Raw genomic sequence first — 105,909 nt, forward strand, 5'->3', positions numbered from 1 at the left:
AATTCTGATGGTTTGACTGGTACAGGATTGGTCTTGTTATCGCTGAATTTATTTGCTTTCCTTATTTTGATGTGGTGATTTATTTTTTATTTCATATATGCTTGTTTCAATTGATTTTATTTATTTATTTATTTTGTGTGTGTGAAAGTGATTTCTTTTTAGCTGATTATTAAGTTAAACCTCCCTTTCAGTTTGGTTATTTCTTTATAATCCTATCTTCACTTTCTCTATAGGAAGATATTATTCTGAGTTGGGTTTGTAAGTCCATTTGTTTCTTGCTGGTTAATCCTTTTAGGTCAAGGTGTTTTTCACAACTTGCTCAGTTTAATGCACTGCATTTGCATGCTATTGCAAAGGTTACTTTGTTGAATTATGATATTTATGATTAGTTGATGAATGAGATTATGAGATAGATGCATGATATACATTATTCAATCATTAAGATGAAACAACTTTGTTTTTCTCAAGCCTTTTTTGCTTTGCTTTATTCTGTGATTCAATTGACTTAAGTGAGTTTGAAATGTGGGGACCGTTCATTCCCCACTAAATGCATTTATTTTTCTAAGTTGTGATCCCAATTCACAGAATGAAAAGAACACTTTCAAGATACAACAAATGCACCGATTCTTCAGAGGTGGCTATAGTTGAATGTAAAGCAGAGGTACTCTGTTATAATACCCTTTTAGTAGAATAAAATTTAATCTTCAGTTTGTAGTCTATAAGATTATTCTTCTTAGTTGCAGAACCATCAACCAAAGCAATGGTTCATTGGTAGTAGTAATAAAAAATGACATGTCTGTAGTATAGCTGCTGTTCTAATGTTCCTTCCATTTGGTACTTGTCTTAGTTTAATTTTTGGATTTTTGTTTCTAATAAAAAATCTTTTTCTTCAGAAGGAAGATTCTAAGATGGTGGAGGCTCTTAAAGATGAAATTGCAAAGCTAGAAAGAAAGCAACTGTATGTGTTTTTAAACCTTTACATTTCTATTTATTTCCTCATCGTCTTCTGCTACATGCGTTATCTCTCAATGAATATTTTCCGCCTGTGACTATAGACGGCTACTGGGTAAGGACCTGACAGGATTGTGTATAAAAGAACTGCAACATTTAGAGCAGCAACTTAACCAAGGGTTGTTGGCGGTTAAGGAGAGGAAGGTGTGTCACATTTCATGTTATCTTTGTTCCTTCGCCTTTCCTCAGCAAAGTTCATAAGCAGAATGTGATAAAATCATTTTACCTTGTAATATACTATCACTGTTCAAAGTCTTAATTTTGTTTACTCTTTCAGGAGGAATTACTTATGGATCAACTGGAGCAGTCTAGGGTTCAGGTATTTTGAAACTTGAAAAAACTCTCTAAAGCCTACTTGCTTCGTTGAGTGGTGATGCGTGCGACAACCATAAAATTATGTTTTACTCGACTAGTCATTTACATATGATTCACAAGCCATACTTTTTCTATTCAGTTCACTGTTTTATTTATAGGAAGTCAGTATTTCCTAAAATCTACATATGGTTAAGTCAATAATAAACATATTATGTTATACCTTTCCATTCCATATTTGTTGCGATTATTCTTGTCCTTAATGTAGAAAGCAAAGAACTTGCTTGTAGTGACTAGAAATTTGTAGATAAAGTTGAAATCTTTGTCCATTACTTTGTTCTGATATTTGTTTGGTTTATTCTTTACAGGAACAGAGAGCTATGTTGGAGAATGAAACTTTGAGAAGACAGGCAAGTGTTTATTCGTGTTATTGACATGCTTCCGGAATCCATGCCTTTGTACTTTGAATACTAATACTGTCATCTCTTACAGATTGAGGAGCTTCGTTGTCTTTTCCCAGTAACAGAACGTGTAGTCCCGTCTTATCTTCACTACCCCCATGTGGAAAGAAAGAATGTTTATGTAGATAATGGTGTTGTTAAGTGTACCAGCTTGGCAAGTAACTGTGAAAACGAGAGAGGAGATTCGGACACTGCATTGCATTTAGGGTACGACCTATCTTCGACCTCCGAATTCACAACTAAGCTGCATAAGAATCATGCTATTCTATGATTTTTGCTGCATACAAAGTCCATTATTCTTTATGTTCATGTACCTACATGTTATGTAGATTCTAATCTAATATTTGATTCTTGTTTTTCAGGTTGCCAACTGATGTTAGTCACAAGAGGAAGGCAGCTGAGAGAGAAACATTTTCGAATGAGTCAGAAAGCCAAGTTGCTCTACTCTGATCCCAGTTCTGACTTATCTTTCTTGCAACAAGGAAAAGTAGAAGAACTTGAATGTTGAAACTAATTTAGTGCAGTTATAGTTTGTGCAGTTTCAGTGTAGATCAGAGAAGTGGAAAAAAAGTAGGATCCTAGGTGAATCTCCCCAAGATCAAATCATATAATGTAGAATTTGGCTCTTTTTTTTAGATTTTGGCAAGCTTCAGATTCAGATTTCATCAGTTCTACCTCATTTTGGGGTAAACAGGCTTGGGGATTGGGGAAAGTTTTAAGTTATAATGAACCATGCTTTAGTTATCTACAAAAATCAAAAGGATTCTTAGTCTATTTTTCTGTTGTTGCATATTCATCTTGATGTTTTGGTGTCCTTTTACTTTAATCTAGAATATGCCTCAGTCATTCAACCTTTGATTTCAATTTTGTCTATGTCAAGAAGAAATTATTTATCTCTCACTTAAATATTACTTGTTAAACAAGGGGAAAAATTTATTGATCTTTTGAGATTTTAGGACCTTGAAAGTATATAGTTTTTAACTTCATTTAAAAATATTTGAAAATATTTTAAAGATATTATAAATTTATTCTCATGTCAGTAGAATTGATATTTCTAAGAACCAATTTTTTGTTGAGGTTATTTTTAAGAGATATGAGAAGACAAAAAAATAAAAATTGTTACCCATTTTCTTTATTTCCATTTTACCTGGGATTTCTTCAAATCCTGTTTATTAGCTCAAATGATGAACAAAAGCTTTGTAAGAATGAGTTGTTTCTGATTTCTTCTCAATTTGTAAAGTGAAAGATCCATTTTTGAAACTCTCACATCAGAGACATGTATAAATATAAAGTTATTCACAAGAACAGTACAGTGTTCCATAATGCAATGAAATCTTTAGTATTTACATTACTTGTTAAATTAAGATCATACACTTTGAAAACATTCAAAACTTAAAAGACCCTATGAAACTATAAGTCTATACACAGGAAATCAAATCAAACAATCAAACAGAATTTTTGGGTCCTTTCTTCAATCTAAGACAATCTATTAATTCAGTTCTCTGTGTCATTACCTTGTTGAACATATCATCCACCATAGTTCTTACAACATCACATAGATTCTCCAACACTTGCAGCTTTGTTTGCATTTCCTTGGCAGCAACATCTGAATCATCAACAAGAACTTGAGCAACAGCATCATTGATCTCCTTCACCTCCTTCAACACAGGAATTTTCTCCATTATTTGTTCATTGATCTTGGAATCAAGTGTCACAACCAAAGAACCATCAAAGCCACCTAAAATTTCTCTTAACTCCATATATGGCTTATTATTACTACACAAACCAGACAACAAAATCCCACATACCCAAAAGCCAAGACTCTTCATTTCCTTCAAAGCTTCACTCACAACCCATTCTTTGCCACTAAAAATCCTTCCTTGATCACTTTCTTTGCTCAATTCGTTGGCAAAATTGACATTGAAATTGGAACAACATGGCTCAATTGGTTTCAGATGCTTTGTTGCCATAGAAGATGGAAGTGAAGAATCCTCTAAAACTGATAAACCATGAGCAAGAGAAAGCCTTGATTGTGCAAGATGAGAAAGTGATGAAGAAATTGAATTGAAAATCTCCAACAAACACAAACTGTAGCTGAGATACCCTTCAATGGAACCAACCTCCCATGTACTTAAAGGGTAATCTATATCCACAACAAGATTTGCAAAAGCCTTGTTTGTGAAGGGTAAGATCCCAAAACACTTCTCAATCCATGTCAAGGACAAGAAAAAGATCTCTGATGATGACGGTCCTCCTCCTGGTTTCAACACATCAAGTGATAACTGTCCTATGAATCTGGAAACCTCGCATCTAAAAGCATGCAAGGAAGCTAAGAACTTCTCAGGTTGGTTATAATGATCATGGTTGGTCTGATTTTGATGGTGATGGTGGTTGTGGTTGTGATGATTCTCCAGCTTGTTGTAGAGTTTTGCAAAGGTATGTTCCAAGAGTACCATTGACAACTTAGAACACAATACAAATAACTTTGTTGGGGTGAGTTGAGAATTAGAACTATTAAAAAAAAGTAAGAGACTTTGAAAGTTTGGTTGTAGATGACTTATTGGTTGGAAAGTTGAGCCGATAAAGTTTGGTTTTTGATCTCAAAAAAAGAGCAAAAGAGAGTAGATTAGTATTGGAATGCAACTAGGTTGCGGATATGATCAAAACACACAATTGGTGTTTTCTTTTCCCATAGAGATTAAGAAAAAAAAAAAAACTATGGGCACCCATTTTTGCGGTGGTCAAATAGGTTCATCTGATCTGACCTACATTTTTGGTTAATAGAGGTTGGTTTATGATATAAGTTATGGAAAAAAGGGCCCTATGCAATTACTTTGATCAATATACCAAATTCAGAATACCTAAGGAGGGTATATTTGTCTATTTATATAGGTAATGGTACTTTGTCACTGTGGTTGGTTATTGCTTTTAGAGTTGCCAATTGGAAATAGGGAGTTCCCTTGAAGGAGAAGCTTCAGTGACAGTATATGAGGGGAGGGTCACTACAATAACGTTTTGGTTCTCACATGTTATATTATGTGAATCTCACTCTCTTTTTTTCTCCTTTTTTTTTTTGGCTGGTTTACATCACAAGCAACGTTGTATTTTTTATCATTGTATTTGTTTTGGTAACATCATTCTTAGTTTCTTTTTAGGCTGATTCAAGACTAATTCTCCTGTTTTATGATACAAATATAATATTTTATGAGACCCAAAATAAAATTGAATTAAAACCGAATATTAAAGATGTTATAATATATCACTTACAAGAACGAATATTATATCGATTGTAAGATTTGAACTTGTGTCTTTATGAGATACGAAATATTTTTTATAGAATGTTTCACTTCATTCTTATTTATTTTATAACGTAGTTTTATAAATATATATAGGGACGGAGGAGTAAGTGAGCCTTGATTCTCCCAGATTTAAAAAAAATTAATAATAATAAATTGTTAAGTATATAAAATTATTATATATTATATAATTTATTTTTTATTTAAAAAATATATTTAGTATTTAATTTAATATAAATAAAAATACAGTCCAAATATTAATGATATTTAATATTTTAAAAGTAAGTAAAACAGTTTTATTCAAACGAATTTAGTAATTAAGAGAAATTTTATATTAGAATGCAAGTTTAATACTATAAATTTAATGTTTTTAATCATGTTGAATTAAATAATTTGTGCATAATTTTTAAGTTATGTCAAGTATTAACAAAGATACAAAAGTCTTTAACGTATCATTTGATTAATCGTTTAATTTTTTTGGTATTAATTCTGTTTCAGTTACTACAACTGAGATATTTTTTTCAGCTATGAATATTATGAAGATCAAATAGATTCAAAAATAAAATAAAAGATAAATTTTTTATTAATTATCTTTTAATTTATATTAAAAAAATTATTAAAAAATTTAAAATAAATTTTATTATTGATAAATTTTATGATATACAAAATTGACCTATGTTATTTCATTAATAAAAAATACACATATTTTTTATACTTAAATATATATTTTTTATCAATTTATTTTTATAACATATCTTATATTATATAATTTATTTACATATAAATTTATTTTAATTTAATATTATATATATTATTAGTCCATAATAATATTTTTGAATCTGTATATATGTATATATTAGTTATTAAATTTAAAATTTCTTACAATTCTAGATGTCAACTAACTGATTAATCTCTTCTAATCTAATCTAAAATATACTATGACAAAATGTGTTGTACCGTAATTTTAAGACATTAAGATAAGATTAAGATGTATGTTGAAATTCCAATATAAAATCACTTGTTAAATATTGTAAGCGCTTACGTCATTGATTGAAGAATTGCTTTTAGGAAGGGAACAAAAAACATGATGAATGACACCGTTTGCTATAGTGTATGCAATAATGAGTATTCCGCAGGGTGGATAAGCAGTCCCATATTATATATAATTATATATACTCTTTCTAATTTTAGTTTATTATCTACTTTTAAGTTTTAAATATTTATTTGGATTAAAAACTTATTAAAATGTATTCAAGTTATTATAAAAATTGAAAAATTACAACATGATCAAGTTCACACTAACTATTACTCTTATATATAGCTAATTTTACTAATTTATTCTCTCTTACTTATTAATTTAGAATATGACTAAAATAAAGTATTATCGTATTTAATTTAATTTATTTGTATATTAATATAATTAATTAAAAATAAATAATAAATAAAATTAAAAATAATTAGAAAAAGAAAATATTTATAATTATTTTAAAATATATAATAAATAAATTTTAGGATATTATTTTATTTGAATTATTAATAATTATAAGAATAAAAAATCAGTAATTATTAAATTTTATTAATTTTATAAAATTTTTATAACAAAAATTATCATGCATATTTTTATTTAATTTGAAAAAATATTTTATACATTTTTGTACATTATTCTGTACAAGACACGAATACATATACTAATTATTTATAAAAATGGGTTTATCTAATATGTTAAGTTTATAAATTAAAAATTTTTTAATTAAAATGTAAAAAGATTAAATTTTCAATGTATTTATTGTTACTTGACATTTATTTTATTAGTTAAAATTTGTTAATTTTAGTTATTATTTCTCTTTGTCTAGAAAGTTGTTAGTAGTAGGTTTGATTGTACATATTGAGCTGTATAGTTTGTTAGAGCAGCTATAGCATTCTGTTAGAAGTAGTATTTGTATAAATAGCAAATTATAACTTTGTATTCTTTGAGTCTCATCATTATAAAAGTTCAATTCTCAATTCTTTTTTGGCTTCTCTGTTCTTGTTCTTCTCCATGCTCACATGTAAATTTAACATGGTGCGGTGAGCGTGGATGGAGAAACGTTGAGATCCTGATTGAAGGATGAGAAACTTGCTCTCTAATTCCCAATTCGTTGACGTGATTAGAGAAGGATGATGAGTCCAGCTTCACAGTTGAAGCGCTCGTTCGCTGTTTTTGGCTCGTGAATTTTATTTTTCCCCTTTTCCTTCGTTTGATTTGAACTCACGTAATTTCTTCTCCCTTTTCTTCATACCTATTTGAAATCTCAGCATCTGCTCTTCTTCTTCATCTATTTTTTTTCTTCTTCTTTCTTTAACTCACACCATAGAGTTTAATAAGAGCTTTGTTGTCTAACTGTTTTCCCGTTAAGGAGAGATAACGAGTTTCCGATCAACGAGATCAAGAGAGAAAGATTACAACCGCTTCTGGTATCTTTGCAGCAATGGAAGAAAAATCAAATTCAAGTAATGGCTCCACAAGAGGTGGTCCTACGATGGACATACAGCAATTCGCAGCGTTCTTTAGTCAAGTGGCACAGATCCAGAGCCATATCAACAAGACAAGTCCGAATCAAGATCTCTCAAGCCCCTATTACATACTTCCTTCTGAAAATCCAGGTATACCTATTACCAATGTAATCCTTACTGGTTCAAATTACAGTGCGTGGAGCAAAGCTATGACTAATGCTCTTACATCCAAAAATAAAATTGAATTTTTTATGGCACTATCCTGAAACCTGAGAAAACTGATCCTAATTTCAAGGCATGGCAACGATACAATATCTATGTAGTTGCTTGGATTAACCTTTTTCTTAGTCCATAAATCTATCAGAGTGTTCTTTGAAACAACATAGGTTACGAATTATGGAATGACCTTAAGCATCGCTACTATTAGGGTGATAGGTTTCGAGTAGTTGAATTGAATGAGGAGATTTATGCATTAAAACAAAGAGAAATAATAGCTAAAATTAACAAATTCTAACTAATAGAATAAATATCAAGTAACAAGTGGCTAGTGTTGACTATCGAGATACCTTCAGTCCTGTAGTAAAGCTAGGGACTTTGAGAGTGGTACTTGCTGTTGCAGCAGTAAAAAGGTGGCATCTTAAACAAATTGATGTCAACACAGCATTTTTACATGGTGAACTTGATGAGGAGGTCTATATGAAGGTGCCTCCAGGTTTGGAAGCCTCGCCTGGTCAAGTTTGCAAGCTTGAAAAGTCCTTGTATGGATTGAAACAAGCGAGTAGGAAGTGGAATTGCAAGCTCAAATCTGTTTTACTCGAGCTAAAATTCACTCAATGTAAATCAGATTACAGCCTCTTCACCAAGACTACTTCACTTGGATTCACAGCAATTCTCGTGTATGTCGATGATTTAGTATTGGCAGGTGATGATCTAAATGAAATTAACTCAGTTAAAGATGTTCTTTATGAGAGATTTCGGATCAAAGACATGGGAGACTTGAAGTACTTCCTTGGTCTAGAAGTGGCAAGATCCAAGACAGGAATTGCTTTGTACCAGAGAAAATATGTTCTTGATTTACTCCAGGAAACAGGATTTGAAGGGTGCAAACCTGCCACCACTCCCATCAATTATGGGGCAAAGCTCAATAAAACTGCTGGAAAATTGCTCACTGATTCTAGTCAGTATAGAAGAATTGTGGGCAAGCTCTTATATCTAGCAAATACTAGGCCTGATATAAGCTATGCCATTGTAAAGCTAAGCCAGTTTTAGGACTGCGCCACTACTGAGCATTTGAAGGCAGCACATAGAGTGTTGCGTTATGTAAAAGGTTCCCTTGCTGCAAGCCTCTTCTTCTCTGCAGAATCTGATTTGCAACTTACTGATTTCTCTGACTCTGACTGGGCTGGTTGTGTTGACTCTCAAAGATCCATCTTGACATATTGTTTTTATTTGGGACCATCATTGGTTACTTGGAAGAGTAAGAAACAACTTACAGTTGCAGCCTCCTCCTTAGAAGCAGAGTATAGAGCTTTAGCTCTGTCCACCAGAGAAGCCCAATGGCTGAGCTATGTTCTTTAAGATCTTGGTGTTCTAATCACAAAGCCTATTAATTTATACTGTGATAGCAATTCAGCTATTTACATTGGAACTAATCCTGTGTTTCATGAACGTACCAAGCATATCGAAGCTGATTGCCATATCGTCCGTGACAAATTGCAAGAAAAGTTGATTCATCTTCTTCCCATTTCCACCAATAATCAAGCTGCCGATATTCTCACTAAACCTCTTGCTCCTGGGCTTTTCAATGCAGGTTATTCTAAGTTTGGATTGTTGGATCTCTTTTCTCCTAATGCTCCAAGCTTACGGGAGGGTGTTACTTGATATTTATTTTATTAGTTAGAATTCATTAATTTTAGCTATTATTTCTCTTTGTCTAGAAAGTTGTTATTAGTAGGTTTGATTGCACATATTGAGCTGTATAGTTAGTTAGAGCAGCTATAGCATTCTGTTAGAAGTAGTGTAACAGCCCAGACCACCCGCTAGCATGATATTGTCCGCTTTGGCACACAAGGCCTCACGGTTTTGCCTTTGACGATAGGGATGATAGCCAAAGCCCCCCACACTCATTAGTCAAAACGCGTCATGCTAGGGAGAGGTATCCACACCCTTATAAGGCGTGCTTCGTTCCCCTCCCCAACCGATGTGGGCCTTACAATCCACCCCCCTAAGGGAGCCCAGCACCCTCGCTGGCACATCGATTCGGATTCTGACTCTGATACCATCTGTAACAGCCCAGACCACCCGCTAGCACGATATTGTCTGCTTTGACACACAAGGCCTCACGGTTTTGCCTTTGACGATATGGATGATAGCCAAATCCATCCACACTCACTCGTCAAAACGCGTCATGCTAGAGAGAGGTATCCACACCCTTATAAGACATGCTTCGTTCCCTTCCCCAACCGATGTGGGACCTTACAATCCACCCCCCCTAAGGGAGTCCAGCGCCCTCGTTGGCACATCAATCCGGGCTTCGGCTCTGATACCATCTGTAACAGCCCAAACCACTCGCTAGCACGATATTGTCCGCTTTGACACACAAGGTCTCACGGTTTTGCCTTTGACGATAGGGATGATAGCCGAAGTCCTCCACACTCACTCGTCAAAACGCGTCATGCTAGGGAGATGTATCCACACCCTTATAAGGCATGCTTCGTTCCCCTCTCCAATCGATGTGGGACCTTACAATAAACCCCCTAAGGGTGTGGATACCTCTCCCTAGCATGACGCCTTTTGACGAGTGAGTGTGGGGGGCTTCGGCTATCATCCCTATCGTCAAAGGCAAAACCGTGAGGCCTTGTGTGCCAAAGCGGACAATATCGTGCTAGTGGGTGGTCTGTGCTGTTATAGATTGTATCAGAGGCAGAATCCGGATCGATGTACCAGCGAGGGCGCTGGACTCCCTTAGGGGGTGGATTGTAAGGTCCCACATCGATTAGAGAGGGGAACGAAGCATGCCTTATAAGGGTGTGGATACCTCTCCCTAGCATGACGCGTTTTAATGAGTGAGTGTGGAAGGCTTCGGCTATCATCCCTATCGTCAAAGGCAAAACCGTGAGGCCTTGTGTGCCAAAGCGGACAATATCGTGCTAGCGGGTGGTCTGGGCTGTTAAAGATGGTATTAGAGCCGGAACCCGAATCGATGTGCCAGCGAAGGCGCTGGGCTCCCTTAGGGGGGTGGATTGTAAGGCCCACATCGGTTGGGGAGGGGAACGAAGCATGCCTTATAAGAGTGTGGATACCTCTCCCTAGCATAACGCGTTTTGACGAGTGAGTGTGGGGGGTTTCGGCTATCATCCCTATCGGCAAAGACAAAACCGTGAGATCTTGTGTACCAAAGCGGACAATATCGTGCTAGCGGGTGGTTCTTCTCCATGCTCACATGTAAATTTAACATTTATTTTATATTTATTAAATAAAAATATTTAAAATTTTTTATTAATAATTAATTTATCATATGTCCTAAAGACACATGTTAAATAAATTCTATAAAAATACATCAACAAAAAGAATTATTATCATCATTTGAAAAGACAGATTTCAACTAATGTAATTAATAGTACATTTATTATTTTTTTTAGATAAATTTTGAAAATAAAAAATCTAAATATTATGATGAAAATTCTTATGAAATTGTTTTCACATCAAATTAATATTTAAAAATTGTTAAATAATTTAATAAATTTAATTAAATTATTTTATAATTCTCAATTATGAATTTTACATAAAAATAATTTTAAGAGAGTCTTTACCAAATATTATATACAATTTTTTTATGGGAATATACAAATTTTTTAACCTTAATAGATACAAATAGATCAGATATTGTAAAATAGAGAGAGTATACAAATAATAGGGATGAATAAGTTTTAGGAATAATGAATATAATGAGAATTAAATGGTATAGTTCAGTTCAATATAACAATTATATCCCTATTCATTACGTGCAGTGCAACTGTGAAATCGATAGCTCCTATATTCAGACATACGCGGTTACTTGTTGATGAAGTCAACTACTAACAACATGAACTCAAACACGGCATTTTAAAAAGAAAATAAAAATCGACTTATGTGTGATAAAAAAAATTAGAATTGAATTCAACTTTGAATTTATAGCTCATAGAATAATAAATAAACTTTGTGTGAATCAACACTATATATATATATAAAACACAACTCAAAGTTATAAATCTAAAAAACAGTAAAAAAGTCAACACCACAAATCTATTCATCGTTTACTTAGTTTCTTTTTAAAACTACAAACTAACGTAATTCTCTTCCATACAAAAATAACGTAACGTATGTAATTGTGTATGATTTTTTACATTTTGCTTAACTACTATGTTAACATCTTTTCTAATTCGATCATTGCAAAAACAAAATGATAATATTAAGTATTTAACTGAGATTGCGAGGATAATCTGAAACATTTGGGGCTACCTCGAATTTATAGTTTTCTATAAGATCGCATGCAAAATATGAAAAAATAAAAAATAAAAAAGCACTTTCTTTCACCTTTTTTTTTTTGTTTGAGAGCCTAATATATTTGGCAACCCAGAGAGCAGATTTAACAATGGATCAGGGAAAGAAGCCTAATGTTTTTGGTGTTGAGCCCAATACTCTTATTTTTTGTCTTATGTTGAGCCCAATACTTGAACGGCCCTTAGTTTCCCTTCATTTAGTTTTGCTGAGTGTTAGCCCAAAAATATAAGCCCTAGAGGAACATAAACAAAGTTCCACCATTGAAAGCAAAAAACGACTTCCCATATATTGTATTTTTGAGTTGATTAACAAAAAAAATATACGTGGATATCAAAAATTTATTGTATTATATATTTTTATATAAATATATATTATTTAATTTACTTTAAATGTATATTTTATATTTTAATATATTTTTTATACGAATAATTAATTTTTTGATGTACACGTGTAATATAGTTGATATTCAAATTGATTAGATCACCCTTATATTAATTTATTTTTTGAAAGACTTTGCTCTTTAAATTTAGAGAAAATTTTACTTCTTTCTTTTTCTGATAGATACTAAAATGATACTCTTCTCCTCTATTTGTAAAATATGCATTTTCCTCTCTTATAATTTTTAAAAAATTTGTTTTTTAATCCATTTTAATTTTTTTTGTGTTAACTAATGTTAACTTTATCCATTTTTCAAGAAAAAATAAATTATTTTTTATAAAAATATCTTTTAGCAAAAATTTTATTTTTTTTGTTATTAAATTTTGCTTACCAAAATATTTTTTAATAAATTATTTTTTTAATTAAATTGTATTTTTACAAAAATATTTTTAAAAAAATTAATAATTAAATTATTTTTTCTAAGATACCTTTCAATAGTTTTTTAATTATTAAATTGTAATTTTACCAAAATTTTTGTTAATAATTATTTTTATATTTATTATTAATTTTTTTATATCAATATATATTTTTTTAATGTTAAATAAAAGAATCATACCATTGTTAATATGTATAACTATGTTGATATCGAAAAATAATTTTATTAAGATTTTTTATTTAATGTTAAAATAATATATATTGATATGAAAAAATTAATAGTAAAATATAACTATAATTGTTAACAAAAATTTTGGTAAAATCATAATTTAATAATTAGAAAAATTATTGAAGGGTATCTTAGAAAAAAAATAATCTAGTTATAAAATTTTTTTAAAAATATTTTGGTAAAAATACAATTTAATCAATAAAAAATAATTTATCAAAAAATATTTTAGTAAGTCAAATTTAATAACAAAAATATAAATTTTTGTTAAAGGATATTTTTTAAAAATAATTTATTTTTTTTTGAAAAATGGATCAAGTTAACATTAATTAACACAAAAAAATTTAAAATAAATTAAAAAAAATTTAAATTATAAAAAAGAAGAATATACATCTAAAAAAATTATTTTAATATTTTTTAAGAAAGGAGAATAGAATTTTCGCTTAAATTTATTTCCTAAAGAAACTACCATGATTTAAGTCAGATATTTGTTAACATTTTACTAACGTCATTTTTAAGGACTGTGTGGTATGTTATGAATATGAAATGCGAAAAGTTTTTTCAACTCATTGCAGTCAAACTTTTGTGGTGCTAAAATTTTTCCAATTAGGGACCCATTAAATTGCTTTGCCATATTTTACTTAATACATAGAGTGTTAATCAAACCATGACTCTACTTTGTGAGACCCGTGACTCACGGAATATAATCCCTACCTAATATATATCATTCAGCGCCGTAACTTAGTAGAAAGATATTCTAATTTGTGGATATAAAAATGATATAAAATTTTTCTTTTTGTTTTTCATACTATCTCTTAGTCATAAACAGTAATATTATAAGGATAAAAAAAATTTAAAATTTATCTTATTTAATATTTATTAATTATTATTTTAATTATTTTTTATTATTAAATATTTTTATCTTAAATAATAAGAATTAATTCATCATATATATAAATTTTATTTAAAAATTAATTATTTTATATACAAAGTAAAATTTAAATTCTGATATGCATAGAGTTCTTAATAATGCACTGTCTCATAAAAAAAAAAAAGATAAGGGAAACAACCCGTGAAATTGCGATAGCATATAAGCCGTTAAATTATAAATTTAACTACTCCATCCACTCAAAAATACTTTTTTTTTTATTTATAAATTTTGGTATATTTAAAATTCAATATATTTTAGTGTACCAAAATTTTAAAACAAAAAAATTACAATATTTTTCATTTCTACATGTTTATTCAAATGTATGAACCTTTTACCAATGAATTATAACTCAAATGACATAATTCTTTCATATTCATTTAAAAAGTCGAAAATTCGAATTTTCTTAATTTTAGTAAAAAAAAAAAGAAAGAAATGCCTAAGCCTTTCGTATGAGAATTCAGAACTTTAAATGAATGTAATCGTGTTTCTGGGATTTTAGTAAACTTAGAAAAAAGCAAAAAAGAAGTGGAACCCACATGCAAATAATAGAACAAGGAAATTTATATTTTATGCCCTTAATTAAATTATTTGGTATCTACAGCTAGCAACTGTTGTGATTAATTTCTGTTCACAAGACTTCAACATCATTATATTATTAAAACTATACTATAGTATTTTTTGTGATATGCAAACATGTACAAAATTACCAATCATACTTTGTTGGTATTCTTCTTTCTCATAAATAAATATTCGTTAATTATGCTCGGTAGGTAAAGCTATGAAGGGAACCTTCCAAAAGTGTTTCAATTCATGCTGTGATTGCACCTTTTAATATGATTCTTGTCATTTGCTTTCTGCTAATTCCCCCCACCATTTTAGTCAAAGAAACCTATATCACATGCTTCTAATTAATGGATAAATTATTTATAAATGATTAATGATACATGAGTGATTAAATTTATTATTTTTAATTAATATTAACTAATCTAAACACTAAAAATTAAATTCTTCATCTTATACTCTAAATTATTAATTCAAGTAATATAAAAAGTAAAGTGTTGGTAAAAAAAATTGATTAATATTGATAAAAAAAATTAGTCTATAATATATATTTTTTATAAATTAGCTTTGATAATTGACTATTTTTTAGAAAGAAATCACAGTCTCATGCAACAAAAAAAAAAGGACAATGGTTCTCTTGAAAAATTTTTATTGTCTATAGAAGGAAGTTGAATTTACAATGGTTTTTAATTTTTTTTTAAATTTTATCACCAAAATTAGATTTTGTTGTGTATGCAAAAGTGATTCTGCCAAAGTAATTATGCAGGAGATAATTTATTTTTATCTCATAATGAACAAACCAGAAATAGAGCAGAAAAGAGAAAAATATGAAATCATATATTCTAGTTCAACCACTTTGTGTAATGTGACTTATATCCAATCTCCACCATAATTATGGAAGAATTTTCGCTATCTTTACAAATATTTACATACACCAATTTCTTAGGATTCTTCCTAATCCTTTCTAGGACAAACCAAATTTTTAATGAAGTTTGATGTGGCTAGATTCACTCCTTAGACTCTCAATACTAAGTATTCACACAACTTAGCAACAAAAATGCTTAGGTTCAAGAAACAAAACAGAAAATAATTACAAAAGAGATTGACATAATTTTTAGTTTTTCTCCAATCTAATTTGTATTTTCTGTCAATGACTTTTTCTAAATCCTCCTATTTATACCTTTTCCATTGAATGAAATGAAGAAAGATGAAACTTGAGAATGCTACGTCGGATTTATCCGCCGATAAAGCTCAATTAATGGAAAGCTACGTTTTGGTCATACGCAATGCATTACCGTCGGATTTATCCGCCGGTAAACCTGATCTAAATTAAAAAATGTGCGGCCTTTTCCTCTCATTTTCGAGAACACTCTTTTCTCTCTCCATTCTCCTCTCTCTTCTCTCTCCGCTACAACTACCTCTGGCAGCCCCTCCGCCCACCCTTCACCAGCGGTGCCCACCTCCATTCTTCTCCAAAATCTGCGTCAAGTCGCCTGTATCGTGTTTCGTTGCCTCAAACAGAGTTTCTCCTTCTGTCTCCGCCACCGTTGGAAGAGCTGCCGCTGCCGCTCCCTCTATCGTCAGAGTTGTGTCTCTCCTCCATCATCGAGGTAGGTTGCCCTCATCCCTCTCCATATTCCATCTTATTTTTATTTTTTTTAATAAAAAACCCTAACTCCTATTTGCCCTAACCCCTTTTCCCCCTCTCCAACAGTGTGTCCCCTTCTTCTCCCAGAGCTTGAAGCTGCGAGTTCTTTTGTCTGTCATTCTGCGAGCTCTACTGTCGGCATATCATCATTTTCTGCCTCTCATCTGTCATCGCTTTCAGCCTCTGTTAGTTGTTCTTCTTGTTGCTGATTCTTCTTATTAATTGTTATGTTGTTGTTGCATAAATGTTCCGTTCTTGTAGTTATTGAATTTATTTATTGAATTTATTTGTTATTATTATTTTTTATTACTTTAATTTTTTGCTAATAATTGTTTAGTTCTCATAGTTATTGTTGTTATGATTTTTGTTGTTTTGTTAGTAATTATTGTTGTTGTCATTATTTTTGTTGATTTGTTAATTTTTTTGCTAATAATTCTTTTGTTAATTTTTTGTTAGGTGTTATTAAATTTTTTGCTATGTAGTTATTGAATTTATTTGCCTTAGCTGTTATTATTCTTGTTGCCTACTTATTGTTCTAACTGTTATTTATTTGCATACTAATTAGTGTCTACTTATTAATCTTATTTGAATATTTCTTTTGTTATTTGACTTGTGCGGACTTAGATGAGATTATGTAATACTTTGTTTGATGTAGAATTTTTATTTTGGATGAGATTAGAATATAATAATGTTTTGTGTGTTTATTTATATTTTATATATTATTTTATTATAATTTGGTTATTGTGATTGAACTACAGTTGAACTTTTGATCCAGTCAATCAGTAGTTAGGTTGAATAATCATTCGTTCTTCTAATAGGATGCTAATAAATTGTGTCAGTTAAAGTAATAAGATGTCAGAATTTTTGGAATTTTTTTATGATAAGCTGATGAGGTCTGATACAAAACCTTACTAAAGTAATTGCTGTTTTAACTTTTAATGTTCAAATGAATAATACTTGCTTATTATGAAATGTGAAGATATCTCTAATATAAGCTACTAATTTAAGTCATATGCACTTATAATTGCAATTTTAATTTTGCTAAAATAGAATAAAAATAAATTAGCAATAATTTACACATTCTATCATGAAGTAACAATCATGTATGAAACAATTTTGAATATTTGGTGCAATAAACATTGATGTTTTTTATTGTATAATGTAATGTGTTGTTGATGTTTTTGACAATTTGTTAGAAGTATTTTAAGTTTTTTTTTTTATTATGTGTAATCTTGGATTGCTAGTTATGATCATTATTCTAATAGAATGCTCGGTGATAGAAACATAACATGACCTAAAAATTGATGTGATATAATTATTTTTAGTATATAAGAGTTATACTTTTTTTGTTATAGACTTATAGTTTATATGGTATAATTGATTTTGACAATATGTTCTTAGATTAAATATTTAAATTTATATTTTTAAATGTGAAATAAATTATTTATCTTTGGTTTATTGTAAATGTTAAGTAAATAATTGCTCTTTCGATTTCTGATTTAATTTAATTGGACTTTTTTGTAAACTTTTAACAAAAAAAGTATAGATAAATTATTATAAGAAATTATAAAATTTTAAATCTTTTTAGTTTAAAAATTATTAAATTTAAATATTTAAAATTATATATTAAATTTTTAAAAAAATTTAAAATTTAATTTTACTGTCGTATTTACCGTCAATTAAATTCACCAGTAACTATTAATTTAATTATTAATAATAAATAATATATTACCGTTGAATTTACGGGAGAAAAAATTCAACAGTAACAGTCTCCATAATTTTGCAATTAAAATTTTATATTTGTCGCCAAAATTCGCCAGTAATTAGTGGTGGATGAAAAAATTTGTCAATAAATAATTATTAGTAAAGTTTATACTGTCAAATTTATTTTACTATTAAATCTAATGATAAATAAGTTAAGACAAATTCTTTTAATAAATCCATCGATAAATTTGATGATATCTGATATTTTTTTGTAATAATTATTGCTATTGCCCTTTAATGTAACCTACAAAAAAATATTAATATATAAACATATGATTTGCACAAACTATAACTTGGTGGAAATAACAAATGCCATCTTTCTCCATCTAAAAAACACGCACACACGTATATATATATATATATATATATATATATATATATATATATGAAATTTGATATAGTTACAAGACAGCTACAAACACTTTTACATTGGAGGTCTTAAATTGCAGACTGATGGTTTGGCGCTATGAAAAGTATTCACCTATATACCTGATTGAAATTTTTTTAAATATTTATGAGATATCGGTGTTTCAATAATTTTAATTGTTGATTTTAATTAATATATATTTATATTTTTTTATAATTGAAATTATTGGCTTAAACTATTGGAACATTTAAAATTCTTCTTATATGATATACCATATATTAAAAAAGGTAAAAAAATGTTAGGAAGAGCTGAGAAAAAGTTCATCTAATTATTTATCAATTTTAGAAACAGTGCGTTGACTTTGTTTATTATTTTGATTTAGAAATCCATATGAAGGGCATCATTATTTCACATGTTATTGAAGAATGATTAAGCAATGTGTGAATCTTCCTACTTCCTTCTTTTTCTTCCAATCCTCAATAATCCTCTCTATCTCTCTCTCTTTCACTTTAGTGTATTTTACACCAAAAATCATTTCAGCCTATTAGTATTAAAGAAGAGAGGTTTATTGAAATAATGATGACTTATTGTCATGACAGATGTAAAAGTCAAAAGAAAATTATTGACACCAGTATTTTTACAATTTAACATGTATTTTTTTATTTTATTAATTAAAATATAATTTAAATATATAATTAATTAATAACAATTATATTTTTCATACAAATGTCAAGAATATTTAGTATATAAATAGTATTTTTCTATAATTATTATATTATCCTATTCTCAACTTCAATAAATAAAGTGATGCTGAAATTTATAAAAAAAAAAAAACTGGTTTTCCTTAATTTCTTATGGATTTTTCTTTTGTCACTCCTCCTTCCCACATCCTATATTTAGCTGTTGGGATCATACGAAAAAAAAAAGAGAACTTTCAATATTAAAACACAATACATTTAAAATACTCGTACGTTCTTATTATTATATTATTTTTAGATTTGTGCTATTTGGACAATTTTGATTTTGAGTAGTAAAATTTAATTTGGTGTTCTGTATACCTTTTTCTTCTCCATTTTCTCTTTTAATTTTTTAGAAGTTATAAATCCTAATAGAAATTATAATTTGTTTAGAATTATCCAAAAGAAAAAAAGACAAACATTTAGTAGTTGTATAGACTAAATACCATTTTCGTTTTTTTTTTTTTTCTTATTCATATACTTTGCATGTGTTGTCAATTGAAATTTGTACCCCCTTAAAAATCCCATTCACATGGCTGAACATGATTGATGGCCAATAACAAACTCTTTTAACATTCATTTTGGACTACCTAATAATTCTGACCCATTTTCATGGTTCTTACAACTTCAAATAGTTAAAAAAATAATAAACCAACTTCGATTGGTCAAGTGGTCAATTCACTCATTGGTTCTTAAGTAAATGTCGGAATTCGAATTCCGTCTTGTGCATGCAGCAATTCATTGACCAGTGACAAACTCTTAAATAAAACTTAGATTCAAGACAGATTAGTCGGATTAAAAGATATTATGGACAACAAAAAAAAATTTTAAAATAATATTAATAAAAAATAAAAAATCTTTAACAATTATTCTCCACTCTTCAACTATATATATACATACAAAACCCCCATACCTTCATTTGTTCTCTCAAAAAAACATACAAAAACAATGAACATAATAATGGGCAGAACAAGTTGTTCTGTTTTTCTATCCCTTCTCGTTCTATCATCTTTTGTGGCAGAAATTCATGGTAGCAACAACAAGCAAGTTCAAGCACTTAACAATCTTCATAAGTCCAAGTTTAGAGCAAGATCATCATCATCATCGTCATCATCAGATGTTACACATAAGAGTGAATTTGAGGTTGAAGAGCTTCATAACTATGATGATGTCATTGATTCTCAAGAAGGACTTAAAGAGAAAGACAGGATTTTGAGGCTTCCAGGGCAACCCCAAGTGAAGTTTTCTCAGTATGGAGGCTATGTTACAGTTGACAAATCCAATGGCCGTGCCTTTTATTACTACTTTGTTGAAGCTCAAAATTCTAAGGATACATTGCCTCTTCTTCTTTGGCTCAATGGAGGTAATGTTTATGTCACTATCACTATCGTACTAATAACGTATCTTTGCAGTTAAATTAAAAATTAAAATTAAAAAATTTAACCAAAATTAAATTGAATATGTTAAAATATATTTTTTAAAAATATTTTTTTTAGAATTAGTTTTTTCATTAAAAACTATACTGAATAACTAATTTTGACTATTTATTGACAATCTAATTTTAAGTATAAATTGGATCGATTTTGGATTAATTCAGTTGAATTAGTTGTTTCACCTTAAAAAATATTCATAATTACAACTAAAACTATATATTTATGTTGTCAATAGCAGCTGGCCAAACCAAACCACAGAAAAAAGACATTTTAATGATGTTAGAAATGTTGTCAAATAATTTGTGGTTGTTATTATTTAAATTATGAAGTCTATTCTTGATGTCAAAATACTATTAATATTACAATAAGAAAAATGAAGCTTCTTGTTGATATGAAATCATTTCACACTCTGTATATGAGTATGGCCACAAAAAATGCACATGGAAATGTCCCCATTGGATTCTTCTTTGCTCTTATATTAAGCTAGACATCACTTTAGAGGCAAAGGAAATTATGTCATAGAAAAATCCTAAATTAGAAGAAGCTGCCATATATACTACTATAGACTATAGAGACCTTTCCCTTCATTAATTATTATTTCCTAACCAATTATTTATTTTGTTTTTATATAATTAACATTTTTTTCCTGTAGTCAATTTATCTTGCAAGTATATATACATCATGTTAGATAAATGATAATAATCACATCAATCATCATAGTGTCAAAATAATGCAAGTTGCATGATGTTCTATGTTTTCAAAAATCAATTAGATTTGTTCAACTAACATATTATTATACTCCATCATTAGTGCTACTTTTCTTCTCTTTCATCATCTTGAGATATTATTTACTCATATAATTGCTAATATGCTGGAATGAACTGTTTATTTAATAATATAAAGTTTTTAAATAAATGTGTGTGCTGTAGAATTGATTGACTGTTATAGTTATTTTATGAAGTTCATAATTTTAATATATTTTGGTCCATGTTGCTAGTTACAAACAATTAATAATTAAACATGTAATCTTGTGGTATAACAGGTTGTACAAATCCCAAAATTCAAGCACCTAGAGGATTTCTTTGTTTGCATATGAAAATAAAGAATATGCATATAATTGTAACATGCACATGAATATAAAAATGTAAAAGCTAAGAATAAAACAAATTAACTAACTAAATTAAACTTTGTTGTTGTCTATGATTTCATTTCTTCCAGGTCCAGGGTGTTCATCTCTTGCCTATGGAGCAATGCAAGAACTTGGACCCTTCAGAGTAAATAGTGATGGCAAAACACTCTACAAAAATAGATATTCATGGAACTATGGTAATTAATTAATTAATTAAAAAATAAATCAAATCAAAGTCTCTGCTTATAAAATGTATTTAGATATAAATTAAGTGTAGATACATTTTTCTTTTTATGTAACAATCTTGTCAATGTAACCATTATTATTATATAAAAAAATAATTTAATTTTATGCACTATCGTGTAAATTAGTTTTATACGTGCATCCAATTATGTAATGTCACGTTAATAAAATAACTACTTTTTATTGATCACAGGAATAGTTATCTAAAAAAACAGATATGATTGAACGACTGCTTTATATTATTAGTGCATTAAAATTAAATTCTAGAGTAGAATATCAAAATAACCATTTGAAAAATTAATTTCTCACTTATATAATTTAATTATTGGATTTTGATTTTTGAAGCTGCAAATGTTTTGTTCCTGGAATCACCTACTGGGGTAGGATTTTCTTACTCAAACACAACATCAGATTACAAGACAAATGGGGATAAGAAAACAGCAGCAGATAATTATTTGTTCTTGGTGAATTGGTTGGAAAGATTTCCTGAATACAAGAATAGAGAATTCTATATTTCTGGAGAGAGTTATGCTGGACATTATGTTCCTCAACTTGCACACACTATCCTTTACCATAATAAAAGGGCAAAAAGGACAATCATCAACCTCAAAGGAATATTGGTATGTGCTTAGCTTGCTCTTCTATTACTACTACTCTTTGCTTTTCCAATAATTGAAAAGAGCTTGGAAAAAATTATCATTAACTCACATGTTAGTTTTAGGTCTAGAAAAGTAAAGAAAATAATGATATGGTCCTGTGCCCTACACTATTTAGAGTCTATATAAGTGCATTAGGCATTTTTCATAATTCTATGTTACTTTCATTATGACAATGACTGAAATTTTTTTTTTGAGACGCCCTCACAATTATCTCAAAAGATAATGAGATCTTTAATAAAAAAAATTTTTTTGGTCTCTAATATTTATTTTTATGAGATTGATTAGTCTTTTTATTAATATTTTTTATCTGTATTAACGGAATAAGCTTACATGACATATTAAACTGTTAATTTATCCATTAAAAATCAATTAAGATTAATAAATTCTTTTTTAATTGGGAGTCTCATTGTCTTTTAAGAATAATTATCAAAGTCGTTTAGTTTTTTTTATTACCTTTTTCAAATACATTAGCTAAATTTACTGTATAAAACTAAGAAATATTAGTTATTTTTAAATTATTTTTACTTATAAAAATTAAATTGATGATATATTAGTAACGTGTCACATAAATATATTTTGAAGAGAGATTATTGTCAATGGACTAACTAGTCTCACGAAGTTAAATATCAAAGGCTAAAAAGAATATTGTTTTGTTTGGACTCGTAGTCCTTCAAAATAATTATTAGAAATCGAATTGAATATTCGTTTTTTTATTATACTTATTTTACATGAAGAATTGTGTTAATTTCTCTATTACTTATTATTAAATTAAACCTAATAAAGTTCAAATTTCATATAAATAAGTTGATAATACATCTTCTATAGAATAAGTATAATTTATTTATAATCGATTCTTATGTTTATACATTAATTTTTTTAAGTAATTCAAAAATACAGGTGTTCTAATAATGTTACCCGTTAATTTCAATCATAAATTATATATAATTAAAATTAATTGTTAAAATTACTAAAATACCAATATTCCTAAAATACCTGGAATTCTTGGACTGCACTAAAACGAGTATCACAAGTTGTGTTAATATTGACTCATCATGCCATCATGGAATGTTTCTTCTATGATGATATCATTCTGTTTTTGGGTAATGGTGATATCCAAATGGATGAGATTCTCCAATATAAAAAAGACCTATTTTATTGGACTTATGACCAGTTATGATAAGTGGTCCTTTAACCCCTTTGGGAACTTTCCATTGTATGGGTGGTAAGAAGTTGCATAAGGACCAAACCATTTTTGGTGCCTTTTACAGACACTTGTGCCAATAATGGCACCTTTATATGTATTTTAATTATTTGGATGCAATATACAATAGTATGAAACTTTAATAGATAAGATTTAAAGTCATTTGAAAAAATGCAATTCAATTATTAGTTATACAAAGAAGCATTATTAATGGATTAATATAGAACTTAAATGAGACTAAGCTAACAATGCTGGATGTTTGTAACTTTTTTGTATTATGCAGATTGGGAATGCAGTGATTAATGATGACACTGACAACAAAGGAATGTATGATTTTCTTGCTACCCATGCAATCATCTCAGACCAAACAGCATCTGATATTGAAAAATTTTGTGATTTCTCATCCTCAAAGACTACAAGTGAGTGTGATGATGCCTCTTATGAAGCTGACAAGAATATTTACTACATTGATTTATACAACATTTATGCTCCTGACTGCAAGAATAACAATCTCACTGCTTATCCCAAGAAACCTTCTGTAAGCTTCAAATTTCATTCCTTACTTTTCTGATCCTTAATTATCTTTTTTTTTTTAAAATAACCTTGAGTAATAATTATTAAGTGTACACATTTTGCATTGTACGTTAAACTGACTCATATCTTTAACCAACAATGATAAAATATAAGTCAGTAGAGTATATGCAAAATGAGTCATTCAAATATTTTTCTTTTCTCAATTAATTAAAAAAAATACGGAATATGGTTAAGGTGAATTAAGAAAATTCATGATATATTTGAAATTGAAGATGAACTGATGGCTTGTTTGGTTTTGCAGATTGTGACTGATCCATGTAGTGAGAGTTATGTACATGCATATATGAATAGGGAAGATGTTCAAGAAGCACTCCATGCAAATGTCACTAAGCTCGTATATGATTGGGAACTATGCAGTAATGTCATTGGAAGATGGGGTGATAGCTCCACAACAGTCCTTCCCCTTTTACATGAATTCCTCAATAATAACCTTAGAGTTTGGATTTTCAGGTAAAATCATTTCTTCATTACCCTTTTCTGTAGTATAATATTCCTTCCACTTCATATAGTCTCCTAATCTCTGTACATGTATAAATGAGGTTATTATTGTATGATACAGTGGTGACATAGATGGAAGGGTGCCAGTGACTTCAACCAAGTATTCCATTAAGAAGATGAACCTTCCCATTAAAACTAAATGGCATGCTTGGTTTGCCTATGGAGAGGTAATTTTCCGAAAAATTAGAGAATCAACTTTTTTAAGTAGTCAACATTAGTCAACTGTTTTTCACTGTAAAATTATTTTTTCTAACCTTTATTATTTAAAGGATTTAGACTTTAAAATTTAGAATTCAAAAGAATTGATTAATGTTGGCTGAAAAAAGTTAACTCCCTCAGTGAACTCTTTCTGAACTGTTATTGATTAAGAACTCATTTTGAACCTTTTCATGTGACACAGGTTGGTGGCTACACTGAAGTTTACAAAGGAGGCCTAACATTGGCTACAGTGAGAGGAGCAGGGCATCAAGTACCAAGTTACCAACCAGCAAGAGCTCTCTCTTTGATTATGCATTTCTTAAATGGCACCCCTCTGCCTGATACTAAAAGATATCAGTAGTTTTTCTTGTAATCATGCTTTCAATAAAAACTAATAATTGTAGTTGGGGCCTAGTTTTTATTTATTCCCCCAAAGAAAGCAAAATTCCATCAAAATTGGATTTCTTTGGTTCCATTATTTCTTGTAACAAAACAAGTCTTCACTTTGAAATGAAATAGAAATATTTTTTACTCTAAGCTTGCTTTTATACACTTATGCCTCCTGTAAGAAATAAATGCCAAGACTAATTGATGAAATGAACAAGGTTGTCTTCAAAGATTTATTTATGCAGCAGAATTTAATTACCACAACTCTGGTTAGTTTGAGGAGATGACAAATTCTGAGTGGAAAGTTCTTTCCTTACAGCATTGTAAATTAGTTTTGTACATTTGACTATTTGGGAATATAGTTACCATAGGTAAAAAAGAATCATACAACTTACATAGATTAGTTTTATCTATGTACAACTGAGTGAAATTCTTATATTTCAACACAGTCCTCATCACCACCACCATCATCATCATCTTTGTCCCAATCCAATGAGAACGCGGTGGCGGATTTCATCAACTCTGTTAGTCCAGTGAGATCCTCTAGGTATGTAGGATGATTAATTGCTTGTAGTATAAACTCCATCCCTTTGTTTCGATATTCCGATAAAACCTGAATGGTTTACATTTTTATAGAACAAAGGGATTAAGAAAATATGCAACCAGAGCAAGGAATTGAAGCATACGCCACCAAAACTTACCGTATCGCAACAGGCTGTGCAGCTAGAAGACGAGTAACCTACAAGGGTCATTTGAGAAAATTGAGCAAGCGAACCGCGAATCTGATGAGGTAAAATACCAAGAGGTTGCTCACTAGTTCCAATGACATTGCTGCTAATATCACCTTCTGCAAATATCCTGAAAAAATAGTGAAGATGTGATGAGATTCATGTAGAATATTTTTTCTTTCAATTGTAAGCCTCAAATTTCATGCACAAAAATCAATCTTCGTTGAATTACCCTTCAGGATGATGCAAAATCGATACTAAAAGTTCAACTGCAAGGGCTGAAGCAATTGGAGCCAGTCCCGGTCGGGTCACAGTACATTGCTGGTCCAAGGTGCGGTTGGAGGTTGACTGCGGAAAGCATCTATGAATCAGTTATAAATGTTATAATAGTTCAACACAACCACACTTAATGCTACAAGGAAATTACATCGGTCGGTGCTACAACATCATTGCAAAAATAACAGCCCAGTCTATGCTTTCCCTTTGCATCTTTTATTTTGTGCACATCAGAAGATGAAGAAATAGCAGTTTCAGCATTGAAGCCATGGGCATGACTAAAAGGACCAGCTCCATGCCGCATAACCAAGAAACTATCAAACCCTAGTGCCGCAGTAATGGTAATCTGCAAAAAGATAGATAATATATAAATATGCAAGCATGTTAGTCAAAAATACCAAATCAAACTATGGATGGGATAAGACATGCTTCTGTTAAAAATGCGAATCACGTGCAGGCAGTGACTTAATGTTATAGCGATACATATACCATTAATGAGAATAAATTGGCCAACCTTGTTAGTATTGGCACAGAGAAGAGTTGGCAGCCATCGACTTTCCCTGGTATCTGTCAATAAGAAAACTGAATCATGAGCATCGATCAAATCGGACAAGCGCCTACAATCATCGAGCACACTCTCCTGTTCTTGGCTATTTACTGGATGTCCAGGCATCGGTATAGCCATAACAACACCTTCTGCTTCCTGAAAACGAAGAAAAAGAATGCAGTTAGGAAGGGAAAAAGGAGGGGTTATCAGGTTTAGCATCTAGCAAAGTCCTAGAGATCAACAACTTACCACTGCAGGAAATATCCGTTTGAGGCTTTCAACGGCTGCTGTTGCTTTGAAACTACCACCGTTAAGACAGTCATCTAAAGTATATAGAGACTGCCTCAACGGGTTAGACATGGCCACCTTGCCATTGTCTACTAGAGTAATTTTTCTGACTCCCCATGCCTGAAAAAGGCAAAAGCATCATAAACTCTCTCCATGAGAAGAATTTAAACAATTATAACTATATAACTTCCTCAATACACACCATAAGCATGCGTGCAACCTGGCATCCTAGAGTTCCTGCTCCAAGGAGAAGACACTTGACAGAAGATAAGGCACTCAAGTTTAGAGAAGGCAGCGCACGCCACCTCATAAGCTTTAAATTCAAATCTGCAGCAGATACGGCCAACCTGTAAAAACAGTAAAACAAAACAACAGAAGCGCTCATGAGGGAAGAAGCACTAGCTGATAAAATAAATGGGAGAAAACAGCAAAGGAAAGAAACCTTGTTGGATCCATGGACTGTGCAAGGCTAATACACCTAGGTACTTTTCTCCCCTTATTGAGTTCCCATCCAACTGCATTCGGCATGGTGTCCTTCCACCCTAAAAAATTAGCCCTTCAAGTAAGAACCTCAAGTTAAAACAGAAATAGATATGACATCGTAATTGTTAAACAATCAATGCATATTTACCTTCTGAAACAGTTATCAATGCTTCACCAACAAGGGATAATCCCATATCGGCAAAACCACGATTCTCTCTGTAGCATAAAAATTGAACAGACTTGAGATTCCACTTTGCAGAGATAAGTGCTAAGAAGTTGCGTAGAGGCCAGCCAGGATTATTTGGAAGATGACATGGGTCATAAAATCCAAAGAGGATCTGTCAATAAAATCTAGTAAATTTCATACAAGGACATCTGTATTTTCACAAAGGCTGCATTTAAGTATCATAACCAGAGTCAGGGTAAGCGACCTTGTGAGCATCGCTCTGACACGCATCCCAGTCTTTCAAGAGCCTAATAGTAGCACGCGATTGAGGATCTATAGTGACTAAAAAGAACGGAACATCTGCAACATTCTCTGTTATTAGGAAGCAGTGGAAACAAACTGTGACACTATACCCCAGTGCTTGACGAAATTAATGATATTTATACCTGCCGTTGATTTTGAGTTCCGCCACTCATTACAGGCAGTTGAGAGGGATTCTGCCTGGCATTTCACAATCAAACAACTAAACCAACGTTAGAGCGAACTTAAACAACGGTATAATATCAAATAATGATGAAAAACTCGGAGCACCTCGGCTGCGCTCAACCACTGAGAAGCTGGCCTTAGGTTAACCAAGGCTGCAGGAGGATCAAGCATCAGAGCTGGGAAAGCAAACCAATAGTGAAAGCTCCATTTTTTGAGGTCTGCAAAAGAAATAAGAAGGAATCTTGAAAGCATTGAACAGTCCTCCACAGCTTTTCCAGTTACTATGTCATTCCATATCTAAATTAACATCAAAAGTTAAAGGTTAAAAAAAAAACACATGTGAGATTGATAATTTTAGTCCAAAAGTCTAAACTACTTTTCCACTTTGAACTATCTCATCTTTGAGATATCTATAAGAACTGAATTGAAGAGTTTACCTTTGCTGCCTCTTCCTTCAAGAGTTTCATCTTATCAAGTGCATGAAAACCTTCCATAGTATTAGTATTGTAAAGAATCCCAGGTACAGAACACTTGTTCCTGTTACCAGAGCTTGGTTCTGGTACCAATGAAGAATCACTTGATTCAGAAGGCAAAGACTCAGCTAGCAGAGTTAAATGATTTGACACTTGAGAATGTGAGCAAGGTGCATAGAAACCTATAAATTGAAGTAATAGCAGCATCTTAAATGGATGAATGAACCCACTAAAAAGATCATAAAAAAAATTAGTTTACATTTCAGCTCCAATAGGATTATGCTTATGCATGTATCAGAATAAATTACAAGAAAAAAAAAAAGACTATAATTTTGATGTTGCCCTTTTGTTAAAGGGAGGAAATTTGTAAGGAAAAGCATGGTAGTTGGTAGAGAATCAAGAAAAGGGGAAGAACCAATGATGGGTAATGGAGAATCATCAATGCCGAGCTTGTTGAGCTTCAAGGAAGAGAATCTGTGCCAGAAGCCTTCATCGACGGAACTCTGCATCGGAGCGAACTGAAGCAAAGCTCCTTCCTTTTTCGACATGGCTTTCTTCAATTGTGTTTTGACTTTTGCTTCTTTCAAAACGGAATGCGAAGGTGAAGAAGATCTGGGTTGTTGTTGGGTTCCCAATCTTCTTGGGGTTCTTCAGTCAACAACCTTTGTGTTCATCAATGGAACTTGTTCTTCACTTTTTTTTTTCCGGTTTGGGTTCTTCACCTACCAAACGGGCCGAATTAGATCTGTTTTATATGGGCTTTTTTGTTTCTATGGACCTATTCAATAACAAACAAATAAAAAAATACATATATAACCAATTTAAATCAGTCTAATTTCTAGACTATTAATCTAACTAAACAACCATTAATGGTTGGAATTTCGTTTTGTTGTATAGTAAGTAGTAACCATTGTAACCAAGTTGGGTTGGTCTAGTGGTTAGCTCACTAGTTCGCTATTGGCCAACGGCAAACCCTTAAATGGAGCTCAGTACCGCGGCGGATTAGTCCTTGGCCTGCCGGGCTGGAGGATACCGTGGGAAACCAAAAAAAAAAATAGTAACCATTGTTCAACAAAAAATCTTTAAATAAAGTTTCAATAAGTGACGGATTATTTTTTAGCCTACCAAATTAGGAGATATCATAAAAAAATTTATTTAATAATCATAGGATTTTAGGTGTCTTAATCTACACTGACAAAAAAAAATATTAATTTACTAAAAAACTTATGTGATAAAATAAGCTGAAATAGGTATTGCCACCAACATTTTTTCATTAAAATATTGTGAATTTATGACATAAATCATGTGCTTACATCAGAAAACTTGAAACAATAAACTAATTAAACTTACACATTGACAGCACCAAGATGCTACTTATTTCATTGCTTTCATCTCATAAGGGGGATGACAAAGCCACATCACTCAGAACACTTTGTACTCATCACCTAATGTGTGAATACCATTATATTAAACAACAATTCTAACTAATTCGCCAATTTATTCAATTCACACAAATTTATTATAGAGTAATAGCATAAATAAGTCCTAAAAGATTTTGCGTTTAATTTATAAAAAAAAAATAGGTAATAAGTCTCTAAGAAAATTTTGTAATAAACTTATAAGTCTTTGAGAAAAAAATAATAAATCTTTAAAAATTATAACACTGAACAAAGTTTTATTTCGGAAAAAAAAACTTTAAGTTCAATGCTATAATTTTTCAAAATCGAACTTGACACTTTTTTTTTTCTCAAGACATATAAGTAGTCGCAAATTTTTCTTAAAAACTTACTTACCTTATATTTTTTACCATAAAAATCTAGAAGTGGATTCCAAAATTTTTTAGGACATATTTATCTTATTTAATATTTATTAAATCGTGCTGCTCGGCTGCTCCTGCCTTGTGGTAGTTGCAGTATGATTACATCATCAGGAGGAGGCCTACGTTTCTTGGTAGCTTGTTCAAAAGAATAAGCAATTTCAATAAGAGTTGGTTCTGAATACTTTAATCCTCCAAAGGAAACACCCAATGGCATGTTCTCATTGTTGTATCCACCCGGCACTGTTATTGCTGGGTAACCACCAACCGCTAAAAATGGAACCAATTTTTGTCCCACATATATCAATGCATCAAGCTTCTTCTCCTTCATTATCTTCTCAAACCCATCTTTCGAAAGTCTTTCTAGATTTGATATTGCTTCTTGAACTTCTTTGCTTATTCCATCGAACTTGTTTGCATCTAGAAACATGTCTTGTGGATATTCAATGATTTTCTCCTGTACCAAGATCATTAAGATAGTAATAAATTATCTATACTTGCACGGTAGAAAATGTTAGTTAATCTTGATGATTTAGTTTGTGTGACGTTATCTGTTTAGAGAAAAAGAAATCAACATTTTGATAAAAAAAAATGTTTTAATATCTATTGATAAATATATTTAATGTTTTCATCTTTTAGATATTTTTTCTGGCTTACAAGAAAATATTTTATAAGACAAAATAAGATATTTTAGTTGTTATTACTTCAAGTATATGTAAATTAGTTTAAAGAAATGCTACATACACGTTTAAAAATAATCACTAAATAATCATTACGTATTATGTATAAATATTAAATACATATATTTTATTTTAATATATATTTTATATCAATAATTAATTTAATGACTGGTTTTTTTATTTAAATGTAACATAATCGTTAATTTTATATCCAACTGTAAAATATCTTTTACTTTTAAAATTTATTAAAAAGTCCACTTTTGGAAAAGTTCTCTAAACATACAAGTCATTATATATATCTGTAACAAAATAATAAATAAATAAATAAATAATTATATAAAAAATGATGCATATACTTACAAGGACGTAGTGTTTATAGTTGAAGATGATGAGATCTGTGAGGGATCGCATAGGTGAAGACACGAGGTTTGCCAGATAAGAATTCAAGTCTCTCTTAAGCTCAGCTAACAATGCTATCATTTCATTCTCATAAATTTCTTCAGTATTCTCAATTACTATGTCATCCACAAGTGTCGCACCTTGATCCCTGATTATATATTATATATTCAACAACAAATTAATAATCTACTTAGATTATTCTAAAATAATTCCGTTGTCATCTAATTAATTTTCTTTTATATGAAAATATAGTACTCTTTTATATTAATTAGCTATACGTACAAATGATAATAATTTCTTAGTAAACATTTATATGTTGTCCTTAAATTAAAATTATCTAACTATTCTCAAATATTAATTTCACATGAAAATAATTGCATACAAATTTTTACCTAAATTTTTAGTTAAAATTAAAAATGTATAAATGTGGCATAACGTAAAGTGGTGATGCAGCAGAACCTCATTATTTGGAAGAGTTGTTGATATGTAGCATTCTCGACAGAATTTTCAGGAAAATTATTAAAAGAATCAGGGTATCTCAAGATTCCAAGTCTTTTTCCTTCTAGACCACGAGGATTCAGATATTGAGCATAGCCACCCTCTGGAATGTGTTTAGAGGCATTCACAGTCCCTTCATCTTTCTCATCTTTTCCTACAATTACGTCAAGAACATAAACTGCATCTTCTACCGTTCTAGCCATAGGCCTGTTCATCCAACAAAAAATTACTTAGAAGAATTTATATTTTTTGTTGAAGTCATATGCATTATTTCTCCCTCTTGTCCTAAGTCAACAAGTATATCTAATCTAATTCCGTAAAATTAAATATTTTATTAATAAAAATAGATATATGTGTAAAATCTAATAAGTATATTATAGTAAAAATTCACTTATAATTCTCTTCATATGAATCTTCACTGTGTATTATGACTGGAGACAGATGTTGCTATTATTGTAGAGGACATTTTCCTCCAATAATAAAGTTTAGGAAACAATTTAAAAATTATATATAAATGTTTGCATTGTTATATTAGTGTTTGAAAGAGTAAAGTATCATTTTTGTCCTCAACGTTTGGGGTAAGTCCTAAAGTTATTCCTAACGTTTCAATTGTCCTATTTAAATCCTTAACGTTTTAAAATGACTCAATGTCATCCTGCTGTTAGGGATCCGTTAACAATATTGGTGGCAGGACAAAATTGAGACAATTTTGAAACGTTAAGGACTTAAATAGAACGAAAACGTTAGGGACAAAAACGATACATAGAAATAAATTTAAAATTTATCCTTTAATAATATCAATTTTTTACTGTACATAGTATTCAATTATTTTTTAATCACATCTAAGCAAATTACCGTTAATCACATTACTTTCATTTTAAATAAATTAATTTTTTTATAATTTTACTCTTAAAGTAATATATTTACACTTTTATTCTAAATAATATAATTTTACTTTCATTACTAATAACATTATTTATATTTTTTATATTTTTATACTTTCATTCTAAATAAATTAATTTTTTTATTATTTTACACTTAAATAATGTAATTTTTTTATAAATAAATAAATTTTATACTTTCATTTTAAATAATGTAATTTTACTTTTATTACTTAATCACATTACTTATAATTTTTTTTTATAATTTTACACTTTCATTCTAATCACATTATATTATTTATTTATAAAAAATTACATTATTTTAAATGTAAAATTATAAAAAAATAAATTTATTTAGAATGAAAGTAATATGAGCAAGTGTAATTTACTTAGATATAATTAAAAATAATTGAATACTATGTACAGTAAAAAATTGATATTATTAAAAGATAAAATTAAAATTTATTTTTATGTATCGTTTTTGTCTCTAACGTTTTCGTCCTATTTAAGTTCCTAACGTTTTAAAATCGTCTCAATTTTGTCCCACCGTCAATTCTGTTAACAGATTCCTAACGGCAGGATAACATTGAGTCAATTTTGAAATGTTAAGGACTTAAATAGGACGATTGAAATATTAGGGATAACTTTGGGACTTACCCAAACGTTGAAGACAAAAACGATACTTTACTCATTTTTAAAATAAAATATAAATTAAATTTTTTATCTTAAATTAAAAAAATATTTTATTATACTTAACATACAATATTAATTATTTTGTTAAATTTAATTTATTATCAAAACTAAAAATTAATTAATTAACCCAATACAAAAATCAATAAATAGTGATAATGAAATTTATGTAAGAAAGACCAACTAATTAATTATAAAACTGAAGTCAAAATATAAATTAAATTAAAAATATAAAGAATTAATTTTTAGTTAATTAATATTGATTAATTTTTAATTAGTTAATATTAGCCAACTTTAAAAATTAAGATAAATAAAGTAATAAAAAAAAGTTGATTCGAGATATTACTCATTAAATTATTAATGATGTTGATTGCAAAAGAAGGCGATATGATATAGTGATGCGTGCATGTGCTTTTTGATTGGCATGCATATTATTATAAAATAATTTTTTTTCTTATGACGTAATAAATTTAAAATTGTATGATGTAATATCTACCCAACGGAATCTTGTCTTAGAGAAATAGGGATCACGCCGGATCTGCTAGTGAGGTTAACGGTGGGTTTGATTCCAACGATTGAGTTATGCAGGACAAATTATTGAGCCATCGGTTTCAGTCCCTAACGACACCGTTGCAAAGTTTGCTGCCATTGATATTGCTGATCCACTGCTCGATCCACACACTTCATTGCTCAAGTTATATTTAGTTATGCTGCCAGTTAAGTTAGTTAGTATGTATTGGTTAACTTACTACTGGAGTTAGATGTTAGTTATTGCTTGAGAGTTAGAACATAGTTGTAGACGAAAAATGTCAAAAGACTATTAAAATTTATTTATTTTTAATTATTAATTAATTATTAATATTTAAAAATACGAGATAAAATATGTTATTAGATTATTAAAATAAAAAAATAAAATTAAAAAATTGAATTAACGATTAATTAATAACTAAAATAATATAAATTCTGATGATCCTTAATATTTTTTTAATTGTAAACTTGTAGTTTAGTTTGCTCAGTTTAATTAGTTGTAATATAAACTAATCAATGTACGTGTTTTGTAACGTTTGTTTTATCATTTAATGCGGAATTTCATTTCTGATTATTTAGAAGCTCTCTCCATTATCTGGTCTCTTCCCACTTGCCACCTTCCAAACCTGCACTTAGAAAGTTTTTCCACTATATATTTTTTCCTTTTCTAAATAGGAAAACAAATCAAAATAATTAACCAATTTAGAATCTTTATTAATTAAATTAATTATTTTTCTTTATTTGAAGAATAAAAATAAAAACTCAAACCAAACACGAAAGTTTAATTACCTTGCCTTGGCCACCATAGGAAGACCAACCACCAGGCATATTGTAAGACCTAAAACCAGACCACTGCTTCAAGGTGGCTTTGCCAAGAATGATGGCCCCAGCCTCCCTCAACTTCTTCACCACAAAAGCGTCCTCCGCCACCACCGACCCAACAAGCGCATACGAACCGGCCGTCGTACTCATCATCTTCTTTTTGAAATCAATGTTGTCCTTTACCAACACCGGTATTCCACTCAACTTTGTCCCTCTTTTCCCCGCCAAGCGCTCTTGGTCGGCTTTCTCAGCCTCAAATTCTGCGTCCGGATTTAGATCCGAGACGCCACTAAGGATAGGGTTTCTTTTAAAGATCTCATCTTTATACAACTTAACTAGATGCTTTGATGTGATTTCGTTTCGCGCAAAAGCGCTTTGAATTTCGTCGATGGTTGCTTCTTTTAGTTGAAACATTGCATGAACATGGCTTGTTGCAATGATCATGATGAGTAGTGTTTGAAGAAGCAGCAATGAGAAGAAGAAGAAAGCCTTTGCCATATTAGCTTTAGCTACTTCTATTTAGTGAGCAGTGTGTAGTTTGCACCATGCATGGGGTTGCTTTAAATAGAGTTCGATTTGCTTTCACTCCCTTTAATTTCAAATCATTATTTTTAATGTCAACAAATTTTTACTCTAAATTGCTTAAAATAGTTTTTTTTTTTCCAAAGTTAAAAAAATGAGACTCGAATCTACCATTTTTAAGTGAATACGAAGAGATTATGCTATTTGAGTTATTATTTATTGGTTACTTAAAATAATTATCAATAGAAGATTAAGAAAATGTATAATCATAACTCCAAATAAAGAAAAAAGGACATGATTTGTGGAGTGTAATAAACAAAAAATAAGGTATATATAAGAAGTTAAAGCCTAAATAAAGGTGATAAAACCTTTATTTCTTTTTACTGGTGTATTATCAAAGTTGTCTTAAAACGGATATTTTTTTTTAAAAGGTTGTAACATGGTAAATTATTATATTAAAATTGAATTTTAATAAACACAAATAATGATAATTATATTTGCTAAACTAATTTTAACGTTTAAAATTATGAGAATGAAAAATATAAATAGAGAAGATTTTTTGATGAATTTAACATCAATAATTTAATTAAGGATAAACTTAAATATTTATATTCATGTATTAAATTATTATATTAAAATTTTTAATTTTAATAAATATAAACTAATTAAAAAATTACATCTTTAAGTGTTTTTAAAAACATCTCTACTTTTAAAACCTATAAGATATAACACATGATCTTTCTAAAAAGCAAAAGAAAAATCTTTAAAAGACTTTACCAAACTAGGTCTGAAGTTATTTAGTAGAAGTTGTTACTCTCTAATTACTAAATTAGTTATAAAATGTCAACTATTAAAATAATATTCACATCAACATAATTAAACGTTTCATTAATAGCATAGTTTAGCTTCAACTATGTGAACCTCGTATTTTGTCCTAATATATCTAAGCATATAAAAGATATTTTGCATCAATTGATATTAAACTTAGATTACATTGAAAATAGGCAAAAGTGAAAAGAGAATAAAAATTATATATTACATTATTACAAAATAAAAAACATGTCATTCCATAATTACATTTTATGGTGCAAAAGTACTGTATATACAAGGTTTCAATTAAGGAAGAGTGAGTTAACCTAAAGAGCACCAAAAAACTCACAAGATTTGTCTTCTGGAAGGTAGCAAATCTATAAGTTCGTCCGTCTCGTCAAAAGTCGGCCAATAAATAAGACGGATTGGCTCATCCCACTAAAATAAAAAATTAAAGATGGTCTACAAATTTTATCCTACTCTATTTTTTGGCAAATTGGCGTTGGTCCGTCCTAAGTTTTTTAATTTGATTTTTTTTAATATTATTATTATCAAGTGAATAAAATATTTAATAAAAAAATACTTGATAAAACTCCAATATGAAATAAAATTATTTAAGAGTACAAAAACACACTTGATTTATATATTTTGAGTAAAGTATTATTTTGGAACGTTTAGGTCAAATCTTAATTTGGACTCTAATATTTTAGATATTCTATTTCAGTCCTAAAAATTTTTAAACGTCCTATTTCAATTTCAAATAAAGTTTAAGCGGGTTCAATATTGTCTAACCATTAAATTTGACACAAATAATTCGCATATTAAAGAGCCAATAACATTAAATTCTAGTATGTAAGTAAAATCGATTCACCAACAATAACTAATTTACAAATTTTTCTTTTGATTTTGAAAAGTTGATGATTGATTCTTAGGATTTGGAATTTTGTACAAAAAGAAAATTAAAGAGTAGAAGAAGTGTTATATTGCAAGAAGGTTTTGGTTATGGTTTTCTAAAACAATGGAAGAAGATATAACTTAACTAGTAACGTTATTAACGTCTACGTCACTCATTCTATTAACTATTAGTTTCAAATTTAACGGTAGAACCACATTAAATCTATTCAAAACTTTTTGAAATAGAAATAGAACATTTGAAATATTAGGGGCCAAATTAGAATTTGGCCAAAACGTTGAAGACTAAAATAATACTTTATCCTTATATTTTTATATATAGAAAAATGAGACATACACTGCTAGCTAGTCCAATTTACTCCTCCAAAACCTACGAGTTAAACAGAATGATCACTAGAAGAAAAAATGTCTCTTGCTACACTTTTTTCTAGCCACGCTTTAAAAGCATAGCCAAAAAGGGTCAATGGTCACGCTTTTATGAAGGTGGGAATTGATTAGAGATTTGGCCACGTTTTTTCTTTCCACGCTTCAAAAGCATGGCAAAAGGGGTCAATAGCCACTCTTTTATGAACGTGGCAGTTGATTAGAGATTTGGCCATGTTTTTTTTACCACGCTTCAAAAGCGTGGCCATAGAGAGCAACTGGCACACTTTTGAAGAGTGGCGACATGGTTTTGTTATAGTGACACTTTTAAAGCATGTCTGTTCTCTCTAACTCTTTCGACACGCTACAAAAGTGTGGCCACAAGGTTCCAAAACAAAAGGTTTCGTTCCAGACCACCCCTCTTTCTTCGAAATTGATGAGTGTTACATTGCATACTCTTTTTTCTTTGAAAAACCCTAACAAAGAGCTCATCGTCAGCGCTCGTCCTTTCTCCTCTGTTGCAATGCCTCCTTTGGAGCTCCTACCGTCGTTGCTCCCACCCTAAAACCCTAACCCTCCTTCGGCAGTGACTCTCTCTGGCGGTGACTCCCACGCGGCGCTCACTATCCCTCACAAACCCTTCGGCCATGCTCGCTCCGCCGCAGCTCCCTTCGTTTGTGCTCAAACACTGTAAACTCTAAAACTCCTTTGGTGGAGATTCTCTCTAGCATAGCCTCCCTCCTTAGCACTCACTCTCTCTTGCAAATTCTCCAGTGACACTCCCTCTGCCTTCGCTTCCTTCCGTCGCTGCAAACTCCTAACCTTCTGTCTTTCCTCTCTCGCAAACCCTCCCATGTTGCTGCAAACCCTAACCATTGTTGTTCTAGCTATGCATTAGAGAAGGTTTGTTGTTCTAGCTAATTTTTTAAATTCATTTTGTGAGTTGTCACAAAATTAAAATAATCTATTATGGATATTTGTCATTTTGTTATGGATATTTATCATTATGCTTATCTTCAAAATCTCTGAATTTGTTTGGTGTTCTCATTATTTTGCTTGTCACAGTTACTAGCTTTGGGGATATGATGTTTATAGCTTCTGCCCTTTCTGAGATATCAAAGTGCAGGAGAACAGGTGTTGGTGACTTAAGCACATTATACAGAAATTTGAGCACATTATACTTTAGTTCTTTTTTTTTACCATGTTACATGAGATGAGTTATTCAAATAATTTGTTATTGATTGTTGTTGTAATTTAAAATCCTATTCTATTGAATTTTAATAATCTATTTATTATTTAAATACTGTTCTATTAGTACCCTGGTTTATCTTTTTTATTCTTTTTGAATCTTGGACATACAACATTTCAAATTGCTTGCTTTCCTTAGAAATTGCTTACTTTCTTTTGATTAGTTGTTGTACTAAATTTGGACCTTAATAACATAATTCAGAATTATCATTATATGAAAAAAAATTCGAACCTTTTTCACCCTTATTCCTCATAGGGGTAACATGGATTGGATAATATTCGCAGATCCGCGGTATTTACCCACATCCGATTCACACACTAATAGGAACGGATTGTGAATATCGCATTTGTTTTCATAGATCCGATCTGCAGATCTGCATATCCACACAATAAATAAATAAATAAATAAATAAATAATATATATTGCTAAGTTCATCAATTCAAAAACCCTAATCCTAAAAGTTTTCTTTTCACTTTCGGCGTTGTGCCCCTCTCTCTCACACACTCCACTCCCTCTTCTCTACCCTCTCATCTTTAGCTACCATTATCAGTGTTCATTTCTTCTCTGACCTCTACCGCTTGCTGCCTCCTTTGTCACCGTCTCGCCACACTGAATAACATAATCCTTTGTCGCCTCCTAGTTCTTCGCTGCTGGGAAGCCCATCACCTCATTCTTCATCGTGTTGCTTCGCCGTGCCACTACAAAGCTCCTATCTTTGTCTATCCTTGTTGCAGACTATCTCTAGCTTTCATCACATTGTTCTTTTCTATTCTACTCGTACTAGGATCTTCAATCATCCACTTCCATTGTCGTCAGTGCTCCCTCCTTTCTCATTCTCAATCGGTCATTCCTTATGCAGGAGGACTTGATGTTTCACTGTGTTCCTTTTATATGCTGATTTGTTGTTGAGTGTTGCCTCGAAATTTTTGTTTTTAATTTTTGGAATATGTGGTGGCTATAATTGATTTATTTCGGGATAAACATTATGTTGATGATTAGTGTTGATTTAGGGTTCTAATTTTGTTTTTTTATTTATTTTTATATTCTATTTTTTGTAATGTGGATCTGATTTTGGGTTTAACTGCTTTTTGAATTTTTTGTTTTAATTTTCAAAGTTTTAATTTTTTATTATTTTTAAATTTTTTGAATATTTTGTGTTACTTGTTTTTTAATTGCACACATCCGATATCCGTTTCGATCATATCCGCAAAGTCACAAATCGGATCCGAGCTATCAAAAACTGCGAATATTAAATCCGATCCGACCTGATGAATTTAGTGTGGTTCGGATCGAGATTTCGACCAAATCCAATCTGATCCGTGTGCAGCACTAGTTTCCTCAACCTTAGTTTCTTCCGTCTTTTCCTAAAGTTCGCTCTCTCGTTTTATCCTTGATGTGATATATCTTGAATATTCTGCGAATTCCAATACTCTTCTTTGTCTTTTAATTACTAGTTTCCTCTTACCATCACTACAAGAAAAACGCTAAATATCATCAGATTTTTCATCGGATTTACCGTAGCACGTTAGCGGCAGCATTACCATTGAATTTATCAATGAAAAAGAAATCAAATTCGTTAGGTCAAACCATTATCGGTGGATTTGTGTTTTCAACGGTAAATTCGTCAGTAATTATTGGAGGAAAAAATAAAAAGAATAGGGGCAAAAATTTGGGATAGAGTTACCTTTAGATTTATCCGCCGTAAACCCAATTACTAAAACGCTGCATTTTAGTGCACTGGAAAACGTTATCGTCAGATTTATCTGACAGTAAATTTGATCTAAATTCAAAACGCGTGCACCCTCACTTTCGAGAACACCCTTTTCTCTTCCCAACTCTCCTCTCTTTTCTCTCTCCCCTGCAACTACCTCCGGCTACCTTCCGCCAACACCGCGCACCTCCATTCTCCTCCAAAGATTGGCTACAGTTGCCTGGATCGTGTTTTGTGTCACCTCAAATGGAGTTGCTCCTTATATCTCCACTATCGTTGGAAGAGCTACTGTCACTGCTCTCTCTGTCATCGAAACTACGTCTCTCCTCTGTCGTCTAAGTAGGTTGCCCTCATCCATATCTTTCTATTTCATCCTGTTTTTATTTTTTTAATAAAAAAATCCTAACCCTTTTTGAACCACCATTCAGTTCGGTTACTGCGTCACCACTGCTACCACCGCACCATCGCCTCCACCACTGCGTTGTCATCATTGCTGCCATGTCGAGAAGGTATGCATGCTCTATTTTTTACATTGAACTTTGAGTATGTATTCTAAAATTGCTTATCAGTATAGTTGTTGTATGAATTCTAAAAGTTTTAGTTCATTAGTATAAATTATATTGACGATGAGTATACTTTTAAAGGATCGAGTATAATGACATCTAGATTAAGATTACGTTATGGTGATTAGTAAATTGGAGTATGGAATTACTAGCTTACAATTGCTATGTTTGGTAGTTGAGTATGTTGTGCTATGTTTTTTTATGCGGTGGAAGAGAAACAATGTGTGTAATTTGTAGTATTGGTGATTCTTTAATGTTTTTTTTATTACTATGTATAATATATTATTTTTCTAATTAATACTACCTTAACTTATTTCTTATTTATTATTCTTAAATGAAAATATAAAATTCTATTCAGTGACAAAGTGTAAGATTGCTGATGAAAATTTTATTTCTTTTTCTAATTTGGTACTTAAAAAAAAGTGACATATGTTGAATATTTTTTTGTTCATTTTCTTTGTTGCTAGCTGGATCAATAGTTAAATAGAACCAAGGGACATATAGAATATAATATATGGGTAACAATTTCATAAGTAACTTTTCATCAAAGATTAAGATCATGCACTTAAAATAAAGGGTCAAATATAATAAATAAATAAATAAATGTTATTTTAAAAATTATTTTTGAATACATGTCGCTTATTTAATTTATGAATATACTAAAATAAATAAGCAAGATTCCATATACACTAAATAATTGTCAGCACCTCAATATTCGGTGTTATATTATTTGAGATAAAGAGTTCATCACAAATCTAATTTGTTTTAAGAGGAAAAGTGAAGGCATTATATTGTATTTGGCAGAAGGACTAATAACTTCTCTATTGATAGGTTTACATAGAATAATAATGCGTGTACAAAAAAATATATAAATATGATTAAGTTGATGTATGATCAGTTCTGATTGAGTTACGAAAAAATTCAAATTGAAATTAGATAGTGTGGGTTTTATAAATGAGCAGTAACTGACTCATGAAGACAAGATTAAGCTAGTATGTATAACTTGTTTTATTTTATTAAATTTGTTTTTGTTTTTGATATATAATGCAACAATTCTGCTGCTTCAATCATCAATTCTGATACGATGTGGTACGAGATCATATTTGAATCGTATAAGAATCGTATCTACGGATTGGGGTCGTTTTTCGTCAGTAATTTCTGTATCTTCACACTGTCACCAGTTTTATTGATCCCATAAGATATCATCAATTTGTGGGAGCTAGTTCAGAATCTCATCCAGAACCTTTACGACTAAGCTCAACAACTGTAATAATTTAAGGATAAGTATAGCGAAATCTTTGCATGCGTGGCAGAAACATGTTCTCTCAAGCTGGAACTGGAGTAGATTCAACGGATATGGCGACAGATGATAGTATACCAGAAACAGATGCACGTTGGTAATAGCGATGACGTTACTGGATGACACCAACATTACTGCATAAATTACCACCTCAGCAGGACTAAGGGGATGATCGCGACGACTGTCAGGATCTGTAGTGGTTAGAGTCTTGTTCTACTTTATTTTATTGTATCTTATTTAATTTATTTGATTTTTTTATTCTGTACGTATATTTTAGTGGCGATTTTTATGAAATTTGCGATAGTTTAAAACTATCGCTAAATTTTATTGTACAACATATCTTGTCCTTAATTTATGAAAAAATGAGTCTCTTTTAAAATATATTGAAACTCAAAGTTGCTTAATAAATAAAATCCATTAACAAAGTTTTTAATTTTTAGAAGAACCACGTTGATTTTAAGTTCATCGTCATTGCATTTGAGGATAAATGTATCCATAAAATCAAAATTTATTTTTTTTACATATTAATTTTAATTTATCTACTTATTAGTTTGGTTATTTATTTTATTTATTATTGTTGTTCCTAGGTAATCCACTTTTTTAATTGGTAAAAGTACTTTTAATTAATTTGGAGAGAAAAATATTTTAAGTTATAATTTGCTAAGGTAACAATTTTATAACAAATAAAAGTGTTAGAGATATGATATGACTAAGGTTTGGTTTAGTAAAATTTTTATTTTTTAAAAATAATTTATAAAAATTGGGTTTTAAAATATAAAATTTTAAAATTTGTATCATATAGGAGTGTACATGGTTTAGTCTGGTTCAAAGGTTTGGTCTGGATTCGAACAGTTTGGAGTTAATTTGATGTGATTTTATCGGGTCTAGAGTCAGATAAGGACCTCAAAAATAGATCCGATAATTTTTTAGAATCAAGTCTAGATCAAAGCGAACTCGTCTTCATTCAACCTATGTCCTAAGGGGACTAAAAAAATATATATGTTTTAAATTAATTTTAACATTATGTTATATTGACTATAAGCTTATTATTTTGTTTTTAATCACACTTACTGAATTAAAAAATATATCAAAGAAGTATGAAATTAGAATTTATGTATAAATTTAACTTCAAATATAGATATTAACTTCTTATATTTTTTTTGTTCTTTATAAATAAGTATATCATAATTTTTTGACATAAAGTTTATTAAGATTCGAACAACATTGTTTTAGACCCGATTTTAGTGTGACACAAAAGTATTTCACCGAGTTTAGGATTGGATAAGAATCTCAAAAGTAGACTCAGTCATTATTTAGAATTAGATCTGAATCAAAACGAACCCGACTTCACCCGACCCATGCACACTTCAATAACATAATATTTGGATAGTTTGGTATATGAAATTAAAAATAAGTACAAACAACAATAAATGTGTTTAGTGAAATAATTTTTAAAATTTAACTAAAAAGATCATAATAGACGTAATTATAAAAATAAATTTAGATATTTATTAATATACGAATTAATCTCGATAAACACAAACTAATTTTAAAAGTTTTTGTTAGATACTTTTAAAATACCTCTTATTTTTAAAATTGTAAATATTACTTTTTTAATTTACTAAATACAAAACAAGAATTTTGTATTTTTTATTGATAACGTAAAAATTATCCAAAAAACCGATCTAAATAAACATTTGCATAAAATGTTTTATATAATGTATCAAAATCAAACTCTAAAAAAAAATATCAAAATAACCATTTTAAATTAATTTCTCATTTAATTCTCTGCGAATTTAACCAATAAACTATATTCTCCGCGATAATCAAATGAATAAACCTCAGCTTATTTATGTTATTAGAAACATTCGTTTTTATCTAAATTAATCTCATACCACATAGAATCTTACTTATTCAATCTGTGCGCCTGGGGACGAAAACCATTACAATTTATTTTTCTAATTAAAGTATTAAACACTCTACTATTAAATACTAGCTGCCAATGCTTAACAACCTAACACGTGTCTATCTAGTATCTACACATGTGGATAAAACTTAATTCTACAATCTACACCATCGTAAATGCTTTGAAAAAGAGGTCTAGACAAATAAAGAAACTAATGATAGGGTCTTGTGTCCTAACCACACTATTCATACTCTATTTAAGTGCATTAGGCATTTTCTGGTTACTTTCATTATGAGAAGGAGTGAAAGATATTATTATTATTATTATTATTATTATTATTATTATTATTATTATTATTATTATTATTATTATTATTATTATTATTATTATTATTATTCACTACAACAATATAGATTATTTTTTAGAATTATATATATAAAAAAGAATTAAAATTTATCAAAAAAATAAATTTTGACATTATTTTAACTATAAAAATATGTTAATAAAAATTTTGTCAAAAATAATATTTTTAACATATAAGTAATTGTGAAAAAAGTTTAAATCTTATTTTAATAAATATTAGCTGTAAAACATAATTTGTTAAAAAAAATTTGAGAATATATTTTATGTGATACTTATTAACCGTCAAAAATACTATTTATTATGATACTTATTGACCATAAAATATTTTCAACAAAAATTTTTAACAAAAAATGAGATGAGATCTTAAAACTGAAGAATAAATTGAGATTTTGAAGATAAAGAATGAGTAGTATGATCCCAAACTAAGAGCAGTGTGATGTCAAAATTAACAGAGTCCAGAGAAGAAGAGAAATAGTGGAGTAAATTGAAAACAAATGAGTGTTAAAATTGAGAAATAATTTTTTACGGTTAAATTATTCATCAAGAAAACATAATAAATTTGACATTTGTGATATTTGTCAAAAATATATATTAATTTTGACATTTAATTATAATGTTAAAAAATAAAATGTTAAAATAGCTTTCTTTTGTTATAGTGATTATTGCTAATTAAGAAATATGGTTTAACTAATATATATGCATGTTACCGATTAATTTTTTTTCATAGAAAACATACAAAGTTTAAGTTTTTAATATATTTATTAAAATAAAAAATTAAAATTTGTGTACTAATAATAATTTTAACATTTACCTTTACAAAACATGTTAATTAAACCCTAAAAAATATCTACTAATACTTATTTTACATGAAAAATTGTGTTAATTTGTCTATTAGTTATTATTAAAATAGACTTAATAAAGTTCAAATTTCATTCAGTAATAAATAAAGAATAAGTTAATACTATATCTTATCTTATATAGAATAAGTATAATTTGTTTATAGTGAATTCTTAATGCTAATACATTAGGAAAAATTTCAAATGATACAATAATAATACTAGTATTTTAATAACTTTAGTCGTTAATCTCAAAATATTATATATATAGAGGTCAACAATTAAAATTACTAAAATGCTAATATTTTTTAAATACTTACAACTCTTAGTTAACGTGAGCATCACAAGTTGGTGTTAATTGGGACTCATGATTGGCATGTTTTTTTTTCTTTTGTGTGTTCATAGAATTGGCATGTTTTTCCTATGCTGATATAATCCCCTTTTTGGGTAATGGTGATACATATCCAAATGGATGAGATTCTCGAATATAAAAAAGACCTGTTTTATTGGACTTAGGACATGTTATGATAAGTGGTCCTTTAAGGCTTTAACCCATTTGGTAACTTTCCATATTCGGTGGTAGGAAGCTGCATATGGACCATACCATTTTTGGTGCCTTTTGTGGCCGCTTGTGCCAATAATATTAGAATTAATGAAATAGTTTGTTAAACAAAATAAATATACCTAATATTTGATTGAATATTCTATTTTGTTTAACAGAATATTTCGTTAATTTTAACGTTTTTAATTATTACCATAGAAACTTATCAGTTATAAAATTTAATATGATATAAGAACCTAATTGAAAAGAAAAAAATATATAAAAATTTAATTAAAAACTCAGTAAAAATATAAAGATCGATAGAGTAATTAAAACATATTTTAATTATTTGGATACAATTAAATTTATACAATAGTATGAAACTTTAATAGATAAGTGTTTTAGGGGTTACTTAAAACGGGATTGCTTTTGGGCCTGAACGTGAAGTCTAAACTCTTTTGGGGGCAATGTCCGACTTTTTTGTTGCCAATGTGCTGCTGTTCGAGTTCCTCGTAAGGAGGTGAAGGTGGTACTTAAATTAGAAGGGTTTTAAGCATGTTTTTTAGTAGATTGATATATATGAGCGTATCAGTGTATTTATAATAGAATAGATAACTATATTTTAGAGTAGTTTCATTTTTATCGGTGGGTAGCTGTTCTTTTTTTTAAGGAAGTTGTTGAGATCTCTTTTCTAAATAAATAAGAAATATTTTAAGAGTTAGTTATTTGTTTAAATAAGTATGGTTGTATTATTGTCGCCACATCTAATCTCTATGAGATCAGATAGATGCAAGTAAAGTTAGATCTCTTAATTAGATTTTTATTTATTTTGGACCTAGCTATATTTTTGGCGGAATATAAAAAATAAGACCTAGAGATATTTAAAAAATGCAATTTAATTATTACAAAAAAGCACTCTTAAATGTGACTAAGCTAACAAAGATGAATGTTTGTAATTTTTTTATATTATGCAGATTGGGGATGCAGTGATTAATATGATGACACTGACAATAAAGAAATGGATTATATATTTTCTTGCTACCAATGCAAACATCTCCGACCAAGCAGCATATGACATTAAAAAATTTTGTGATTTCTCATCCTCAAAGACCACAAGTGAGTGTGATGATAATCTCACTGCTTATTTAAGAAACCTTCTGTAAGCTTTAAATTTCATTCCTGATTTTATTTTTTATGGCAATGTTAGAAAAATGATATTTAAAGTTATCTTATATAACATAATATTTATACTTATATAATTATTATATATAAAATTATATAATTATTTTAATAATAATTAATTAATATTAAATAAAATAATTTTAAATTATTTGAATTGATTTTTTATTATTTTTTAAATATTATTATTTTTTAATCTTTAATTATCTTTTTAAATAACTTTATTAAGAGTAATAATTATTAAGAGTACTTGTTTTGCATTGTACATTAAACTCACTCATATTTTTTTCTAATGTTGATAAAATATAAGTTGGTCTGATATACATACGATACAAATGATCAGTCATTTAAATATTTTTTTAATTAAGAAAATAAATATATAGTTAAGATGAATTAAGAAAACTTTGAATTAATGGCTTCTTTTACTTTGTGTTGTTTTGTGGATTGTGACTGATGCATGCAGTGAGAGTCATGTGCATGCATATATGAATAGGAAAGATGTTCCACGTCCAAAATAAAAAAAGGAAAGATGTTCAAAAAGCACACCATGTAAATGTCAATAATTCTTTCTTTATTGGGAACTATGCAGTTAGTGGTAGATATTCTCTTTGACAGTAAGGTCACGGTCTCTCCCAATTTTTTATAAAAAAGTTAGAAATTCTTTCTTTATAAAATAAAGTTAGTTCAATGGGTTAAATTCTTCCATCCTCAATTTAATAAAATTGTAATTAATTCTCACTCTCAATATTTGTTTAATCTTTTTTATAGAATTTTATTCTGATATATTATCAGTGTAAAACTATTTTAAATATTTATCTAATTATATAATGTCATTTTAAAAAAAATAATTATTTTTATATTAATCGCGTGAATAATAAAAAAATAATTACAATTACACGATTGTGTAAAACGTGCATCAAAATTATTTTTTTTTTTGTTATAAACTTATAACTGAAAATTGAAACGGATTTCTGACATATAAGGACAATAAAAGTTCAGTCTCATTATAATAGGCTTCTAACACACAAACATAATAAATTGATAATTAACAACTAATTGAGGCCTAGTTCACTACTAACAAACCTAAAAAATCAAATTGAAATTTAAAATCAACCTAAAAAAGAAAATGAGAGGCACACTACAAGAAAAAAGACTTGTTGATACATTTTTTTTGTCACTCTTTTAAAATGTGTCCAAAAATAGTCTATGGTCACGCTTTTACAAAAGTGACCACAAATTTGTGATTTGGCCACGCTATTTTGTTACGCTTTTTTGATAGAGAAAAATCAGTATGCTTTTACGAGGGTGGCTATTTATTTAAAATTTGGCCACCCATTTTAAAGCGTGATGATAGAGGAAAATCGACACGCTTTTACGAGAGTGGCCACTTATTAAAAATTTGGCTACCTTTTTTTTTGTTACGCTTGAAAAGTGTAGCCATAAAAAAAATCGACACGCTTAAAAAACGTGGCTATACCGTATTTATTTTGGCACCGTAAACAAACGTGCGTTAGAGTCCCCCCCCCCCCTCCCCCTCTAAAATTTAGTTTCCCACACTTAACCTTTTTTTTTCTAAGTTATCAAATTTAACCCTAAAAATGATAACAACAACACACTAACTTTACATTGTTACCAAATTCACTTTTAACCCTAAAATTCACTTTCAAACCCTAAAAGGCGTCGTCATCTTCATCCATCTTCATCGCTCAGCTTCATCTTCTCGAACCCCCAGCCTTCGTCGTTCATCTATCTTCATCGTTCAACTTCATCTTCTCGAACCCAGCCAGCTTCATCTTCTCGAACCATCTTCATCACTGCCTTTCATCGCACCCAGCCTTCATCGCCTTCATCGTCACCTTCATCGTTCATTACGGTGGTCTTCCTCGAGCTTGCCGTCGCCGTCACCGTCACCGTCAGTGGTCGTTCTCTTCCTCGACGCTGCTTTGAAAGGGTTTTGAGTGGCTTTTCCTTGAAAGGTTCAGAAAACCCTAACCTTCACCACGCTGCCATCTATCTCACTATCGCCACCCTTCGCGCTCAAGATCGCAACCAGGTTCGTTGTTAGCCAGCTCGCCATTCCTCTTGTTGTTTTGCTTGTCGTCCCTCTCGCCGTTCTGGTCGTCGTGCTGCTCGCCTCTCTCTCTCTCTCTCTCTCTCTCTCTCTCTCTCTCTCTCTCAGTTCTGCTCGCTTCTCTGTCACGGTTCTTCTCGCCGTGCTGCTTGAAGGTTAGTGCTCAGTTGTGCTTCATCTTTGTTTTTTTAAAATGCTCCATTTAGAAATCAATCAAGAAAATTGGATGATTAATTGAATGTTTTCTGCTGTTAACTTTTTATTGAATTGATTAGTGATTAGCTCTTGCTGTGCTGCTATTTTAATTTGTAAAATAGATGATTATTGAATGTTTTCTACTGTTTTATTGATTAGTGATGAGCTCTTGTTGTGCTGCTGTTTTAATTTGTTCTCTGCTCTCTCTTTAACTGAATGGTTCTATTGAATCCACCAGCTATTGTAGAGCTGCTAGGACATCTATTAAATATTTACATTCAATTAGTGTCATCTATTAAATTCAATATTGGAGTTATTATCTACGAGTTTGACCCTAGATCTCTTCCACCTGTAGCTCCGCTACCAACCCCATCAGACAACAGAGAACATTCTACTGTATTTGTTGTTGAAAGGGAACTAAAGCTATTAAATTTCCAGTTAAACAACTCAGCAAATCCATCTCTTCGAAATAATAGCTCCTTGTCAGAAACTGGAAGATCAAAGGGAGATTTTTTTGAATCATTGCCTGTGAAGCAGGGGAAGAAGCACATTAGTACACCTGTTCCACATGATTCATACTCTGTTCTTTCTGTGAGCAGTTCTGGGAAGTAAGTTCTTTCTTAAATTTTAATTTATTTCCATAATTCAATCAAATTAACTAATGTTTTTAATTCTTAAATGTAACAGATGGTTTCGTTTTTCTTTATAGAATATACAACACATAAAACTGTTACTATTGTGATTCAAAATTTATTTATAATGTTTTGTGGTTTATTTATATGCTTTTTATCTTAATATGGTTAAGCAAAAGCATTTTGTTTGTTAAATATCAGTACTGTGGTTGTTTTCTGAATGCACAAATATGTGAAGGTATGTTGCAATTGTTTGGCGAGATATTCCTTACTTCTCTGTATACATGGCTAGTGATTGGTCAATTGTTGACTCTGGAACTGCAAGGCTTCTTGCTTGGGATACATGCCGTGACAGATTTGCTATATTGGAATCAGCAATTCCCTAAGACTTCCTGTTCTTCCCAAGGGTAGTTCATCAAAAAGAGCAAGAGAGGCAACTGCAGCACAAGCAGCAGCTGCTATTGCTTCTGCAGCTTCCTCAGCTTCTGTTCAAGTCCGCATCTTATTAGATGATGGAACATCAAATATACTAATGAGATCTGTTGGTACACGAAGTGAACCGGTAGGTCCTTGTTTTGTCCTAAAACTTCCCTTATAAAGACTTTTCTTGTAATAATCTAGCCTTGGCTGATTATCGTGTTCCTGGTGGCTGTGCTGCTGCCTTCATGAATATTAAAATGTTTTAAAAGTTAAGTTCAATGATATATAGCATTAATCTCAACTTGCATTTATTTTCATTTTGCATTAATTGTATCTCAACTTCTTAGTACTTGTAAGTAAGTTGTCCAACCGCTTGTTTGCTCCTTCATTGTACAAACAAACCCCCTTTTCTGGTTTCAGTTACTTGAAGGAATTATGTCACCATTGTTGCTTGTTTTTGTTGTTCTTTATAATTTTTTTATTTTTAATCTAAAAGAAATATATGGCAGCTTTATAATTAAACAAGTTAGCAGTTTCCTCCATTTTCTTTCTTTCTTTCTTGATAATAATATAATTATCACTCACTTTATCTTATCTTTTCAGGCATTTATCTGTGGAGAGGCATCTTATCTTATCTCTTAGAAAATTATCTGATTCTTAGTAAAAGATTTTGGCTTCTGTTATACTGTATTTTTCAAATTGAGTTTAACCTTCTGCCAATTTTTAGGTTGACATTAATAATTTGGAGGAGTATATATCTTTAGTGGTTGATGCAACTGTCAAGACTGGGATCACACGTCAAATGGAAGCATTTAAAGCAGGATTCAACCAGGTTAGATACTGGTCTTCATTAATAGAAAGGAGTTTTAATTTTGATTAGATTATTGTTTGGTATTGATGCTATTTTCAATTACTTGAAATTATTGGAAAATTCTTTGTAATGTGGTGTCTGGGTTGACTGCCTGCCTGCCTGCCTGCCTGTCAAAATAGTAGCGGCTAGAAATTAACTGACTTTATTGTGATAAAAGTCTAGTGGATTCTTTGCTCTAATAACTCATTACATCTTTAGTTTAATGGGTGGCCTAAATATGCTAAGATGATCTTCTCTTTTAATAACTAAGTACATTTTTAACATATGATTACATGTCTGGGTGCAGCTTTTGTCAACTGCAGCCAATGCTTCGTCTAATGGGAATGGGCCTTCAGAATCAGCAGATAATGACTTGCCAAGTGTGATGACATGTGCTAATTACCTGAAGCTTCCTCCTTATTCTACCAAGGTATAATTCATCATATAGATTTGATGATTCATTATCATGCTCATTGAGGTTTCTTTTGGTACTAATTTACAATACCCCACATTTTCTTGGTAGGAAATTATGTCCAATAAGCTACTCTATGCAATCAATGACGGCTAGGAATCCTTTGATTTATCACGAGTCTCAGGAACTAAGCAAGCTGTCCCTGAATGTTAATATGATGAATCAGGGCTTTTGAGGTTGAATTAATTTTTGGTTGCATGTACTTCCCTTCTTCTCATCTCAAATAATGGAAGCTGAATCGGATTGGCACAATTTTCAAGGTGTAAAGGGATTAGCGGGGCTCATTTTAGCTATTAGTGTATGTTGTATTTTTCAACTAATAAAATTTTTTTTTTTTGACAAATGTGATAAAAGTTCATGTATGTTGGATGTGTTAATTTAAAATTATATAAAAAATTTTCCATTGTTGAAATTAGTCATTTAAATTATGATTCAAAATTATATATTAATTTTGCAATGTTTAATTAGGAAAATTCATAGACAAGTATAGTCATAAGTATTTTGATCTAAATAGTCAAATTTTTTGCTATTGGCACGCTTTTTAAGCATAGTCATATCTTCTTGTAATCATCAATAGCCACATTTATCAAGCGTAGCCATATTTTCTTCTATTGCCACGCTTAAAAAGCGTACCCATATCTTGCTCTATTGGTACGTTTTTGAAGTGTAGCCAAAACTACTCATTGGGCACACTTCCAAAAGTGTACCTATAGGTTAAGACTTATGGCCACGCTTTAAGCGTGACAAGAGATGAAAGCATGTCAACAAAAAAAGCGTGCCAATAGATCTTTAAAAGCGTGGCCATCGAGCAACCGGCACGCTGGCGGATGTGACCCTTTCAAAAGCGTGCCAATAACTCAAAAAGAGTGGAGAAAAGTTATTGGCACGCTTTTTTGCACTTTTGGTATGCTTTAAAAGTGTGGCAGAAAGCTTATTTTCTTGTAGTGGTACTAATGCAGCTCCCGTAAAGATAAAAAATTGAAATCTTATTGGGAGAAGACGGAAGGTCAGGGCAAAGCGAAATTAAGTATTTTTCATTCCTTTAGTTCAATGTTATTTTATATTTTATTAATTTTTTAACTTTTTATGTTAAATAAAAACATTAAGATATTATTGAAATATTTAGTTCTAATTTAATTATTAAATATTTTAAGTCACTCAAAATCTAAAGAATATCCACTATAATTAAATAGGCATGTGGTCACGTTTTTTACTAGCTACGCTTTAAAAGCGTGGCCAAAAATGGTCAATGGCCACACTTTTATGAGGGTGGCTTCGCGATTGATTAGAGATTCGGCCACATTTTTTTGCCACGTTTCAAAAGCATGACAAAAGGGATCAATAGCTACGCTTTTATGATGGTGGCAACTGATTAGAAATTTGGCCACGCTTTTGAGAGAAACAAGCACGCTTTTAAAGCGTGGTAATATGCTTTTGTTATAGTGACGTTTTAAAAACGTGGCCGTTTCCTATAACTCTTTTGGCGCGCTTCAAAAGCGTGGCGCCCAAAAAGGTTCCCATAAAAACAAACTTTCATTCATATATGAAAAAAAACTTTGGTTCTTTTATCAAATCCCTAACACTTCTAATAACCTAATAAAATAAACCCCTAACCCTTAATTATATGTATCCTTAATTGTACTTATCTCTTTTATGCTTGGTTATTAGTTTCTACGTTTATGCTTGCCTTCTCTAGCAATCCAAATTTTGCTGCTGACATTTTTGGTTGAATAAAATATGGCATTGTCTTCTATTCAACAACATTAACATTTCCATTCAGTTTAAATCTTGTTGGAAGTTTATTTACTGTAATAATGAAATTACAAGCTCCAATATTTTTTGGTTGGCCACTTAGATTTTGTGAATTTCGTTTAACACAGAGTTTTTGTCAATGATCAATGTAGCATTAATCACATTAGTAGATCAATGTAGTATTAATCTCATTAATCTTCAATGATTTTCCTATTTTTGATGTGGATTTGGTGTTTGCTTTGAATATTGCGTGAGATTTGGTGATGTGTAACGGTGATGAAAAGTTCTTCCATCTAATTTGTTTTTAATTTGCATATTCCATCTAATTTTAGGAGTTAAATACATATATGGCAGCTAAGTTTGAATATTCTTCGAGAGTGAAAAGTTCCATTCCTTAATTGAAGTATTTCTTTTTCTATTTTGTGGTTATTAGACACTAATATTTATGTCTTTTAGTTTCATTTAGATATATAGCTGGAGACCATAGAAAAATAAAGTAAAGACTATTTATTTACAACAAAGGTTGCAACGCTAATATGGATAAAATGAGGCAAAGACTATTTGCTGTAAAATCCGGATGTTGTTTAGTAATTAGATTAGTTTCTTTCTAATATAGAATTGTAATTTTTTAAATGTTTATTTTAGAAATTAAATTTATTTTTTCTTAAACGTTTTATTCATATTAAATTCTGTACATAATTCTTATAAATCAATGGAAGATTAATGTTTTAGTATTTTTTTTAAAAGTTAACTTATTAATATTTCTATTTTTTTCTTTTTTTTATTTGAAATGGATTAGGCTACGTTTTTAAAGCGTGACTGTATGTCCATTTTTTGCCACGCTTTCAAAGCGTAGTTATATATCCATTTTTAAGCGTGGCTAGAGTATTTATATGGCCACACTTTTAAGCGTGACAATTTGTAAAAGCGTGGTGATAGGTCACTAAAAATGTGGCAAAAATTAAAACGTGTAATAGGTCACCAAAAGTATGACAATAGAGCAATTGGCACCTTTGCAGATGTGACACTTTTAAAAGTGTATTGGTAGTTTAAAAAGCGTGACAAAAAACTATTGCCACACTTTTTTAGCTTTTCGCCACGCTTTAAAAACTAGATAATAGAGTTGTTTTCTTGTAGTGATTATTATAAAATGTTTTATAAGTTGTATTTGTATAATTATTTATTTTTTATCATGTTAATAACAAACTTGAAAAATAATTATATTTATAAATTTTATTTTAATATAAATACTATTATGTAATAGCAATACTTTTAGCCTCTAAGATTGCTTATATACATTTATGCATCCTGTAAGACATAAATGCTAAGACTAATTAATGAAATGAACAAGATTGCCTTCGAAGATTTATTTATTTATGCAGCAGAATTTAATTACCACAACTATGTTTAGTTTTTTGTACATGTGACTATTTTTTGGTGTGTACCAGGGTATCCATCAGGTCGGAAGCCCAATGACTAATCCCTCGGGTACTGCAGAGGCACACAAAGTGGGCGACCCTCCCAAGCAAGCAAACTCCATTCCCATCCTCCAGTGAGTATCGAAACTATTTGCTAGTATAGTTAACACGGGAACAACAGAATCATACAAGTTACACAGACTAGTTTTATCTATGTACAACTGAGTGAAATTCTTGGATTTCAACAGTCCTCATCGTCACGATCATCATCATCATCTTTGTCCCAATCCAATGAGAAAGCGGTGGCGGATTTCATCAACTCTGTTAGTCCAGTGAGATCCTCCAGGTACGTGGGATGATTAATTGCTTGGAGTATGAACTCCATTCCTTTGTTTCGATATTTCTATAAAACCTGATGAATGGTTTACATTTTTATAGAACAAAGGGATTGAGAAAATACATACACATTCATCTTAGAGATATCTAAAAAGATCATAAAAAAATTAGTTTACATTTCAGCTCCAATAGAGTTATGCTTATGCATGTATCAGAATAAATTACAAGGAAAAAAAAAATAAAGACTATAATATTGATGTTGCCCTTTTGTTAAAGGGAGTAAATTTTGTAAGGAAAAGCATGGTAGTTGGTAGAGAATCAAGAAAAGGGGAAGAACCAATGATGGGTAACGGAGAATCATCAACGCCGAGCTTGTTGAGCTTCAAGTATGAGAATCTGTGCCAGAAGCCTTCATCGACGGAACTTTGCATCGGAGCGAATTGAAGCAAAGCTCCTTCCTTTTTCGACATGGATCTGTTCAATTGTGGTTTGACTTTTGCTTCTTTCTAAACGGAATGCGAAGATGAAGATGATCTGGGTTGTGGTTGAGTTCCCATTCTTCATGGGGTTCTTCAGTCAACAACCTTTGTGTTCATCAATGGAGCTTGTTCATTCAGTGGTTTTTTCGGTTTGGATTCTTCTTCTTCAACTATCAAACGGGCCGAATTGGATCTGCTTGATATGGGCTTTAGTGCTTTTCTGGCCCGATTTAATAACTTGACCCATAATACAGTTCGGCTGGAATTAAAAACATTTTTTTAAACAAAAAAAAATTTTAACCTAACCTATATTGTGCATGCAGCAACTCATGACCCTTAAATAGAATTTAGATCTGTGACAGATTATCTTTGTTAAGTCAGATATTATGACAAAAAAAAAAAATTTAACCAACTTTGATTGGTTGAGTAGTTTTGTTAACTTATCTAATTAAATAAGTATTGAGAATTCAAATTTACCAACACACTATCTCCCTTAACCATTTTGTTTAGGTTCGATTCTTTCTAAAAAAAAAGGGGTGAATACGGATCGGATATGACCAAATTTTCGATCTGATCCGTACTAAAATCATCGGATCGGATTCAATATCCGCAGTTTTTTAACTTGGATATATCCGCAAAACACAAAAATATTTTTAAAAGCTTATTTTTATTAAAAAAATATTAATAAAATTTATTTTTCTATTCTTTTAAATATGTTTACTCTTAAAATAATATTAAACATATTTTTCTTAAATAATAAATTAAAATAATACCACCTATATGATAATTATTAGTCGAAATAAAATATAAATAGATATTTACTTATTTATTTCTTTATTTTGCAGATACATAGATATGTGGATACTTATATAAAATTCGTAATCCAATCCGATCCGATAGCCTTGCACATCAAATCCATATCCGCAATTTTTGGATCGAATAAAGATAAACACTGTAGATACGCGAATCGAATCCGATCCATATGAACACTATTAGAAAATAGGAATGAAATTTACTTGTTTAAAAGAGTCGCTCATTTTGTATTTCTATAGAATTCAAGAGATTAGTCATTAGACTTTTAATATGATAGATATTTTAGTACAAACTAAAAAAAATTAAATTTATATGTCACAATTAATTAATCAATTTTTAAACAAAACACCAGATGAATTAATTTTGACTTCGCAAGCTGAGAAATACCATTAAAAAAAATTTCCATAGATAAATTACTGTTGGGAATAAGTAGTATGAACACAATCCAATTAATCACGTGTCAAATAATTTGTTATTTTTATTATATTAAAATGTTAATATAATAACGTCCTTGATAAAATTTAGAGATTTATTATTGTGATAATGATCACAATATTGAGAGATAAATCTTTTATAATTTAATCTAAATTGTTCTTGGTCATAGGATTATTAAAAAGGACATTAATAATCTGGAAAGATCAATATATATATAATAGTCTTCATTGGATGAAGATTAATAGATCTCATTTATTAAATTATATATATAGATGGTGCATATAGGGATATGACCATTGAACTGACTCACTTTGAGAATTCCTAATGGTTACAATTACCGCATATTTGTCAATAGAATATTTTCAAGATGAACATAGTAATAGAGTTTCCTTTGACCTGCGATTGTCATAGTAATTAACAATATATTTATTATACTTTGATTCCGGACACCTAATACCCTAGGGTGCTAGTTGAATGGACATTGGGTATGATTTAAATACTTGTAGAATTAATGATTAGTCAATAAGGAATCCGTCAACTCTCGGTAAAGAGTTTGAGCTCTGTGATTATAATGAATGAGATGAATAAACCTTGGCCAAGGAGATTCAATGAATGAAGAAATGAGTTTCTTAGGTCATTCACAGTTTATTATAATAATGGTAACAAGTTAGAATTTGATAATTAAACCATACTCTAAGGGTTAACCAAGAGCTGGAAAGATGGAAGGAATTATACTTTGTTCTTCTGAGGTTCTTAGTATAAAATATATTACTTCATACTATCGGGTCGTTGAGGAGTGTTGCTAGACGCCAACCTTGATTAGTAAATTTAGTATGACTAATTTACTACTCGCTTAGTATTGAACCTATGAGGTCACACACTAACGAGTGTTCTAATCTTTGCTGTAGAATTATTTAAGTATTATTTTGATTTGATCAAATAAATAATTATATTAATTCAAATGGAATATTATTATATTCTTTACTAACACCAAGAATATAATAATAATATGATAATTGAGAATATTAAATGAGATTTGAGAATAATTAGTTATTCTATTTCTGAATTGGAATTATAAATTTGGATGAGATCCAAATCGATTATGTTTTAAATTGTTATGATATGATTCATAAAATTTGAATGATTCAAGATTTGAAATTTCAAGATATGATTTAAATTTGAATTGAGAATCAAATTTAAAATCAGTAACAAATCTCATACTATATATATGTACGTCAAGAGTACAAGAAAGTCACAGAGATAATAACAAGAATTTTATCCTTTTACCTCTACGCACATAAACGTATGTGAGGCTAATTCTTGAAAAATAATTTTATGGCGTGCAAAGAGTTGTAAGAGGTTTCTCAATTTAGATCAGATCCATTGGTCAAAGAGTTGACAGCAAAAGTTGGTCTCGGTGTGGATACGCATAGTGCCTTCGTACCATCGAAGGAGAAAAAATTTTTTACTAGCGTACTCAAGTATTTAGATCTAATCTATTATATATTTATTATTGGAATAAAATTTAAACACAAAATAGATCTTTAAGAATTACTTTCTTTTCTTTCACTGCGTATTATAAATACATAGTAATCCTTCAATTACGAAAGGAGTTTATAACAGCTCAGGTAGCACTCGTCAATTATAGGAGTTTCTACTTTAAATTTTATATATGATCCATCAAGATTTATTAGTTACTTCGTTCCATTGAGTAACTTAGGCAAAAATGAAAAATCATATATAAATTTTGAAGTATCCAAAGGATGTTATCCTTGGTTGACATAGCACCCTATACCTAACGAATTGGATTCCTTGTCGTTGTCCCTCTTTATTTAATATTATTTATTTATTTACTATATACTTATTTAGATGCATCTATTCGATATTTTAATTTTTTTTAGATTAATAATTTTATGATAATTAGCCTCCAACTCGAAGTGAAAAATAACACAATTTTAAGAATTTGTGACATAAATAATTTGTTTACATAACAATAACTTTAAACAATTAATTAAAAATAAAATATATTTTTTATTTTTAAAATTTATTAAAAAATTTAAAAATATCTATAAATTTTATTTTATTTTAATTTTATTAAAAAAAATGTTGATTTACATCACATATATTCTTAGTAGCTATGTTTTGGCAAGGTTACTCTTCCATGCTATAGATGAGTTTCATATTGTCCTTTGGAAATTCTAGCAGCTTTTGACTCAAAAGTGAAGTATCTCTGTATATTCGGATTTAGGTATGGTACTTGCAAAAAAGATTCTGACATTTAAGTAAGTGAAAAATCTTTAAGAAAGCGAGTATAATATCGGCTATTGTATTGTTGATCTTCTGCCTTCTTACTAGGGGTGGCAGTGGGGCGAGTAGGGGCGGATTTTTGCCCTACCCGACCCCGCCCCGCCGTCCTTGCACTCCACTACTACCCGCCCCACCCCTACCCGCGGGTAGTAGGCTGCCCTACCCTAACCCGCCCCCACGGGTACCCGCCCCGCCCCTACCCGCTCCTATAAAAATTTAAAATTCATAACTAAATTAAAATACAAACATAAGATTCATACAATGTCAAATAACTTGAAATTAAAAAAAGATTAATGTTTAATCACTACAAATTTAACAGCATAATAAAAAAATTGCATCAAGAGAGTCTTCAATCATTATTCTTGTTCTTCCACTATTTAACAAACCTACATTGAAAACACAGCATAAAAACTAGTTAAGTTAAGCATTATGATCAGTAAACACAAAGTTTTATCAAATAACTTGGCACCATTTTTGAAAAAAAAGGTGAAATAATTTTTCAGAAGTAACAGCAATACCATTGAGAAGAAAGCAACACCAAATTAAAATTCCAAAGCAAAGATAAACAAAAATAGAAGCAGCTAACACTTATTTTAGAATTGAACAATTTGCAGAAGTATAGTTTCCATGGTCAACAAATAAAATAACTCTAATGATGATGCAATTAAAAATTACTATATAACTATGTAGAAATAGTTACTCTAACTCTTACTTTGTAAAATAATAAATAAAAAAACCAATCTTAGTAATGCCTCGTGCTAAGAAAGAAGAATATATAAAAATTGAGTCCTATTAACCAATCTCACCACTCTTTACCTGTTAACCACAACTAATCAAGTGTTATCCCAGCAAAAATTTTTCAATTATATCAAAAGACCAAGTGCAAACTCTACAAGCCTGGTTCCAAGTTCCAAGATCCTAGTCAATCTTTTTAAAAGTAAAGCCAAAAATAAATTAGCATCAATGCATCATATATCACACTGTAGTCTCTTCTCTAAATACTTAAACCAGCTTGACAAAAACTAACTTTTTAAAAAATTTAAGTTTATTCAATGTTAATTATAATAAAATTCATTGTATAAAATAAGAGTAACAAATTTACAGTCAACGGGTTAATAATTTAATAAGCAAATTTGATACAACAATGCTAAATGTAAGCTGTAACATCATCAAGTGAATCACTCATTACCTAAATAAGTTTCATGTGTATACATAGCAAGCATGATGACTTGATGGTGTTAGATTGAAATCAATTATAACTAATCAAGCACAAATCACAATATTGACTGACTCTGAATCAGCTCCAAAAGAATACATGGCATTATGGATAATCAGCCTTCAATTTTATAACTACCACAAGTGTCTTGATTGCTAGAAAATATTAATCAGGAAAGCCATAAACAATGCTTAAACAAAAAAGCCATATGATATATATTTAACATAAAAAATGAGAAGTAAGAGATAATTTCAGTTTTCAAACATACTTTGATTTAAAAAAATAAAGATACATAAGGCCAACACACATAAATTAGGCCGATTCTTACTAGTAAGTAAGAAAACTTACAGTTATTACTCAAACAAATTGCAAAGCTCATGCTTTAAAGAAGTACATAAATCAACTCAGATTAGCAAATGTTAATTTCTTTAAAAAGGAGAGGACCTTGGCAGGGCCAACAAGTTCCTGAGGGCTGAGGATATCATTCTTTATATCGTCATTTAGGGATTTTTCAAGATCAATAATTATTGTACTTAAAGAAGTCCTCCGTCATTCATCAACAATTTACATAATATTAATGAAAAGGCAAGTTTAACTGTTCTAACATAAAAAAATTAAATATAAAATCTACTCACAAAAAACAAATATGGAGAAGGCAAGAAGCAAAGAGCAAGCCAGTAAGCTGTAAGTAGTGAGTAAAGGAGGAGCGATTGCTGCTTACCAGTGAGACGACGACAGAGGAAGGAAGGACCGGAGACTGCAAATCAAAGAGACGAACGGCGAGGAGAGTGACGGCAACGAGAGAAGTGCGAGCGAAGTGAGTACGGTGAGAGAGAGCGGCGAGGTGAGCGACTGCGCGACGACGGCGGTGAGCGACTGAGCAAAGCAAGAAACAGCGGTGGTGAGCCACGGAGGCGGTGAGCAAGGTTGTTGCTGTGTGGGTTTCTGGGATCTGGGTAAGTGAGTGCTGTGTGTGTTTCTGAGATTTGGGTATGTGGGTAGGTGGGTACGAGGGTATGAGGGAAGCAACCCTAATTGCCAAGAGAGATATATATATGAGGGAGTATATGTACACTCTGGGGCGGGTAGAGGCGGGTTTACCATGAACCCAACCCGCCCCGATAAACACCCCACCCCGTTCAGGACCCGCCCCGCTTCGGGTCGGGTTTAAACTCGCCCCGGTCGGGTTGGGTCGGGTCGGGTACCCGCGAATTCGAGTACTCCTGCCACCCCTACTTCTTACCCCAGCTCAGTCTTTGATTTATAGCGACTATAGCTAAATTATTCGTCGGTTTGTTAGTCAAAATATTCGTGGCTGGTTAAGTGCGAGATTTTGAAAGAAAAATTTGTTATGATAAGAGATCAATTATTTTGAATCTATTTGGCCCTATCGAAAAATAACTCAGTTTTGCCTATATATTACAAATACAGTACAGTTATATTTTTAAAAGATTTAAGACTAATCAAACAAGAATTTAGATATAATTTTTAAAATAGAAACAGAAGAGCTACAATAATTAGCGATCAAAAGAGTAGAAGAAAATTATTAAACAATGACAACATTAAAATCCGATTCCTTCTTGACGCCGTGACAAGTTCATTGGCTTCCAAACAAACCATACACTGGAATATCTCTTTATTATCTCACTCGGTAATACTATAATCAAACACAAACCTAAAACAAAACATGTTATAATCAAACATTTTTTTATAATCATAATCTTTGCGAAGTGCATCGACTTTATCCCATGCATGATATTTTGGCACTAATAATCTAAATGATAAATCATAGAATTAAGTCAATATAAATAAATACATTTAAATTTAAAAACTTTTTAATTGTTTACTGTTCTGATGACTTTTAAGTTATTTACTTTTAGTTTACATATATTAATATACTGAAGATAAATTACTATTATTATAATGATTGATTTTTTCATATATATTTTTGTTTTGTTTTGTGTGTTTTAGTTTGATTGGTTATTGGTTGTTTTAATAAATTAAAGCAACTTATATAGTGAAAGAACGTATAAAAAATTAAAGAATTGATTATATTATTAAAAATTTGGATTAAAAAAAACTATAATATGACCTTTAGTGTGGTTATGAATCCGCTACTATATTAGAAACACAGTTTTTTGATTAATGACATTTTGCAGCAATTAACAACTACTGCCATCTACAAGTAGGCTTGATTGTATTTTAGTAGCGGTTAGAATTGCTGCAGAAATATTTTGCAAAAAAATATCATATAACAGCGAATACTATTAACAATTATTAAAAATTTTACCGCACGCTATCTTTTAACAGATTGATAATAACTATTATTTATTCTACAGCGATTAGAAACTGCTGCTATATATCCAACTCCAAAATCGCTACTAACTACCAGATATGGTGCAGTGAATTCACATATATAATTCTATTTTATTATCAATGTACATAACTTCTAATCTAATCGTCAAATCATCATTGCAAACTAATTAAACTTATATGAACCGTAAAATCATATATAATTCTTGAAATATCCAACCGATGTTATCCTTGACGACTTTTATATAACATATATAATAATATAATATAATAAATACAAGGCTCCAATGCTAGCTATATTATGATATTTTTCATGTGTATGTGGGTCTAGATGGTAATGTCATGATTAATAATAGAAGGAAAACGATGCTGAGACCCTAACTACTTTTTTCATACATAATATGTGAATAACATATACCAACACGTCACTACAACAACAAAGATTCAAGATTCAAGCTAAGATTCAAGATCTCTTGTTATATACCTAACTAACATGGATTCCTTAATTCCGTTGTCCCTAGGTCCCATATATATTTAATATTATTTTGTTATTTATTATTGTCCAACTCAAATTGAAAACAACACAATCAATATTTACATTCTTATTATTACATATATATAAATCATTTACTTACATCCAATAGCTTCTTCAAACAATCATTTAACTAAACTTACATATTCACATTGACAACACTAATACCCTATATTATTTATTTAACTGCTTTCATCTCATAATGAAGATGACAAAGTGATACGACTTCTCCAATTTTGTACTCATCACCTAATGTGTGAGTATCAATATATATCAAACATTAATTTTAATTAGTAATTCACCATTTCAATTCATCCAAATTTATTAAATTAATTATAAGCTGCTAATACTTCTCTGTGCTACTTGCGTTACTATTAAATCATTAGGAGGAGGCCTACGTTTCTTGGTAGCTTGTTCAAAAGAATAAGCAATTTCAATCAGAGTTGGTTCTGAATACTTTAATCCTCCAAATGAAACACCCAATGGCATCTTCTCATTGTTGTATCCACCAGGCACTGTTATTGCTGGGTAACCACCAACCGCTAAAAATGGAACCAATTTTTGTCCCACATATATCAATGCATCAAGCTTCTTCTCTTTCATCACCTTCTCAAACCCATTTTTGGAAAGTGTTTCTAGATTTGATATTGCTTCTTGAACTTCTTTGCTTATTCCATTGTTCTTGTTTGCTTTTATAAACATGTCTTGTGGATAGTCAACTATTTTCTCCTGTACCAAAATTATAAGATAATAATAACAAATTACTCAACACAGTTCATAAGTTAAAAGTGTTAGTTAATCTTGCTAATTTGTGTGTCATTATTATCTCTTGTTTAGAAAAAAAATTTAAACATACAGCACCTTTTTAGTATTTGGTGTTTACGAAAAAGTTCTGTTACACCGTTATAAAATAGTTTCATTATTATTTTACTATGTTGAGTTTCATTATTTTAGTGATAAATTACTCTTTTAAAATAATATAATATGTGAACATATATAATTAAGTACTGTATTGTTTAATGGTCTTTTGTTGTATGGTTGAATATTCTACTTTATTATGTTGAATTCTTATTTTCAGAAAAAAAAAACACACATGAAAATTATGATCATGATGATCTAGTAGCTAGCTTATATACAAAGGATAATAATAATATTAACAAAATATTTTGACTGACAAAAATTCTATCAGAAAGATAGAATAAAATATGTTTAAAAAATTAAGAATAAAATAAAAACAACTTAAATATTAAAAATATTTTTTAATTTTTAAAAAAATCTGAAGGCAAAACGTGTATTTTACATATTTATTTTTTTATTGTTTAAAAAAAAATAAATTAAAATATAATTTAAAAAATGAATCAAATCCCATTTTAAAAGAGTTCGTCCAAATATAGAAGGAAATTAAAATTAATTGAATTGAGGGTTACATAAATATTAAAAATATTATTCATATATTAAAATTAATTACTAAAATTAGCTACTAATATATTATAAATATATATAATTTAATTTATTTTTAATATTTATTTATATTCTAACGTATATTTTATAACAATAATTAATTTTAGTGACTAATTTTAATATCCGCTTAGCAATTAGTATAATTGCATGAATATATACTTACTAGCATGTTGTGTTGATGGTTGAAGGTTATGAGATCTGCCAAGGATCGCACAGGTGAAGAGACGAGATTTTGCAGATAAGAATTCAAGTCTCTCTTGAGCTCAGCTAACAATGCTATCATTGCATTCTCATAAATTTCTTCACTCTTCTCAATTACTATGTCATCCACAAGCGTCGCACCTTCATCCCTGGATTATTAATCAACGAGAACTTATTAATAATGTTGCATCCAATCAATCTTCCTTTATATGAAATATATAATAACTAGATACTCGTCTAATTTTTTCATATTAATTAACTATACATAAAAATGATAATGAATTCTGAATTAAATTTTTTAAAAAATGTATAAATGTGATAGATATATGCGAGTGAATGACATATTGTAAAGTGGTGATGTAGCAAGCAGCACCTCATTACTTGGAAGAGTTGTTGATATGTCGCATTCTCCATAGAATTTTCAGGAAAAATAATATTAAAAGAATTAGGGTATCTCAAGATTCCAAGTCTTTTTCCTTGTAGGCCATGAGGATTCAAATATTGAGCGTAGCCACCCTCTGGAATGTGTGTAGATGCATTCACAGTTCCTTCATCTTTCTCGTCTTTCCCTACAATTACGTCAAGAACATAAACTGCATCTTCCACCGTTCTAGCTATAGGCCTGTTCCTCGTCATAAAAAATAATGGTATTTCTCTTAAGAAAAAATTATTTGAAACTAACATTAACACACTCAACATTATTATTGCAGCTAGTATTTAATAAAAAATTTAAAACTTTTAAAAATAAGATCATCTAAAATTTAATTAGACAAAATATCATTTGAACTTCAAACTCAATAAAAATTCATTTTTAATGTGTTTCATAATGAGTTTGTTTAGTATTTTGCTATATAGTGTTGATTAAAATTGATTATTATAATGTTAGTTTTCTACTATTATTCTTCTCTTAGTCTCTTTATTCGTCATAAGTGAATAAGTGGATCTAATTGTATGTGTAAAATCAATATTGTATTAATAAAAAAAAAACCATACGAGTGAAATTAAACCAGTATATACACGGCTTGATGGATGGGTATTTCTTTATCCTTCCAAAGTTTCAAAATATTTAATAGGAAAAAAATAGTTAAAACTATAAAGTATATAGCTTAAAGTATTCCAGAAAATACAAATATATAGTAGTATTTTAAAGTATAATGTAAGGATGTATTGTTAATTGAAAATGATTACAATTTTTTTTAAATGTTATATTAAGAACTAAAATATATTCAAATTAAATATACACAAAAGATTAGATCACTAAAAATAAATTATTTAATTAATTACAATATATTTGCATATATATATATATATATATATCAAATTTATGAAAACCAACAAAAATATAAAATAAGTTAAAAAATTTAAAGATTTAACATAGATTTAACCTAATTAAACAAACTAGCGTATTAATAAGTATTAACGAATCTATTAATCTATTTTTTTATATAAATATGATAATAATAAATTTGAAATTAGTCAATATAGTAAGTAATAAAATATTTTATTTTATAAATTATATGTAATAAAAAATATTTTTGGAAACATAATTTGGACACCACACTATTTTTATATCTCTCTTATAACAGTCATATTGTGTAAACACCAAATATAATTATCAAAATTAGTTATTAGTATAAAATATATATTAAAATATAAAATATATATTAAACATAAATTAAATTATATATTATTATATATAAATATATAATAATTAATTTTTAATGTATAAATAATATTTTTAATATAATAGATATAATTAAATAATATTTATATATAAAATAATATATTTAAAAAGAATAAATTTTTTATTAATTTAAACCGTTTAATCGGTAAAAATTCGAATTAGTGCAATATAATAGACCTAGCTATTTGGTGGCAATTAGCACCGATGAGCTGGTCCACTTGGTCTCATTCAGAACTATGATGTTTATCTTCTTTTTCTATAAAAATAATAAAATTTGATGTACGAAAATTACTTCTCTCAAGTCTTAATACGGAAGTGATGACGTATAGCCGTCATGCATGTGGTTTTGATTGGCATGCATATTTTTGTGAAACTTTAAAAAAAGTGGGATGCATTATCATATCAGTAATACAAAAAAATAAAAAAATTGTAAAAATAAACTATTTTTAATATTTTTTATTATTATTTAATTAACAAAAATATTAAATTATTTTTAATAAATAAATTTTATTAATTTATGTATATAAATTTTAAAAAATATAAATATAAATTATATTAATTTATATATACAAAATTTTAATAAATATAAATATAAAATATATATTTATTATGTATAAAATATCTGTAAATATAAATATAAATTATTATTAATTAAATGTTAGTAAAATATAATAATATTTACTAGTTAAATAATATTATTTATTAATAAATATTAAATAAGATAAATTTCAACCGTTTTTAGTTAATTTTTTTTTATCAAATATTTTCGTTGTTATATATATAGAGAGAATATACCCAACGGAATCTTGTCTTAGAGAAACAGGGACCACGGCAGATCTGCTAGTGAGGTTAACGGTGGGTTTGATTCCAACGACTGAGTTGTAAGATGAAGGACAAATTATTGAGCCATCTGTTTCAGTCCCTAATGACACCGTTGCAAAGTTTGCTGCCACCGATATTGCTGATCCACTGCTTGATCCACACACTTCATTGCTCAAGTTATAAGGGTTCTGCATGCCATCCATGCATCCACATCGTTAACTTTGAGGCAATAATCAATATCACAAGACACAAGTCATCAATAAACTAGGCTTTGTAAAATGAAAAATAATATATTTTATCATTTATTTGTTGTGTAGTAGTTATTCGGAATTTGGGATTGATATTTTCATTAGCATAAAATAATAAAATTTTAGTAAATATTAAAAGAATAAAATGATTCATAAATATATTATATACTCATAAAATGTTCATTTTTGCGTATTTATTATTTAAGAGATAAGATATTATCAATTCATCAGAAATATTTGGTAATAAAAAAAATTATTTTATATTTTATTTAACTGTTAGAATTATTCGAAATGATTGAAAGATAATGAAATTAACTTAAATCAATTTAAAATTATTTTATTTTATATTTATAAATTATTTTTAAAATAAATACATAAAATTATAGTTATTAAATTAAATAAAATAACTTTAAATTATTACCTTCTTATTAGTATTAATATAAAATTATATATCTTTAACGTGTTTGAATAGACATGTCTTGAACTCTTGATTCATTAGACGACTTCTTCCCCTTTAAACATTTTAATTTGTCCCAAAAAATAAACTACTATATCATCATTTTATAACAAAATTAGGAGAAAAATCTTAAATAACTCCTAATAATTATTTCGAAATAACAATTATTTTGAAAGACAACGAAATTTTAAAAATAAAATACTTTTTTCGATTTCTGATATTTACTTTTATGAAACTGATTAACTCTTATGCGGAAAAAAATCAATATTTTATTTTTTTGACACAAGAACTAACTAGTCTCATAAAAACAAAAGTCAAGAATAAAAAATAATATATTTTTTTATTAAAGACCTTGTAGTCTCTTTGAGATAATTGTCAGAGATCGAATTAGATATTCACTCTAAAATTAAACATTATTAGTTACACATCTTTAAATATGTTTATTTTGAATAAACCTACTATATTAGTTAAACAAGACTATAGATATATTTTCATTTAATTTGTATTTATATTTTTTTAATTAGTTCTAAACTTACAAAATATTAAAAGATAATACCACACAACGAAACAACCCTCAATTAGTTAATGATTAAATCACTAATAAAAAAAATGAGAGATTAAACCAACACTTTTAATAAAAAACAAAGTCAATTTTTTATTGCCTAACAAACTTGATGCCGAATTTATCTAACTTTTAAGTAAATTTTTATATTTTAAAATTGTTAAATTTTGTAATATTTAAATTAAATATTAAATTATAATTTTTTTAATAAATTAGATATCAAATTTTAGACATCATAATATTTTAAAAATTTGATAAAAATTTAGACGTAATTAATTTCATATAAAGTTAATAGTTTAAAGTTGTTAAATAATTTAAATAATTTAACTAAATTTTTATTTAATAATTTTTAATTATTAATTTCACGTAAAGTCACACAAAATTTATGTGAAAATAAATATATCAGTTAAAAAAAATTAAAAATTGCTATTTGTACACTAAAATTAGCCATTAAAATCAGTCATCAATATATTTGTGTATAAATACATATGTGGTTTAATTTACTTTTATAGTATATTTATATTCTAGTATGTATTTTATATTATTGACATACTTTAGCGGCTAATTTTAATATACACTTATTTTAATATACACTTAGCATAACAAAAGAAAATGATTAGTCACCTTGGCTTGGCCACCGTAGGCAGACCAACCACCGGGCATATTGGAAGACCTAAAACCAGACCACTCCTTCAAGGTGGCTTTGCCAATAATTATGGCCCCAGCCTCCCTCAACTTCTTCACCACAAAAGCGTCCTCCGCCGCCACCGATCCGGCAAGCGCATACGAACCGGCCGTCGTACTCATCCGCTTCTTCTTGAACGTAATGTTGTCCTTTATCAACACCGGCACTCCGCTCAATTTTGTCCCTCCTTTCCCCGCCGCACGTTCTTCGTCGGCTTTCTCAGCCTCAGACTCTGCGTCCGGATTCAGATCCGCTACGCCACAGAGTATAGGGTTTCTTCTAAGAATCTCGTCTTTGTACAACTTCACTAGTTGCTTTGACGAGATCTCGTTTCGCGAGAAAGCGCTTTGGATTTCGTTCACGGTTGCTTCTCTGAACTCAAATATTGCATGAACATGAACATGTGAATGAAGAAGTAGCCATGAGAAGAAGAAGGAGAAAGATCGGGAGCTAGCAGCAGCCATTGACATATTCTATAGGTCTCTAGATGGTTCTATCTATAGTTAGTGAGTGTGTAGTTTGCACTTTATATATATATATAGATGCTGGCTTTCAATACAGTTTGTTTGTTTTGCTTTTTGTTAATGTGCTAGCTTTGCTTTCTTTTTTAAATCATTATTTTAATGTTTACTTGTTTTTTTTTTTTCTAAAATTACTAATAAAAGATTACTTAAAATGTAAAAGCATATCCTAAAAAGGAAAATGAAAACGAATGGGAGAAGTTTTGTAATAAACAAAAAGACAAAGAGCGTACGAAACTCGGTTTCAAATAAGTCAAACGGAAAGATTATGATATTTAATTAGTGGATAGAATTATGAGAAAAAGCTCTCATTTTTATCACTGACTAAATAAATGTACGTAGCTAAAGTATTAAATAAATGATAAAATTTGGATGCAAGTTATCTTTATGATGAAGTTGGTAGTTAAAAATTATAACATAATAATTTAGTCAAATATATTAAATTATTTTATAATTATAAATTATTAATTTTAAATAAAAATAATTATATGTAAATACTCTCGTTTAAATCAATAATATTATGTTATACAAAAGAGTAATTATTAAATCAATTATTATATAAAATATAAAATATATTTTAAAAATAAATTAAATAATTTATATATTATAGTTAATTTAATAATTAATTTTTTATATACCCATAATATCTTTATATTAAATATTTGTATGTATTTGTATATATAATTTGTTTTACATATCTTCTATTAAAATTATAATTAACTACTAAAACAATCAAACCTTTTCACAATATAACTAAATTTTTTATATCTATTATCTATTATCTATTATTAAAATCGGGCTTCTTTAATTAATAATATAGGTGATGTGATATGTTCTTAAAAATATTTTTTAATTTATTTCATTTAATTTATTTAAATGTGTTAATTAATTATTTATTTATTTAATTTAATTGACATAAAAACTTAGTTAATATTTTGTTTGATTCCATTAACTATAATTAATCAATGACATTAATTATTTGATTTAACTGAATAAATAAATTGATTCTATTTTAATGTGTGTTAATTTTTTTGTCTTATATATAATTTGATTACTAGTTTTTAAAAGTGTTATGATTAATAATTTATTTGATTTATTGAGATAAATATTAAATTATTTAATATTTTGTTTGACTGTATTAATTATAACTAATTAATTATATTAATTATTTAATTTGACTGGAATAAATAGATTGATTTTATTTTAATTTGTATTAATTTTTTTATTTTATATATTTTAATTAATAATTTTTAAAAATGTTATACTTTTTATATAATATATTTATAAAATATTTTTATTTATTTAACTTATTTTATTGAGTCAAATAATTATAGTTAATTTATTATATCAATTATTTAAGGGTTAAATACGATTTTGGTGTGTAACGTAGAAGTCGAAAATTTATTTCATTCCCGACATTTTTTGCTACAAAATAGTCCCAAAAATTTCAGTTTGTTTTAAAATCGTTCTTTTTACCAAATTTTTTATTTTTATTACCAAATTATTCCTAACTAAAAAAGTTATAAAATAAAATAAAATAAATTTAAAAAAAAAAGAAAGAAAGCAACCTCAGGGGAGAAAGAGAAACGGGGGGTGCTTCCAGGGAAGAGGAGAAAGAGGAGAAAAGGGAAAAGTCGCTACTTCACGCCTACGACGCCGCCGCTGCTCCTTTCTTCCTCAGCACATGCACTAATGACAAGAGAGGAGAGAGTAGAGGGAGAGAGAAAGAAAAGAGATCAGAGGAACGAATCCCTTCGCAGCGCCGCCGATCACCACAGCGCCCTCTTCGTGGTGATTTGTAGTCCGCCAACACCGCATCACCGTTACCACCGCTGCAACCCTTCCTTTTTGTTTTAATTTTTTATTTTTTTCTTTAATTTTTCAGATTTAAAGGATTCTATTGTTGTTATTGTTGTTGATGCTTCGGATTGCTTCTGTTTATTCCTTTTATTCTATTTTTGTTGTTGATACTTTGGTTGCTTCTGCTTCTGCCTGCTTTTATTTTTGCTTCTACTTGCTTCTGTTTTTGCTTCTGCTTCTGGTTCTGTTTTTATTGTCGCTCTGATTTTATTATTCATTGTTATTGTTATTGTTGTTTGGTTGGTTTTATTCTGCTTTTGATTTCTGCTTTTTCCTTCTTCTGTTCCTACGTTTGCGCTTTTGCTTCTGCTTCTGGTTAATGTTGAGGAAGAAGAGGGGAGGGAGGGATATTTTTGTCCGAAGGACGATTTTAAAGCTAATGTATTTTTGTCCGAAGGACGATTTTAAAGCTAAGTTAAACCTTTAGAATTATTTTGTAGCGAAAAAAAGGCTAGAGACAAAATAAATTTTCGACTTCTATATTAGAAACCAAAATCGTACTTAACCCATTGTTTAATTGAATTAATCCACATAAATATTTGAGTTGTTATTTACCAAAAATTTCTTAAGCAACCAATTAATTGCCTAACAATAATGGTGCATTGAGTCACTTTTTTTTTCTATATTAGTCCCATAAATGTGTAATGCATTTAAATAGGTCAACAGTGGCATAGTTGTCAGAATTGAACTAGTAATTAAACCGATCAAGTTATTGAATCACTGGATTATTGATTTAATTGTTGGGTCACAGATTGAATTGGTTAACCCAGTCTCACGTAAATAAAAATATAAAATAGTCAATATAAAACAACGTATATACAATAATATATAATCACAAGCAAAATTTTTTAATATATATACAACAATATATATATATATATATATATATATATATATATATATATACACAACAGCAACAATATAGAACAACATTAAACAATATATTATACTATAAAATAAAAAATTGAATAATCTGCCTCAAGTTTTAGTCGATCAAATATAATAAATAAAAAGTTTAGAATTCAACTCAATAATAATATAAATTCAATTCTAAATCTCATTATATTCCCAACACATAATATTACTAAATCTTTCTCGCATATACAATGAATTCAACTATTCATCTTCATCTTCATCCATTTCTAATATTCAAATTCAAATTTTTCAAACACTGAATCCTAATCTCTCCAAAATAATATATCCAATGGCCATTGCAGCATTCAAATCTACCACAAATATGATCATTTCAATATCAGACATCAAAACAAAGATAAATTTGGGGATATTTTTTTAAACAGAGACAAATTTATAATCACAAGCAAAAATTTTTAGCATTACAAACATTAATCAACAAATTATAATCAACCAAATATAATCAACAACTATTAAGATTCAACAAATTCAGTTAATCAATATCATTAACCAGTTCTTCAGTGGCTCAGTTAATCAAATTATAACCCAATAAGACAATAAGTTAATAACTAAATAAAAAATAGAAAACATACCTAAAAAGTGGGAGACCAAGCATGGTGGGAAGGCAGAAGCGACGGTGAGCTACGCCAGACGAAGACGCAACGACGACGAAGACTACAACAGAGACAACTAGAGACGACTACAATAGGGACAACCAGAGACGTAACGTCAACGAGGACAGTGATGACCAACAAAATAAGGATGCACGACGACAGACGCACAGGACAGGACACAGGAGGCGACGAGCTGAGATGCACCTAGGCCACCGAGACAACTCTGAGTTGCCAGTGATGTTGCAGCAAACATGCGGTAGAGGTGGCACTGGCCGGTGGTCGGGTGGTGCGAACACAGTGAGACTGAGAAGGGGTTAGGTCTTACAAGCACTGTCTCAGCCGTTTGGGAAATGGAATGGAATGGGTTTGAGACTTTGGGTGGGTGCGAACAACTTAGCAACTAGGGTTTCTTTCTTTTTTTTTAGAGGTAAAAACGATATCGTTTTAGGTTAGAAAAAAGAGAGTCTGAACCGATCTAAATTTTTTAAATTCGACAGTTCACCGATTTTAGTCAAATCCGACTAGTTCAAGCTGGGTCACGCCAGTTTAATTTCTTGTCCGATCCAACCAGATTATACACCCGGATCGATTTTATCATCGATTCGCTGAGTTTTTAGTTCGACCGGACAGATCGATCCAATTCTGGCAACAATGAACAGTGGTGTAATCTTTGGATATGAAAAAAAAAATCTTCAAATTGCTGGGTGTGGTTTGACATGTGATGGGTGTTAACTTGTTATTTATATCAGTTCACATTTTTTTTTCTTCACAAATCACTCTGATCCACCATATATCAAATTGCACCACCTCAGTAATTTATGCTGTTCTGTACATATTGCCGGAAGCGATTTCTTCAATTTAAAACTGTCTCCAATATGTCAATAAAAAACAATCACATTATAATCATGTATTATATCAATTTTCATCCAATATTTAAAAAAACTAGTTCCTGAGTCCTGCAATTTTATATGTATTAGTGAATATTTAAAAATAATTATTTATATTAAATATATACTAAAATTAACTACCAAAATCAGTCATTAATATATATTTTTTGTCTTTGGGAACAACCGAACAAATAGTATTTATTTTTTGAAAAATATATCGAAAAATATCTTTGTTTTTCTCCTTGTAGCACCATTTATGTATTCAGGTTTCTTTTTCTTTATTTTTCACATAAATTGCAATTAAATTTGATTAATTTTTTTCGGCAATCGTTTTCCAATTGTCATATTGTATCGCATTTCAAGTCGGTACGTATCTTGGGGTCTACCACCAGCTTGAGCTTGCATATACGATAGTGGCATTATAATACGGGTAATGCTAATTTTACGATTTAAATGTGAGTTCCACTTATTTTATTTCGGTGTTATTTTTCATTTTTATTATCATTCAAAATTTGTTATAATTATAATTATTCGATTTATTACAGAATTATTTTTTTAATAATTAGTTAATAAACAGAGAATTAATAAGACATAAGAGGTTGCGTATGTTACTATTGTAGGAAGAAAAGGAAAAGGAAAACTTTTAAAAAATAATTTCTTAATTTTTAATAATTAATTTAAAATTGTCCAATCAGATATATGAAGCCAACAATGCTAGGGACCGCAAAAAGATGACAACATAGATTCCGTGTCAATTTAGATTCTTTTCTTTTCTTTTCTTACCAGATAATAGGCTAATTTTTTTTTATATTGGTTAAATATATGTATAATACATTGTTATTAAAAAATTTGATATTTTTTTATATGGTGTTTTATTCAAATATCTGATTTGTTTGAAGAAAAAAATAAACTACAAATAAGAGGATCTGATTTGTTTGAAAAAAAACTACAAATCGCATGGTCCGTTTTGTATTTTTTTATTTTTTTATTTTTTAAAATAAAAATCAGATGGTCCGATTTTAACATTAATTTTTTTTTATTTTCGAAATCACAGATCGGACCGTCCGATTTGTGATTGTTTGGGAAAAAAATAAAACAAATCAGAGCCTCCGATTTGTAGCTCCCATAACAAAATTAAACACTTCTCTTCTCATATTATTGGGAGATACACTCTTCTCTCTTCCACACACAAAAAAAAAAGTGCACATCAGATTCTTGTTTAGAAAATATATTACTTTGAGGTTGAAAAGTATTGAATGGTGACCAAGAAAATTAGCTTGAAAAGTATTTATTGGTGACCAAGAAAATTAACTTGAAAAGTATTTAATGGGTGCAAGTGGTGCAAATTAAAGGACGTATGTGCAAGCATGTATAATTCTATATACAATTATTCAATGTGTAAATTTTTTTTTTTTAAAGGTGTTTCTCCTCAATTGTCATAAAGTGTTGCATAAATTTCTTTCAAAACCAATTTTATAATGCATTTTTTCATATAAAACAGTATTTATTTATTTAAGAAAAATATAAATAAAGTGCTTAGCCGACAATTTCGGAAATAGATATCCTCGTTTACTTTAGATGTTATAAGGTAAGGGAGTGGATTATTATTTCTCCTAATAACCATCATCTTAATTAGCCTGACAATACTTTAACAATATAGATTTAGTAAGTGGAATTATTTTATTAAATTTAAACAAAAAAAAAAGCTACGAGAAAATTTATCAATGAGCATTGAAAGGGAAGTGATGAGTCAAGCCATCTTCTAAACTAGTTCAAGTTCAGTTAAGTTGAGGAATTCGAGCTTAAATAAACTCAACTTGTTAGCTCTAAAATTATGTCTATGTTCTATAATTTGATCCTGTTCAAAAACTTGTTTATCAATGTGTACATTTTGAGTGAGTCAAACTTGAATTTTCCTTTTAGACACAATGCATGATAGCTATGGGACATGAAAAGTCAAATGAAATTTCATTATGTTTGAGCGGATAAGATTTAGAACATATTGAACTAGTTGCCTAAACCATTTCGAATTCGTTAACACCTTAATTAAAAGCATTATTTGGAAAGTTAAAAAAAACGAATGAGTGTCCTAAAATTTATTTGGTTTGTGTTTTATTTTTTATTTTTAATTTCAGTACTTTTTATTATGAGAATTTTCTGAAAAAAAAAATAAAAACAATAAATTCTGGATTTTTTTCTAGTTTTTTCTTCTATTTTTTATTTTTTTATAAAATTTTAAAAAGAGAAAACATTAAAAATAAAAAAAATACAAAATAAACACACTTTTAATTTTCTTTTTTATATTATTTTTAATAAAATAAAATATTTTAGTTAGATAAAATTGTGACCATTTAGTATTCAATGGTGTAAATTTAATCACTTTTAGGGTGCTTAATTTAGAAGGAGTGGATCCATCATTTTCAGTAGAAAAAAGTTTAACGATTAGCAAAATTTATTATTTTTTACCAATATTTTTAATTATCAATCCACTTTTTTAGGCTTTTAAATTTTAGCCTATATTTTTAAATATTGTTGTTTTATTACTGAAAAAATAATAAATTCTATTAGTCCTCTAATATTTTTATTTTTAATATAACTAATGACGTTTTTCTTTACAATTTTCATTCTTATTTTATCAGTTATGTTATCACTTATCAAGTTATCACACCTTAATGCTTATCTTATTAATGCATATACAAAATTCAACACCTCGCATAAAAAAATGAGTGTGAATATGCAAAATAAATAAGTAACATATGTAGAGGAACATAGAACATATGAACTTCCTTCACTATCCAATATGAATTTGTTTCTATTGCACTATTATAATTTTGTAAATCAAATTTAGGGATCAATTTGTACATTATATAAGAGAAAAAATTGTAAAGTAAACTAAATTTGGCACTTAATCACTTGCGAACCGCCGTGGTAGTGGTGACGTAGCCACGGCAGCATGGTGGCCGGATTTTACCATGTCGAGAGAGTCCTTAATTGTTGTGTCAAATAATTTATTGTCTGGATTCTCTACATAGCACACATAGTAACAACTCACACATGCATGAGGTAGTGCCATGGCAATCCTAGTCTGCACCATCATAAACAATACAACATACATGTTAACATTAATAATAAGAATATAACGATTCATCATAAATTACTCCATATGTTTCAAAATAATTGTGACATACATTAATTTTAAAAGGAAAAGAGTGAAACATAGTACTAACCAAAAGGTATCCAATGAAAAATGTGAGAAGGGAGAGGGTGGCAGTGAAATTTTGGTAGAATTGGGAGGTCCAAGCAGACACTGCAATGACAGAGATTGAGGCAATGCTAACCCCAGAGAGCAAGCAAATTGAGCTAGTTATATCTGAGTCTACAATTGCTTCCATTTCAAGTCTCTTAAACAGGGACCAGGTGTTTTGGGGTGCAGCTAACAAACTTTTACCATAGGCAGCTATCTGTTAGCTTAACATGAATTCAAATAAACCATGTCTTACTTAGTCATACTATGATTTCTAAGGCCATACATGTTAAAGTAACAATTTCAATTCTAATAGCTCCAAATTGCTTACTAACATTATTTAACACTATCAATATTTTGATGAAGCAAATAGTTTAGTAGTTTTATGTACCTGAACATAGGCCCAACCATTCCCATATCTGAAGATAGATTCCATGACTCTGAAACAACACCTAGCACAACAAAACAAGAACTCATCTTCCCCCTTAACCAAATTCAGAAACCTAGCAACAACCCTTGTCGCTTCGATTGCCGGCACGAATAGAGATCCCAAACAAGCACTCCCAAGGTTCCTTATCATTGCCCTCAAGAATCCAAACTTTGTGCTAGATTGCATTCCCCTAAGATAATACAAAGCAACAACTCTACTAACACTAATGTTCACAACATTCCTCATAATCTCTGAAGTCCAAGCCAAGTTCAAAACCAAAGCAATGATCACCAAAGAAGGCAAATAGAAATTCAATGCACCAACCACTGCTAAACTCCACAGTGACATCCAAAACAATGCAGCACCAAGCATGTAAAATGATGGCTGGTTCAGATCATGGAACTTGGAAACTAGGGCTATACACGGATCGGATCGGATCGGATATAGCCAAAAATTCTATCCGATCCGCACTGCATTCATCGGATCAAATCAGATACGATATCCGCAAATTTTCATGCTGGATCCAATCCAATCTGATCTGCAAGTATGCGGATCGGATAGGATCGGATATCGGGTATATCCGCATAATTATAAAAAAATGTTTTCAAATTCCATTTGGCTGTTTTTACAGAAAAAATTCATTTTTCACCTGTTTAAGTATATTTAATTCTAAAATATTATCAATAAAAGTTCTCTTGAATAACAAAAAAAAATAATAACACAAGATTTAAGTCTAATTATTCTAAGTCGAAATACAATATAAAAAATAAAAAACAAGATATTATAAAATTCATAAAACAATACACTAAAATTCATATCACATTAGGGTTTATTTTCTTAAACTATGCTATTTATATGTGATATACGGATATGCGGATCGGATCCGCGGATATCATTGCCAAATTCGCAATCCGATCCTACCATAGTGCGAATCGGATCCGATAGCTCTGCGGATCGGATAATATCTGCAAAATTCGGATCGGATGCAGATAATTACCGCGGATATGCGGATATTATCCGATCCATGTGCAGCCCTATTGAAACAGGTTGAAGTGAAAGTGTTAGAATTTTGGTGCAAAATTTGATTCTGTTCTGAACCCCACATGCATATAAACCATTCCTTATTGAAAATGCAATGAGAGAAACTCCAACACCATCTGTTGGAGGCTTTTGGAAGCAGAGAAGAGAATTTCAGCAGAGAGTGACATAAAAAAAGAACACTATAGTGTGAAATGTGTCATGAAATTTGGCCATTTTCTTATTGCAGTTTGCCATGTTAGTGCTAGAACAATGCTTAGAACTGAAGCTGCTTCTACTTGAGGTAGAAAATACTTCACTACCCTTGTTTGTTTTCTCCTTTTAGAATCTGATGAGGATTGGATTAGTCTTTCAACTCCCTTGAATATAAGAAAAACAACCAATGCTATGGCTATTAACATGTGAAGAAGGAACATAAATAGGGTAATCTTATTGGTGTATCTTCTTGAATTCAGTGTCACCGGTTGCTGTTATAATTAGTAAAAAAAAATAATGTTGAAACATTTTTGTTACAAACATATAAAAGAACAACAGCAGCAACAACAAAGTTTTATCCCACCAGATGAAGTCGACTACATAAATTAACGGATGCTATTGAATTATATCATTTATCATATCTACAGTAAAATTTTCTATACATGTAGGTCTCTTTTAACCGCTTATATATAGTTTTTTTTGGTGTTTCTCTACTTTTTTTACATTTATCTAATATTTTATTCAATGAAGTATTTGAATTTAAGAAGCAATTTGTCTGCAAAATTCAAGAAAAGAGAACATACTTGGGGGATTGATGGAGTAGAAGAAGGCTGAGAAGGTGGTGGTTGTTGAGATTAATGAAGATGATCAGGAGAAAGAGAAGCAACTCTGGTGGCATTGTTGATCACAATCCTTAAAGGGTTTGTGGGATTCAACCTCTCAAACTTGGAGGCTTGAAATTCTGTATCACCATTATTATTATGATCACTCATCACTTTCTCTTCAAACTTCATTTGTCCATTCTCCAAGTCAAATGTTCCTTTGCATTTTGTTCTCTCACTTGTTCAGAATCTCCCTCAACTGCTCTCATCTCCATCAACCATGCAAAAATTTGAAATTTCTTTTTATAAATGTTGCAACAGTTTCTAAGAAAATCATTGACTTATCATGTTCTTTTTATAATATGTAAGAGAAATTAAATTAGTTATATAAAAATTTTAGATATATGTATGATATTATTCTATTTTGTCATATAAGAATAAAACGTTTATTAGGTGATATATTCTTCTTTCTTTATAATTTTTTCTTCTATTTCAATCTGTTGTTGTTATTTATTTTTTTTGGATTATTTTATGTATTTAATATTAATATTATTTTCATTTAATAATTAAGTAAATGAACAAAAAAGATATTTATATTTAGATGACTTCTTTGTTATATTTATTAGTATTTAAATATAACATAACCATGCCATTTTAGATATATCTTCATAATCTATTATTGAAATTTCTTTTTCACTTTATTTTGAATAAGAAAAAGTATAGAAAAATAAGAAGAAAAAAAGCGTCAACACATCTTTACATTTAAAATATTTTTTTCTTATTTACCTTTTTTTTTATCTTTAATCATATTTATCTATTTATAATAATATCAAAGCTAAAACTAAAATAATTTTATATTGAAGAATTAATATATATAATATTATCAAATACTATTGCATTAATATATAATGAAACTAACAACGTAATACAAAATTGACCCCGACAACTAACATATACATACATTTATATATTTCCTATTAATTGTATGCACCCATTGGCCAATGCTTGCGGAACAACAATTTAATACTTTGTGTATGTAGCAATTCATTAGCTAATGACAATAAATAGCGTATCAATAGGTAGATTAGTCCTTAGCCTACTCTGTGTGTGTGTGAACCGGACAGATCAATAAACCGGTGAGGTTACTGGTTCAATGGTTTATTGGTTCGATCGGAGTTCAACCGATTTAATTAAATATTAAATAAAATTATTAAAAAATTTAAAAATAATTTTAAATATATAAATTTAATAATTACTAACTTAATAAAATTTAAAATTTCACATAATAAATTATTCATATCTTAATATTAGAGGTTCACAAACAACTTCAAACATCAAAGTTTATAACTAAACAACTTCATAGATCATTAACGAAGAGAAATATAATGATACTAAGAAACCCAAAAGAATTTAAATTGGCATGGCTTGTGTACATATTATCTAGCAACACTTAAATTGTGGCTATAAAGTATAAATAGATTGAATGATACTATCCAAAACAAAGGTATATTAGTACAGACAAGCATAGTTTGTTGATACATAACAACCAGTTTACCATATGCAGGACTTTGAAAATACACTGATTCATATATATAGAAGCACATTAACACTATTTTTGACTCATGCTTCACAAGAAGACTGTTAGTCTACCATAAGGCCAAAAATTCATAACAAAATACTTCCACAAAATACCTTTTCAAAATAGAACAAATGCTGCAAGTTGCAAAACACATCACAAACATTTCAATTGAACAGTGATTGTAGATGAAACAAACCTTATCTTTGACACCAACAATGCGATTGAAGACGATAGCTCGGTGCCCTCCCTCAACATTGTACAAGCTGTTTGCAGCTCCATACACAGCAAGACCACCAAAGATACTAACTTTAAGCAGAGCAAAAAGTCCTCCACCAGGAACATTTGGAACTTTCATGTTATTCATATTGATCTAACAAACAAACACCAATTAGCTAAGAAATTAACCAATAAACAGAACTACATCAATAAAAAAGGGTCCTATAATAACAAAAAAAGCAGAATCAGATGGAGAAAACGCACGAGTATGTAACGGGCATAAAAGAAAAACGAAATTATGAGAATGAGGAGGCGAGCTAAGCAAAAAAATAAAAAACAATCAAAAACAAAAATCATGAAGCAATCAAAAATAAATTCACTGATGAGGCAAGCTAAAAAATCATGAAGCAATCAAAAACAAAAATCAGAAGCAGCAACCAAATTCACAGAAGGAAGCAAGCTTATAAATCATAAACAGAAGGTAGCAAATAAATCAAGAACAGAGTATTACTGGCGGCGAGTAAGCGAGCTTGGCGACACCCCAACGAGTAGGCGAGCTCGGCGACGCTCGGCGACGACGACAGAGGAGGTGGGCTCCGCGAGAAGCAGGACGCGGTGGTGGTTGCGGTGGTCAACGTCGTTGCTGTTGTGGATGGCTGGCTGCGGGATGCGGTGATGATGGCGATGGCGGTGGGCTTCACTGATGGCTGTGGGTGGTGATGGTACCTGGTGGCGATGGTGATTTTTGGAGCTTGGGTGAATGGTGGTGATTTCTGGAATCTGGAGAGGGGAAGGGAAACTGATTAGGGCTTCGACGCTGCGTTCCTTTTTTACGCGTTTTCTCTTTTTTTTAGCCAAAACGACGTCGTTTAGCATTTTAGCTTTCAAACAAAAAACCGCTAAAAAATCGAACGGTTCTCCCGGTTCACCGGTTAACCGTCAGTTCGACCGATTTTTTTATCGGTTTTTTATCAAACGGTTTTTTATGTTATCCGGACCGGTTAGGTGATCGGTTCCTGATTATTCCGGTTGAGTCGGTCCGATCCGGTTTTCAGAACCATGGTTAAAATTTTCCTGGAATAAATTCATTTGTTGGTATCATAGTTAAAACTTTATATTTTATGACTTGATTTCCAAGCTTGCAAACTTATAGACTTATGTTATCACAAAAGCTATTAGATTGGTTAATATTCATTGATAATATTATTTGTGCACCATTGTCGTTAAGTATTAATTTGTGTGAAGAGATCAAAATTGTTACAATTGTTGTTATTCAATAATTTATTCCATTAAAAAATAAATTATTATCTCCTAAATTAGTAAATATATATTTTTTTCAATTTCTGACTCTATTTTATTTGACAATAGTTGTTATTAAAAAAATGACCACATTATCTTATAATATAATATATAAAATAATTTTTTGTTTTAAAACTAATTTTAGTTAGTAAGATAAAATTATTTTTTTATTTTTTTACTCAAATTTAAATTTAATTTAAACTCACCCTTTTTAATTTTAATAATGAAAACAAAATTAATTACGTGCAAAATATTTAGCATTTAAATATTTTAATCATTTAAATTTCAATTACCAAAAATTGAATTAAAAATTAATTATAACTTAATAATCAATAATACACACACATATATATATATATATATATTAATACATAAATAATAATTATTTTTTGATAGGACTAATATATAGTTTATTGAGAGTTAATTTATTGTCCAAAATTTATTTTATAAACATTATATTATGTAAAAATAGTGATATTATCTTTTATTATTTAAGAAATTATCTATAATTTTTTATTATGTAATTAATTTAATTAATAATATTTATTATTACTTTTATACCAAAAAATATCGATTTATATTATTTATATATTTTTTATACTAATAAATAAATAGGTATTTACACTATTTTATGCTTATTGTCTTAGATGATGGCTTAATTTGCTTATATCGTATATTAAATAATATAAATAACACATTATATCTTAAATTCATTAATTTATCCATATTAAAAGTAAAAAAATTATGCAATAAATCATATATTATAAAAATTAATTGATTTATATAAATTAACTATATGATCATTACAAAAAATATATTTATTATATATAATAATTTTTAATATATATAGTTTCATGTATATATTAGGATGATCTATTTTAATTATATGAGTGATTATTTTTATTTCGTTTTTTATTATATTAGTAAATATTATTTAAAATTAGAAGAGGGAAAAAGATAATTAAAAAAATTTCTTAATTTGAATTAAAAACTCTCTTGTAAGTATATCTAATTTTTATATATACTAAATATTATAATATTTAATAGTATAGTATTTATTATAGCAATTAATCAAAATATTAATCCAAGATATACTTGGACCAAATAGGGCTCCCCAAGCAAGCAAGATCAATATAGGCTCATTGTCAAGGTCCCAAATCTGATTTAGGTTTACTACCTTGAAGCCCAATGTAGATAAAATCAACACGTTCCTTCTCAAATCGGCTTAGATTAGATCTCCATTGCCAGTTATGGATGGTAATAGGTACTTGTGAGGGAGTGACAGACCCCTTTTCTATCCCTCACTCCAGTCTAAAAAAAAATGCTCACCGTCCCTTCTTCTTCTTCGTCACAAGTCTATTTAATTATCCCTTACCTAAGGGAACACACACTACTAAAAATAGAATTTTTTCCGACGGATTTTGAGACGAAATTGAAATAAATTTCGAATAAATTAGAGAGAAATTTTTTTTTTCAAACAAAATTGGGGCCAATTTTTTTCGTCCCAAAAAACCTTGTTGCTAATTTACATTTTGTCCGAAATTTCGTTCGAAATTTTTTTCTGACAATTTTGTGACAGATTTTGCTAATTATATTTTTTTTGTTGCTAATTTACATTTATCTGCTAGATTTCTAACCATTATGATATATTTTAGACGAATTTTAGACAGATTAGTCAACATAAAAATAACATATTTCAGACAAATTTCAAACATAAAAATATTTCTTTTTAGACAAATTTCAAACAAAAAATATACTTTTTTTTTAGAAAATTTTTTAACGAATTTAGTCAAATATAAATTTTTTTTTCGAACAAATTTTAGACAAATCAAATATTTCTTTTCAACTAAAAATTTTAGACAAATTGAATTTAAAAGAATTTACGTATTTGAAACAAATTTCATACAAAACAAAAAATTATTTTCGCACAAATTTTCTACAAAATTTAATATAATATTTCAAACAATTTTCATACAAAATAATTTGCTATTTAATATATAAATATTTTAGAAAATAAATTGTATTCGATTTGCTTTCTATATTAAGACCATCATAATCATTTTTTTTCATATTACATCATCGAAGTTATAAATACATAATAAAGTCATGAAAAAGTCAATTACCATAAAAGAGTTAAAAAAATATTTATTATTAAAATATTTGTTCATAAATGTAATCAAACTAAAATAAAAAATAATTAAACTAAAATAAAAAAGCCTTTAAAAAAGTCAAATATCATGAATAAAATCAAATGTACTAACTAATTCACCTAAAAATTCTTTAATCTAAATCAAGAAAAACATATACTCCAGACATCAATCACTCTTATTATCATCCTCATCATCACTAGAGCCTGTCCTAAGCTCATCATCCGCAAGAACAGATATGGTTGAAGGAAGTGGAAAATTTAACTTTTTATATAAAGTATGAAGTGTCTTTTCAGTAGAACCAATTCTTTTCTACTGAACTTTTGGTTGACATCCTTGATCCTTTAACTTATGGTCAGCATAATTCAACTTAACCTTTTGCTCTTCATTGATCATTTCTTGCTCCTTTGTTTTTTCTTTCCACATGTAAAGTTCTTGCTCAATATTTAGATTGTCTTTGGATGCCTCTCTGCAATTTCTAGAATCCAACTTTGAAGAGAGATATTAAACCAAAAGAACCTAAACCAAAAGCAGCTTTTCTTTTTTCCTTTGTCACAAATTCGTTCTAAATAGTGTAATCATCTGGTATATCTAGGCTTTCCTTAGATGCCTCTACATCTCCCTCGTTATCCAAGGATAAAGCTACTTGAGAAAGTTCTGTCTTTCGCTTTTTGAATTCGTCCTACAAAACCAATTCATTTTAATCACAACTAAATATACCATGAACAAATACTAACATATAGTGAAAATTATTTTTGAAAATAACAAAAGAAGAACAAACTAGCATCACATACAATGACTTTTTCAGATCTTTCATCAATCCAACTTTTGTCCATTTTGGTGTGGCATTTAGTATGAACCTCCTTTAGAGAAGGTTTTACTCCCGTAGCTTTCTCCTATAATATAATGGTTTTAATCGATAGGAAAGAAATAAAAAATAAGAAAACATTGCACATAATAAGAACAAGACTAAAATTAAACTATTTTTATTCTACCATTTTGCGTGCATGTTCACCCATAGATATGGAACCACCAGTATGCATGAAACTTCCAACATTTGATGCTCGATTCACAGTATTTACTGCTCCAGTTCTTAAAATGCGGATCTGTAGCTCGATAATATAATAGTTGATGCCAAACAGGTTCAAGAATATATTTTGGTACATAGTTAAAATCTTTTGAATAATTGAGTCTCTCCTGATTCATCAACCTTCTTAATCGAACACTCCCTTTAATCTCAAAAATTTGACGAATCCTTGAATTGTGTTGAGGATCCACATACAATATTTCTATAAAAGAAAACAAACATATACAACATATTTGAAAGAAAACCGGATGGTGAGTTACTCTTTATTAATAGTTCAACTCCCAAATGGCTGCACGATAAATGGATTCCTTGTCAATTGATTTGAAACCTGAATTGAAGCACTCAACAAGTAAGTCTTGATGCGGTATATATATATATATATATATATATATATATATATATATATATATATATATATATATATATATATATATATATATATATAACTTTTATTTCATGGTAATTGCTAAGTGGTTCATTCGAAACATTCCAAAAGTTTTCCATTCTAATTTGCTTATAGATGATTTAAAGAAAGTTAGAGACTCTTCACTTGCTCCTTGGACTGATCTTTTGGATGACCCAAAGCAGTGGACTGATTACCGTGACAGCAAACGTGATGGGCAGGTAGTTATTGCTGTCTCATACCTTTTGGTTTTTCCCCTGCTGACTAATTTAATTGGAAGAACTTATAATTATGCTTACTTTGCAGGTGAATCCTAGGTTCCCTGACTTCAAACGCAAGGATGGGAACGGTGCCCTATGGCTTAACAACGCTCCAAAGTGGGTTTTATCTAGACTCCAAGAACTGAAATTTGATGTTCCAGCTGTAAAATCAAAACAAGCAAAGGACTTTAAAGGTATATTACATATGAAGACCTTCATACACATTATACTTAGAATTGTGATTCTTGTGATTTTTGGGTTCTCCAATTTGAGATTCCTCCTCATTTCCATTTTGTTTGTTTTATAAACGTATGTTTGATTGAACCTGTGTAGAGTTGAGCGCGAAGCACGAGCGGCGACCACAGAGAGGAGGCAGAGGACGCAGAAGGAGGGAGAAGGAGAGCTTGTAACAATGTTTATAACAGTAAGTCCTACATCGACGGACGAGACATATATAACAATGTTTATAATAACTCTACCAGCAATAACAATTTGCCGAGTTAGGCCACGCTAACTTGTAACCCAAGTGGGGGCCTTAGGGTGGTGGAACGTGGCTCTGCTTCTGCTTGGTTGGGCTCGTGGGGTGGCACTATATTGGCTTGCCCACTCCAAGTTGAGAGTTGGGTCATGGAACTTTGGGGGCTGAAGTCTCAGGTGTCCTGACTCCTAGACTCAGGAGCACTGCGCCTCGCTGGCTTTACAGAGCAGCAACAACTGCGGGCTTCCAACAGCGGATGGATTACAAGCCGCTGCACCATTAGTCCGTGTTGCGCCAGGCCTAGTTCTCGAACCATCACCTTTTTGTATTTTATTTATTTTTTATTTATGAGAATTTCTTAAGGGTAAAAACAATAAAATTCCGGATTTTGTTTTTAGTCTTTTCTTCATTTTTCTATTTTTCTTAATAAAATTTTAAAAAGAAAAAACATTAAAATTAAAATAAATAAATACAAAATAAACACACTTAATTTTTTTGCTTAATTTGGAAGGAGTGGATCCATCACTTTTAATAGAAAAAATTTTAACAATTACTAAAATTTATTATTTTTGACCGAAATTTTTAATTATCAGTTCACTTTTTTAGGATTTTAGATTTTAACTTATATTTTTAAATATTGTTGTCTCATTACTAATAAAAAATATTAAATTCTATTAGTCCTCTAATATTTTTTTTTTTAAATATAACTAGTGACATTTTCCTTTGCAATTTTCATTCTTATCTTATCAGTAATGTTATCGTACCTCAATGCTTATCTTATTAATGCATATACAAAATCCAACACCTCCCATAAAAAAATGAGTGTGAATATGCAAATTAAATAAATAACATGAACTTCCTTCACTATCCAATATGAATTTGTTTCTATTGCACTACTACCTATAATCTTGTAAATAAAATTCAGCAAAAAAAATTGTAAAGTAAATTAAATTTGGCACTTCACTTGAGAACCGTAGTGGTAGTGGCGGCCTAGCCACGGCAACATGTTGGCCGGATTTTATCATGTCGAGAGAGTCCTTAATTGTTGTATCAAATAATCTGTTATCTTGGTTCTTTGCATAGCACACATAGTAACAACTCACGACTAAATTCCCATTTTGGTCTCTGAGATTCACGCGATTACTCATTTTAGTTATCGAGCTATACTGGTCCTCCAGATTTAGATCCGGGCACCAATGTAGTCTCTCAGCCCTTTTCGATGATGACTCAACAAACGGAGTGCCATGGTGGCACTCTCTCTACCACGCTGGACTCTCTCTAAACGACGTCGTTTTCCTTTTTAGCGCCCAAATAAGTAAAAAAACGCTGTGGCTTGTATATGAAGGAGAAGAAACGAGTTTGACCCATACAAAATATTCATCTTCTTCTCTACCTCTATCATTCTTCTTCATCTCTAATCAATGGTGTCAGTGAAAAGTTTCTGAAATCATTCATCACCCAAGTTGAACTAACCCACGGCTAGATTAGAGCGGAATCGTGTTTCAAAGGAAGGAAGTTGCTCTCCTCTCGTTCTTTGCCAAGGTAAGCGTTAATGTTGGGATTTAGTGGTTTTAATTATTTTTGGAAAAGTATATGGAACCAACTAATAATCAACCAAAAATGGAACAACATAATTAATTATAATTAGTTTTATTAATTTATAATTTAATTTATTTTTTAAATTATTGTTGACCACGTTCAAAACATGAGGGAAGATATGCTAGTGATAGGAGAGAATCACGGAATAGATGCTTTGATCATTTATTAGTTGGTTCCATATAATTAATTATGTTTTATTAATGTGTAACACATGAAACATAGAAATCATATCCAAAACCATCCAATTTACAAGAAAAAGAAACATCCGTGTGCCTATCAGTAGCAACATCCGGTTAAAGTCACCGGTGCCTGTGATTTAGCAGTTGGCTGATTCTTGGCTTATATAGAGTTGGTTCCCTGGCATTGTTCATTTTTTTTAATTTTTTTTGGAATGCATGTATGATTGTACTCTATGGTGCTGGTGTTCTTGTCAATGGAGAACTTTTATGATTTGTTGCAACTATTTTTTCTAGGGTTTCTTTGATTGCTTATATGGGTTAGGTTGTTGGGGTGCTCTGTTTTTTTATGAATGGAACAAGGGAGATAGGGTTAGGGCTATGTAATTTTAAACTGGTTTTTGGATTTTGGTTTTCATCTTTGAACAATTTTAAATTTTACATTGAAAATTCAAGTTGATGGGGGGATTTATCAACATGCAATTTGAAGAAAAGAATTGCAGTTAAAATGTTAGAAGAAAATCATTGTTCATTATTGTGATCAGTTACTATAATGCTTTGATGCAGTAAATTTTGATAAAAACCAAAATCTGCACAACAATTTTGACCATCAAGTTTGTTGTACTTATCTACAAAAATTTTTACCGCAATTTTATCCATGACTAAACATGCTGTTATATTGTCCAATTGAAACTACATATATCTTCTTATAGTTGAGGCAATTCTACTAAAAAAAATAACTAGATGTATGCTGAACCTTTTAAACTTTTTAAAAAGAGAAAAGCTTAGTATACAAGCGATTAGGGCTTGTAACTATTACAAGTTCATTAACGCCTAATCCACTAAAACGCGCTGCAACTCGTACGTTACTTACACGCGCTATACAAAGATCCCGCGTTTGTATAACTACCAAAATTTAAAAGATTTGTTTCCTTCTTTGTTTTCTTTCTTTTCAAATTTCATCATTCTTCTTCTCGCGCGTCTTCCCCTGGTTTTTCGATCGTTCTTTTCCTTTCCTTTCTCATTGGTTTGTTCTTCGTCATTGACGTTAGTTTTTCTCTCTGTAACTCCAGCTTCGTTTTGACATGGTGTATTCTGCAACCTCTCTGTTGTTGATGACCAGTTTGTTCCGAAGGTTGGAATGACCTTTACCACCCTTGAAGATGCTGAAAAATTTTACAGGAACTATACCAAGGTTGCAGGTTTTTCTACAAGAGTTCGGAGCACAAATAGAAAGGAAAACGAGATTAAGAATCAATTGATTACATGTAGCAGAGAGGGAAAATGAAACTCTCATAGCAAAGACTCATTTGATAGGAATTGGAATGATTTTCTGCTAAACTTTGGTCTTGTGGACAACAAGTGGCTTTCATGTAGTGTTGGGTTAAAATCTGCAACAGAGGTGTAAATTTAATTTTTTATCAGGTGTATTTATAGTCTGTGTTTGGGTGTATTATGCAGATCTCTATGCAGACCGTCATATATGGATTTCAATCTATCTGATCACCACTTCATATTATAGTACCTGTAAATCAGACATTTTGAATACACTAGAGAGAGTTTAATTAATTTTGGTCTTGTGGACAACAAGTGGCTTTCAGGTAGTGTTGGGTTAAAATCTGCAGCAGGGGTGTAAATTTAATTTTTTATCGGGTGTATTTATAGTCTGTGTTTGGGTGTATTATGTAGATCTCTATGCAGACCGTCATATATGGGTTCCAATCTATCTGGATCACCACTTCATATTATAGTACCTGTAAATCAGACATTTTGAATACACCAGAGATAGTTTAATTAATTTTGGTCTTGTGGACAACAAGTGGCTTTCAGGTAGTGTTGGGTTAAAATCTGCAGCAGAGATAGTTTATTTGCGTTATTTAATTTAGATAAACTATCTCTGCTGCAGATTTTAACCCAACACTACCTGAAAGCCACTTGTTGTCCACAAGACCAAAATTAATTAAACTCTCTCTGGTGTATTCAAAATGTCTGATTTACAGGTACTATAATATGAAGTGGTGATCCAGATAGATTGGAACCCATATATGACGGTCTGCATAGAGATCTGCATAATACACCCAAACACAGAATATAAATACAACCGATAAAAAATTAAATTTACACCCCTGCTGCAGATTTTAACCCAATACTACCTGAAAGCCACTTGTTGTCCACAAGACCAAAATTAATTAAACTCTCTCTGGTGTATTCAAAATGTCTGATTTACAGGTACTATAATATGAAGTGGTAATCCAGATAGATTGGAACCCATATATGACGGTCTGCATAGAGATCTGCATAATACACCCAAACACAGACTATAAATACACCCGATAAAAAATTAAATTTACACCTCTGCTGCAGATTTTAACCCAACACTACTTGAAAGCCACTTGTTGTCCACAAGATCAAAATTAATTAAACTCTCTCTAGTGTATTCAAAATGTCTGATTTACAGGTACTATAATATGAAGTGGTGATCCAGATAGATTGAAATCCATATATGACGGTCTGCATAGAGATCTGCATAATACACCCAAACACAGACTATAAATACACCTGATAAAAAATTAAATTTACACCTCTGCCGCAGATTTTAACCCAACACTACATGAAAGCCACTTGTTGTCCACAAGACCAAAGTTTAGCAGAAAATCATTCCAATTCCTATCAAATGAGTCTTTGCTATGAGAGTTTCATTTTCCCTCTCTGCTACATGTAATCAATTGATTCTTAATCTCGTTTTCCTTTCTATTTGTGCTCCGAACTCTTGTAGAAAAACCTGCAACCTTGGTATAGTTCCTGTAAAATTTTCCAGCATCTTCAAGGGTGGTAAAGGTCATTCCAACCTTCGGAACAAACTGGTCATCAACAACAGAGAGGTTGCAGAATACACCATGTCAAAAACTATAAATACACCATGTCAAAACGAAGCTGGAGTTACAGAGAGAAAAACTAACGTCAATGACGAAGAACAAACCAATGAGAAAGGAGAGGAAAAGAACGATCGAAAAACCAGGGGAAGACGCGCGAGAAGAAGAACGATGAAATTTGAAAAGAAAGAAAACAAAGAAGGAAACAAATCTTTTAAATTTGGTAGTTATACAAACGCGGGATCTTTGTATAGCGCGTGTAAGTGACGTAGGAGTTGCAGCGCGTTTTAGTGGATTAGGCGTTAATAAACTTGTAATAGTTACAAGCCCTAATCGCTTGTATAATAAGCTTTTCTAAAAATAACAAGTTTATGTTAGAACCTTTTAAAAGTTTTAATTGTGTTACCTATATTTCTAAAGCATATCAAATTTCTAAAATGAGTACTTAAAAAAGAAGTCAAGGCAATATTTTATCTACAATTTCATGTAAACCTTAATTACATTATATTCAAATTCCAGCAAAGGAGTACCTAAATGAGTATTCAAAATTGATAAAACCTTTATGGAGAACCTATGTGCTTTATAAGAAAATATAAATTTCTGTTTGTTTTTATTTTTTTTTTCTTTTTTTAAGGTTGTGCAATTTTCAACTGATTTTTAGATTTTGGTTTTCATCTCTGAAATATGCAAAGAATAGTGTATAATGTATAATGTATAAGCTAAGGTTATATTATCTCTTTTTTTATTATGTAGATGACTGAATTGATTGATATTATGATACATCACGGGGGTAATTTTGAAAAATTTGAGGTTCATGGATATCCCACAAACCATGTTGTTGATTTGGAAAAAAAATTATGCACATGCCAATTCTGGATGCTAACAGGTAATATTTATAATGTTAATCTACTTCATTTTCTTTTAGTATTAATGTCTAAATATTTTCATACTTGCTGCATTCTTGTAGGAATTCCTTGTGTACATGCATGTGCTGCCTTGTCTAGGGTGAATAAGTTCCCAGATGATTTTTGTCATCCATTAGTGACTATGGAATCCTACAAGGCAACATATAACCATCACATAAATCCAATACCTGGACAACCGCTGTGGGAGGTTTCAGAATTTAATAAGCCACGTGCACCAAAGGTTAAGCGGCCACCAGGAAAATTATAGATGAAAAGAAGAATGGATTCAGATGAAAAACATGGAGGAGGCAAGAGATCGAGGGTAGATACTAAGAACAACGATAACACTCATTTGAAAAGGCAGCTTGAAAAATTTACTTGCAGTTATTGTGGTGATAAAGGTCACACCAAGAGAGGTTGCAAAAAGAAGAGATTGGCTGCTGCTGCTGCTGCTGCTACGGCTGAGGCTGCTACAAAAAACAAAGTTGGCGAAGGGGGAGGAGATCCAATAGTCGACCAAACATGCGTTGCTACCTCTGATGGAACGAACCAACAAGGTGAAGGAGGAAATGTACAACCTATTGATTTAGCACCTATTGCTTCAGCAGCCAGTGATGTCCAACCCGTCGAACTTGAGTTGTCTCAACCTACCTGTTTTGAACAAGAGGATTCTCAGTAGGTAAAGATGTAAATGCCATTGTTATATCATAACCTATTACTGTATTTTAACTTTGGAACCTGAATTTTTTACATGATATAGGTTGCTAGAAATATAAGGCCTGCAAAGTTGCCGGCACGAAGAAGAAGTTCTCCACCACCGAGTTCTGTCACAATCAATCCATTGCAGGGTGCTAGCTCAGGAACAACATCAAGGATGGCAAGTTTAATGAAGTTTGTGCCTACTCCCGGTTTCAAAGCACCAAGGAAAAAGACTTGAAGAAATTAGCTAGATGTGTTTAGGGAGGTTATGAAAATTAGTATGTGGCATTAGGCTTTTAATGTTTTGTTAAAATTTAGACAATGACTACTAAGATCAGTCCTGGTTATTTTGATATCACAGTGGATCTTTTGATGTTAATACTCATGATGCTTGGTTATGCATCTTTTTTGTTCAACTCTGATAACTAATTTAATATAAATCCAGTTTGTTGTTTAACTTGCTTATTGTAATCCTATTTAAATATAACTCAGTTTTGTTGAATCATGTGTAAGTCACAGAAATACCACAAATTACTCTTTATTCATTCCATTCAAATATTTTTACACAATACATATTCCATTACATTGCATTACACACGAATCTTTCCATAATTTTTTCTTCAAAATTTGTAACACATCACTAACAAAAATACTACCATCATAAACACAGCTACCATCAACAAATTGGTCATGAATTTCTGACTTCTTACATCATTTTCCAACCTCCCAACCCTCCATGCTAGGTTCATCTTCATTCTACTATTGACTCTATCAGAATCTGCTATTCCAGCACTTTCCTCTTATCCAATGTCAGTCCAAACAAACATACTACACCAAGTCTTTTTCCTTGTCTGAAATGAACCAACAAAACACGATGAAATGAAGCAGGAAAGAACAAATGAACAAAATATCATATATTTAACTTACATTATAATTGGAATATCCAAAAAATGGTTTGTTTGAATTTGATTCTATTCCAGACTATTGCAGAATTGGACGATAACCATACCCACACCATTCCGGCATCCTCGCACTTCTGTTCCGACTTTGTGACCTGGCCAAGTTACTGCTTGAAGGAGAGCAAATCGAGTTTTCAGCTGCGGTGTTTCCACCACCCACCATGGTGCTGCAACTAATATCGATAAATGACAAAGATTTAACAAGAGGAAGAAGAGCAACAACAAGAAGAAGAAGACAAAGAAGAATAAGAAGACAAGAGGAAGGAAGAGAAAGGAAGACGGAAGTTGAAGAAGATCCTAACTCAGATAAATAAGAGAAAATTAGGGTTTTATGGACTAAATTGGGCATGAATACAACCCTTGCCACGTCAGCTAGCCGTTGTAGGATCCAGCGTGGCAGAGAGGGTGCCACCATGGCACTCCATTTGCTGAGTCATCACCAAAAAGGACTGAGGGACTACATTGGTGTCCAGATCTAAATCTGGAGGACCAGTATAGGTAATTTTAAATCTCGAGGACTAAAATAAGAAATCGCGTGAATCTCAGGGACCAAAATGGGGATTTAATCAACAACTCACACATGCTTGAGGTAGTGCCATGGCAATCCTAGTCTGCACCATCATAAAAATGTTGATCACATTAATATCACAACATACATGTTAACATTAATAATAATAATAATAATAATAATAATAATAATAATAATAATAATAATAATAATAATAATAATAATATAACGATTCATCATAAATTACTCCACATGTTTCAAAATAACTGTGACATACATCAATTTTAAAAGGAAAAGAGTGAAACATAGTACTAACCAGAAGGTATCCAATGAAGAATGTGAGAAGGGAGAGGGTGGCAGTGAAATTTTGGTACAATTGGGAGATCCAAGGAGACACTGCAATGACACAGATTGAGGCAATGCTAACCCCAGAGAGGAAACAAATTGAGCTAGTTATATCGGAGTCTACAATTGGTTCCATTTCAAGTCTCTTAAACAGGGACCAGGTGTCTTGGGATGCAGCTACAAAACCTTTACCATAGGCAGCTATCTGTTAACATAACATCAATTCAAATAAACCATGTCTTACTTAGTCATACTATGATTTCTAAGGCCATACATGTTAAAGTAACAATTTCAATTCTAATAGCCCCAAATTGCTTACCAACATTATTTAACACTATCAATATTTTGATGAAGCAAATAGTTTAGTAGTTGTATGTACCTGAACATAGGCCCAACCATTCCCATATCTGAAGATAGATTCCATGACTCTGAAACAACACCTAGCACAACAAAACAAGAACTCATCTTCCCCCTCAACCAAATTCAGAAACCTAGCAACAACCTTTGTCGCCTCGATCGCTGGCACGAACAGAGATCCCAAACAAGCACTCCCAAGGTTCCTTGTCAATGCCCTCAAGAATCCAAACTTTGTGCTAGATTGCATTCCCCTAAGATAATACAAAGCAACAACTCTACTAACACTAATGTTCACAACATTCCTCATAATCTTTGAAGTCCAAGCCAAGCTCAAAACCAAAGCAATGATCACCAAAGAAGGCAAATAGAAATTCAATGCACCAATCACTGCTAAACTCCACAGTGACATCCAAAACAATGCAGCACCAAGCATGTAAAAAGTTGGCTGGTTCAGATCATGGAACTTGAAAACAGGTTTAAGTGAAAGTGTTAGAATTTTGATGCAAAATTTGATTCTATTATGAACCCAACATGCATATAAACCATAATGCAATGAGAGAAACTCCAACACCTGTCGGAATAAATTAATTTACATAATCCAGATCATCAATATTGAATCACCAAAAAATATAACATAATGCGAAAGCATACCTGAATTCATAAGAGTAAAAAATTGATGGAAGAATTTGGATTTTGTGGTTCTTTCGATCTTCCTCAACCAAAGCCTTCTGTATTCCTAGGCGGCTGAACTGTAACTCTTTTGATGGGGAAAGAGCAACAAATGCGGCTTTGGTATATTGGGGACCGAAACCCTGAAGGTTTATTTATATTTGAGCATGGCACGCATTAAACCCTTAAGCCCAAATAAAATAGTATCTAAAGCCCAAAAGATAATATATCTAAAATCCAAAAAGATAATTATCTAAAGAACAAAAGATAATATCCGGTTTTATTCTCATTTAATTCCAAATCAAAAGTAATAATGACTTATTCAATTAGTACTTATAACAATAAATGAGATCATCATTATATAAGTCATTTAATTGGAAATAGCATCATTTGTGATTATAATTGATATATGTATTGCCCACAAATAAGTTAGGAAATTAAATAATTTCCTAACAATCTTCCACTTGGGCTATACATATATTCTTTCTTGACATAATCACATCTTATAAACTTTATGTGCGGATCTGAATGCTATTTCTCTCATTACTTTAACAATCTGGTCCGTCTCATACATTAGATATGGAACTACCGTAGCTTTTATCACATTAAATGCCGTGACTAAACCACGCCAATCACCATCCTAATATACTTAACGACATAGATCAAATTTGGATGAGTAATATGGAAATTACATGGCAAGTGATCTCATGCATGTCTATTTCCAGCTGGTCCAACTTTATTGAGATCAAACACAATACAAATATTGCAAAATGAACATTTCATATAACATGAAATAAACCATCAACTTAATTCTGCAGAAAAATAATTCTATATCTGTCATAGGACATATAGCATAAAATAAACTCCCACTAAACCAAGGCATCACAAATATTGACACTCATCCGAGCAGTGTGCTCATGAAAGACTTTAGGGATCAATCCCTTGGTTATTGAGTCTGCTAGCATATACTATGTTCCTATATATCCTATGAAAATCTATTTTTCTTAAACTTTCTCCTTGACAACTAAGAACTTGATGTCTGTATGCTTCGATTTTGTCAAGCTCTTATTGTTGTTGGAGTATAATACTGCTGACTTATTGTCACAAAATATCTTTAATGGCCTTTCAATGTCATCTACTATATGAAGCTCAATGACAAAGTTTCGCAACCATATGCCATGAAATTGGAATCAGAGTACCTAATGATCTCCAAAATTTTCTGATCTTCGATAAGCAAGCATGTAATTCTTTGTTCTCTTTAGATAACGCATTACGCGTTTAATAGCTATCTAATGATCCATGCCTGGATTGCTCAAGTATTTACCCAACACTCCCACTATAAATGATATATCGGGACTTGTGCAGACTTGAGCATACATTAAGCTCCCTAGTGCTGATGCATAAGGTTTATCATGCATTGCTGTCCTCTCAAGATCATTTTTAGGGCATTGTTTGAGACTGAACTTGTCTCCTTTAGTTACGGGTGTGTCCATTGGTCTACATCTTTCCATGCCATGTCTACTTAAAATCTTTTCGATATAGTTCTTTTGTGATCATCCAAGAATACCTTGAAAGCGATCTCTTAGTATCTCGATTCCTAATACAAAAGAGACATCACCAAAATCTTTCATTTCGAATTTGTTCGATAGAAATTTCTTAGTTTCATGTAACAAGCCTATATCATTACTGGCAAGTAGAACGTCATCAACATGTAAGACCAAAAAGATGTAGTTACTCCCACTGAACTTGCGGTATACACATTTATCTATAATATTTACCTCAAAATCATATGAGGTAATAACTTGATGAAACTCGTGATACCATTAACGGGAAGCTTGTTTTGAGATCATAGATGTATTTTCTCTTTTCTCTATTGGATCTCCTTACTGACACTTCTTGAGGTTGTTGAGCTTGCTGTATGGATTGGGATTGAGGAGGATTCTCATTATTTTACTGTGCTGTAGCAGTATCTTGAGCAACAACGATATTCTCATTGTTCTCTTGTACTGTATCTGGATCTACAATAGGATTCTCATTGTGCTCTTGTACTATAACTGTGTCTTGAACAATAATAGGTACAAAGACCTGATCATTGTCAGTTACAGAATCCTCATCAAAAGCAATATTCCTAACATTTCCTTCCCCCAAACTCAACATCCTCAAGAAATCTCGCATTTCCCGTTTCAAAAATAGACCTTAATGCAGGATTGTAAAACTTGTACCCCCATGAACGCTCAGCGTAACTAACAAAGTAGCAACTAATTGTCCTTGAGTCCAATTTTCTTTCATGCAGCCTATAAGGCTGCGCCTCAGTTGGACATCCCCAAATATGCAAATACTTTATACTGGGTCTTTTCCCAGTCCAAATTTCATATAGGGTTTTGTTAACTCCTTTGCTTGGCACCCTAATAAGGATGTACACTGCGGTCTTTAAGGCTTCTCCCCAGAGTGATTCAGGCAAGGAAGAATGACTAATCATACTTTTCACCATGTCCTTAAGAGTTCGGTTCCTTCGCTCTACAACACCATTCATGCTAGGTTTGCCTGGCATGGTGTATTGCAGAATAATACCACACTCCTCTAGGAAAAAAAGCAAAAGGCCAGGATGTTGCTCACCTGAACCGTCATATCTTCTGTAGTATTCACCACCACGATTAGATTTGACAGCTTTAATTTTCTTTCCAAGTTGAAGTTCAACTTCAGCTTTAAAAGACTTGAAAACATCCAAGGCTTGGGACTTTTCATGAATTAAATATAGATACCCATAACGAGAGTAATCATCTATGAACGTAATAAAGTATCGTTGTCCATTCCAAGAGACAGTAGGGAATGGGCCACATATATTGGTATGTATCAGTTCTAAGACATCTTTAGCTCTCTCGGCACCTAATTTCCTTTTGTTTGTTGTTTTCCCCCTTTATGCATTCAATACACACTTCAAAGTCCGCCAAATTTAGGGGTCCAAGAATTCCATCCGACACAAGCCTCTGAATTCTCTGTTTAAAGATGTGACCTAGGCATTTGTGCCATAATGATGCCAAATTCTCATTTAGTTTTCGTTTTGTACCCGTTTGCAGTATTTCATTATTATAGGAATTTTAGTCAAGCCTATATAGATTATCCACCAAATGACCAGAGCAAATATTATTCGAATTATAAAAGAGACTGACTTTATTATCTCCGAACGAACAAAAATAACCTGATTTGTCCAAACAAAAAACAGAAATCAAATTACGTCTTAAATGACGGTACATAAAATGTCTCTAATAAATCCAAGTAAAATCCACTCGTGGAACATAATCTAAAGGTTCCTATAGCTTCGACTACAACTATATTGCCGTCTGCCACATAGATGTATCTTTCAGCATCACTTGGCGGTCGGCTCCACAGGCAACCCTGCATAGTGACACTTACATGAGTAGTAGCAGCAGAATCTACCCACCAAGTATCAACAGGTGCATAACTTAAACTAGCCTCAGAACAAACGAAAGTGAGAATTATACCTTTCTTCACACGCCAAGTGGCATATTTGGTGTAATCCTTCTTCATGTGTCCCACCTTCTTACAGAAGAAACAGGTTGAAACTTGATCCTGTTTCTTAGCCTTTTTCTGCTGAGAAGGCACATCTACAGTAGTATCACGTTTTCTTTTATACTGAGAAGATGAAGCCGTGTGAGCACTTTCAGTCTTATCTTGCTGTAGCCTCTCTTCTTCTTGCACACAGTGAGATATAAGCTCATTTAAGGACCAAGTGTCCTTCAGAGTGTTATAACTCACTTTGAATTGCCCAAAATGTGCAGGAAGGGAAATTAAAATGAAATGCGTGAGTAAATCTTCAGACAACTCTAACTTTAGTGCTTTCAATTTTGAAGCAAGATGAGACATTTCCATAATGTACTTCTTTATGTTCCCTTTACCTTTATACCTCATGGAGACAAGTTTGCTCAAAAGACTACTTGCCTCCGCCTTTTCATTCTTAGTAAAGAATTTTTTAAATATCTTTTAGGAACTGTTTGGCATCTTTATCCTCAGTAATTGAGCCCCGAAATGCCTCAGGAATTGAGCGTTTCATGATTATAATGCTCATTCGATTGGATCTTTTCCACTTGTCTATTTTAACCTCATTGAAGTTTTCCAGAGTGGAAGTGGGTTTCTCCTTTCGAAGAGTTATATCTAGATCCATACAATCGAGGACAATCTCCACGGTATCTTTTCAAACTTTAAAGTTTGAACCATTCAGCATAGAAATACTGCTAATTTGTGTAGAAACATTGGTAGCTAAAGCTATAGTTTCTGGATTAGAACAAAAAGAACATGCAGTAAACATTAGTTAAATAATGGGAAAATCCATATTGAGATATCTAAAACAACATTAATTTTCAATCTTTGGATAGAAAAATTAACTGTAAGTGATACTCTCATCGCAGTAATCAAATATTGTCAAAATTCCTGTCACACATTAAGCCTTTCTTTGAACCGACTTAATGCACACATGGAAACTTAAACTTTGCAACCTATTTATTACCGCATATATTTTCTATTAATTGGCCAAACAATAACCTTCCTTTGGGCCGATTATTGACCGCATAATTAATAAAAAATAAACAAAAGTGTGCAATGCTTATTATTTGGCCAAACAATAAACTTCCTTTTGGCCGATTATTGTTCGCATACATAATAAACATTACTTTATTCTTAATTAGTTACCCAAATATTTATTTACCATCAATATGTGTATTTAATTCGGCTAAATATAGACCTTCCTTTGGGTTGACCAATATTCGCATGAATTATATAACACCATATTCCTAATGTTTTGAATAAATCAATTTTCACAAAAGAGGCTATTTTGACAGCATAATGTTCAATCAATTTATTCTAAAACCAAATCTTTATAATAAATGGATATAATAATTTAAATTGTTACCAATTTTCTTTTGTAACAAAAAAAATACTTAAATCTCAAAAAAAATTAAATCTTAATGATGTCTTTTGAGATCTTAAAAAAAATATAATTATAATTCATGTGCCAAAAAATTTTTGATCCGTTAAGATTAGAATCCATCTTTATAAAATTAATAGGTATAATAATCCTTTATATCTCAAAAGAATAATTCATTAAAATTAAAATTAATCATTATATAAATTAAATGCCAAATCAGTCTCGTATAAAATATATATATGTATATAAGTATACCTTAAGGCATAACCAAATAATGATAATATATATACAAATATCCATACATAATGATACACATATATATGCATATAAGGAATTGCAATCAACGCCATTGGCATAAAAAAAATGTGTCATGAAAAAAGAAGGATAATTCCAGTAGAGAGTGACATGAAAAAAGAACACCATAGTGTGAAATGTGTCATGAAATTTGGCCATTTTCTTATTGCAGTTTGCCATGTTAGTGCTAGAACAATGCTTAGAACTGAAGCTGCTTCTACTTGAGGTAGAAAATACTTCACTACCCTTGTTTGTTTTCTCCTTTTAGAATCTGATGAGGGTTGGATTAGTCCTTCAACTCCCTTGAATATAAGAAAAACAACCAATGCTATGGCTATTAACATGTGAAGAAGGAACAGAAACAGGGTAATCTTGTTGGTATATCTTCTTGAATTCAGTGTCACAGTTTGCTGTTATAATTAATAAAAAAAAATAACATTGAAACATTTTTGTTACAAACATGTAAAACAATAACAGCTGCAATAACAAAGTTTTATCCCACTACATAAAATCGACTACGTAGGTTAACAGATATTATTGAGTTATATCATTATCATATTTACAGTAAAACTTTTTGTACATGTAAGTCTCTTTTGACCGTTCGTATATAGTTTTTTTGGGTGTTCCTCTACTTTTTTTACATTTATCTAATATTTTATTCAATGAAGTATTTGAATTTAAGCAGCAATTTGTCTGCAAAATTCAAGAAAAGAGAACATATTTGGGGAATTGATGGAGTAGAAGAAGGCTGAGAAGGTGGTGGTTGTTGAGATTGATGAAGATGATCAGGAGAAAGAGAAGCAACTCTGGTGGCATTGTTGATCACAATCCTTAAAGGGTTTGTGGGATTCAACCTCTCAAACTTGGAGGCTTGAAATTCTTTATTACCATTATTATTATGATCACTCATCACTTTCTCTTCAAACTTCATTTGTCCATTCTCCAAGTCAAATGTTCCTTGTTCCTCTTCCTCCTTTGCATTTTGTTCTCTCACTTGTTCAGAAGCTCCCTCAACTGCTCTCATCTCCATCAACCATGAAAAAATTTGAAATTTCTTTTTATAAATGTTGCAACAGTTTGTAAGAAAATCATTGATTTACCATGTTCTTTTTATAATATGTAAGAGAAATTAAAGTAGTTATATAAAAATTTTAGATATATGATATTATTCTATTTTGTCATATAAGAATAAAATGTTTATTAGGTGATATAGTCTTCTTTCTTTATAATTCTTCTTCTATTTCAATCTTTTGTTGATATTTATTTTTCTTTGGATTATTTTATATATTTAATATTAATATTAATATTATTTTCATTTAATAAGTAGATGAGCAAAAAAGATATCTATATTTATATGACTTCATTCTTTGTTATATTTCTTAGTATTTAAATATAACATAAACATGCCATTTTAGATATATCTTTATAATCTATTATTAAAATTTGTTTTTCGCTTTATTTTGAATAAGAAAAAGTATAGAAAAATAAGAAGAAGAAAAAAAAAGCGTCAACACATCTTTATATTTAAAATATTTTTTCCTATTTACCTTTCTTTTTCTTTTTTTTTTCTATCTTTAATCATATTTATCTATTTATAATAATATCAAAGCTAAAACTAAAATAGTTTTATATTGAAGAATTAATATATAATATTATCAAATACTATTGCATTATCTTAATATATAATGAAATTAACAACGTAATACGAAATTCACCCCGACAACAAACATTATACATACATTTATATATTTCCTATTAATTATATGCACGACCCATTGGCATTTGCTTGCGGAACAACAATGGCATATGATGATATAAGTTAAGAGGAATAAAAAAAATTCACGTTGAAATAGATGTATACGGTAGCTATAGGAATTGATAAATTCTTATGTGTGATAGGTGTTCTTATTTATAAGCTCACATGTGTAAAGGTGATAAGGTATAGCTTCATTTAATTTATATATATGTTTGATGATTTTTTGTTCTTATGTACATCGTACCTATCCAGCAAATTATGTACTCTCTTATTATTAGTGGTGTTAAACAAATAGTGTTTATTATAATTATAATTATAATATAACGAAACGTGAATTATTAATTAAAAAAAATACAATGTTGGAAGACAGCAGAATTTATTATTTTTTATTAATAATTATTAATATTTAAAATTATAATCTAAAAATATATTATTAAATTATTAAATTAAAAAATTAAATTAATAACTAAAAATAATAAACAAAATAATAAATTTGGTTGGTTTTTTATTTTTTTTTTAATCAAAATTTTCTGCTAATGAAAGAGACAACTTATGAAGAAGACTACTGCAAATTTTAAAAGGTAGATTGGAATTTAGGTTCGACAAGCAAAAAAATTATACAACACGTAGTCACCTATGCATGAAAGTTCTAAGTCCCCTCAAATCCAACTCTTCATCTTTATATAATAATTAATTAATTGTACGATGGACTATTATAAGTGTTTGATATTCGTTACATTAGTTCTTAGAAGTTATATATATATATATATAAATTAGTTGACTTTGTATTATATTTCATGTTGATAATTCTCTATTTTTCTTTAACTAGCTTAGTACGTATATATATATTAAGATCTCACTATTAAACGTTAATTAAAAGTGTGTTCTTGGAATAAGTAATGGTGAATATATCTGTCTTTAATTAACATAATTTTTTGGAGTAGTTATAGCATCATCAGTGACAACCTACTCCTATGATATGTAGTTTTCTTACTTGAACTACTCCAAATTTGTTTTGTCATTGGACAAATATACCTGAATTTAATTTGATGGCAATAATTAATGAGGTGGTGACCTTAACTAATCACTTGTGAGAATAAACTTGATTTATTATGAGAGTTCCAGTACTTATAATTAAGAATGTGACATGTCATGTTATTAACGACTTGTGTTCCTGTAATTTGCGTACCTTGAATAACTTTCCTTTGAGCTTTGACCGTTGACCGTTATCCATTATCCTCTTTGTCTTTTCATTGTTATCATCACTAACATGGTTTTCATTGCTGGAAAGGGCACCGGATTATTGTGCCGCATATGCCTTTTATTGCACTTGCATGCCTCTTCTTAAATCCAAAAGTCTATTTTGAACAAGGGTGTATATGATCGGTGTGATTCGAAGATTCGGTTTGGTCTCGAATATTTTAAAGACTAATTTTGTTTGTTTTTATCAGGTTTAGGGTTAGATAAGGGTCTCAAAACTATATTCGATCATTATTTTGAGTTGGGTTCGAATTATAGTTCGGGTCATCCGAACTTGGTCTGGTGGCCCAGTCATCATACATAATTAATATTTTGTGTTATTAGTAATAGATAATGGCTATTCTTATGTGGAATTTAAATATTGTAAACTTTAATATTTTGTGTTATTAGTCATTATAAGACTATAAATTAATATTTTATGTTTAAAATGAATAAGATTTTAGACTAATACATAATATTGTGTTATTCGCAAGGTTTTGAGAACTGGACCGATCGTCGAACTGCTCTAGTCACTTATTCACTAATTTATTAGTTCAACTGGTTTAACCATGATTCAACCGAAAAAACTGTTTTAAAATAAAATAATAAATAAATTATAAACATACCAAAATATAAAAGCAGCTTGTGAGTGACTAATGACTATTAAAAGAAATGCCAATTCAAATAGTATAAAGTGTGAAGATATCACATAATACCATGATATATTGAAAGAAATCCAATAAACAACTCTATAATATAATGGCTGTTCCAAGAAGAAGTCCTGAGAGAATGCAAAGCTAAATTAAAACAGTAAATACAGCAAGTAACATTTCAAAGAGAGATAATAAGTATATCAATACTCAATACTCAAATATCTATACCATAGATGTATCTGCATAAACTTCCTAATTGTGACTATAGTTTTGATAAAATGG

At 30.2% G+C, this 105,909-nt stretch overlaps 11 protein-coding genes and 1 long non-coding RNA gene across 22 annotated transcripts in view; 5 read left to right on the top strand and 7 right to left on the bottom strand.

Annotated features, from left to right (window-relative positions):
* LOC112789402 (agamous-like MADS-box protein AGL15) overlaps nucleotides 1-2,558 on the top strand; it is a 3,380-nt gene extending 822 nt beyond the window's left edge. Inside the window, exons 2-8 of the mRNA XM_025831270.3 lie at nucleotides 586-661; nucleotides 894-958; nucleotides 1,056-1,155; nucleotides 1,289-1,330; nucleotides 1,692-1,733; nucleotides 1,816-1,991; nucleotides 2,147-2,558. Of these exons, the coding sequence (XP_025687055.1) occupies nucleotides 586-661; nucleotides 894-958; nucleotides 1,056-1,155; nucleotides 1,289-1,330; nucleotides 1,692-1,733; nucleotides 1,816-1,991; nucleotides 2,147-2,234 (589 nt within the window). The 3' untranslated portion in view covers nucleotides 2,235-2,558. The remainder of the gene's footprint in view (nucleotides 1-585; nucleotides 662-893; nucleotides 959-1,055; nucleotides 1,156-1,288; nucleotides 1,331-1,691; nucleotides 1,734-1,815; nucleotides 1,992-2,146) is intronic.
* Nucleotides 2,559-3,104: 546 nt separating this feature from the next.
* Nucleotides 3,105-4,784, bottom strand: LOC112789401 (protein BPS1, chloroplastic). Its single transcript, XM_025831269.3, has one exon. The coding sequence runs from the start codon at nucleotides 4,238-4,240 to the stop codon at nucleotides 3,230-3,232; it is 1,011 nt and encodes a 336-aa protein (XP_025687054.1). The 5' UTR covers nucleotides 4,241-4,784; the 3' UTR covers nucleotides 3,105-3,229.
* Nucleotides 4,785-19,985: 15,201 nt separating this feature from the next.
* Nucleotides 19,986-25,654, top strand: LOC112789404 (serine carboxypeptidase-like 40). Its single transcript, XM_025831272.3, has 7 exons — nucleotides 19,986-20,525; nucleotides 21,814-21,921; nucleotides 22,313-22,587; nucleotides 24,111-24,365; nucleotides 24,663-24,871; nucleotides 24,981-25,086; nucleotides 25,320-25,654. The coding sequence occupies exons 1-7, from the start codon at nucleotides 20,111-20,113 to the stop codon at nucleotides 25,476-25,478; spliced, it is 1,527 nt and encodes a 508-aa protein (XP_025687057.1). The 5' UTR covers nucleotides 19,986-20,110; the 3' UTR covers nucleotides 25,479-25,654.
* A 51-nt stretch (nucleotides 25,655-25,705) lies between these two features.
* On the bottom strand, nucleotides 25,706-29,702 carry LOC112789403 (ubiquitin-like modifier-activating enzyme atg7). Its single transcript, XM_025831271.3, has 14 exons — nucleotides 29,367-29,702; nucleotides 28,916-29,133; nucleotides 28,584-28,775; nucleotides 28,439-28,493; nucleotides 28,258-28,352; nucleotides 27,975-28,164; nucleotides 27,786-27,885; nucleotides 27,546-27,690; nucleotides 27,305-27,463; nucleotides 27,023-27,211; nucleotides 26,660-26,854; nucleotides 26,465-26,580; nucleotides 26,206-26,362; nucleotides 25,706-26,117 (listed from the first exon to the last, which is right to left on the bottom strand). The coding sequence occupies exons 1-14, from the start codon at nucleotides 29,497-29,499 to the stop codon at nucleotides 25,938-25,940; spliced, it is 2,124 nt and encodes a 707-aa protein (XP_025687056.1). The 5' UTR covers nucleotides 29,500-29,702; the 3' UTR covers nucleotides 25,706-25,937.
* Nucleotides 29,703-30,210: 508 nt separating this feature from the next.
* Nucleotides 30,211-32,310, bottom strand: LOC112789405 (probable amidase At4g34880). The gene is made up of 3 exons (XM_072231006.1): nucleotides 32,306-32,310; nucleotides 31,808-31,994; nucleotides 30,211-31,224 (listed from the first exon to the last, which is right to left on the bottom strand). The coding sequence occupies exons 1-3, from the start codon at nucleotides 32,308-32,310 to the stop codon at nucleotides 30,811-30,813; spliced, it is 606 nt and encodes a 201-aa protein (XP_072087107.1). The 3' UTR covers nucleotides 30,211-30,810.
* Nucleotides 32,311-35,205: 2,895 nt separating this feature from the next.
* Nucleotides 35,206-35,763, bottom strand: LOC140172936 (probable amidase At4g34880). The gene has a single exon (XM_072231008.1). It carries the CDS (start codon nucleotides 35,761-35,763, stop codon nucleotides 35,206-35,208), a length of 558 nt encoding a protein of 185 aa, XP_072087109.1.
* Nucleotides 35,764-49,094: 13,331 nt separating this feature from the next.
* On the top strand, nucleotides 49,095-52,572 carry LOC112789406 (E3 ubiquitin-protein ligase UPL3). Of its 3 annotated transcripts, none has more exons than XM_025831274.3 (6): nucleotides 49,095-49,746; nucleotides 50,142-50,394; nucleotides 50,657-50,980; nucleotides 51,566-51,670; nucleotides 51,996-52,118; nucleotides 52,212-52,572. In XM_025831274.3, exons 3-6 carry the CDS (start codon nucleotides 50,951-50,953, stop codon nucleotides 52,254-52,256), a joined length of 303 nt encoding a protein of 100 aa, XP_025687059.1. In that variant the 5' UTR covers nucleotides 49,095-49,746; nucleotides 50,142-50,394; nucleotides 50,657-50,950; the 3' UTR covers nucleotides 52,257-52,572. The 3 variants fall into 3 exon arrangements, with proteins under 3 accessions (XP_025687059.1, XP_025687060.1, XP_025687061.1); XM_025831275.3 differs by having other exon boundaries at nucleotides 50,711-50,980; XM_025831276.3 differs by having other exon boundaries at nucleotides 49,152-49,746; nucleotides 50,744-50,980.
* A 2,682-nt stretch (nucleotides 52,573-55,254) lies between these two features.
* Nucleotides 55,255-56,454, top strand: LOC140183713 (uncharacterized). Its single transcript, XR_011879522.1, has 2 exons — nucleotides 55,255-55,464; nucleotides 55,579-56,454. It is a non-coding gene; the product is annotated as an uncharacterized lncRNA (long non-coding RNA).
* Nucleotides 56,455-63,801: 7,347 nt separating this feature from the next.
* On the bottom strand, nucleotides 63,802-70,398 carry LOC112789407 (probable amidase At4g34880). The gene is made up of 5 exons (XM_025831278.3): nucleotides 69,821-70,398; nucleotides 67,903-68,117; nucleotides 65,797-66,045; nucleotides 65,386-65,572; nucleotides 63,802-64,490 (listed from the first exon to the last, which is right to left on the bottom strand). The coding sequence occupies exons 1-5, from the start codon at nucleotides 70,349-70,351 to the stop codon at nucleotides 64,095-64,097; spliced, it is 1,578 nt and encodes a 525-aa protein (XP_025687063.1). The 5' UTR covers nucleotides 70,352-70,398; the 3' UTR covers nucleotides 63,802-64,094.
* Nucleotides 70,399-77,458: 7,060 nt separating this feature from the next.
* LOC112789408 (protein PNS1-like) lies at nucleotides 77,459-82,824 on the bottom strand. Of its 9 annotated transcripts, none has more exons than XM_072232351.1 (6): nucleotides 82,491-82,824; nucleotides 81,960-82,133; nucleotides 80,167-80,443; nucleotides 78,311-78,539; nucleotides 77,903-78,136; nucleotides 77,459-77,760 (listed from the first exon to the last, which is right to left on the bottom strand). In XM_072232351.1, the coding sequence occupies exons 3-6, from the start codon at nucleotides 80,259-80,261 to the stop codon at nucleotides 77,581-77,583; spliced, it is 738 nt and encodes a 245-aa protein (XP_072088452.1). In that variant the 5' UTR covers nucleotides 80,262-80,443; nucleotides 81,960-82,133; nucleotides 82,491-82,824; the 3' UTR covers nucleotides 77,459-77,580. The 9 variants fall into 9 exon arrangements, with proteins under 9 accessions (XP_072088452.1, XP_072088451.1, XP_072088448.1 ...); XM_072232350.1 differs by having other exon boundaries at nucleotides 78,311-79,715; XM_072232347.1 differs by having other exon boundaries at nucleotides 78,311-79,746.
* Nucleotides 82,825-86,743: 3,919 nt separating this feature from the next.
* On the top strand, nucleotides 86,744-87,977 carry LOC112772700 (protein OSB4, chloroplastic-like). Its single transcript, XM_072229384.1, has 4 exons — nucleotides 86,744-86,861; nucleotides 87,033-87,136; nucleotides 87,222-87,369; nucleotides 87,509-87,977. The coding sequence occupies exons 1-4, from the start codon at nucleotides 86,813-86,815 to the stop codon at nucleotides 87,583-87,585; spliced, it is 378 nt and encodes a 125-aa protein (XP_072085485.1). The 5' UTR covers nucleotides 86,744-86,812; the 3' UTR covers nucleotides 87,586-87,977.
* Nucleotides 87,978-95,430: 7,453 nt separating this feature from the next.
* Nucleotides 95,431-103,009, bottom strand: LOC112772708 (uncharacterized). The gene is made up of 5 exons (XM_072231012.1): nucleotides 102,697-103,009; nucleotides 102,322-102,389; nucleotides 96,097-96,645; nucleotides 95,689-95,922; nucleotides 95,431-95,475 (listed from the first exon to the last, which is right to left on the bottom strand). Exons 1-5 carry the CDS (start codon nucleotides 103,007-103,009, stop codon nucleotides 95,431-95,433), a joined length of 1,209 nt encoding a protein of 402 aa, XP_072087113.1.
* Between the last annotated feature and the right edge of the window lie 2,900 nt (nucleotides 103,010-105,909).

Source organism: Arachis hypogaea, chromosome 3, assembly GCF_003086295.3.
Source record: "Arachis hypogaea cultivar Tifrunner chromosome 3, arahy.Tifrunner.gnm2.J5K5, whole genome shotgun sequence".
NCBI classification, from domain to species: Eukaryota; Viridiplantae; Streptophyta; class Magnoliopsida; order Fabales; family Fabaceae; genus Arachis; species Arachis hypogaea.

Excerpts from the sequence above, each read along its gene's own strand:
- LOC112789401 (XM_025831269.3), bottom strand. The coding sequence starts at position 4,240 with ATGGTACTCTTGGAACATACCTTTGCAAAACTCTACAACAAGCTGGAG.
- LOC112789404 (XM_025831272.3), top strand. The coding sequence starts at position 20,111 with ATGAACATAATAATGGGCAGAACAAGTTGTTCTGTTTTTCTATCCCTT. Across the intron at positions 21,922-22,312 it reads TAGATATTCATGGAACTATG|CTGCAAATGTTTTGTTCCTG; the intron begins GTAATTAATTAA and ends TGATTTTTGAAG. Across the intron at positions 25,087-25,319 it reads CTTGGTTTGCCTATGGAGAG|GTTGGTGGCTACACTGAAGT; the intron begins GTAATTTTCCGA and ends CATGTGACACAG.
- LOC112789403 (XM_025831271.3), bottom strand. The coding sequence starts at position 29,499 with ATGTCGAAAAAGGAAGGAGCTTTGCTTCAGTTCGCTCCGATGCAGAGT. Across the intron at positions 28,165-28,257 it reads GTCAGAGCGATGCTCACAAG|ATCCTCTTTGGATTTTATGA; the intron begins GTCGCTTACCCT and ends TTTTATTGACAG. Across the intron at positions 27,886-27,974 it reads ATTGATAACTGTTTCAGAAG|GGTGGAAGGACACCATGCCG; the intron begins GTAAATATGCAT and ends CTAATTTTTTAG.
- LOC112789405 (XM_072231006.1), bottom strand. Across the intron at positions 31,225-31,807 it reads ACTATAAACACTACGTCCTT|GAGAAAATCATTGAATATCC; the intron begins GTAAGTATATGC and ends ATCTTGGTACAG.
- LOC140172936 (XM_072231008.1), bottom strand. The coding sequence starts at position 35,763 with ATGGCAAAGGCTTTCTTCTTCTTCTCATTGCTGCTTCTTCAAACACTA.
- LOC112789406 (XM_025831274.3), top strand. The coding sequence starts at position 50,951 with ATGAGATCTGTTGGTACACGAAGTGAACCG. Across the intron at positions 51,671-51,995 it reads TTAAAGCAGGATTCAACCAG|CTTTTGTCAACTGCAGCCAA; the intron begins GTTAGATACTGG and ends GTCTGGGTGCAG. Across the intron at positions 52,119-52,211 it reads TTCCTCCTTATTCTACCAAG|GAAATTATGTCCAATAAGCT; the intron begins GTATAATTCATC and ends TTTTCTTGGTAG.
- LOC112789407 (XM_025831278.3), bottom strand. The coding sequence starts at position 70,351 with ATGTCAATGGCTGCTGCTAGCTCCCGATCTTTCTCCTTCTTCTTCTCA. Across the intron at positions 68,118-69,820 it reads CCTACGGTGGCCAAGCCAAG|AACCCTTATAACTTGAGCAA; the intron begins GTGACTAATCAT and ends GATGGCATGCAG. Across the intron at positions 66,046-67,902 it reads CTAAGACAAGATTCCGTTGG|GCCTATAGCTAGAACGGTGG; the intron begins GTATATTCTCTC and ends GACGAGGAACAG.
- LOC112789408 (XM_072232350.1), bottom strand. The coding sequence starts at position 78,721 with ATGCTTGGTGCTGCATTGTTTTGGATGTCACTGTGGAGTTTAGCAGTG. Across the intron at positions 78,137-78,310 it reads ATGGTTGGGCCTATGTTCAG|ATAGCTGCCTATGGTAAAAG; the intron begins GTACATAAAACT and ends TTAAGCTAACAG. Across the intron at positions 77,761-77,902 it reads TTTTCATTGGATACCTTTTG|ACTAGGATTGCCATGGCACT; the intron begins GTTAGTACTATG and ends ATGATGGTGCAG.
- LOC112772700 (XM_072229384.1), top strand. The coding sequence starts at position 86,813 with ATGGATTCCTTGTCAATTGATTTGAAACCTGAATTGAAGCACTCAACA. Across the intron at positions 87,137-87,221 it reads ACAGCAAACGTGATGGGCAG|GTGAATCCTAGGTTCCCTGA; the intron begins GTAGTTATTGCT and ends CTTACTTTGCAG. Across the intron at positions 87,370-87,508 it reads ACAAGCAAAGGACTTTAAAG|AGTTGAGCGCGAAGCACGAG; the intron begins GTATATTACATA and ends GAACCTGTGTAG.
- LOC112772708 (XM_072231012.1), bottom strand. The coding sequence starts at position 103,009 with ATGGAGATGAGAGCAGTTGAGGGAGCTTCTGAACAAGTGAGAGAACAA. Across the intron at positions 102,390-102,696 it reads TCCATCAATTCCCCAAATAT|CAAACTGTGACACTGAATTC; the intron begins GTTCTCTTTTCT and ends TAATTATAACAG. Across the intron at positions 95,923-96,096 it reads ATGGTTGGGCCTATGTTCAG|ATAGCTGCCTATGGTAAAGG; the intron begins GTACATACAACT and ends TTATGTTAACAG.